This window comes from Epargyreus clarus, unplaced genomic scaffold (assembly GCF_041222505.1).
Source record: "Epargyreus clarus isolate Ecla_fem2 unplaced genomic scaffold, WU_Ecla_fem_2.2 ptg000035l, whole genome shotgun sequence".
Taxonomy (NCBI): Eukaryota; Metazoa; Arthropoda; class Insecta; order Lepidoptera; family Hesperiidae; genus Epargyreus; species Epargyreus clarus.
The window spans coordinates 8,931,432-9,053,327 of record NW_027332240.1 but is presented as its reverse complement, the minus strand read 5'-3'; the positions used below and the strand labels follow the sequence as shown (position 1 = coordinate 9,053,327).

Genomic DNA, 121,896 nt, shown 5'->3' with positions numbered 1-121,896 from the left:
TCCAGTCTTGATGTAAACTGTATGAAAATCGGTATTTGGGTTTTCGATAGAAAATAATTAAACACCTATTTCATCATTTTTGGAAAATCAACCCTTATTTGGGTTAAATAAGGGTTGTAAGTTTGTATGAAAGTCCCCCAGTTTTAATGTAAACTGTACGAAAACTGGTATTTGGGTTTTCGATAGAAAATAATTAATCACTAATATTTTTTTTTCAGAAAATTATCCCTTAAGCGTAATCGTTAAATGGGGGTTGGAATTTTATTTCAAACTCCGTTAATTCGGAAGCAAGTACTATAAAAATTTGCATTTGGCTTTCCTGTTGGAAATAATATAAATTTTTTAACACCATTTATGGAAAATCTACCCTTAACAGGGTAAAATAGGGGTTGAAAGTTTGTTGGGAAGTCCGCAGATTTTGAAACAATGTCTATGAAAATTGGTATTCAGCTTTCTGGTTGAAAATAATAGAACACCTATTTTACCATTTTTGCAAAATCAACCCTTAACTTCAATTAATAGGGAATAGAACTTTATTTTAAAAACCGTTAATTTCGAAACAAGGATTGTAAAAATAGCATTTAGCTTTCTGGTTCGAAATAATAGACCTTCTTTAACACCGTTTATGGAAAATCTACCCTTAAGAAGGTAAAATAGGGGTGGAAACTTTGTTTAGAAGTCCGCAGATTTTGAAGCAAAGTCTATGAAAATTGGTATTTTGCTTTCTGGTTGTAAATAATATATCACTTATATTTCCATTGTTTGAAAATCAACCCTTAAGGTCGTTAAATAGGGGTTGGAACTTTATTTTATAATCCGTTAATTTGGAAGCAACCACTATGAAAAATTATCATTGGACTCAATGAAGCATCTGAGTCTCTGTTTTTTTTAGATCAACACCTAAGACGGCTATAAAAGGGTGTATGCATTATGCCTGTCTGTTTACACATCTGTTTCAGCATTTTTAGCAACTCAACAATCAACCCCGTTAGGGTACTATAAGTAAAGAAAGTTTAAATTTTCGGTAGACAGTTCAAATTTTCACAATGTGTGTACTTTAATGGCTGCTGCAATATTAAATACTAGAAATTAAAAAAAATGAAAATTTTAGTTGTACTGAACCCTCCAGGTGCGGGTTTGACTTGCACTTGGCCAATTATTAGTAACGCGCAGACCCGCGGGCCACAAGGGAAAGTCGCGGGCCACACACCACCCGTGGGTGTCGGGTTGCCGACCGCTGGTGTTGAATATTAGCTTTCAGAAATTTGCTGATAAAGTATTTATTGATGCATATGTACATAGGAATGTTTTTGAAATTCTACTAAGGAGGTCAAAGAAGTGTTATATGTATGTATACGGGAATATTTTAGGGTCGAAGTTAGAAATGTGAAATTTTAGATAACGTTTATTCAGACAAATACACGACAACGTGGACGGGTGCAAATTTCATATATGATAATGCGTAAGTTTATTAAAATTGGCCTACTTTGGACACACCAACGTGCCAACATTTTGTCCTGCCGTGGGGTATAGTTGTGGTAGTTTGGGCTAGAACAGGGCTACAGTATCCCCTGCCTGTCGTACGAGACTAATGGGGGACTTCTGGAGTTGCGGGCGGCAAGAATGGGAGCTCAAACCGCCCAGCCAGAGACCCTAGAAAGAACCACTGTATGTAAGGCCCCATATAATATGGACGGTTCCTATGGAATAATAATTATTGTATCCTACATGAAACTTATATTTTAAAGAAAGTTTCATTACAGTCCACTAATTAGAGTTTTAGTGTATGTTACTGAAGAAAGCTTGACTAATTTAGGTGCATAGTGACGAAAAAAAAAGCTTTTATTAATTAAATATTACTGCTACTTTGTCGTTAAAATTTTTAAAGGTACAAATTTACGATTACAGTTATTTGTATGTCATATCATATTTTTTACGCGGGCGAAGCCGCGGGTTCTGCTAGTCTAAATATAAATGGAAACTATACGAAAATATGCGCTTGGTAATCAGCAATATTTTCCGGTGTCGGAGACATCCATGGGAAAAATGGCGAAACATAACTGAAATAACTTTTTCGTTGTGCTTAAAAAAAGAAATATCGCGTACATTTTTTAAGCGACTAACAACACGCAATGAAACTGATTTACGGTTAGTTCGAGATGTCAGGAAGACATTTTTCAGTGGAACCTTTTCGATTAGTCTAAGTCTAAAGCGCAAGCAATTTCATTAAAGTTACCTCCTATTAAACTAGACAATGTTACTATTCATTACAGTAACAAGATTAAAAATCTCGGTGTCTGCATAGACCAACATTTATCGTGGATACCGCAGATAACTGAAGTCAGCAAGAAGCTGTTTGCTGCCGTGAGCTTCCTTCGAAGGTTGAAAAATGTTTTACCTATTCCCACTAAAATAATGCTTGCGCAGTCTCTTCTTCTCCCAATACTTGACTATGCTGATGTGTGTTATCCTGACATTACCGAGGAGCAATTAAATAAGCTTGAGCGTTTCCAAAATTTGTTTATACGATTCATATTTGGACTACGTAAATATGACCATGTTTCTGAATATCGCGCGAAATTCAAGTGGCTCCCAATTCGCCTTCGCCGGAATGCCCACATTCTATCTCTTCTTTTTGGCGTTTTATTAAATTCGAATACCCCTCCTTACCTCAAGCAGCGCTTTCAATTTCTTCACTCATCCCATGATCGATCCCTTCGCTCTTCTGAAAACCTTGCTCTCTGTACTCCTTCCCACTCTACTTCCTTCTACAAGAAATCCTTCACGGTAGTTGCCATCCGTCTTTGGAACTCCCTTCCTGTTACCATACGTAACGCTAAATTCTTATACTCATTTAAAAATCTGGTTAAATCTTATTACTTACAGCTATAACTCTGGTTTTAATAATTACTTCTTCTTTTATTTTTTTAATTTTTTAATATTATTATTATTATTTTCCTTTGCTATTTTATTTTTCAATCATCTCTCCCATTCTATTTTAGTCTCCTTCTTTTACTGGTGCTTAGTATATGCTATATTTTATTTATTCCAACATGTTTATGCTATCTTAGTCCTATAATTATATTTATTATTATTATTTGAACCCTACCCATTTTTCTATTCATCCCTACTATAACTCCTCACCTAAAGGTTGTCTGGAAGAGATCGCTGGTTAGCGATAAAACCGCCTTTTGTATTGTCTTTTAAATTAGTTATCTATTTTTTATATGTATCTTCTTTTATTGGGTACAATAAAGAGTATTGAATTTCTAGATACAATGTAACCATCAGTTCAACTACACCCGATTTATATGTAGATAGAAAATGTCAATACATCTGGCAATTCTTTTAACATACTGGACTTCTGCCTGAAATTGGACGTATTATGTGATTTAACTTCAAACATTGTATATATTGTACACTCATATTGTACACATTGTACACTCCATACTGCCCCACGACTGGGCGCGGGTCTCCTCTCAGAATAAGAAGGATTAAGTCATAGTCCACCGCGTGGACAAGTGCGTATTTGTAGACTTCACATATCTTTCGTGAACATAAATACCACTCTCGTATGTGTCATGATATTTACCTATTAAAGCAAGTGATAAAATTAATTTCTCATACACGTTCCTCTACGTTCTCTACATATACGTCCAATTGTCTACAACAGCGTTTCCCAACCTTTTCAGTCCACGAACCCTTAGAAAATCAAGCACATTTTTCACGGACCCCCTTAATAAAATGAAGAGCAAAAAAAAAAAACAATCCCAGCCAAAACATAATTTGAAAGACCGATTTATGTATTTTGTTTTTTTTTTTATATACAGGGTGAATTTTTAAAACGGGCCTTCAGGGCCAAATCCGAAACTATAAGGATTAGCGAAAAATGCTGAAAGGAGTTACGCGGCCGATTTTGATAAAAACTAAAACTGCATCGTTACTTTTTTTAAATAACTTTTTCCCTAGCCGGGAATCGAACGAGTTCATTTTGAAAAAAAATGCACCCTCTATGTTATTCCACTATCTGATAGTGTTGCTTATAAGGATCAAAATCTGGAAAGTAATGATAAATGACAAACTAAAGGAAAAGCCTCAATTTTAAGAAAATACATATTTTTTCATATTAACTTGGCAGTTAAGTTCCCGCCATTCATCATTTTAAACATTTCGTGTATTAACATTTTTTTTGGCTCAATGTTTCTAGTCATTCGAAATTGACGTTTTGTTTCCCAATAATTTATATTTTTATGTCCGACTTAGCTAAGGTTATTTTTAGGACCATTAAAATAGATTTACTTGTTATGGGCGGCGTTTCGTTTAATACAGATGTAAAGTTGACAATTTGCGAGAATTACTTTTTAGAGTCAAATTCGAGTGATTACTAAAAAAAGAGATATAGAAAATCATATTTAACGTTGAAACGAAGTTGAAAAACAACACACAATAATAATTTACTATTTAATCAGTTATCTATTTTCATTAAAAAATAAATCCCAAAAACGGCGGTAACTTATTTGCCAAACTATTACTTTCTCATACTAAGCCGTATGTCATAGTAATAACATCGAATAATTAGTTGATTAACCAACAAATTCTTCAATGGTATGACTTATGTCTGTTTCTAAAGAATTATACATAAATCATTTGTTATGTATAATCCTTAAGGATTAGTATGCCAATGTATGGAAAAATACGTATTTTCTTCAAAATTTTCCTTTTCCTTTAATTTGTCACATAACATTACTTCCCAGAATTTGATCCTTATAAGCGACACTATCAGATAGTGAAATAATATAGAGGTGTCATTTTTTTCAAAATGAACTCGTTCGATTCCCGGCTAAGGAAAAAAATATTTTAAAACACTAATGATGCAGTTTTCGTTTTTATCAAAATCGGCCTCGTAACTCCTTTCAGCATTTTTCGCTAATCCTTATACTTTCGGATTTGGCCCTGAAGGCCCGTTTTAAAAATTCACCCTGTATATACATAGATTAATAATAGTATTATACATCCTTGGATGCATCTTTTTTATTTTTTTTAAATACCGTGTGCTTAGATCACATTTCTAATAAAACTGGTTTGCTGATTTTTCGTTTTGCGGCCCTTTTGCATTTAATGAGCAATTTATGTATGGTCCGGAGATGACACCGCGGACCCCCATACATATACTCGCGGACCCCTAGGGGTCCGCGGACCGAGGTTGGAAAACGCGGGTCTACAATCTACAAATGTCGAGCTCTACTACCTTTATTCCTGGTTTTCTTCATTGATGGTGGTAGGTTGCTCATTTTATATAATTAAAAAATACTGTAATTTGTGTTAATAATGATTATGATGATCTTTAATTTAATCCGCTATAATTTTCTCACTTACACCAACCGCTTTCAAAATGTTACATCCCTGTAAGGTGGAACAATTTGTCAGTGACTTCAAAAAGGATCTGCTAAATAAATAAAACGTTATTGCCGGTACGTTAAATCGAATACAGGATGTAAGCCACGTGATTGGATGTATCCGAACTTTCGGATCACGCTATCCAAAGTATGCGAAAGTTCGGAACACGTGCCTTAATTTAATTAAAGAATTCGTGACACTATTTCTATTTGATTAATAGAATTTAGATTTTATGTAACACAAATACATAAAAAAATCTTCAATGCTTACTTTATTGCTTACTAGAAGCGTTCTAATTTACTCTTTAGGGACAGAAGCTGACGTCATTTTAAAATACTATTCTCGGTCGTGCTGACTGGTTCTAGAGTTTCAGTAGCCACTTAAACTCAGTTGTACTGCAGTTTCGTTCAATATTTTTAATGGAAGTTCAATATTCAAAACAGAACACAGCAGCGCTTAACACTGCTACGAGTATTATCAATGCATAAATAGGTGTAAAAGTGGCTCTATTGGAGTCAAACCACGAAACATTCTGCCATTTTCAATTACAAATGTCTGCTCCAATAATCAAAATCAATATATAATCCGAACAATAACAACTACGACGGAATTTTACGAACTTAATCTCCCAAAACCGCCATTGCGAAAGAAATAAAAAATGCATATTGTGAGCCCTAAAATATTTATGGAGACATCTCTAAAGTAACCTTGCATATAATAAAACGACAATAAAACTGCTATAAGTCTGCTGTAAAATTAAAAAATAATGTTTGTCATAAACGACGCCATTTTAGCTGATTAATTTGTTATGAGATATTTTTGGATGAGAGCATATAAAATTGTACCTACTTTTGTACAATAAAATTGTGTCTTTTGGTAAATTTAAAATACATACTGCAAATGCCGAATGGCTCTCAAAATGCTATATTTTTTGGAACCCTTATTCTTTTTCTGTATCATTAAGTAACTCATATTATTATAATCAGTTAACTTCTAGTTAAAGTCACATCATAATCGGGCCAATCGTTTCAGACATTAGCTTGAACAAACAAACAAACATTTTTTTGTTATAAGTAAATACTGCTGGTATTTTCATAACATACATTTCTAATTTATTTATGTATAGGCAGAAACAACCCCCTCCAGCCACAACCCTTGATTTTAATATTGCGTCCACACGCTTGGCCACAAACTCCAAACCTCTACAAATATGCAGCTAGATCAAAAGCTTTGCTACCAAACATAGTCAAAAGCTATCCACACGTTTGTATTCGAGACACTTTGCCAACCGTAGCCTTTGGCATTGGTGAATTTCAAAATGCACAGATGTGAGAGCTTTAAATCCACTCCATCGGCACTTAATGTCGTATTTCGAAACTAACTGAGCACATGTTTATGAATCTACCCGCAAACTGCTGAGGAAATTGAATAAGTTGCGGTAACGAACGCCAGCTGCGAGTTAGGGAGTCTTTAAACTCGTCCGTTTAATTAATCCCACGGTTCGTGTAGATCGTTTAAGGTCGTAGAATCCTCCGTGGTTCGACTCTGGCGGCACGACCGCCACGCCTATGTCTGCCTAATAACAGCAGTGTTAAGCGCTGCTGTGTTCTAGTTTGAAGGGTGTGGTAAGGGAGACATACTTTTCCGAGGCATTTCAGCTTAGTCCTCAGGAGTAGCGGCGCATCTATAGCCAACATCCGATAGGGATTTAATATATTGTGGATTTGATATCACTCCATGTCCATTAGCGGGCGGCATTAGCCACTTACCATGAGGTGGACTGCATACTACTTCTAGATAAATGAACGCTTTCTACACTCACAGCCCCTTCACTACGATTCCCTGTGCCGTGGGTGCCATGGACACACACATAGACAAATACACACACACCCAGACCCAGAAACTGAAATCTAAATTCATCATTTAGATATCTGTCTGGCCGGGGATCGAACCCGGGACCCCTTGCGCGTCAGACCGGTATGGTGGCCGCTCCGCCACGCGGGTCGTCACTACCTACTTCTAGATAAAAAATATATATCATATTTTCTATAGTAAAAATACCGATTCGCTGTCGATAAGTATGTAGAACCCCTTTGAGGCAGTCGCTGAGGCATAGATAACTGAATTTTCCGCACGTAATTAAGTTATTTGAGCAGATCGACTCGTTCAGTATTTCAACGAACTCGTAGTTATTTGTAAATTAGTTATAGACTAAGGTCAATTAATCTTTTAGTTATTTATATATTACTAGTTTTTGCCCGCGGCTTCGCCGGCGTTTAAAAGAAAATAATATCACATACTAACATACATAACACTGAAAATTCGTATCTTCATTGGAATGACAGTGGCGCCATCTGGCGAAAATCGGTCGTACCAACTCTGAAACCTTTATGGGCTCATGGACAATAACTTTGCTAAAGATCATCACTTGATCAAATGCATAATTTACGATTCACTCACTACTACTTACTAATATCCATTAAAATAATCGAATTTTTTGGTCCAATAGATCGATTCTCCGATTAATCGATCTTAGATCACCATTCCTAGTTCCCGTAGGATTTCCGGGATAAAAACTATCCTATGTCCTTTCTCGGGTCTCAGACTATCTTTGTACAAAATTTCATTAAAATCGGTTCAGTGGTTTAGGCGCGAAGAAGAGACAACCAGACAGACAGACAGACAGACAGACAGAGTTACTTTCGGATTTATAATATTAGTAAGGACTAGCTGACCCGGCAAACGTTGTGTTGCCATATAAATAAAAAATGTTAAGAGTGAACAACCCTTATCACTTAGGGGTATGAAAAATAGTAGCCGATTCTCAGACCTACTGAATATGCATATAAAATTTGGTGAAAATCGGTAAAGCCGTTTCGGAGGAGTATGGTAACTAACATTGTGACACGAGAATTTTATATATTTAGTTAGGTAATGCTCTATGGTTTTTACATATACGAGTATTAGTTGGTTAAGTGGTTGTTTAAGTGGTAGTCTAGTGGTTCAAACTCGCCTCTCAATCGGGGGTACGAGGTTCAAATCCCAGGCGTACAATTCTGATTTTACAAATTTACGTGCGTATTGGCAATTAATTATCACTTGCTTAAACGATGAAGGGAACCATCTAGAAGTACATACATACGTACTTTACATACATACATGCCTAAAAATAATTTGCGGAAACAGTTTTCAAAGTCGTGCGAAGTCTACCACACTTTGGTGACGCGGTGGCCAAAACTTCTCTTATTTCGAGGGGGGACCTGTGCCCAGCAGTAGAACAATAAAAGTTGACGACGATTGGGTACAAAGTTTTGTTCAGTGCTTGATAACTTCTAATATTGTAACACACTACTTAGTGCGTATTGAAAAAAACCTGAGGAAACATAACTTATTATCTCTTAGTTACTTATTCTCGCGCATGCACACACTCACACGTACAAACACACACACACACACACACACACACACACGCACACACACACACACACTCACACACACACTCACACACACACACACACACACACACACACACACACCCACACACACACCCCCTCTCACACTCTTTTATAACATACCTCTGCACCTCAAATCCATTGTAACCAATCATATTTTGCTCGACTAAAATTAAATTTCAAATTGTTATTGGAAGAGGAGCTCCTTTATTGGAATAGCGGAGTACCCAGTAACACAGGTTTTTCAACCCAGTACAGGGGCCCTTGCCACTTGTTTTGTTGTAGACACCGTTTGAAAGTAATAAACTATTTTTATTTTTTTATTTACAACGTAAACTATGTTCATTATAGCACTAAATTCAGAATTATGTACCTTACTATCCATAAAACTGTCAGTTAATTTTTAATTTTACTCACTTTGCTTTACCGGTGTAAGTAATCCAACAGAAGAAGGATATATGCTCCTATAAACCACTTACTGTGAGATACTGTTGCTTAAGTGAAGTCTATTGGCCTAGTTAACCTTAGCTAGTTTCAGTCTATTTCGTCTTAATTCTAAGGGAATATGGGGCCTTGCGCAGGGCCCCCAACATACGAGGGGCCCCTACATACCAAATATATTAATATTAATATAGAACTAAAATTAAAATTATAAAATTAAATAAGCTAATACTTACACAACACGTAAATGAAATATTAACTATTTTTTATACTTTCCGGATTTTATTTTTCCTTAAATTATTGATATTAAATTATTCATTCAGTATAAGTTATTATAAATGCGCGTATTGAAAAACTTTGGAAAACTTTAAATCCTTTTATATCACGGCGTGCGTAAATGGACGTATTACGCACGCTTCGCGTGCGCAAAACCCCCATTTCCGACCCCGTAATATAAAATTTTATACAACACGCGGACGAAAAATGTTTTTCTGACTCGTGTGATTGCAGTCCTCGCCTGCGGCTCGGCCTGCAAACTCACACTTGTCAGAAAAAAATTTTTCGTCCTCGTATTGTAATGTACTATTTAATTAACCTTGGGCGTTTATTATGTATTTTTGTTTATGTAAAAAATTTCGCATCTGCTAAAAAAAGCCTCCATTCTTGAAGTCGATTGTAATACATGTAAGGTAATATTTGATAAAACGGTAAAACTGTCTACATACACTTTGTGGATTAAAACCCTTATACAACAACCCTTATACATTGATCAAAGTAAGGGTTAAGTGCGTGATTGACGAATGACTTCTGTGGGTCAATCCATCTGTACTTTATAGGGTGTTTTATATCAAAGGATTTATTAAGGGTGTGAAAAATAAGGGCGTGAAAGGGTGAAGTGGGCATCAAAGTACAGGAAGTAATGGACCTTTTGGTGTAATAGGAACCGTGTGGCGTAGTGGTCCACATCAAGTGATATGTAATAATACGTTTCGGGGTCTAACTAAAAAGGTGTTTTAATAACATTAGATTTGTCTCAAATCCGGCTGATTTACATATAACTTAGTTCCTATAAATGGCAACTCATCTATGATAGTCTTCTAGTCCAGTTCTCCATCTGCGTCAGTCACTATTTACCCTCAAATAACTTCAGATACATATTTCGACAGAAGAAACAAAAATGCCAGTTAAAGCGAGCATAAAAATAATAGGTTTAAAGGAGATGTTTCAAAATGTATGGGCTCCCGGCCACCTTTTGTACACTATACTAAAAACTAAGAAAACTTGCAAAGAACAATTCGAAGGGGTTCATTTTCTTCAAATCATGTTCGTTTAATTGTTAAAAAACAATAATTTACACTTAAACTTGCAACACAACAGTGGAAAAACGTCATGGCGGTAGTGATTACAGTAATAATGTCATCTGTCATTCTATTTTAACTTACTATATACATTATATACTTTTTAATATATTTTTATGCGAATGGGCGTAGATATATAAATATTGTATTGTATGTATTGAGAAACAATGCCTATAATTGATAAACATTAATTATATTTACTTTCATAAATCTTTACTTTAAACAAACATACCAAAATATGTACTTCTATACCAATTTATTTTAGTTAAAACATTTAAGTGTGTAAATAAAACAACTTTAAGTACACATTTGATAATATTTTACTTATTCTTCACTTAGATACATTATTTATTCATTTTCAATATCTTCCCTTATCAATATTTTCATCCAATCATGTAGCAGGTTCTGTAATATCCTGTGACGAGCTCAGCCCAAACATCAAACAATGGTCATAATGTGAGCGCAACTACCTACGAGTACGGTTTGTTTCCCAGCGATGCAGTTGCAATAATAACTGATTATTTTGTCATCCCAAGAATGTTCTTGTCTTGCTAATGTAATTATCTAAAAAAAGAGAAATGTAAAAAGATTAGCCTCTCTAGTTTAAAATTATTAACGATTATTTCACGATTAATACAACTAACTGATATTTTACCTGATGATATTGAATCCTTATCAACACAATCCACAGCGATCGCACGAAAATCACAAGAGTCCATAAGCTGGGTAAACAAGTAAGGTAGAATCAGTCCAAAATCGTAAGCAGCACAGAGTAGAAACATATTTAGGATTAAAATGGAATCTTCTCATCAGTATATATTTATTCAACGCTTACTTTTACACATATCAAATTGACAACTTCTTCTTTTTTAATTTGACATGTCACTTACATCTATTAAACCAGATACTATTTAAAAGGTGGTTTTGTTATAATTATTATAAATAATTAATTAAATTCAGAAATAATGACGGGATACCCAAAACAAAAGCCAGGTTGTAAAGTACTAAGGTAACAATAACTTTACGACAAAAACAGCGAAATACAGAATTACCGACATCCAAAGAGTATAGTATCCTATGTGTGGGGTACACATAGGTTCCCTGACCAACATCGACAGGTTTGAAAACTTGACATTGACAGTATTCCGCCATATTTAATATTTCAATGAGGAATGCTTATTTTAAATATTTTTAAACAGGAATACTTTACGTTATCAAAATATATGTGTATTTTTCTTCAATTATACAAATTATTCGTGTTTTTTAGATATAGTGTACATGAGATGGCCGAAAATGAAACATCTCCTTTACATTGAAATAATTTTGCTCGATTTCGAATATTCACTTTGCTCTATAAGCGAATATCTTGGAAGTTCGAATCGAGTGGAATTCTGTATCGAAAGGAATGAATGATAAATAAAGCAAATTATTCGCAAATGAACAGTTTAAATCGTTCAGAGTACTTTACCGATTCAGTTAAGCTTCTTACACAGAGGAAAAAAGTAGAAAGTAAGTAGTTTTAAAAATTACAAAAAAACAGGAATGTAAAATTTGCAAAAAAATAATTTTAGTATCAATATTATCAAGTCAAGCAATTCTGCTGGTAGATTTGACATGTCTCAAATCGAAGTAGTAGTAGTAGTATAGTATAGTAGTATAGTATATGTATAATACTACTACTACTACTATTATTGTACTACTTCTGTGTACCCGAATAAAAAATATAGTTTGAATTCCCAGAATTAATCTAAAATTACGTACAAACTAGCATTTATAGTACACTGTGCAGTCTCCTTTATATCTAATTGCAATGCCACTTAACAAAGTGCACCATTTTCAGAATACATTCTATTTTTCTAGCGCGATAACGGATTGTGGCCGAGGAAATGAAATAATTCAGGGGCTATACAGGAAATAAAATATGTTATACCGTGTGGCGTTGGGTTGTGGTACAAGTTATAAGAGGTAGAGGATTATGGTTAAGAGAAAATATCGAAATTTTATACAAGTACGAATATTAAATATATGCCTATTCAAGTGTTATATTGGTTGACTAACCGTCCAAGTTGAAAGAGGTGAAATTATGGTTACAAGAAAATTGAATGATACGGAGATTTTGTGTATTGCATTTGCACCTTTGCAATATGCGCTTGTACATGTGTGGACCAAATTTTGACACTTGTGTTGTATTTCAAATTAAGCAACGTGGATTTTGGATTATCTTATGTGTTAATACTGAATTTGTGTGTGTTTTCACGCATATAACTTGATATATTAGTTTAACTCGAGAAATATTATAAACAAAAATCCGATGGCTTAGAAATATGCCTATGCCTATGTTACTCCTATTACACAAATCTCCTATTTACACAAATATCGTTGTCGGAATCGTTCTCCCATTACGTTAAAAAAACCGACAAGTTGTTTGGCGTTTCTGTAAGGCGTGCCAAAGACGAAAAATACATACTCGTATATATATACGCTTGAAAGACATTACAGTCAAACCGCTACATTTTATAAAATGGACCACATTTAGTAAATGATCGTCGTACCGGCAACATCTGGCGCGGAGGACATTAATAAGAAATTATCTGTTGCACCGATGTCACACTAATATTTATATCCAGTTACGTTTTATTTATCGTTATTTGAGCTTTCATAAATGACTGCTATCCAGCATAAATACAGGAAAAATGATATTAAAATGTGGAACAAAATGTTAGAAATGAAGTTATTATGAGTATGAAATAGGAATTGCATCGAATATGCTTCAGGCGTCTGGGTTTTTGTAGAGATGCGTCCGACTGAAAGCAAAATTAAAATGGTTGAACTCCGGCAGCACCACCGCCATACCTATTTCTCCCTAATAACACCAGTGTTAAGCGCTGCTATGTTCTGGTTTAAAGGTTTGGTAAGGGCGACATACTTTTCCGAGGCGTTCCTACTTAGTCTTCAGCAATGCTAGAAGTAAAAATCTAATCTTATCTTGAGTTGATGAAAGATTTTCATGGCATTAGCATTAGTCACTTATCATCAGGTGGGTTGCATGCTTATTTGCTACTTCAATATTATAAAAAATACCCTCAAGGCTACTTGTTCTTCACCACATTAATTTCATAAAACTTGCACAATCAACAAAGTGCAAATCAAGTGCACTCACATATTCACCAATGCATCCAAGACCACTTTCTCCATATCTTGTCACAGTTCATTGAGCAACATATGAAGTAAAGTGTGAATTTTATCCGCACGATTGCGAAGTTGTCCGCACGGTTAGATAGGGTATGTAAAATGTAGAAATGCCTTGAGTCTTAAGTAATGGAATTTTAGATGCAGCTCGTCTAAGAACAAATGTAAATTAACATTTATGAAATTGAAGTAAAAATGCGACTGCAGTTAATCTGAAGGCATGTTGTCACTGCCTCATGTACATCGGTTATAATCAAACTCATTAATGGAAAGTCTTTCGCCACGTACAAGACGTGGAATAAATTTTTCGAGAGCTCTATGACATGGGACTCTTCAAGAATGGCGCAATCGAAGTTTTACTTCGAACCGGCGAATGACGACTCTGGTGCTGCAAACATTCATAGGCGATGGTGCTTTCCAAGAACAAACCGGTGTATTTTATCGCTACATTCAATAAAAAATTCAGAACCCTAAGAACCCGTTGTTACTTTTGAGGACTAAGTTGGAATAGCTCGTCACTCCCTTGTCACAACGGAACAGAACTCTATTAAGTTTCATACTACTGTAATTAGGCAGAAATAGTTGCGTCGATCATGCCTTTGATTTACCAGGAATTGTACCACTACGAAAATATTTATTTATTTATTCTAAATTGCCATATTTAAAAAATGTGATAAACAAAGCAGACTTAATGCTAAATAGCATTTTCTACCACTCGACTAAATGTGCAGGAAACTAAAAGCACTTTAATACAACTATACTAAAGTAACAAAATAAGGAAATAAAATAAAAATAAGACACAGAGAACAGAGAGAGAGAGAGAGAGGAGAACAGAAAACAAGAAAGAAAGAGAGAAAAAATCGGAAAACGAATAAGAATATTAACATATAAAATGCAATTCTATGCAATATATAACCTATGGTTTCAACCCTCATTGCGTCAAACAATTGGTAAGTCTAGACAAGTGAATACACTTACGTTTTGGGATTAAATTCGTATGAGTATGTGTTAAACATTTTGTCTAGGTTTTTATTATACAAAATTAAATTATTTTTGTACATTGCTGTTTTAGGATCACTTGGCATTTCCCTAGGCACAGATTAAAAAAATAAACAGATCTAGATAATTTTGATTTTGATGAAACATTTTTAAAGACGTCATAATTCCTTTACTTTACCTAGAATTTTTAAATACAATATTTCCCAAAATTGTCAGTGATAAAATCTATAGGAAATTTTATGGTGGTAATCCAATTTAACTGGGTACCACTGTCACGCTTATTTCTAACGTGAAGCAGTTCTTGCGTCAGATAAAAGTATCTGAAGTTATTTGAGGGTAAATAGTGACTGACGCAGATGGAGAACTGGACTAGAAGACTATCATAGATGAGTTGCCATTTATAGGAACTAAGTTATATGTAAATCAGCCGGATTTGAGACAAATCTAATGTTATTAAAACACCTTTTTAGTTAGACCCCGAAACGTATTATTACATATCACTTGATGTGGACCACTACGCCACACGGTTCCTATTACACCAAAAGGTCCATTACTTCCTGTACTTTGATGCCCACTTCACCCTTTCACGCCCTTATTTTTCACACCCTTAATAAATCCTTTGATATAAAACACCCTATAAAGTACAGATGGATTGACCCACAGAAGTCATTCGTCAATCACGCACTTAACCCTTACTTTGATCAATGTATAAGGGTTGTTGTATAAGGGTTTTAATCCACAAAGTGTATGTAGACAGTTTTACCGTTTTATCAAATATTACCTTACATGTATTACAATCGACTTCAAGAATGGAGGCTTTTTTTAGCAGATGCTGTGCTAGCAGATGTTGTAATGTACTATTTAATTAACCTTGGGCGTTTATTATGTATTTTTGTTTATGTAAAAAATTTCGCATCTGCTAAAAAAAGCCTCCATTCTTGAAGTCGATTGTAATACATGTAAGGTAATATTTGATAAAACGGTAAAACTGTCTACATACACTTTGTGGATTAAAACCCTTATACAACAACCCTTATACATTGATCAAAGTAAGGGTTAAGTGCGTGATTGACGAATGACTTCTGTGGGTCAATCCATCTGTACTTTATAGGGTGTTTTATATCAAAGGATTTATTAAGGGTGTGAAAAATAAGGGCGTGAAAGGGTGAAGTGGGCATCAAAGTACAGGAAGTAATGGACCTTTTGGTGTAATAGGAACCGTGTGGCGTAGTGGTCCACATCAAGTGATATGTAATAATACGTTTCGGGGTCTAACTAAAAAGGTGTTTTAATAACATTAGATTTGTCTCAAATCCGGCTGATTTACATATAACTTAGTTCCTATAAATGGCAACTCATCTATGATAGTCTTCTAGTCCAGTTCTCCATCTGCGTCAGTCACTATTTACCCTCAAATAACTTCAGATACTTTTATCTGACGCAAGAACTGCTTCACGTTAGAAATAAGCGTGACAGTGGTACCCAGTTAAATTGGATTACCACCATAAAATTTCCTATAGATTTTATCACTGACAATTTTGGGAAATATTGTATTTAAAAATTCTAGGTAAAGTAAAGGAATTATGACGTCTTTAAAAATGTTTCATCAAAATCAAAATTATCTAGATCTGTTTATTTTTTTAATCTGTGCCTAGGGAAATGCCAAGTGATCCTAAAACAGCAATGTACAAAAATAATTTAATTTTGTATAATAAAAACCTAGACAAAATGTTTAACACATACTCATACGAATTTAATCCCAAAACGTAAGTGTATTCACTTGTCTAGACTTACCAATTGTTTGACGCAATGAGGGTTGAAACCATAGGTTATATATTGCATAGAATTGCATTTTATATGTTAATATTCTTATTCGTTTTCCGATTTTTTCTCTCTTTCTTTCTTGTTTTCTGTTCTCCTCTCTCTCTCTCTCTCTGTTCTCTGTGTCTTATTTTTATTTTATTTCCTTATTTTGTTACTTTAGTATAGTTGTATTAAAGTGCTTTTAGTTTCCTGCACATTTAGTCGAGTGGTAGAAAATGCTATTTAGCATTAAGTCTGCTTTGTTTATCACATTTTTTAAATATGGCAATTTAGAATAAATAAATAAATATTTTCGTAGTGGTACAATTCCTGGTAAATCAAAGGCATGATCGACGCAACTATTTCTGCCTAATTACAGTAGTATGAAACTTAATAGAGTTCTGTTCCGTTGTGACAAGGGAGTGACGAGCTATTCCAACTTAGTCCTCAAAAGTAACAACGGGTTCTTAGGGTTCTGAATTTTTTATTGAATGTAGCGATAAAATACACCGGTTTGTTCTTGGAAAGCACCATCGCCTATGAATGTTTGCAGCACCAGAGTCGTCATTCGCCGGTTCGAAGTAAAACTTCGATTGCGCCATTCTTGAAGAGTCCCATGTCATAGAGCTCTCGAAAAATTTATTCCACGTCTTGTACGTGGCGAAAGACTTTCCATTAATGAGTTTGATTATAACCGATGTACATGAGGCAGTGACAACATGCCTTCAGATTAACTGCAGTCGCATTTTTACTTCAATTTCATAAATGTTAATTTACATTTGTTCTTAGACGAGCTGCATCTAAAATTCCATTACTTAAGACTCAAGGCATTTCTACATTTTACATACCCTATCTAACCGTGCGGACAACTTCGCAATCGTGCGGATAAAATTCACACTTTACTTCATATGTTGCTCAATGAACTGTGACAAGATATGGAGAAAGTGGTCTTGGATGCATTGGTGAATATGTGAGTGCACTTGATTTGCACTTTGTTGATTGTGCAAGTTTTATGAAATTAATGTGGTGAAGAACAAGTAGCCTTGAGGGTATTTTTTATAATATTGAAGTAGCAAATAAGCATGCAACCCACCTGATGATAAGTGACTAATGCTAATGCCATGAAAATCTTTCATCAACTCAAGATAAGATTAGATTTTTACTTCTAGCATTGCTGAAGACTAAGTAGGAACGCCTCGGAAAAGTATGTCGCCCTTACCAAACCTTTAAACCAGAACATAGCAGCGCTTAACACTGGTGTTATTAGGGAGAAATAGGTATGGCGGTGGTGCTGCCGGAGTTCAACCATTTTAATTTTGCTTTCAGTCGGACGCATCTCTACAAAAACCCAGACGCCTGAAGCATATTCGATGCAATTCCTATTTCATACTCATAATAACTTCATTTCTAACATTTTGTTCCACATTTTAATATCATTTTTCCTGTATTTATGCTGGATAGCAGTCATTTATGAAAGCTCAAATAACGATAAATAAAACGTAACTGGATATAAATATTAGTGTGACATCGGTGCAACAGATAATTTCTTATTAATGTCCTCCGCGCCAGATGTTGCCGGTACGACGATCATTTACTAAATGTGGTCCATTTTATAAAATGTAGCGGTTTGACTGTAATGTCTTTCAAGCGTATATATATACGAGTATGTATTTTTCGTCTTTGGCACGCCTTACAGAAACGCCAAACAACTTGTCGGTTTTTTTAACGTAATGGGAGAACGATTCCGACAACGATATTTGTGTAAATAGGAGATTTGTGTAATAGGAGTAACATAGGCATAGGCATATTTCTAAGCCATCGGATTTTTGTTTATAATATTTCTCGAGTTAAACTAATATATCAAGTTATATGCGTGAAAACACACACAAATTCAGTATTAACACATAAGATAATCCAAAATCCACGTTGCTTAATTTGAAATACAACACAAGTGTCAAAATTTGGTCCACACATGTACAAGCGCATATTGCAAAGGTGCAAATGCAATACACAAAATCTCCGTATCATTCAATTTTCTTGTAACCATAATTTCACCTCTTTCAACTTGGACGGTTAGTCAACCAATATAACACTTGAATAGGCATATATTTAATATTCGTACTTGTATAAAATTTCGATATTTTCTCTTAACCATAATCCTCTACCTCTTATAACTTGTACCACAACCCAACGCCACACGGTATAACATATTTTATTTCCTGTATAGCCCCTGAATTATTTCATTTCCTCGGCCACAATCCGTTATCGCGCTAGAAAAATAGAATGTATTCTGAAAATGGTGCACTTTGTTAAGTGGCATTGCAATTAGATATAAAGGAGACTGCACAGTGTACTATAAATGCTAGTTTGTACGTAATTTTAGATTAATTCTGGGAATTCAAACTATATTTTTTATTCGGGTACACAGAAGTAGTACAATAATAGTAGTAGTAGTAGTATTATACATATACTATACTACTATACTATACTACTACTACTACTTCGATTTGAGACATGTCAAATCTACCAGCAGAATTGCTTGACTTGATAATATTGATACTAAAATTATTTTTTTGCAAATTTTACATTCCTGTTTTTTTGTAATTTTTAAAACTACTTACTTTCTACTTTTTTCCTCTGTGTAAGAAGCTTAACTGAATCGGTAAAGTACTCTGAACGATTTAAACTGTTCATTTGCGAATAATTTGCTTTATTTATCATTCATTCCTTTCGATACAGAATTCCACTCGATTCGAACTTCCAAGATATTCGCTTATAGAGCAAAGTGAATATTCGAAATCGAGCAAAATTATTTCAATGTAAAGGAGATGTTTCATTTTCGGCCATCTCATGTACACTATATCTAAAAAACACGAATAATTTGTATAATTGAAGAAAAATACACATATATTTTGATAACGTAAAGTATTCCTGTTTAAAAATATTTAAAATAAGCATTCCTCATTGAAATATTAAATATGGCGGAATACTGTCAATGTCAAGTTTTCAAACCTGTCGATGTTGGTCAGGGAACCTATGTGTACCCCACACATAGGATACTATACTCTTTGGATGTCGGTAATTCTGTATTTCGCTGTTTTTGTCGTAAAGTTATTGTTACCTTAGTACTTTACAACCTGGCTTTTGTTTTGGGTATCCCGTCATTATTTCTGAATTTAATTAATTATTTATAATAATTATAACAAAACCACCTTTTAAATAGTATCTGGTTTAATAGATGTAAGTGACATGTCAAATTAAAAAAGAAGAAGTTGTCAATTTGATATGTGTAAAAGTAAGCGTTGAATAAATATATACTGATGAGAAGATTCCATTTTAATCCTAAATATGTTTCTACTCTGTGCTGCTTACGATTTTGGACTGATTCTACCTTACTTGTTTACCCAGCTTATGGACTCTTGTGATTTTCGTGCGATCGCTGTGGATTGTGTTGATAAGGATTCAATATCATCAGGTAAAATATCAGTTAGTTGTATTAATCGTGAAATAATCGTTAATAATTTTAAACTAGAGAGGCTAATCTTTTTACATTTCTCTTTTTTTAGATAATTACATTAGCAAGACAAGAACATTCTTGGGATGACAAAATAATCAGTTATTATTGCAACTGCATCGCTGGGAAACAAACCGTACTCGTAGGTAGTTGCGCTCACATTATGACCATTGTTTGATGTTTGGGCTGAGCTCGTCACAGGATATTACAGAACCTGCTACATGATTGGATGAAAATATTGATAAGGGAAGATATTGAAAATGAATAAATAATGTATCTAAGTGAAGAATAAGTAAAATATTATCAAATGTGTACTTAAAGTTGTTTTATTTACACACTTAAATGTTTTAACTAAAATAAATTGGTATAGAAGTACATATTTTGGTATGTTTGTTTAAAGTAAAGATTTATGAAAGTAAATATAATTAATGTTTATCAATTATAGGCATTGTTTCTCAATACATACAATACAATATTTATATATCTACGCCCATTCGCATAAAAATATATTAAAAAGTATATAATGTATATAGTAAGTTAAAATAGAATGACAGATGACATTATTACTGTAATCACTACCGCCATGACGTTTTTCCACTGTTGTGTTGCAAGTTTAAGTGTAAATTATTGTTTTTTAACAATTAAACGAACATGATTTGAAGAAAATGAACCCCTTCGAATTGTTCTTTGCAAGTTTTCTTAGTTTTTAGTATAGTGTACAAAAGGTGGCCGGGAGCCCATACATTTTGAAACATCTCCTTTAAACCTATTATTTTTATGCTCGCTTTAACTGGCATTTTTGTTTCTTCTGTCGAAATACATTTGTCGACTTTAATTCCAAAAACAACCGTTCAATATACCTGATGGTAAGTGGTTATTAACTGTGTAAACATCTGTAATCAACCCCAGATAAGATTACATTCCCACCTGAGGCAACAGATGTACCGCTACCCCTGGGCAATGAGATGGAATGCCACGAAAAAGTATATCTGCCTTACCACAGCCTTCAACTAAAACACAAGAACACTCAACACTGCTGATATCAGGCTAAAATAAGTGTTGTGGTACCGCCGGAGTCGAATCACAGGGAGTTTTACCACCTTCAAAGAATATAATTGAAATCCCACTTGAGGTTGGCTACAAATATATTGCTACATTTTGGAACCAAGTTGGTACGTCTTGTATTAGTGTAACACAGCTGAGCTTAACAATACTATTATGAGGTAAGCTAGTGCACGATACAAAATAAAGTAATAACACGACGCATTTAATAATTTGTTACAAGTTTTTTATGTATGCATTGGACTCCACTTATCCCCATGTTTCGTCGCTTGGATCCAGGAGCTGATGTTGCTCGAAGACACCAGGGTCACGAAGGTGGGTCCTGGGTCCACATCGCAGTCTTCCGGCTTCCAGGACGAGACGATTCCCCAGAGGATTCCGTTTAGGACCACTGGCGCGCCAGTTTGCCTCTATAAACAAAATGTTTTATGCTATTCAAAGATGTATATGAGAAAGTGGTAAAAACCATACAAAGCGCCAAATAGACGCTAGTCATAGATTTTTGCAAGAAGAGAATTTTGCATAGTCATCGACTGATTGTACATGTCAGTAACCGCAAGTGAAAAGAAACATTGCAGGAAGTCACCTCTCCACCTTTTCTCTTAAAGTCCTCTCATTAATAAGTGTTCACTGCCATCCATGGACATCTGCAATCTCCACTATAAAAAGTTGAACCTAAGAACCGCCGTAGATTCGTTGCTTTCTCTACAAAATACCACTGCAGTTCTTAAACAGATATACACGCTATTGCCTCATGAGTTAAAGTACGCAGGTCCTCACCTTTACTATATCCTTAATCCTTTTTTTTTTTCTCTACGATATTTACCTCACAAGGATTCGTCCCAACAGCTGGATCCAAACACATCACAGTTTTGGTATCATTCAGTCCAGAAAGGTTCAGCTGTTCAGTACACTCCTCAGGATCTGTTGGGTGGAGATGAGAGACGGAGAGCAACCGACGTCGTTTGATCACCTCCATTGAGTCGTGGCGACGTTTCTCTCCAGATATTGGTGGCTGAAAAGGATATTAAGAATAGAACTCTTGTTTCATTGGTGCAATCTCTTCGCCTTAGATCCGTAGCAATATTGTAGATATTTGTACAACGATGGATGGATTATGGATTTCTGTAAAATAAGAATCTTACTTGAAATTGGTCGACTGTGTTGCTATTCGAGAAAAATGAAGAGGTGAGGCGTATATACTGGAACAGGTTCAGGGACTAGGTATTTACCGGACTAGGTAGGACCTATTAAAACTTTTAATATGTACCTAGTCCAAGAATAAGTACCTAGTTCAAGACCAGATGGTACGCGTGTCGCGTACACGAACCATAATTAATGAGACTTTATGGGACTAGGTGGAACAGGTTTTTGGATCACGTATTTTTAAATACTAGGAACAGGCATACCTAGTCCCAAATTTACCTAGTACAACCCATCTCTAGAAAAATGATACCTGATGGAATGGCAATGGCAGGTATTCCATTCCATACTTGAATGATACCTGATAGTCAAAAGAACGTTAGGATCAAAAGATTTCTGTCAAACTGATGATGATATCACAATATTTTTCGTCGTTACACGGTCCACAGAAAGCAAAAGAGTAAACTCATTTTATATGCAAAAGCTGCTGTAAATCCCAAAATTTAATCGTAGGCATAGAATCCAGTGCTTTGAAGTTTTTAATATAAAAGCATCAAAAATTAGAAGCCCTTTAAACAGGCTTATGTTAGTATTTTTAAATCCCTAAAAAGGTTTTATCGCTAAATCAAATTTCTTTGCTAGGGTCGAGGCTTGTGGTGAAATAAATTTTTAATGTTGTGTCAAAGGCCACAAAATAAAATATAAATTATATTATATGCCTAGATTATTTTTAATTAAAGTAGGAAACGAGCGGTCTACCTTATTATAGATGGTCACTGTCGACAACCTTAAATTCGATCTAAGTCCTAGTGTGGAACTAATGGAACACCTTATAATGCGTCTCTACATTACTCACTACCCTTCAAACTACAACACGGTGAGCCTAACACTGTTACTATGAGATATAAATAATTGTGATGGTGCTCTTGGAAAACTTTCATCATAGAAATGTTTATTATAATCATGAAATCCTTTACGAACAATATTACATGAAATTGTTCGATTTCCCGCTAGTAAAATCGATTTTACTAAATGCAATTAATGTTAGTTCTCTATGAAAATTGTTTCAGACGCTCTTAAAAACGTTATTTGCTATTTCTTACACTTTCGAATTTAAAAATCCACGTCCAGGTGAAAAAATCACACAGTGTATATAAAATCTTTAATTATTTTACCTTTAAGTGCGTTTGCCATCCCGTCACAATAAAATGCGTCGCAGCCACCTTCCGTGGCCTCGCCTGCAGTCTTATTGGGTTCAAATTGGGTGTCAACCTCACTTGTTTTGGTAACCGTATAAGAGCTATGTCATATTGGGGCTTGCTGTCATCAAAGTAGGGATGGATCATGAAGTATCTTATTGGCGATAGAATCCCACCTTTCTTGTGATTGATACTGCCGAGTCTGATTCGGAGAATTCTAGATGATTCTCGAACACTAGAAAATGCATGGTTTAGTCTTATAAATTTAAAGTAACAATCAATACTACCCACCGGACTGTAAGCAAGCTGGTGTTCATGGACATATATGAAAATCCAAATATGATCTAAGTCCTATTTAAAGTTAGCCACAGATCATCGCTACACCTGTGGAATACGTTGAAATGCTTCTTGTAAGTCCTCCACAACGCCTTACCTCTTCAAGTTCAGACTTAGTATCATAAAACAGTTTTTATGATGCAGGAATAGCTAAAGCCATAAATCTAGGATATCTGCTAAAAAATTCTTAACCTACGGATGTTTCCACCAAAGTCAAAACTCAAATAGTTTCGAAACCTTTAATTTGACAATTTGCAATAGTAATTTCATTATACATTTCGGGTGCCAGCTTTAGGAAGTTAAATTTGTGATTAGTATGGACTAATCTAATATGTGATAAGTGTACCTATGTACACTGTAAACACAACTGGGATTACAACCAATAATACTACTTACAGAAACAGTGAATCAGCTGCAGTAAGCACCCATCTATCATCAATCAACGCACCAGCGCTTATGTATGTAGTTTTCTTCAAAATAGCGACCACGTACGGAAATATTTCGTTATCAGTCACCATCGTGTGGTCACCAAGCTCTTTGTATTTCTCTTGCTTTTTGTCTTCTGTTACCTCTTTGCCTGATGCTGTTGTATTAACTTTGATAGTTAATGTGATTATTATGGTAATTATTCTTAAAATCATTATGATTTCTCTCCTTGGTATTTTATAAAATTTCCTAAATACTTTTACAGTACTGTCATATATTTGGATTGGTTACCGTTGCACTTTTTCTTCTTATGACGTTTATTCAAACTTACTTGCTTATAAGTCTTTTCTTTTTGTATTCCTTCTATGCACTTAAATAACATAATTTGATTGTCAGATTTTTCTACAACGAATCGCTGGTAATATGTAATTACTGTATCATTTTTTTTTTAATTTTGCTTCCTTATCAATCTCATCTACTTCTTGTAAATTATTTCCTCTTTCCTCTTTCTCAAGTTTTATTTTAATTTTACTTTTGTTTTTCTAATTAATTTCTTCTTTATGCCAATTTTAATCGTCTTTATTAAGAAAAATCATGAAACCAATGAAGATTACAACATCAGTACAGAACTGCAATAATGTAATAGTGCATAATGTAATGTTTTGTGTTTAGCTCCGGTTCATAATATGAATGTTTGTTAAACTTTACTTCTTATCAGAATTTTTCCTACCAAACTTCGGAGTCATTTCTTTCTCATTGAGAGAAGACCTGTGCATAACGCTGGATACGAAAATGCTTTAAAATGGTACAGATGGAATTTAGAAATCAGTTTCAAAATCTTAAAAAAAATAACAAACCAAGTGGGAGTCATAATCCCATACGGAGTTATCCATAAATTTTTGATTTATATTTTATTTTTACTATTTGTTGTCACAGTAGTCAAAGAAGTAATTGCATTGTCAAAAAAATTTGTCTATCTATAACGGTTCAATAGATAAAGCGAAAAATGCCGAATATTTGCGGTTATGGTTAGAGAGATAGAGCTCTGCCATGACTATTTTGAAGGTGGTAGAACCCTTTGTGGTTCGACTCCGGCGGCACCACCGCCACACCTATTTCTACCTAATAACAGCAGTGTTAGGTGCTGCTGTGTTCCGGTTTGAAGGGTGTGGTAAGGGAGACAGATTTTTCCGAGGCGTTCCAGCTTGGTCCTCAGGGTTGGCGGCGCATCTGTGGCCGGCCTCGAGTGGGAGTGTCTAGTCCTATCGGGGGTTGATTACAGATGTCAGGACATGGGTTGGAAAGAATGCCAGAATGCCTCGGAAAAGGACATGGGACATTACAGAGGATGGGTGGATTACAGAGGCAGATCAGGTGGACTGCATACTCGTCTGCTACTCTTATATTATAAAAAAATATATATTAATCTGTGGCTCTGTGACAGACGGAAATACCGCAGAGGCTTAGTAATACGGTTCCGTTTTCACCCATTGGGTACGGAACTCTAAAAATACCGAACTTAGCAGTCAGTTTTTAAAAACCAAAAAAAGTACATGAACATTTTTTTTTTCTTTTCTTTTAGACAAGTCGTTATTCGTCTTATTAAAGGTGTACACGTTTAAGAATAAAATGTATTTCTTTTTTTACGTTTTCTGCGTAAAATAAAGATCTCATTAGTCTGTTTCTTGCGCGATGTTTTAAACGATCTCGTAGGGAATGAGATTAGTTACATACGTGTTTGAGAAAATAGGTATTTTTACTCCTTCTCTATGAGAAATACGTGTACGCATGTACATGTTAGAAGTTGTATATTTAATTACAGCCATATTTTAAAAACAAAAATCCTATTAAAAATGTACCTATGTAACTCCCACAATTTAGACGAACCCAACAACACCTCATATGTTAGATTCGTTAAGCTATTTGGGGTCCAAGGCCTGCCAAAGAATGAGACACACATGCATTATAACATACATACACACACATGCATACATACACACATACATACATACCCACATACATACATACACACATACATACAAAACATATACTCAAAAACATTCACAACCACAGCCGGGGAAAATGAGAATTACTTCAAATTTCTGAATAAAAATTATCAACATTAAAATTCTACAATATTAGAAAAATACTTAATGCTTTTGTAAACTAAGATTCACAGAATTATTTTAAAATCACCCATTCCAATACCTTTCAAACTATATGTATTCCTATATGTATAAAGCCGTATTATGGAGTTTCTTTCGCTACTTCTCCATAAAGAAACACCTTGTGTACTTCACAATGTATGTAGATGTATTGACATTCTAAAAAGTGCTCTGTAAAGAACCTAATTTGAATAAAAAAAATTATTTGAAAATTTTGAATTTATAAATGGAATGAACAAAGTCGATGAAAAGTCTTGTGGTAAACAATCTAGATTTTACGGCGGAGTTGGGAACCGCTTGGGAAGCAGCATTTGTTGCGAGGAAAGAAAAATTGACACCCATTTAATGGGTGCCCGCTGTAACAACGAGAATTTTCTGTAAAGTGTGAAAGAATGAAAGAAAAGTTGATTTGAAGCCACTACAGTATAAGAAAACAAAGTATTATCGTTAGTGCGGAAAGGTAATATTTGAACAAGTTACATAAAGTTATATGAAAAAAAGAGATTTTTTTTTTTATAAAACGAATTGATTTACAATTTTGTTTTAAACTCTGTTTCTTTTATCTTTGGGCATGAATAGTATTATACTCTTCATCCAGTTTATTAGAGCAAAAAAGGATTAGGATTTCATACAATACTACGACTCAAATCTCTCCGAGAAATCTATGTATTCGCATGCGATCGTGCATATCACGGATTATGTAAGAGTCAAAGCAAAAATATTATATTTCTGCTTGTAATGTTGCTGCTTATAGAATTTTTACCTGACTGCAAACTTTAATATACTCGTATATTTCGAGCGCATGTATATATGTATGTATATTCATGTATGTATGTCTTATTCTTTGTCACGCCTAAAGTCTACCCGGCTTTACGGATTTTAGCATATGTGGTCACATGTAAATCGTCTAAATTATGGCCATAGATTAGTAAAGATACTTCGCCGCCATGAAATTGTATGAAGCCACAAATGGCTTATTATCGTAAGTTCTTTTTTTGAATTCTTGACAAATAATAACATTTTTAGAGAAAATTTACGATTAAATAACTAATACTGCGTAATTTACATGAATTTACATAATAATAATCAAATATTTTAGGGATATTTTAGCACGGAGACGTGGCAAAACTTTTTTACGTAAGTATTTCAATTCTCAAAACTGGGTACATTCTCTAGTTAGGAGTGAGTAATCTTTACTAATGTATGACTATGGCAGTAAACTATAGGCTATATTTTTAGCAGTCATGACATCTAGTAGACCAGCATCAAATCCACCTGATGATAAGTGGCCCGAGGATATCTGTGATCAACCCCAATAAGTTTAGATTCTTATCTGAGGTCGGGCACCGATCCGCTCCTGAGTGCTAACCCAGAATGCTTCGGAAAAGTATGTCTCCCTAAGTAATGCCTAACAATGCGTTATTAGGCAAAAATGGAAGTGGCAGTGGTGCCGCCGGAGTCGAACCACAGAGGGTTCTACCACCTAACTTACCATCAGATAGTCTGTACCCTCGTTTACTCTATTTCATAAAAAATTGATATCTAACTTGCGAAACATGATAAAAGAGAAACTGTTAACGAAATTGTCACAATTTTCAATAAAACTCGCCGTGAAGCGGTGCTTAGTGGAAAGACCAATGAAAACCAATAAGAAATATCTTTCAAGCAATAAGGTGCAGTTGGACATTTTTCCCGTTTCAAATCTTCGAAATTAAAATTTACTTATACAAATAAATCAAATTTGTTCTCGATTTGGACGAAGACATTCAATGGACAATTTAAGCTTTTTACTGGGTGGATTTAGTTCATCTGCATTTATGTTAAAAGGTGGTAGAACCCTTTGCGGTTCCACTCCGGCGGCACCACCGCCACACCTATTTCTGCCCGATAATAGCAATGTTAGGCGCTGCTGGGTCCGTTTTAAAGTATGACTCCCTTAGTCATACTTTTCCGAGGCGTTCCAGCTTAGTCCTCTGTGGTACCAGCGCATCTGTGGCTGACCTCAGGTAGGAATACCTAATCCAATCTGGGATTGATTACAGATGTCCATGGGCGGCAGTAGCCACTTACCATCAGGTGGACTGCATGCTCGTCTGTTACTCCTATATTATAAAAACATAATGTTAAAGGTTAGAGCCTTCCGTGGTTGGTTTTGGTCACACCTACTTCTGCCTTATAATAGCAGTGTAGTATTTATTTCGAAGGGGTTAGGACCCTTGGTGGTGGGGTCTCCATTAACCTTTGTGGCAAGGGAGTCATACTTTTCCGAGGCGTTCCAGCTTAGTCCTCTGTGGTAGCAGCGCATCTGTGGCCGACCTCAGGTAGGAATATCTAATCTTATTTGGTTGATAACAGATGTCCATGAACATGTTCGTGGACTGCATGCTCGTCTGCTACTCCTATATTATAAAAAAAACCGTAATAAATAGACACTATGGGAAACTATACAAAACAAATAGGGGTACAAGAAACGGCTATTGTTCGAGGTTTTTCGCTTTATCTATTGAACCGTAAATGATAGACAGATTATTTTTTCTGAGATTTGGTCTTTATTTTCCAAATAAACGGGAATAGCTACCCAACTTAGTTCCAGTTGCTGTGACAATCTAAGAGCTAAAACTTAACTACACTTCAGAGACGGTAAAACTTTAAGTTTTAAAGCTACAACAAGCTTGAACGACGCAACCGAGCTTTGAGAAGTTGAAAAGGAACTTGAACATAACTTTGGCAGAAAACAACGACCTAAGTTCACACAGTGGGATCTATACGTTTTATGAAGTGTTAAAATAGTAAAACAGCTTTTGTCATAACAAAACAGCGACAAAATTTTACAAATGAAAAGGATAGGAAATAAGTGACAGAGTTACACTTTGAGGGAATAAGTAACCGAATTATACTTGGAAATTGTAAGAATTTAATGAGCAATTTTTTGACGTCTGATTCATATAAATGTTTGAGAAAGTATCATTTTGCAGGTCAAAATATTTTGTTACATTAGTAACATATTTAGAGATTTCTACCTCTAAATATGTTACTAATATAACTTTAAATTCAGATCTAGTCCAATTTAAAACTGTTAAATGTTATTAAATATAACTTTTTCTTACGAAAACATCGACCAATTCCAAAGGACCAATCTGTTAAATTAAGATTTGTAGTTGATGACAAAAACTTTTGTCGTGAAATAACTGCGACAAAATTCCTTCAAGCAAAATATTATACCACCTTCCTTCACCATTATTTACACATAACAATAGCGATATAAACCCCTGCCTCATTAGTGGCTACCCTCAGAACAAAAATACAGTAGATTGGTCCTCCGAACGACATATAGAAGCCAAATAGTGACTTTCGTACGCGTAATTTTTTGGGTATTAGTATTTTGCAGCGTTAGACGCTGAAAAAAAAACGTCGCGAAGATGCCTGTATACCTAAGAGTTCTTTGAAAAAATCTCAAAGGTATTTGAAGTCCTACAACTGACAGTTGGCCAGTGCGGTAGGCTATGGCCTAATCCTTCTCCTTCTGAAAGGAGACCCATACCCCGCAGTAGGTAAGCGCGTTCATGATGACACGCTTTGCACAAATATACAAGCCAACCAGAACGAAAAAACCTGAAAAGAGTAGCATAGCATAGCATATTAAACGTCATATTCGTTACAATTTATTTTATGTTGAAATAGCAAACAAGAATAGACTCACCTGATGATAAGTGGCTTCTACCGCCCATGGATATGTGCAATCAAAATGCGTAGACTCCTGAAGACTAAACTGGAATTCCTCGGAATACTAGGTATCTCTTACCACACGTTTCAAACCAGAACACAACAGAGCTTAATGTTGTTATTAGTCAGAAATAGGTTTGGAATGGTGCCTGTGGAGTTGTACCACAGAGTGTTCTTCCTTCAAAATCATCAACATCATTACTTTCATGAAATCTCAATGGCGCTTCGTCACACGAGTATAAAACAATGCTTCGCAGGCGTTGTCTTCCTTTTTTAGTCTGAATAACGCACTAAATAATAATATGACAGATTGCGTGCATTTCGCTTTACGAGGTTAATGGGCTATGATGGAACTATTGTGTGGATTGACATATTTGGGTCAGTGTTTTAATGTAAATTTCTGTGTGTATCTATATTTTTTTATATTCAATAGAAGTAGCAAACTTGTATTGAACGTGTTAATAATTAGCTACTGTGCCAATGGATTTGTTATCAAACCCAGATAAGACTAGTTCCCTACCTGAGGTCGGCCGCAGATGCGCCGCTACTTCTGTACCCCTTGTATGAGTTTTTACGTTTTGTCTAAAATGACTGTTTTTGTATTTGTTTACATATTTCCCATACATTTCCAATCAGTTCCGATACGGCCGCTAGGGGCGCAGATAGGAAATGTATGGGTAAATACGCAAACAAATACAAAAACAGTAACTTTTGTAAAAACGTAAAAACTCATACAAGGGGTACTGAAGACTAAGCTGGATAGACACGGCCGGACGGTTGACGGAAAAGTACGTCTCGCTTACCACACCCTTCAAACCAAAACGCCTGATAACTGCAGCGTTACCACTTGTTATTAAGCAGAAATAGGTGTGAAATTCTGTACAAAGTAATCTCAAAGAGGTTTGTAAATTAACACTTTAATTAGACAAATCATACATCTTTCGACATCTAGTGAATGTTGGTACGAACGAAACTTCTTTTACAGTCACAGCCAGTAACACTAGATGTCGCTGTACAATTTCTGAATCACGCTAACGAATGGTCGCTGGGAGATGTATTTAAGGAACGTTTCACTTGTTCAAATTTGTCCTTTTTCTAATTATTGTCATGCGGCAGTGTTTTAATGAAGTTTTTGGCAGGGATCACCTGGTGATCCTTAATTTTTAATTTATCTAGGGATGTAGTAACGTATCAAAAATTAGATTTTATTAAAAATCTCTTATTAAAGAACGGGAAGTTATCGATTCTTGAAACTGAATTTAAAACTTGGAGCTGAGGAAACACGTCACGAACACGAAATTTGCTCTATTATTATAGGAGGAAAAAATGAGTATCGGTGTCTCTGTGGTCAACCTCAGGTGGAAATCTGGTCTAACAATAATATAATATATTGATTATGTATAATAAAATACATTAAAATATTAGAAACAATAAACATAAGTACTAATTAAACTGGAAGAAATATATCTAATTTTTAACCGACTTCAAAAAGGAGGTGGTTATCAATTCGGCCGGTATCTTTTTTTTATGTATGTACACGAATTACTCCGCCGTTAGTGGACCGATTTCAATAATTCTTTTTTTATTGTATAGAGACGAGATGGAAGTTGGTCCCATTTAAATATGGCTAGGATCCATCGAGGGGTTCTGGATAAAATGAGGGGAACTCCTCCACCCATGTAAATATAACAGCCATAACTTCGCCGTTTATGAACCTATTTTAATGCCTTTACTTTCGTGTGTGTACAATTGCTACAAGTTGGTCCCATTTAAATATGATGAGGATCAGAGTGGGTTCTGGAGACAAAATATGTAACTCCTCAACCGATGGGTATAATTGAGTTTTGTTTGAAGATATTTGGTGTAGGTTCTAATGAAATTGCAAAACCAGTTTATCATTGACTATTTAAGGGTCTGATAATGTGGCTCGGAGTCAAAATATGTAACTCCTCAACCGATGGGAATAATTGAGTTGTGTTTGAAGATATTTGGTGTAGGTTCTAATGAAATTGCAAAGCCAGTTCATCATTGACTATTTAGTAAGGTTAGATTGGAATATAGACAATACAAAACTAAGCGAGCAGGGCGCGGCAGCGCCCAATCAATGTAAGGTTCCAATCAATGTAGACTCAGACCTTACCTTCATTCATGATCACGTTTATACAATTTTATATTGTATTAATATAAATGTTAGTATGTCATCACTAAAAAGGGTAAAAAAAAAATGACTACTAAACACTTGTAATATATATATATTTTCCTTTGATATTATTCTTCGCTGTTTTACCTTTATCTACAGTACTTTGTACAAACATGAATACTAGAAGAATTCACCTGCGGTTCACAATAAAATAATTATTGAAAAACTCAACTGAAAAAATTGTTCATTTTATTCGGAAAATAATTTGGGGCCGGGGCCCTCCATTCCTTTGTTGCCCCAATGCCTCTACACCTCTAAATCCGGCTCTGATTCTAGCCACAGATTATACAAAGTGCACACGGCTTCTTAATAGCAATGCAATGTATTTCCTCTCGGCACATAATATCGGTTTTATTGTTATGTTAATCTGTTATATTATATTGCATCCATCTATATCTATAAATCGGATAAAATACATTATGGGTCGATACAGTAACGACAAGTAATCGAGTTTGAAAAACACAAACCTCTAACAGTCTTAAAAAGTGGTGCTACCACTTTTACAGACTTTGTTTGACTCCGGCGGCATCGCGGCTGTTTCTATCTAATAGCAGCAGTGTTAAGCGTCACTGAGTTCTGATTTGAAGGGTGTGGTGAGGGAGACATTTTCCGATGCATTCCGCATCTGTGGCCGATCTCAGATGGAATTTAATCTTACCTGGAGTTGATTATAGATGTCCACGACTTGGCAATTGTCAATTACCATCAAGTGGACCGCATTTTCTTCATATAGTTTCCCAATGCAGATTACTCAACAAATTAATTTTTACACGCATATAACTTCAAAAAATTACAGGTGCGGCCTGGTATTCGAACCGTGGACACACAACACACCAGAATATCAAGTCAATTAGCTATCAATGACGTTACTTCTAACATTCCTCCTCTACTTAACCTCCAAACAAACACCCGACGTACGACATCTCGTGATTGTTGGTACGAAACTGCTTCGGAGAGAGTGTTAAATAATTTCAATCACTACCACTAGATCTCGCTATACAATTTCTGAATCACGCTAACGAATGATCGCTGGGAGATCTATATAAAGAAAAGTTTCAAAAATTAGGAACACAGTATATTGTTCTACTTACATTTCCTAGACACAAATTTTTGACAAGGATTACTTTGTGATCCTTATATTTACCTAAAGCGGCAATGATAAATATAATATCTGAAAGTTACCGTCTTGCATGACATGACCATGACCAGTTGGACCATGTCATGTCAATCATGACTATCGGAAGACTTAATACTGGACACTGGACAGTCGAACGATATATATATTTTTTAAATATTAAATACCTATGCAGTTTCTCAAATAATAGAAATACCTGGGGTTGATAACAGATGTCCACTGGCGGCAGTTTTCACTTACCATCAGGTGGGCTTCATGCTCGTCTGCTACTCCTACAATATAAAAAAACTTTCTTGAAGGTACCCTGTTTTCTTCACGTTGTTTTCCTCTGCCGGTTATGTTAACAAATTCTTTGTTTACACGCATACAACTTCAAAAAATCAGAGCTGCGGCCTGGTATTCAAATCTTGGACTCAAACACAAAAGAGTATCAAGTCAATTAGCTATCAATGACGTTACTTCTAACATTCCTCCTCTACTTAACCTCCAAACAAACACCCGACGTACGACATCTCGTGATTGTTGGTACGAAACTGTTTTGTATGGAGTGTACACCTGTGTCATACGTATAAATATAATTTCAATCAGTATCACTAGATGTCGCTGTACAATTTCTGAATCACGCTAACGAATGGTCGCTGGAAGATGTATTTAAGGAACGGTTCAGGGTTTAGAAAACACGCCTATTCGACCCTATATATGTATTATCGTGTTTTTATCTATTTTTGGCAGGATTACTTTGTGATCCTTATATTTACCTGAAGCCTAACTTTAAGATATTCGTAATTCGATCCGGATGCGGTGTAAGCCGGTGTACCATGTAGCTGATGTAGCCAGGTTTTGGAGCACAATGGATCATAATACTATATTATACTGCTTTCTCTGAACCCTCTGTGTTTCTGCCCCTGGTTCTGGACCTTGCACGGAAGAATTTCAAATGCCTAGACTTCTTTCCTACAAAAATGTAGAAACCTCCTCTTTAACGGTATCTAGTGATTGTTAGTACGAAACTGCTTCAGAGGGAGCGCAGACCACAATGAAAATATTTATAGCCAGTATCACTAGATGTCGCTGTACAATTTCTGAATCGCGCTAACGAATGGTTGCTGGGAGATGTATTTAAGGAACGGTTCAGTGATTAGACAATAATTACAGTATTCATTTCTTGAGATATTTTTGACTAGGATTACTTTGTAATCCTTATTATATATACCTAAGAGCTCCTAAGTTATTTTAAGGTTATTCGATTCGGATTACGGCTGCGGTGTATCTATATTTGTATTCCATTTATCTATCTATATATTCATGTGCGTAAGGATGGTCCAGGCCATGTTTAGGTTATTCTAGCATTACTTCGAATTCTCCTCGCCTATTAAAATTCCAAAGAATACATCCCTCTTACGACATCTAGTGATTGTTGCCACGAACGAAACTGTTTTAGATAGTGTAGACCTGTGTCATAGACATGAAAATAAACGTGGTTATGTGGGATTTTTACCGCACTAAAACTCCCCGGTGGCCGTCCTCAGCGCTTGTTGGAGAACTCCGGGATCTCCGTTGGAACACAACCGCAGTCCTCCAAGCGCGATGCCCGGATCGGGCTCTGCCCTGGGGAAGCGTTCGTTCATCTGGTGATTACGATGGTGTGCGGCCACACATACCGCCGTCCTTCCCAGGCTAGCATACTGGACGGTTCGAGCTCCCATTCTTGCCGCCGCTGCCTTTTTTAGTTAACGACTCCACTTTAAATCCCACGAGTATGGGGGAAAGGAAGGTCCGCCCGGGCAGTGCCCCCTGTATCCGGGTAAGCCTAGATGTAACCTGCCACGGTGTCGGCATCTACCGTGACGGAAGTCGCACTAAAGACTGGCCACCCACCAGCCATGCATCCCTCGCGGTGCGCTGCCGCTTGGGATTGGGGTAATTTGTTGTAAAGGTTTTCTTCCTCAGGGTCCGGCCAATTAAGGCAAGACCCTCGGTCCCACCCGAGGCCGCGAGACATGACCACGACACCTCTCGTGGGTGGGATTACGATATACGACGGTGATTAGGTACAAACACTGTCTAACCCGCCCGGTGACAGGGCTAGTGCACACCGAGCCTGTCCCGGTTCCTCCGCTGTGGGAGAAACACCCAGTGCAGGGTACTGCCTTGCACCTCGCCCGCCTGACAGACTCAAAACAAGTCCCGACGGGGGGGAGTTACTCTTAGTCTGGACCCTCCCCACTAAGCCTGTCCGGTATGGGTATTCCTGCCGGTATAGCCTTGGGGATCATAGGGTGACTTAAGACCCCCCACCACGACAAGGTGGTAGCTCTTCGGAGGGGATATCCTTTTTACCTAGGGACGTAACGGGCTAACGGGTTTATAATATCAGTAGGTATTAATATTATGTACAGCGGCAGGTATGAAAATAATTTCAATAAAATAAGTTGGGTAAACATTGGGACATATCATAGTTGTTGCCATACGCTACTGTTATCAGAATATTATTTTCGTAGTTGTCAAACATTAAGTTTGTACAAATCTAATATTAATAATTTAGGAATGTTAGGTTATGTTATTCTAATACTTTTTAAATTATTTTATATTAATAAGAGTCTATTTAATTCCTGGTGAGCGTGAATGTAGATAGAAAGAAGGATATTATATTGTTTAGAGAATGAGATGTCATAGAATGGAATGAAATAATGGAACTACTTTTTAATCTTTAATATATAAAAGAGTGTTTAAGTTATCAGCTTACAGGTATTATAAAGTTGGAACAAAATCTCAATCTACAAATAAAGAAAAATGAAACTTAATTTAAAGGACAATCGTTCAGCGCTAAAAGCCTCGAAGCTAAGTAATAATAAAGACGAGTATAAATTTGTACACAGCGTCACAATATTCGAAAACAGCGTTGCTCTATTATCTACGATAATTTGGGGTAATAATCTGAAACTGATGAACGAATGTATAAATAAGTTAGGCTGAAAGGCAAGAAGCTAAGCTGACAATTCTGTCAACCATTTAATGGCTGTCATGGTGTTATTTACGCGGAACAATGCCGACATGCGCAGTTAATGTGGTGCTGAGAAATATCGTTTTATTCGTAAATGATCTAAAAACTACACTTTTTTAATTTTATTCAAACACAAAAATAGATTTTTTTTGTTTGTATAAAGTACCAAGTGACTATTAGGTACTTTATATTAATTACGTTCTAGCCTAATTTATGACTAATGAGTAAATCTACGCTAACTTAAACTGCTAAATAATCATATAATGAAGTTGGCGTCCTCTGACACTGCACTTCTTTGTTTTAACACATAAGGGAGTAGACACATTGTTCTTGTGTTCTATAATGTATAATAGATGACAGTGACAATTTCAATTGTTAAAACTGGTTACATTTTCTTGTTAGGACTGAGTAATCTTTACTAATCTATGAGTATCACGAATAATGTTGAAAATTATTAATTGTATTGACAAATAACATAAGTTCGAGTTTTTAGGACTAGTTTTATTAAATCAACGTAAAAAAGTTCTAGAGTTTATTCGAGATCTTCGATTTTATAAAACTGAAAATGCCTGAACTTGGCTCTTAATTTATCATTTCGTATCTTGCAATTACATTATATTAATATGAATTTAGGCTTGGCGTTATTTCAAACACTCCGTGTCTGCTTAAATTCCAAGACCACCTCTAACGACATCTAGTGATTACATATACGAATCAAACTTTTAGGGGGAGTGTGGACCTGTGTCATGATGAAAATAATCACAGCCAGTATCACTAGATGTCGCTGTACAATTTCTGAATCACGCTAACGAATGGTCGCTGGGAGATGTATATAAGGACCGTTTCAGGATCGTCGAACACTACTGACTGTGCCTTAAGTTAATTGAGAACCATATTTTTTTAAATTAGGTTCATATTTTTGACAAGGATTAGTTCGTTACTGATCCTTTTATTTAAACTGCGGTTAATGTGGTTAACATAACAGCTGTAATTAGGAAGAAACAGGTGTGACGGTGGTGCCGCCGGAGTCGAACCACAAAGGGTTCTACCACCTTCTAAAATTATTTTCGATATGGAAGCACACATAGCTCTCTTTCTTATTAAATGTATGCTAATAAATTGTTGTGTCAAGTCTAATAAAACAATGTTTTATGACCTTCGTCTTTATTTCATTAAAAAAGAAACAAATATTACAAAATACATCAATATATACACCTTTAATAGGACTTAGATATTTTTAACATCATTATTCATTAACAAAAGTTTTGAATGACCTAATAACCCAAACAAGAGGTTGTAATTATTACTTACAATAAACTAAAACAATTTTAGAACAATTAAACACTCGAGGAAAATCGTCGAAATAACCATTTCGGTATTTATTATTTGTTTATACAGGACTTAGGACGTTTTTCTTGTCACACATCCCCCCGCGTACGATCCTGGTCCGTGCATGTCACTCGCTTGTTATATTAAGATACTTTTTCCTGTCATGTAACCCGTTCACGCATGAGTTTGAGACACGCATACGGACATAATCCTGCGTGACAAGATAAAGCCCATAAACCTAGAAAAGTTGAAAAATATCTAAAAGGTAAATAGTAAATCATTTAGAGGCAGGCAGATGAGACACGCATGCGGGCTTTAACCCGCGTGACAAGAAAAAGGCCCATAAAATTGCTGAAAATATATTCAAATCTAAACCTAGAAAAAGATTAAAAATTAGCCAATTAATCTCCATTTTATGGCACAAATTACTTAAACGAATTAATGTAAAAATGTACTTTAATTAAAAGTATCATAGTTATATACATACATAGAGTCTCTAAGCTTAAGTTTATTATACATTTCTGAGAGTCGGGAGTCGAATCTAATCCCTCGTGTTCTGGTGAGCACGAGGGATTAGATTTAGAGTCACCACTACTAAGATTACCGACTGATTTTCATGGTATTTTGCTCTCATTACCGTGGAACTTAGGGCTAAGAGATCAAATAGAATAGTAATATAATTATGGCAACTAAGTGATTAGCAGGTTAAGAAACTCGGCCTCTCGATCGATCAAATCCCAGGCACACACCTCTAATTTTTCAAAGTTATGTGCGTATTAGAAATTAATTATCACTTGCTCAGACGGTGAAAGAATATCGCGAGGAAACCAGCATACCTAAGAGATTTATAAAAAATCTCACAGATATGCGAATAGCATCGAAACTTTGGGATTTAAATGATGTATTAATAGTTATCTCTAATTCTCTAAACGGTAACAGGAATTCTCAAGATATCTCATCATCATTAACCCATTACTGTCCCACTGCTGGGCACGGGTCTTCTCTCAGAATGAGAAGGATTAGGCCATAGTCCACCGCGCTGGCCAAGTGCGTATTGGTAGACTTCACATATCTTTGAAAACTTTTTTTTAAGATGTCTCAGGTATGCAGGTTTTCTCACGATGTTTTCCTTCACCGTTTAAGCAAGTGATAACAAATTTTCAAGATATCTAAATCCTGAAAAATCACAATTTTTTTGGATGCATTAGTTTTTATAATAGAAGTATCAAATTTGCATGTAGTCTACCTTATAGTAGCTACTTTCGCATATGGATATCTGTAAACAATCCCAGATAGAATATGTCCTACCTGAGGTTAGTCACAGACGTGTTAGTACCCTCAAGGACTGAGTTGGAACGCCACCCACACCTTTTAAACCAGAATACAGCAGCGCTTAACACTGCCATTATAAAGCGGTATTTGACGGTACGGCGGTGGATTCTACCCTTTTGACAATTTACCATTATTTTATTGTACATACATTATTTCTAAAATCCTAAGTCATGTACCCATTCCGGTACCCATTTTGGACGTAAGTGGTACTGCAGACGTTCTTCCCGGGACAGTAGGCTTTCGGAACCTCGTAGGGCAGGTCAGGCTTCTTCTTGGAGGTCAGACGAGTCATGGTGGTCAGGCTGTCGTGAGTCAGCCTCGTTGAACAGCAGAAGGCTCGACGGAATTCGCGGCGGTACTTTCCTGTAAAATTTAAATTTCAATCACTTATGTGGAAAAATGACGAAGATATGATAGGAGTAAAACACGCTGAAACGTTTCGTGTAGTATACAATACTGTGTGCCTTCGGCTGGAATTGGCAGTCGGCTCAAAGTTGGCGATACACTCCGTGCTTTTTGATATGTTAAGTTCTGGATGGTTCAAGGGAGATATAGGCTAGAGCTAGAGCTAATATGATTTTAGTAGATAAACGTCACACCCATTCCTAGCGAGAGGATCTGCGTTTCAGTGGAACGGTGTGTGATCATTTTAAATTTCAGGAATGACAACGCAGCCGTGATCGGCTTCAAGTAGAATCTTTTATACAGTTGGTCACGTGTTCATGGGGGAAATGACTATCAGTTAGACTGCAAGCTCGTTGGCTACTTCAATCTTATTTATAACTAGCTGACTCGGCAAATTTTGTACCGCCTCAAAATCATTTTATCAAATTTATTTCATATAAAATATAGCCTATGTTACTCGTGGATAATGTAGCTTTCGAATGGTGAAAGAATTTTTAAAATCGGTCTAGTAGTTTTTGAGCCTATTCATTACAACCAAACAAAGAAACAAAGTTTTCATCTTTATAATATTCGTATAGAATAGATAATACTAGTGGTGCCCGCGGCTTCGCCCGAGTTTTAAAGAAATAATCCATTTTCCCGTGGAATTTTCGGGATAAAAACTATCCTGTGTCCTTTCTCGGGTCTCAGACTATCTTTGTACGAAATTCCATTCAAATCAGTTCAGTGGTTAAGGCGTGAAGAAGAGACAGACAGACAGAGTTACTTTTTAATATTAGTAGGGATAGTTATCAGAACTAAGACTTACCACTCATAAAGTTGTAGATCAGCGGGTTAATCGCAGAGTTAGCGTAACACATGACGTGTGACAGGAGAGCCACGAACGTGATGACGTCATTCTGCTCCATATCCAAGGTGTATCTGGAAAAGGAAATTCAATAGACTAAAACATTCCGCTGAAAACCTTGCTAAAAATTCTTAGTGTGGCAACTTCCCGTAACTCAGCAAGAGATGGCGCTACATGTTTCGAAGTCATTTATATCGAAGTAGGTATATTAAAAAGTAAAAAAGTTATGCCATAAGAATGAGTACCGGGACCCACTGCTTGGGAAAATGTCACTTTTGTTATTCTCATTTTTCACTACTGGCATATTAAGTTACTTTCTACCTCTTTTTATTGAAGGTGGTAGAACCCTTTGTGGTCCGACTCCTTCGGCACCATCGCCACTCTGATTTCTGCGTAATAACGGCAGTGATAAGCGCTCCTTTGTTCTGCGTTGAAGAGTCCTCAGAGGTAGCGGCGTATCTGCGGCCGACCTCGGGTAGGAATCTAATCTTACCTAGGGTTGATGACAAGTGTCTATGGGCGACAGTAGCAATTTACCATCAAGCGAACTGCATGCTCGTCTGCTACTCCATGATTATAAAAAAATATATATAGTGAACCTATCTTTAAAAATCGAGAAATCCTACCTCCGAAATTGAAGAATTGCGAGCAAAGACACTGTAGTAACAATATATTTTATGGTTTAAAGTTAAGGCAAGATAGTTGATATGTTTAACGACATAGCAACAAAATTTAGCATTAAAATTTGTCATAAAATTGTATTTGTAATATCTTTTAGCAATCTAGCAAATGACTAAACCGAAATGGTTGAGGCCAAAACCGTTAAATCGCAAACGGATATAGTGATTAATTATTCAATAGCAAACATTGACACTTGAGTGATAATTTATGCTCCAATACTAACAATATGTGGGTGTGTGCACACTATACCGATTCCGTGTATCACCGTACAAGGAAATTTTATTGCGTTAAGTTTTAATTTTAAGTTTGAACAAATGTGATAGGACCCTTAGGCTAAGAACAGACGGAGCTGTTTTCAGCCGCAGACACGCCCGTGGATCCCTAACACGTAGAAATATTAGAAAAAGGCTATTATTACTCGCAACGCACGTGTTTTTTTTATTGTATAAGAGTAGCAGACGATCGAGTCCATCTGATGGTAAGTAGCTACTGCCGCCCATGGACATAGGTTATCAACCCCTGATAAGATTAGATTCTAGATTAGAGGACTAAGCTGGAATGCCTCGGAAAAGTATGTCCCCAACCCTTCAAACCAGAAAACAGCAGCGCTTAACACTGCTATTAGGCAGACAATGGTATGGCGGTGCCGCCGCTAGAGTTGAACCACCCAGTATTCTACCATCTTTACCTTCACCTTTGTGGTTATAAGTGGCTTCTGAACAAATAAGCTGCTTATATTGATTTATCTTCGCCTGACTTTGGATCGTGTTCCGCCGAGTTTGTGGTTTCTGTACCAGCAGCTACATAACCGCAAACCTCTCTAGCTACTTTGAATATAAATGTATTCTTAGTAACTTGACTTCCGCGGCACCACTGCTTTATCTGTTTCTGCCTTATAACAGTGCTATAACTACAAAATATACCTATGAATTATGATCTAGTGCGAAATCATATATTTGTCTCTAATTTTTAACATAACTTTTATTTTTGAAGGTGGTAGAATCCTTTGTGGTTCGACTCCGGTGGTGCCACACCTATTTCTGCCTTGTAACAGCAGTGTTAGGCGCTGCTGTGTTCCGTTTTGACGGGTGTGGTAAGGTAGACAGACTTTTCCGAGGCTATCCAGCCTAGTCCTCAGGGATAGCGGCGCATCTGTGGCCGACATCAGGTAGGAATATCTAATCCTATCTGATCCTAATCTATTACAGATGTCTATGAGCGGCAGTAGCCACTTACCATCAGATGGACTGCATGCTCGTCTGCTACTCCTATATTATAAAAAGAAATCTTTCAAACCACCAACCAAAAAGAATTTCAAATAACTTCCATTGTAATTTTATAAATCCCCAGTCAAAATCCCTATTGATCTTTCTTCTTCTATATATTATTTTCCGCTTAATTTAATATCGAATCGCTAAAGGAAAGCCGAGGGCCACCGCATCTCATTATGTTTCAGAGAACAAAGTATTCAGAATTCAATTTTGTTCTTGAACAAGAAAGTAAGGATAGTGTTGAATTTAATTTTCTACTATTCTCTTGAAGATACGAGTTGTATTGTATGAAAGATACTTTAAGATCCTATTATAGTATTTGGTTTAAAATTATTATTACTTGATATATGTGTCTGTGATTTTGTAAAAAAGTTGTTAAAGATGTGAGATCTATCTACGAAAAAACGTTCCCAGAAATGGGTCACAATTTTTTTCCACGATCCAGCTGATGGTAAGTGGACATATGTAATCAACCCTAGATAGGATTAGATTTCTATCTCAGGTCGGCCACGGATGCACCGCTACGTCTGAGGATTAAGTTCTGACGTCGACGAACACTGAAGTGAGGATTACGTCTGAGGACTCTCTTACCGCACCCTTCAAACTATAACACACCAGCGCTTAACACTGCTGTTATTATGTAGATATAGGTGTGGCGGTGGTGCCACCGGAGTCGAACCACAAAGGGTTCTACCGACTTTAAAATTATTTTATGATGATAATGATGGGATACTGAATATTCATACTAATAATTTTAATACAAAAAGTAATATTTAACAGCTATAATTATAAACCACTTGATGTAACCGATAATGATATGATGATATTTAAATATGAAAGATGCCTTTAGCGCAGAGAAAAATCTTAGAATATTTTTATCAAAGTTTAAGTTTTCCTGTTATTCATAAAACAAATTAGAATATAAACACCGAATACGCAATAAAATAAAACTCTATTACCGACTTAACGTCTTATTTTTGCTGCAATGAATCACGGGCAGACATACCAAATATTTACATATGAGTTCAACTACCGTAAATATACCAGAATAAATACATCAATTAGCGTTGTATGGGCAACAGATGATGATATCGCCTTTATCAATGTACAGTATGGAGTTTTGAGTTCAAGTATTTTTAAACGCAATTCGAAATTCCGGGTTACTAATCTGTATTGTATTTTGTTTGCATGTTCTGTAAGTTCAAACAGACGGACAGATGATAGTTGTATCAAATTGTACAGTCTGCTTCAAAAGTTCAAATAGTTCGAAGGTGGTAGAACCATTTGTGGTTCGACTCCGGTGACACCACCGCCACACCTATTTCTGCCTAATAAACGCAGTGTTAAGCGGTGTGGTAAGGGAGACATACTATTCCGAGGCGTTCCAGCTTAGTCCTCAGGGGTAGCGGCGCACGGCCGACCTCAGGTAGGAATATCTAATCCCATCTGGGGTTGATTACAGATGTCCATGGGCGGCAGTAGCCACTTACCATCAGGTGGACTGCATGCTCGTCTGCTACTCCATTATTATAAAACAAAGCAGATGAACAGATTAAGTTTTAAAAAATACCTATACCGTTCACAAATAGCTGGACACCTCTAGCATGATAATTACATGAACATCGTAAAGCGTCAAAATTAGATGAACTCTAACGCGTCAAAAGTAGCTGAACACCGCATTTGCAAAAGATCTAACGTCACTAAATACGATATGTCATTGTTCAGCTACCTTTGACATTGGTATTGTTCATCTACTTTTGAAGCATTATGACGTTCATCTAATAATGGTGCTAGTTGTATTCAGCTACTTATGAACACTTGGGTGTACAGGAACCTTAATATGATCATCTACTTTTAGAGTTGGCTGTACCTACTCTTAAAATGGGTTGCAGCATGTTCACAAAATCCTTACCAACCGATTAATCCACAATAAAAAATATTAGATGCGCCATTTTAGTTGAGGTTGAAATTACATCTCTATCTCTCTCTCTCTCTCTCTATCCCTTACTTTCTTCACCTTCTACACTAGCTGCTGATATGTTGAACCTACCCTGTAGTTCTTGCATCTCAGTGTTTTCTTTCAACAACTCTATGGTTGTCTGGAAGAAATCGTTTTTAAGTGATAAGACCGCCTGTTGTAATTTTCATTATATTTATGTATATTTTTATGTATTAGTTGTTGGTTAGTTGGTTGTTGTTGGTTGTACAATAAAGCATTTTTGTATTGTATTGTATTGTATTGTATTGTATTGTATTGTATTACATCAACCTTACACTTAACATTAACCGGTCGATTTCGATCGGTTAAAGTTATCGTTTTTGTCCACTTTTGTATGTCAACGCCGACTAAAAATTATGGTGACAGTTGTATACATCCCATCGCTATCGTCAAAGTTATAATTAAAGTTAACCATGAACGCAAAAAAAAACGAAACTTGACAATTTCTAGTATAAAGTATAATCCGCGACAAACTTCTAGTCCGCTCTTAAGTTGTCTTCGTCCCGCTTATATCTACAATTTGCTATTGCGACGACTCGTTTCTATATTCGGAGCGGACTAGCAGTTTGGCGCGGACTATACCTAATCATTAAATAACAATCTTTGGTAAGTCCAGCAATAGATAGATTTATTAAAAACGTATCCTGTACGTACGTATACTGTACGTATACTGTACGTATACTGTACGTATACTGTATCTATAATATATAGAGTATACACCCCAATTGAAAGGAAATGGTCAGGAAATTGAAATGGTATTGACTTCAAAGATCTATTAATTGTACGTTTCCGGTAAAAGTTATATCCAATTTTGATTAAATGGTTGTCAATGTTTTTGACAGTCGAGACCGCTGAACCTTCCGCAACAAAGCTTACCCCACTTCTCGATTTCAGATGAGAAAAATATTTGAAACCACATAATATGAATTGAAATGAAATATGCTTAGAATTTTTAGGTTCGTTTGGAATCCTGTATAATTACTTCATTCATACGTCGTAAGAAGTAACTCACTTAAGAAAAATATTTATTTGATGATAAGTAGTACAGCAGCGTAGGACATCTTTTATCAACCCCAGGTAGGATGAGAATCCTATATTAGGTCGATAGGTGGGCGGAGCAAAAACTGCTGTCCCAGGGCAGAGCCCGATCGGGGCATCGCGCTTGGAAGACTGCGGTTGTGTTCATCGGCGATACCAGATTTCTCCATCAAGCGTGAAACCGGCCACCGGGGGGGCTTTTAGTGCGGTAAAAATCCAACATAACCAGGCGTCGCTCCCACGTCGTCAGGTAACTTTTGAAGGTTTCCTCTTCGTAAAGAAACAAAAAGTCGATAACATATGCGTTGGTAATTATGAGGACCATTTCAACGTCCTATATAAAAATCTCCCTAACCGTATCTTTCATACCAGATCACAGCAGCACTATATTCCTATTAAAATATTATTTATAGCGGTGATGACGCAAGAGTCGAACCACAATCAGTTCTACCACCTTTGCTTCTTTGTTATGGAGAAGGATGGTGAAGAAATGAATTACCTGATGACAGACAGCAGGTGTACAGGGAAGTAGCAGACAGCGAACATGATGACCACCGCCACCAGCATCTTGGCTGCCTTCCTACGGGAACGCAGCTGACCTGAAATTCAAAAATCAAGAATTCACCAAATTACATTTGCACACGCGAGGACACAAATCCTATGTATCATCATACACAGAAATTCCTAAAACAACCTAGATTTCGCTACCCAAATTAATAATATCATAGACAAATGTAAACTTATTCGAATCTAAAAGAATCAACATATTATATAGGTGTTAAAACTAAAATAAAATAGCTCTAGATAAACCGGAGTAGATCTTTCCACACGAAAACTTTTTAATATACTAGAGTAGATAAAAAGGATATTTCACAGACGAGACATTGTGAGCGCCGCTGAAATTAAACTAGGATTTAAACCCGACAGACACTTTTCATTTTATAGTTCTAGCCATCCTTTTATCGTGGAGTGCTTGTGGCTTGGCTGACCCCTGGCGGAACGGTCACCACAGTCTGGCGCAGGATCCGGGTTCAATTCTCGGACAAACAGATATTTGAGTAATCAATTTAGATATCTGTTCTGGGTCTGGGTGTTTTGTGTGTTCGTCTTTTTATATGTGTGCATTTGGACACACACATTTGATGTAATATTAAGGCAAAGGAACGTGCAGTCCACCTAATAATAAGTGGCTACTGCCGCCAAAGGACATCTACCATCAATCCCAGATAAAATTAGAGACCTACCTGAGGTTGGCCACAGATGCGTTGCTATCACTATGCTATGCTACAACTGAGGACTAAATTAGAACGCCTTAGAAAACTATGTCTTCTTTATTACACCCTTCAAACCAAAACAACAGTAACGCTTAACACTACTGGTAGGAGGAATAATTGGCCAAGTTAAAAATAATATTTATTTTTATTTATTTATTTATTTATTTATTTATTAATAGAATCGCCAACATACTGTACACTTATACATTAAATATAAAACAAACTCAAGTAGGTATAAATCTAAGTGCCAGGACAATTATAGGCGACGACAACATGCAAATTAACAAATGTCAATTATATAAAAGCTATGAATTAAAAATACAAATATTATTAAATTACATAACAAACATAATATTGTGAAGAAAAATAATAATAAAAGATGTTATTGAATAAATTGTCATTTCAAAAATAATCAAGAATTTTAAAAATATTGCAATTAGATTGAATTGAATTAATTAATTAATAAAAAAAAAAAATGCATGGTGTAATACAGTTTAAATATACAGTACAAAGGTAAGTGAAATTTAAAATGTCATGTAAAAAATAAAAAATATATATGTATACGTTAAACAATATGACAGGTGAATTATATAATTACACTTCACACAGTTTCCTTTTAAGCTTGGCAATGCTATCTGAGAAAAGATCTATTTGAGTAGTTTTAGCAACATCATTATATTCTTTTATCAATCTGTTTAGAGGAGCGTTTTGGCCTAAATTAGATTTACTTGTCGAATAACTAAAAGTATTTAGTCTAGTAGTTCTTGGTAGTCTTTGAGGTATTGAGAAATTTAAACATGAAAGTAACTCAGATACATCTAGAAACCCATTCACCAGTTTTAAAAGGAACACAATGTCTAGCATACGCCTTCGATCCGCCAACGACTGCATCTTAAAAAAGGTAAGTCTATCTTCATATGATTTAAATGTTTTAGCCAAATTAAGTGAATAAATTAAATGCCATAGAAAACGCTTTTGGAGACTTTCTATCCTTTTGATATAAATTTTATATGATGGGTTCCAAGCAACACTGCAGTATTCTAACCCGCTACGTACAAAGGAATTGAATAATGTTATTTTAGTTCTAGGAGATTTAAAATCCTTACAGTTCCGTAAAATAAAACCTAACTTCTTGAAAGCTTTGGAACATATTAAATCAATATGGTTATTTAACCTTAATTTGCTATCAAGCAATACTCCTAAGTCGGTGATTTGATTCACCTCCACCAATATATCATTGTTTATCTTGTATTTGTAATTATTTGCAAGCGTCCTTTTACGAGTATATTTAATCGAGAAACATTTCGAAACATTTAAATTTATATCATTCTCAAAACACCATGATACAAGACGGTTTAAGTCCTCCTGTAACAACACAGCATCCTTAGAAGAATCGACCGCTCTAAATAATTTGAGGTCATCAGCAAATAAATAGTATTCGGAGTGAAGAAAACAGTTTCCAATATCATTAATAAAGATGTTGAACAAAATAGGGCCAAGGTGTGAGCCTTGGGGTACACCTGAATGGGCTGAAAAGGATTGTGAAGAAAATCCATTTACTACAACCGAAGAAGTTCTATTCGCTAGGTACGATTTACACCAACTCAGCAAGGGTTCTGCTATTCCATAGGAAGAGAGCTTGTGTAATAAAATTTTATGATTAACTCGATCAAATGCCTTGCTGAAGTCAGTGTAAATTGCATCAATGGATGAGCGATGGTCGAGTACTGAAGAGACTGAGTTGATAAAGCTTGTGAGATTAGTGGCAGTAGATCTCGCTTTCATGAAGCCATGCTGGCGAAGATTTATTAAAGGCTTGAAATGCCACATAAAAGAAGGATAAATCAACTGTTCAAAGACTTTAGCAAATATTGGGAGAATAGATATAGGTCTATAGTTTTTAACAAGGTGTTTTTCACCGGACTTATACAGAGGAAGAACTAATGCAACCTTCCAAGCGGAGGGAAAAACACCAGAACTTAAAGAGCTGTTGTAAATATAAGTTAAAGGTTGAACCAACGCAGATGCGCAATTAACTGCGAAAACCGACGGAATTCCATCAATTCCCGCGCCTTTGTATAAATCAAGTCTTTTTAATATTTTCAACACTTGATCATCTTTAAACTTAATAAGAGTCAGGTAGTCGTTCGTCAGCATGACTGCACGGCCTTTACTGTTTTCACAATAAGATGATTGTTTAGAATTATCAACATAAGAGGCCGAAAAATTTTGAGCGAAAAGGTTGCATATATCGTTTCCATTGGATGCTGTGCTGTCACCAAAGGACATCAGATCCGGATAGTTACTGGAGTTTTTCTTCTTGTTTTTAATGAAAGACCAAAAAATTTTAGGATTAGAGCGAAGATTTTGTTCTAGACGGCTGACATAAAGGTTGTAGCAATGAGTTATTAGGCGTGCGGAACGCTTTTTTGCTAAATCATAAGATAATTGATCCAAAGGGTTGTTATTAAACTTACGCAATTTATTTCGAAATTTAAGTTTTTCACGTAGAAGGTAAATAAGATCACGTGAAAACCATACGGGGTATTTTTTGCATTTCGGCTTAGCCTTCGGAACATGTTTCACAATGGCAGCTCGAACATAAGTGTAAAATATTGTGACCATTTCGTTAACAGATGAACAATTTCTAAATTCGTCTATCCAGCGAATGTTACTTAGCTCTGCATTAATTTTAACATAGTCTGCTTTATGAAAACAGAAATGATTTTCATTGTTGTTGAAATCTAGAACTCTTTTAGCGCTAAAAGAAATAAAAAATTCTAATGGTGGATGAAGAGGGTCAATTATCGTCAAAGGGCACGTATTACCAAGATTTGAAACATTTGAGTTACATAAAACCAAATCTAATATATTTCCTTTACAATTTGTAATATAATTATATTGTTGTAAGTTATTTACGTCGATGAAATCTAAAAGCATCCTAGTAAATAAACTATTACCTTTATTGGTTGCGTTTTTAAAGTGGTTTACATCTTCTGGTCTGTTCCAAACAAGTGAGCTCATATTGAAATCTCCTATGAACATAACATTTTTAATATAAACTTGATCAAAGATTCGATTTGAATTCGATATAAATTCTTCCAGTGTGTGTCTTTGTAAAGGCGGCGGTAAGTAAATAGCACATAAATAAAATATTTCAGTTTTACCATTAATATTTTTGAATTCAATCTGTAACCATAAATCTTCACATTTAGATTCAAAGTTGTGCAGTCGCCTAGAGGTGAACTCCTTGGAGACAGCAATTAGTACACCACCACCGTCTTTGTTGCTGTGGAACCCACTAGTTTCCCTATCCCTCCTATAAACGAAATAGCGACTATCAAATAGCTCCGAATCGAAGACGCTGCTATTTAACCATGTTTCACATAGAACTATAATGTCATACCTGTTACAAATACAGTTTTTAAAAAAGTCGACAGTTTTGGTTCTCAACCCTCTAACATTTTGATAGTAAAAATGAATCATGAATAAGAATTGCGTAAGAAGTGACGGTAAAGTATTTAAGTATTTTAAAAGTATATATAGTATATGAATGTAATTGTAATTAATATTTTATGATAAATTATTTAATACTTGTTGATCCTTGATGACAATATAATGCGAGTTTTCTGTTTTACGAAGAAACACTTTACCGTCACGAACCCAACAAAAACGATAGTTCAATTCGCGTGCTTTACGGCGGGCCTCGGCGTGTAACCGCTTCGTATCCAAGGCGAGATGCTCGGACACAAAAACCCCACTCTTCTTTTCACTCGCGTATCCAAGGTGGCTGGTGTTGAGTTTGTTGTTTGGGTTATTACGGTTAAACTTTATAACCCCAGCTAAAAAGGTATCGCGTAAGCGACGGCTGCTAAATTTCACGAGTATAGAACGGGGGCGAGGACTTTTAGCATTTATCTTAGCGATACGTGTGCAGTAGTGTATATCGGAATCAGAAACGGGGCACTTGATGGTGTTAGCTAGATTGTGCACTATGTTGTAAACGTTTTCTTCCTTATGTTCCGGCACACACTGTATTTCAATATTACAAGTGCGCGACAAATGTTCAGCTTGGTTAACGCGGTGGGCCAAGTCCGTGCACGCCACTCGTAACTGTTCGTTGTCCGTTTGTAACTGATTTATAGTTTTTCTCTGCAATTCGCACTCAGATTTTAATTTGTCGTACTCGATGTTAAAGTGGGATAAACTTTCATCGAGACTGGCCAATTTCTGTTGAATATCGCGGATTTCGGTGTTGAATTTTCTGTCTAACTCCTCTCTGATTATTTCTCGTATTACATCAGCGGAGAGGCAATCACAAGCAGTCTTTGTACGAGTTTTCGGCCGTTGCGTCACATTCACATCCATTGTTATAAAGGTAACGAGTACATACGCACTGTGAGCTCGGAAGACAAGATAAAAACGTTAGCACTGTAACGGTTCCAACCAAAACGACTTAAGCGCCATGCATTACGGGGCGCTTACGCGTTTTAAGTAAAAGTCACGATTGTTTCTTAAACTTGAACAATATTCACTTTTATATCACTTTTTATACCGGTATTTATAAAAAACTTTCACCAGACTTGATAAGTAAACTTAAATGAAGTGCAATAACAATAAATTAAATCAATACTTTGGCGAAGAACTAAATTAAAATATTAAAATATGCGGAGCAAAATATGACAGTTGTTACTCGCTCGCGCGTACGTTCCGTTCTATTTTTATTTTTAGTATTTGTCATGATTGCAACCATTGAAATAAATACATTGTAACAATTTGAACTGTCTATCTATTACGGTTCCAGTATTAGAATCCTGTGACAGACGGACAGATGGCCAGACGGACAGTCTTAGCAATAGGGTTCCGTTTTTACCCTTTGGGTACAGAACCCTAAAAAGGTATGGCGGTGTTGCCTTCGGACTCCAGCCACAAACAGTCTACCTTCCAGCCTGTGAAGACTCATTCTTATTTTATTTTATTTTTATCCCTGAAGACTAAATTAGAATGTCTCATGTAACTTCTCTTCTGACCGTTCAAATCAGAACGAAGCAGCGCTAATTGAAATTGGTATTATTAGACAGAAATAAGTTTTACGGTGGTGTCAACAGAATCAAACCATAAGGAATTCTACTATTATAACTAATACCACAAAACCTTTTAAGCGACAACCCTATATAAATTACTTACTCTCCACGAAGTCTGATGAGCGGAGAGATTATGCTGCTAAGTATGAAAGGTCATTCAGAACATACCGAAATAAAGCCAGACACTTCATTTAAATGCGCCCCGCCTTGTTTCGAAACACCTACCTTAATTAGTTTCATTATTCAAGTTATTAATTAACTCCCATTTAATTCTGTCCTTTGAAATTTAATAAAGACGTAAATAATAATTTCGACGGAATACTTACTAAGATCTAATTAAGATCGACTTAAAACTAGCTTTTACCCGTAGCTTCGCTCCCGGCCAGATTTTATCTATCCCTCGGGAACGGGTTTTTTTCGGAATAAAAGGTACTCTATGCTTTTCTCCTGATAGCATGTGTACAAAATTTAATGACAATCGGTTATGTAGTTAAGTCGTGAAAGTGTAACATACCCACATCCGCATTTATAATATTCATTTGGATGGAATTTTTACATATAGGTAATTCATCCATACACATAAATACAATTGGACTGTATGTTTTTAATATCGAAATAATCGCTTTTTACTACATGCATATGAATATACATACGGTACATACAACAAAATAACATTTTTTACAATTTTTGTCTGTCTGTCTGTCTGTTTGTTCTTGCTAATCTCTGGAATTGCTGGACCGAATTTGACGGGACTTTTATATGCAAGTAGCTGATGTAATAAGGAGTAACTTAGGCTACTTATATTTTAGAAATAGCTATGCCCCGCGGTTTCACCCGCGTTAGAATTACTTTTTAACGCGGGTAAAACTGCGTCGGGAAATAAATAAACAGTGTACAAATAATTGCGTTACAAAATTTATTAAAACACCTCTTCATTTTCCTGTAAAAGCATTCCAGAAGCAACTCAGAGTGGATGAAGACGGGAATATCTCCGCTAGTTACGCATCTACTAAATCAATCAAACTCGTCAATGTACTGAGATTTCATCAAAATATTACGTTTGGTCCAAGTGATAGGAGATCAGCGAGTTTTATGTATTCTCTTTTTTCGGGCAAATTTTTACGGTACTAAATTCAATGGTGGTTTTTGTTATTTATCGGTAGAAATTAGAAAACTTAGCTTATTTATTTGTTGTAAAGTCTACTACTCATATTTGTGAAACTCTCTGGAACCTCTTGCATCAGACAATATGACCGCTTTACTACGACTATCCGTGATGCGTAAAACTAGATGTATAGTTTTGGATATTCGAACAAATTTTAACAAAGCAAACAGCCAACATACTAGTAACATGAGATAGAAAATACAAAATTTAAATTATGTAGTAAATCGGTGCACAAATTTCCTGCAATACAAAAAATAACTCTGATCTGTTTTCCCTCAATTCCCCACGGATTTACACCAATTCCCCAAACATGCCAAAATAATTGAAACTTCAAACGCTATACGCTTTTTTTGGACCACAAACAAAAGAGCAATTTCGTTAACAACACAATCGACGACTAGAAGACGCATATCGATAAAAGATAAAATATTAAACAGAAGCTGATTTATATTAAAAGCTTACATACTCGTAACTCGTGTCAATAAATAATGTGATCTCTAGCGATTTTTGTATGTTTCTCTTTTACACATGATAAAGAGAGAGGGAGAGATAAAGAGGAATGCGTCTATTTTAGATTATTATCGTTGTATGTAGGTTATAGTTATAATTATACTAGCTGACCCGGCAAAAGTTGTGTTGCCATGTAAATAAAAAAATGTTAAGGGTAAACAACCCTTATCACTAAGGGGGATGAAAAATAGATAGTAGCCGATTCTCAGACCTACTGAATATGTATATAAAATTTGGTGAAAATCGGTCAAGCCGTTTCGGAGGAGTATGGCAACGAAAACTGTGACACGAGAATTTTATATATTAGATATTATTTTGACTTTAAAATCTTTCTATGATTTTATGATATTATCGTTCACATTTTGTTGTACATTCATAATGTATTTATTTCTTATAATGTAATGTTGTCATTACAAGTAACATCTGTTGCAGACCTTAGATAGGATTCGTTTCCTATCTCGAGTTGATTAAAGATGTCTATGAGCGTATGATACGGAGAGACAAAGCATTCCAATATAGTCCTCAGGCGTTGAAAGGCATCTGTGGCCAAACTTAGGTAGAAATTAAATCTTAATTTGAAGTTCATCACAAATGGCCATGGACGGCAGTAGCCACTTACCATCAGCTCAATTGCTTGCTACTTAAATATAATAAAAAATAGTCATAATATTTTTAAATAGGTTATAATGTGTAGATTACTTATTTCAGCAGTAATTATTCATGTCAGTTAAGATCGCTAAATGAATTCTGACACTTTGAGATAAGAGTGATGGATGGGCTCAATTAAAATTAGGAGTAGCCTCTCTGTCTGAAGCGGCAAATATCTTCATACATATATTTAATAATATTCGAGTATGAAGCGCTTAGCAACAAACAGCTTATGTTCATCGTAAGTACAAAGTTAAGTAAAGTAGGGCGTGGTTGGGAGTGGGATGGGTAACATTTTCTGTTTTTAAAACTGTGAGTCTTTTTTATACTACAGGAGTAGCAGACGAGCATGTAGTCAACCTGGTGGTAAATGGCTACTGCGGCCCATGGACATCTGTAATCAATCCTAGATAGGATTATTCTTTCCTGAGGTCGGCCACAGATGCGCTGCTACCCTTGAGGACTAAGCAGGGACGCCTCGGAAAAGTATGTCTCCCTTACCACATCCGTCAAAACAGAACACAGCAGCGCTTAACACTGCTGTTAATAGGCAGAAACAGGTGTAGCGGTGGTGCCGCTGGAGTCGAACCACTGGAGTCTACTACCATTAAACTCTTTGTGTCTGGGTTCATTAAATTAATGTTGTTTAATACCGAAGGCCTTATAGCTGGTACTAAGCAGACTATGACTTAACTCCTATCATTCTGAGTGGAGACTCGGACCCAAACGTACCATAGTAATTGGTTGACGAAGCAAAAATAACCCTTTTAGGCTAAAGTGTATCGGTATACCCTTTTAGATTGAAGTTTAAATTACTTGAAATGAATTGTGAAACCATATAGTTGAGTTGAAGCCTAATAGTGTCGCGGTACTGGAAAATTAGAAGCTGTTAGCCTAATGGTTAAAACTTGGCGTCTTATAGAAGGCCTTAGGTTCGATCCCAGGCACCTGTGATTTTTTAAAGGTATGTGCATATTACAATTTATTTATCACTTGTTTAAACAGTGAAGGAAGACATCGTCAAAAGACTTACAAACTTAAATTTTAAAAGGTCTGAAATGTTTGTAAAGTCAATTCACTTGGCCAGCGCGATGGACTACGTTTAGTGGAAATCCATTCCCAGCAGTGGGACACTTATAAGTTGTTGACGTGGACTAGAAAATTAATAGTGCACTCTTATGACTCAGAAGTTATGGTTCAGTTGGATACGGGTTCGAGTCTCCGGTCAAATAATTATGAGTTTTGATTTCAGTTCTCGGTATGTATGTAATTTTCACTTCACAAAATTAATTATCACTTGCTTAAACAGTGAAGGAAAAAATCGTGAGGAAACCTGCATGCCTGTGAGATTTATAAAAAAAAAAATTAACGGTATGTGAAGTCTACCAGTACGCACTTGGCCAGCGCGGTGGACTATGGCCTAATCCTTCTCATTCTGAGAGGAGATCCGTGCCCAGCAGTGGGACAGTAATGGGTTGATGATGATCCATAGCACCCACTGAGAATGCTTGTGGAGCAAATAACATAGAAAGGGTTTCTTCGCCACGTTGAGTAATATAAATGGTTGATCCTAAGTGGTATTTTTCTTAGTTAAAGAGTATTAGAACTTACTACAGCTGCGTTTTTATCCTTTAAGCACGGAACTCTAAAAACGTCTTCAAAGAAACAGCAGAAATCGGAAATAAAGAAGGTCATGCCTGAAATTTGACGCAGGAAATGTCGACTAGGATTTGCCGACCACAGCATTCGAATTTCATAGTATTCGAGTATGAGGCGAGTCGAGAGTGGGATGGGTGACCATCAGTGTTTATATACTAAATACTTACTTTGTTCAGCGGGAGCCAGTTGAACAGTCTCTGCTTGTCCGGGTATCTTCTCTGACCGCCACAGCACCCGAACGATCTGGTGGTACGCCACCGTCATCAGGAGGAGTGGTATCCTGGGAACAAATAACCAACATGCACTTAAGTTACGCGAAGGTTTTTAAAATGGGAGAAGCAGACGAGCGCTTGCAGACCACCTGATGGTAAATGCTATTTCCACACATGGATATCTACAAGCTATCCCACATAATAATTAATTTCTATCTGAGGCTGGCCACAAATGCGAAAATGTATGTCTCCCGTACCACACCTTTCAAACCAAAATACAGCGGTGCCTAACACTGTTGTGTTTTGATTCGAATAGATATGGCAGTCGGCAGTGGTGCTGCCGGAGTGGAACCACAAAGGGTTCTAACACCTTCAAATCTAATGAAATAACATATCGATATCATGGAGTTTCTTTCGTGCCTCTTCTCCATAACCTTCCGAAGCGGTAATAGATTGTTGATATTCAAAAAGAGTCATAAATGAAACAATATTGAATTAATGAGTTTTGAATTTGATAAATCGTTACCACACCCTTCAAACGAGTATTTAACCTTAAATTTCCCAAGGTCTGAGCAATCAAAAAGCGTTGAATGGTTTGGAATATAAAAATTGAAAACATTTTCGAATATGCGGCAACGTGCTCGTACCATCCATTATCAAACTGAAGGTCGTTCCGTTTTCAGTGAATTCAGGAAATAGATTTCGTTGAATGGATATCGACAAAGGAACCATAATTTATACAATGTACGTATACATTAATGTTTAATATATTACGCACACTCATAATCATATCATTGTTATAAAAATATTTTGGGCCGGATAGTTCCTGATACGAAATAACCGATTATTTTATGAGAAGTACTATGACTATGCAAAGTAAGTGTTGAGTAGCCAATACCCTCATAGGCCTTTTTCAACCAGGCAAGAAGCAGAAAAGCTTATAGGATTCCAAAAACATTTCTGCCTAATAACAGTGATGTAACCTTTACTTTATTCCGGTTTGAAGGATGTGGCAACGTCGTCATGCTTATCCAATGCGTTTCAACTTAATCCTCAGGGGCAGCAAGGTATGTATTTTATCTCGAGTTGATTGATGTCCATGGGCGGCTGATGCCATTTACTGTCAGCTGGACTGCATGCTTTTTTGATATTTCAATTTTATACGTGAAATCGGTTACCGATTGGCATTCCTAAGGACTAACATAGTGCTGTACAATAAGTTATCCAGCATTCACACTATTCTACCGAAACGAAAAAACTGCTTCACAATAGACATAAAAGTGATACTAATGGTATTCTAGAAACTTCACGATTAGAATTAGAAGATTACTCACGTGTAAATGAAGAGCATCTTGATGATGTGCCACACGAGGTCGCTGGTGGAGGACCAGATCGCCATGCACTGCACCAGGTACTCCAGCTCGAAGCGCAGGGGTACCATCTTGACTGTAGTCAGAACCACCAACTCCGGGGAATCTGGTGAGAAGAGCACATTTTGAAATATGTCTTTTTGTATTAAGCTAAAGTGTTGAGGAAGTGAGTGTAGTTCATCTAATAATTAGTAATCACTGCAACCCATGTACATCAGTAACCGATTCTATATAGATTTGAAGATTTTTTTATAATATAGGAGTAACAGAGGAGCATGCAATCCACCTGATGGGAAGTGGCTACTGCCGCCCATGAACATCTATAATGAACCTCAGATAAGGTTAGATATTCCTACCTTTTTTTTTTTTTTTGTTTACTTTTAGCATTTGCACTTTACATTTTAGAGATTGCATCATACCTTTTGACATTTTGAAAAAAGAAACGTTTTGACGACTCGTTTCATTTTTTATAATATACCTAGAAGGAGACGAGCATGCAGTCCACCTGATGGTAAGTGGCTACTACCGCCCATGGACATCTGTAATCAACCCCAGATAGGATTAGATATTCCTACCTGAGGTCGGCCACAGATGCGCCGCTACTCCTAAGGACTTAGCTGGAACGCCTCGGAAAAGAATGTTTCCCTTACCACACCCTTCAAACCAGAACACAGAAGCGCGTAACACTGCTGTTATGGGGCAGAAATAGATGTAGCGATAGTGCGTCCCTAGTCAAACCATAAAGGATTCTATCACTTTCAATGTAAGTACAAAAAAGTCAGTCATTTGACTAAACTTTGGTTCTATTATGGACTCCGCCTGCAGTATCGCTAGGTTTAAATATAAAATACTTACTTCACAATGGCCAACTGAGTCTTTGAATCTCATCAATCGATTAAACACTTAGCTTCAAAGTTGTGCTTAACAAACTTGTATGAAAAGCTCTAAGCTTCACAAAGACTGAGCTTTGATTGGCTCTACATAAGTTAATATGTCTCGAATCAAAACCTTGAAATGTGGCTTAAACCTACGTCTAATTTGTGAGGAGAAGTTTACGTTGGTTAAAATAGAAGTGGAGGATTTTGAGAATTAAGTTAAATGAAATAGAAGTGAAGCACTGTTATAATTTGTAAATAAAAATTCTCATTTAGAAGCTTAAATGTGCGTTTATAAGATTGAAGTATAGTCCGCGCCAAGCTTCTAGTCCGCTCTGAAGTTGTTGCCCACGGGCGTAGTCAGAAAGCGAATGCGATCGAACACAACTACAAGCATATACTCCGTAGCAACAGTAAGGGCACACTAACGCAGCTATTTACACGTGGGCGAGAGCGGGCAGCGGACGGGTGCCGGCGGGGTCCCGCGCTGTCTTCGTCCCGCTAATATTTACAATTTGCTGTTGCGACGCGACTCGTTTCCATAGTCAGAGCGGACTAGAAGTTTGGCGCGGACTCTACATAACAAACAAGCGTGCAGTTCACCTGATAGTAAGTAGTCACTGCTGCTCATGGACTGTAACTAACTCCATATAGAACAGATTATATCTAGAGCAGATCACAGATGCTTTGTCACTCCATCAGGACTAAGGTGACTAAGTCAGCCGGGATCCACACTCTTCCACGCCACGTAAAAACGTCAGAGCTAGTTCATGCTAGAAATGGCGTGATGGTGTTGCCAGAAAACGAACTGCAAAGGATTCTTACTTTTCCGAGGCCTTCCAGCTTAACCTTCAGGAGTAGTGGCGAATCTGTGGCCGACCTCAGAAATTGCTTATCCTATGTGGGGTTCATTACATATGTCCATGGGCAGTACCCACTTACCATCAGATGGACTGCATGCCCGTCTGTTACTCCTATATTTTAAAAAAAAAAAAAAAAAAACAAAAAATTACTATTTTTTGCATCATGCCACCTATATCGAATCACGGCTCATTCTCCCTTTAAAATCCTCAATAAATTAACACTTACTGAACATAAGCGATACAGTCCAGATGATGAGGATTCCGGTCTTCGCGCGGCTGGTGGTGGACTTGAACTTGAGGGGGAAGCAGATGGCGTACCAGCGGTCCATCGAGATGAAGGTGAGCGTCAGCACTGACACCGTCACTGATACTGACTGGAAGAAAATTTACAGGTTAGCTTGATGATTATACGTTCATAACATACTGCATTGAAGATTTTCTTCTCTTACTACTTTCAGAATGAGAAGGCAATAAATCTTTATGGTGTCCAGTGTCAAACCATTATCGTCCCACGGCTGGGAACGAATCTCATGTTAAAACGGTAGGAGTTGAATCATTGTCCACCGGGCTGGCTAAGTGCGAATTGGTACACTTAACCCACCTATGAGAAAAATGTCAAGTAGCCTTAGGCGTATAGGTTTCCTCACGATCTTTTCAATTATAATTATAGCAAGTAACAATAATTTCTGATTAAGATTATGGAAAAATCCAGCCGAAACCAGTAAGTGTTTCTTTTGCGCCTAGGAACGTATTTGAATCTGGCTTTACCTAACTAACTATTAGCTAATGACACTTAATTTTATTCTGTTATGACTTCGACGGACATTACGCACCGAGTCAATCAGCAATCAACAAATTTACATAACATAAGCAATTATTTATCATTTACATCACAAGGAGTATAATTCTACAAAGTTCCGTAAAATATCTGAGCTGGGAAGTTTGTTGAACAGCAGGATCAAAGTCAAAAGACGGTATTTAGGAGTCAAAAGTTGTCAACAATAACAATAACATTATCTTTTGATTGTGTAATCAAAAATGCGTTGTACAAATTTTCTAAATGGACAATTATCGCCCATGGAAATCTGTATTCAACCCCAGATAATTTGAATACATGAGGTAACAGTTGCGTCGCTAACCTTAAGGACTAAGTTCGACCGCCAGGAATAAGTATGCCTTGTCCCTGTAGTTCCGGGACTAGAATAGGGCTACGGTAACACCTGCCTGTCGTAAGAGGCGACTAAAAGGGGGCTTCCGGGGTTGCGGGCGGCAAGAGTGGGAGCTCGAGCCGTCCAGAAAGCGACCCCGGGAAGGACGGCGGTATGTGTGGTCGCATATAGTCGTAAACACTACATGGTGTGGGAGGAGCGAAAACTGCTCCCCCAGGGTAGAGCCCGATCGGGGCATTGCGCTTGCAGGACTCCGGTTGCATTCCATCGGAGTTCCCGGAGTTCTTCAACAATCGTTGAGGACGGCCACCGAGGGGGTTTTAGTGCGGTAAAAGTCCCACATAACCCGGCGTCACTCCCATGGCGTCGGGTACCTTTTAAAAGGTTCCCCGTCGAAAAATAAAAGGTATAAGTATGCCTTGATGGCCTTGCCTGGGTTGATTACACATGTCCACGGTCGGCAGTAGCCACTAGCTATCATGCTCGTCTACTCTAATATTTAAAAAAAAACTACAAGTATACTTATTATTACACAATCCTCGTAACCTTTCAAAACAATATTATTTTACAAACATTAATTGATTCGTCGAAATGTAATTACTAAACGATCAGTATTATTTGTCAATACAATCAGGAAAGTCAATATTCACTTGAAAGCTAGGGACGATATTGTCATCTGATTTTATACCTTCAACACCCACCATGCCTGGAATATTTGATCTGATTTGCAAAGTTACATTTGTACTTTTTCTGGTAATCAAAATTTATTGCTTCTATCAGACAGAAAGCAGTTTAAACTTGACGTTCTCAAAAAAATGTTTTCAAAGGTAAGTGAAAGTGAAGTCTACTAATACGCACTTGGCAGCACGGTGGACTATGGCCTAATCCTTCTCATTCTGAGAGGAGACTCTTGCCCAGCAGCGAGACAGTAAAAGGTTCATGATGATGATGTTATCGACTCAACAAATTTTTTTGCCTATTAGATATTAAATAGCACTGATTGAAGGACTAAGAAAGACTATATTATACTGCTCATAATTATTTATTATTACCTTTTCACTAAAACGAAATTACTTCACATTAGAAATGTGTGACGGTAGTACCTTCCTGATCGAATCATACTGTTATATCTCCTATAAACGTGGTACCACAAAACTTTAAAATCAAACCGAGGCCCGAACCCTGGTCTGTAGTAAGAAACCACTAAGCCATTACCAATTAATTTATTTTACACGCATCAAATATGACAAGATACCTTTAATGAGGACATTTTCCGCGAAAGGATGAAAAGTTTACGTTCATTTTGTTATCAAAGGGCTCAAAATGAGGGTACATTTTGAATGAAATTCCAATAACGAAAATGAATTAACTTTGGTCGTGTTGAAAACAATGTTTCGTGAGTAATAAAGGTATGATGATGTAGGCAGTACAGTGATAGCCTAGTGGTTATGGAAGGATCGAGGGACCCAAGGTTCAAATCCAAGGAACGTACCTCTGATTTTCAAAGTTATCTGCGTATTAGAAATTAGTTATCACTTGCAAGGAAAAATCACGAGGAAGCCTGCATACCTGGGAAATCTTAAAAAAAGTTTTCAGAGGTTTGTGAAGTCGACCAAATCGCACTTGGCCAGCGCTGTGGATGACCTAATCCTTCTCATTCTGAGAGGAGACCCGTGCCCAGCACTGGGACAGTAATGGGTAGATGATGATGATGAGTTAGGTACCTACTTTCGTTTGAATCTTTGTTTGAATTATACTTCTCGGTACATATTTTGTACAATAAAATTATATCTGACAACACCACTGCTACCACTACCATTGTCTCTATTTTTTAGGGTTCCGTACTAAAAAATATTTATAATATAGGAGCAGCATACGAGCATACAACCCTCCTGATTAGGTTCCTGGTCAGTGACTACTGCCGTTCATGAATATCAGAAACTAATCAACCACAGATTAGATTAAATAACTTCTTGAGGTCGGGCATAGATTCGCCGCTACCCCTGAGGACTAAGCTGAAATGGCTCGAAAAAGTATGTCTTCCTTACCACATCCTTCAGACCAGAACACAGCGATGCTTAACATTGCTATTATTAGGTAGAAATAGGTGGTGGTATTGGTGGCGGAGTAGAACCACAAAGTGTTCTACCACCTTCTTATGTTGTCTAATGACCTTAAACTAATAATTAATGTGTATATTTAGGTCCAATATCAGTTCACACGTTTTATAGATTAGCATATAGAAAAACAAACATCAAAGTATGGTTGCTTACCCCGTGAAAAACATACACTTTCTAAATAGGATTACTTGGAAAATTATCAACTTTATTTCAAAAGATAATGTTTGTCTTTTCATTTCATTCTAACATCAATTTGAATATGATATAATTTTATTAAAATTCAACGCGTGTGGGGTGGTTGTGTAATCACACTCCGTAAAAGGGGATAATGTAAAATATGCAAAATCACCCTTTGTGGTTCGACTCCGTACACCTATTACTACCTAATAACAGCAGTGTTAAACGCTGCTGTGTTCTAGTTTGAAGTAATGACAAGGAAAACATATTTTTCCGAAGTCTTCCAGCTTAGTCCTTAAGGGTAGCGGCGCATCTGTGGTCGATCTCAGGTAGGAATATCTAATCCCATCTGGGGTTGATTACCGATGCCCATAGGCGGCATAGCCACTTACCATCAGGTGGACTGCATGCTCGTCTGCTACTCCTAGATTATAAAAAAAAAATCCATGGGTAGCGGTAGTAACTTAAAATCAGATGGACAGCATGCTCATCTGCTATTCCTTTGAAAAAATACACGTTTTACGTTCCTTCGAGGAATTTTCATGTTATTATATCACTTTGATGACTGGAAGTAATCTAAATTAATGAATGTTACTGTAAATTTGAGTTCATTGCACGTTTGTCGTGTAAGGGAACTCTAAATTAGATTTTCTCGAGAAATAACATCGCAAAATATTTTGATTCACGAAAATTTTCATGAAATATCACAGAGGTTAAGGTTAATGACCCTAACCCATGTGATATCCCTTAAAATCTAATTAGTTTTGGCTAATATAAGTAATCAATGAAAATGGAAACTCAATTGTATTAATTTTAGTCTCACACTCTGGAGGTTCAAATTCTACTCACCTCCTAAGTTTTGATCGGAAATATAATAAGTATTAGGTGCTAAATCTAGTATTAATACTTAAGAAAATTTCATAAAGAACCCTACTTTCCTAAAACCATGGGAGTATGTAAGGAAGATACGATATCCGGAACCTAAAGCATAAACAACAAAAAAACATTATAAAAGGACCTTATTTGCCGCCAAATTATCTCTGATAATTTATTTCGGAAGACGCCTTAGCTTTTTTGTAGTCTACCTTTTTGCCTATTCGTTTAAAGAGCTACAAATTCAACTTCCACCCCGGACAAATTAATAAAGTTATGGCTACATCCCTATCTGAGAGTTTTGTAAAAAAACTCAAACCTGATTTACGAGATATCAATCCGAATTCGTCAGTATTGGATTACGGCCTATATCATTTTCATCTGAGCTAAAGAACCTGTGTCCAATGGTTGAACAATAGCTCGATGATAAGCAATGACCGTTAGTGTCTAGATTTTTGCTTTAAGCTATCTTTAATTGATGCAAAGCATTTAACCAAAATTAGCATGCACTCCTTGATGTTCAAATGGTTAGCAGCCATTTTCATCTGCAACTTGTTTTAAGATAAGATTACCTGAGCTGATCACAGACACTCCTGAAAACTAAGGTAGTCGCCGATATAAGTCAGCCGACATCAAACCTCTTCCACCAAAAAGCAAGAATTCCATCATGCTAGGAATAGGTATGGCTTTAGTAGCCCAATCGAACACTTTTGCTTCTACCACCATTCAGGAAGAAAAGTACCACATTGACTCTTCTATGGCACACAGGCATTAATAAGTTGCATTTCCATATTTTTTCATTTTTAGGATATCAAAATAGTAAATGAGCATTAAGCAATGAGCATGCCTAACCACAAAGTTGTTCCATCACCTTCAAATTAGTCTATGTGTTTGTTTCTTAGCTTTTTGTGGTTTCATTCCCCTGGAAGATACTAAAAGTTTATGTCCTCATTTATTTATAAAAAAAAGTAAAATCAGACAAACTCTCACTAACAGAAAGCAGTATCAATTTCAGACAAAAGTTATTGAACCTTAAGAAACTTTTCGGTGACTATCCCTTTAATAAGGGTCTTCGCAAGTTTTTTGAAGAAGAAATTGAAACTTTTAGGTCGTTTACCAGTTGTATGAACTTGTCAATTTTTATCTAATCATTTTTGAGAAATTTTAAGAAAACTGCATACCTGAGAGATTTATAAAAAAAAAATCTCAAAGGTATGAAGTCTACCAATACGCACTTGGCCAGCGCGGTAGACTGTGCCCAACAGTAATGGGTTGTTAATGATGATGATGATGAGAAACTTTAATCCCAAATTTGTTTGGCAGAAGTAGGTGTGACGGGGGTACCTACCCTTTCAAACCATATCCGCTCTGTTGCCTTTCGATTCTGATTTCGTTTCATGGCCTGTAGAACAAAAGTCTAAAGTAGGTACTTTGTCGCTATGTATCATCTCATATTACACACCCACGTAACCAATACATCAACAATATGTAAGCTCATGTTGTAATGCGAAAGCACGCCTGAATATTATTCATGGATCATGTATAATATATGCAGGATGCGTTAGTGTGTGTAATAACTCACGCACACATACAATGACGAAATTACGTATGTACGAGACATACAATTACAACCATATTTGCACACGGAGTGGTCCAGGCCAAATTCTTGCCAAAAGCATGCAGTGTGTATATTATATGTAAGATTTCAACGTGTTTTGCCATTTCATAACTTTGTCATCGTTTGTGTAAACACAAAGTTTAGGTAGTGACAGTGGACAGAGCTTATTGGTTGAATTTCTTCTCACTTTGTGCGTCTGGCATTCGAACCCAGGGTCCCAGGTCTCCTCTCTAAATGAGAACGATTTAGGTCATAATCCACTATTTTAGACAAGTACCGGTCGGTAAACCTTTTTATACCTTCTTTAAGAACTTTTTAGAGTGCTTCTGCTCTTTCTTCTACATTCTGATATGTCGTAGAAATTTTCGTTGAAGACTTTAACAAGTGATTATATGGTTTTGAATAAAGATTCAAATTGTAAATACATAAAAAAGAATGGACGGCCGTAACTTTTTTTTTATAATATAGGAGTAGCAGACGAGCATGAAGTCCACCTGATGGTAAGTGGCTACTGCCGCCCATGGACATCTGTAATCAACCCCAGATAGGATTAGAGGATTAAATATTCCTACCTGAGGTCGGGTATAGATGCGCCGTGTAGCGGCTGAGGACTAAGCTGGAACGCCTCAGAAAAGTCTGTCTCCCTTACCGCACCCTTTAAAACGGAACACAGCAGCGCCTAACACTGCTGTTATAAGGAAGAAATAGGTGTGGCGGTGGTGCCACCGGAGTCGAACCACAAACGGTTCTACCACCTTCAAACTACTACTACTTGTAATACGGCTGTATACAATTTTTCAAAAAACCGAAGATTCAAAAGTTCACAGCAACAAGAACATACATAAAATCTCAGTGGAGTGGAAACTTCACGCTAATTCCGGACCATATTAGCTTCATATGAAGTCTGCCATGAAGTTTGTTTGTTCAGAAGTCTGAACTGAACTCTATGTATTTGTGGCGACGTTCACATACACAAATATAAGGAACGCAGACAGAATTTAATATACCGTTCGTCGTGGTTTGTGCTAAGTCTGTTCATATTTTACCGTCTAATTTAAATTAATAAAGAGTTTTGAGAGCGTGTCACCGATTTTGGAAAGTATTTTTCTTTAAGAATGTGATTTTCACTCCTTATCCTATACTAAATGTATCCAATTCTTTGCCTACCAAATAAGTGGAAAATGTAGTAAAACTAAATAAAATTTAAACAATAGTGGCTACATCCAGAAGGTAAGTAGCAGGTAAAGAATTAATTACTTTTAAAAGTTGTGTATCTAACCACTTTCGTGGAAACTTACATTCAAGCGGGTGATTTCAGCTAATCTACTAAGGAAATATATGGCTAGCTCTAATCTTCGAAGAGGAAAAATACTATTTTATAGGGAGATAATAATTATGTTTATCAGTTAACTTAAATTATTTGTACCTGAAAGTAAAGCAGTATCTTGCAGAGAGCTGGTCCCAGGAACCATGTTTCAGTGACATCCCACAGGACAGTCGGTGGCAAGCAAAACAGGATCACCATGAAATCCGCTACCGCCAAGTTTACTATGAAGTAGTTCGTCACCGTCCGCATAGAGTGATTACGGTACACAGCTACACACACTAACGTGTTCCCAACCAATCCGATGATGAAGACAGCTGTGTGCGTGCCTATTAGTACCCATTCATATACTTGTGGGTATATATAATTGTTCAACATCGTAGTATAATCTTCTCTGGTCATATTGCAGAATTCTGCCGCTCCTATACATTCTTCTTCGGTATAATTTACAGTTGTATCTATTGGTTCTTCAATTTTTAAATCTTCCTTCTTATCTTTAACTATTTCAGATTTGTTATCATCTTTATCGTATATATTTTCTATATACTCGTTATCTGAATAATCAATCGTTCGTTTAAATCTTACGATATTAGATTCTGCGTCTGTGAGATCATTTCGCTGTATTAAATCATTATATACAGCTGTTTTCGTTTTGGAAATATCGTTACTAGCGGTACTTATACTTAAGACGAGGCTTATTATTATAAATTTTGCCATAATTTCTAGTTTAATATTATGTTGTCCTTAATTCTATTTTCTTAGACAATCATCTTGAAATCTGTAACAAAGGAAAAGATGATATCCAATTATTAAAACTCAAATAAACCTATTAAAAATACCATTGGTCATTAATCAATCAATCGTTAATTCTATCCACAACGACTCTTGTTCAAAAATTGACTGAAATATCAAAGATAGTTAAATTCACAGACCTGTATCTAGGTCTGTGGTTAAATTATTCAGAAACATGAAAAAATCCTGAGAAAAAAATTGAGTATCAACACAATAATGAGAGCCTATTACGGCTTGTGCTCTAAATTTACAATTTAATGAATTTATTTTATGTTAATATTGAAGCAATAAAGCCAACAATTCATGTATGCAATTTACAATCTGTATTACCATGTTTGGAATCAATATAAACTTCATACCGGAAAACGTTCCCGAACTTTATGATAACTGGGATTAACTTGTCAAAGATGTTGCGTCAGATGAATTACCTCCGATCCGGGTACAGCGGATCTTGTTATTGCGATCACGATCCTCGCTAATCGATCCACGATTTACGTTAAACCACTAGAAACATGGGATATGATTATACGCCCATGTAATGTCTAATGGATTGGGAAAAGGGAGGATTTTGGGACCCAGTCCAGTTTTTATATAATAAAATATTAGCAGATGAACATGCAGTGCACCTGATGGTAAGTGGCTACTACCGCCCCCCGGCATTCTGTGTACGACCTCATGTAACATTACATTCCTACCAGAGGTCGGCCAGATGCATCGTTTCCCCTGAAGACTAAGCTGCAACACCTCGAAAAAGTGCGTCTCTCTTACCACACCCTTCAAATCAGAACACAGTAGTGTTTGACACTGCTGTTAATAGGCAAAAGACAGATGTGGCGTTGATGCCGACGGAGTCGAACCAAAAGGTATTCTTCCACCTTCAACTACCGCCACTTTCTTTACATACGAAATAGAAATAGTAATAAAAGTAGTAAACCAACATGCAGTCAACCTGAAAGGAAGTGGACATGAACCCTGTTTTGACCTTGTAGTCAACTTTAGATACAACTGAATTCTTATCTGCCATCGACTAGAGATCTAACTACCACTCAACACTAATTTGAAATGACTAGTAAGTCTTATTCTCGTCCCACACAATCTCTTTTGTTTCGAAAAGTTTTCCTTTCATCCCATTTAACAACAGCTCTATTTTCTAGTCAACCTTTTGGTACCAAAATGAAAACAATGAATTCAGTTTTCCTTAACATTCCTTAATTAAGATATTCTTCTTACGCCAGATCAAAACTGCTTAATTAAACACAAAAACAAAGCAAAGAAATTGAAAGTAATTAGATTCGTTAACGAATTAATCTTAATAATTGATTGGTTTCTAACTTCGCAGACTTCTTTAAATAGGTATTCAAAAGAAAATTAATTAAAATGCTATTCACCAGCTTATCAATATGTAAAGCTTAATATAAGGGCCTTCTTTAGAAGAACTCAAGGGCTTCTGAATGCACGAATAAATTCCCAAAAAGGTACTTATGGGAAAAGACATGAATGGGATTTAAAAATACACATAATGGACATAGCAATCTACTTGTAGCATTAGCCAATTGCGGTTTTCCGATTACATCGATTTTGCATCACATTTAGGTGACTAACTGTATTCGGTTTATCGGAAAACTCGCTTTACCAATTGCATCAATGCTGAATCGTTTTACGTTCAATCCTTCCAAATAGGAACCTATTAGTGATCGAAGGTTCATTCGCTCATGCATGAAGCATCCAAAAGTGTAGGGGACACGTTTGAGCGCCGGTCACAACCTCTTCACATACATTTGATTGATCGCTGCATACGAAGAGCTTAATTGTTGATAGATTCTCACTGTAGCATGTCCTGTAGAGCCCTAAATCCGTAATAATATTTCAACTGCGAATCTGAGTTTCCTGGTTTCTTTGTTACACTTTCACGTCTTAACTACATACCTGACTGATTGTCTTAAAATTTTGTACACACGTTGTTAAGGATTCAGAAAAAGATATATGGCTCCTTTCTTTGAAAAAAGTACTGTTCCCGGGGGATAGATGAAGTCCTGGGAATCCGAGCGAAGACAATAAAGCTACCAATAAATTCTAAGAAAATCTTAATATTGAATAATTGGTCGTTACTCAAACATGAAAATAATTCCATAGAGTTTATATGTATAGGTAGGTGCAGGTAGCAGGATACATTTTTGAGAAAACCTTCATGAAATATAACATTTCAACTAAATTATAATTATTTTACATTAATTAAATTATATTACGCGGTTTACTTCATACGCAAGATGTATGGATACTTGTACATTTGTCTATGTATGCGTTTAATACCAGTAGCACTACCATGAGTTGACATAGAAACGCCACTATAGAAATTGTAAATAGAAAACTATTGTCATTTTGCTAGTGAATAACATAACTACTATCGTTACGGTATTTCTTGACAACGTCTGTCAAATTAATGACTCATGGGACCGAATTTGTATGGCAATAGATCATAATGACATTCGCTAGCGATTTGATTTCGATAGGTTTTTTACGTATCGAGTTACGCCACTACGGATTTTACTTCTACGAGTAACCACCAGAGGCGCTGTACAATTTTTCATACATTTATTTTACGCAGTCGCTAGCGAGTAATACTTTTGTAAACTCATGGTAGTGCTACAGATTACAATTTATTTACTCCACTCTTAAAGCGAAATAGATATGGTAGTAGTTTCACGAAAATTCACTACCTTTTCAGTTTTATGGATAATGGTTATCCAATATTCTGGCGCTACGTTAAAACAAGGCACCATTAGCGCTCATGTTATGTAAATTGTATTCGATATTTCATATAAAAGTGCTTAGTTATAATGATTCCCGTTAGCGCCGAAGATAAGTAAAACCTATTCCATCGATTTTTGAAGGTGGTAGAACCTTTTGTGGTTCGACTCCGGCGGCACCACCGCCACACCTATTTCTACCTAATAACAGAAATGGTAGGCGCTGCTGTGTTCCGGTTTGAAGGGTGTGGTAAGGGAGACAGATTTTGCGCATCTGTGGCCGACCTCAGGTAGGAATATCTAATCCTATCTGGGGTTGATTACAGATGTCCATGGGCGGCAGTAGCAACTTACCATTAGGTGGACTGCATGCTCGTCTGCTACTCTTATATTATAAAAAAAAGATCATCTGGGCGTGTTAAAATACATACGGCACGCATGCATGCAAAGGCACACACAAACATGTACGATTTTACGCAAATATACACGTACGCTGAAATACAAGTATTCATACTCATTTGCACATCAACTTAAACACACTCACACACATACACGCAAACACATACACATAAATAGTGTGTTCCTATGAAAGTCATGATAGATCGAATAAAACTTCCATTAATATTGAAATAGGATGTACTATTTTTTCTGCGGAGGGTAATGTTTATCGAGCGTATGTAATATGTATGTATGTCTTATTCTTTGGTACGCCCTACAACCAAACGGCTTGATTTTAATGTTATGAGGTGTCGTTGGATTCCTCTATGTACGAGTAAATTACTGAATTAGGCATCATTGAATTAGTGCATTAGGCTTTTTTATAATATAGGAGAGTAGCAGACGAGCATGCAGTCCACCTGATGGTAAGTGGCTACTGTCGCCCATGGGCATCTGTAATCAACCTCAAATGGGATTAGATATTCCTACCTGAGGTCGGCCACGGATGCGCCGTTACCCCTGAAGACTAAGCTAAAACGCCTCGAAAAAAAATGTCTCCCTTACCAAACCCTTCATAGCGGAACACAGCAGCACCTAACACTGATGTTATTAGGTAGAAATAGGTGTGGCGGTGATGCCGCCGGAGTCGAACCACAAAGAGGTCTACCACCTTTTAACTACATACTAGGCTACATTATTTCGCTTTTCAGCTAAATATATTGTGTATTTAAAGGTTTTGGATTTTGTTTATTGTTATTTTTTAAATAGTTACTAATTATTTGCTTTTATTTTTAAAATATTCGGGTGTTCCCCGGTTAGTAGATAAAAGAAATAAATAAATCAGATTATTTTCACCCAAAATATAAGATGTATGGACAAAAAGATTGTTCATTGGCAAAAGGAACAGTAAACAGGAAGAGCGGCTGAGTAAGTATTTACAACCCTGTCAAATTGAACAATAAGAGGAAAATTAATTATGAAAGCTACTCGGAAAATGTATTGAAAAAAATTGGTTTTTATTTTTTTCAATGTTAAAACAACATTTTTATATGGCCACGTACATGGCGAACACGGTGTTTCGACAAATTTCCATCTATTTTTTACTTTTATTTGTTATTATAGATTCATCATTCACTTCTATAGATAGAAAGTTAGGTAGGACGACGGCGGGTCCTAGCACCTTCAAGCTTTTAATTAATTGAATTCACCATAAATACTATGATATTATTTGTTTTCCCTACTTACAGAAATACAAAAAGGAATGCCGGATTTTTTTGATATATGTGTCTATGTTATATTATTCGTAAAATTATTATTTGGCGACAATTTTATAAAATCTTGTATGGGATGTCACCAAGGCGACCCTATTGGCCCATTAATTTTCAATTTGGCTACACAACCTGTAATAACAGAACTAAATACGGAATTTAATGTATTGTACCTAGGCGAAGATTCTCTGGGAGGAACTGCATCAACTGTATTGGAAGACCTAAAAATAATAGTATGGCATTTAAAAAAATGGTTCGAGATTTTTGGCGTAAAAATTATCAGTTTAACTGATTCATTAATTTCGATAAATATTTTTTAAAAATAACACGACGTATACCATTCTCTGTTTGATATGCTATACATAATATTTAACACAATACTCAGGCTGTCAATATAATTTCGCAAAACGGTCTATTAATAATTTTCCCTTTGAAGCATTCTTTCTGGTTGTCGGCTTTAGGTACCATTTTCTTGGCTATGAGGTGACTTTATCTTAATTAACTTCAGTACATAGAAATAATACGAGTATGTAAAGGTCTGTTTGCGGTTAAAAATTTAAGTATGAGCTGATTATTATGGGGTTTTGTTTAAATTGTAAGCTAAAAAACAGCTTAAGTCCATAATTTTGATAAATTGATATCTTATCAAAGATCAAGACATGCTAATAGAATAAAACATTTTTTTGATCCAATTTACAACTTTTATTATTGTAAAACGCAACTCAAACGTCAAAAGCGTTCTTTTTCTTTTTCATGCTAACTCTTACTATCGAACCATCCAGTGACTATATAAATGGGCACTTATCTTATATATAAAATTCTCGTGTCACAATGTTTGTTACCGTACTACCGATTTTCACCAAATTTTATATGCATTAACAGTCGGTCTGAGAATCAGCTACTATCTATTTTTCATACCACTAAGTGATAAGGAGAAAAATTTTTGTATTCAAAAAAAGGCTAGGTGTGACAAACGAATCCCTTTGAAAGGGTCTTCTTAATGGTGTATTGTTACTGTTGAATTTTATAAATAGACATCTATTTTGCGTCACCTCACGATTTATCTAAAAGGAGAACTTCAAGGCCTTTAGCTAAGGGAGCACATTGAAAATAAACCAACACTAGCTGACCCGGCAAACTTTGTACCGCCTCAAAATCTATTTATCAAATATATTTCATATAAAATATAGCCTATGTTAGTCGTGGATAATGTAGCTTTCGAATGATAAAAGAATTTTTAAAATCGGTCCAGTAGTTTTTGAGCCTATTCATTACAATCAAACAAACAAACAAAGTTTTCATCTTTATAATATTAATATAGATAAAGAGATTTTAATTTTAATGATAGAGCTAACTCTTACGTGATTTAAAGGAAACGACAAAAGTAAAGAAACAAAGATTGGAAATAAAATTTGAATTTTTTTTTGTATAATTTGGAGACATGTGCCTCATGATTGTAAATAGCTACTACTGCCCATGGACATCTGTAATCAACCCTAGATATGATTTAATTCCTACATGAGATTGGCCACAAATGTAAACATGAGGACAGCAGCAAACTTTGTATAATAACCATTAACACACAAAAAGGCGAGTACAAAAACACCTAAATCTAGAATAGATATCAAAATCATTCAGATGTCTGCCAGGCCGGGGATCAAAACCGAAACTCTCTGTCAGACCGGTATGTAGACCTCTCCGCCACGCGAGTCATCAATCGACAAAAGTACATTGTGACGTAAGCAAACCCTATATTCGAGCAAGGTTAGGTCACGACATTCAATTTGTAAGACTTAAGCTCAAAGAATTGGATGGCCAATCCACCGAGTCGTCAATAATGGCCTAGTTTTTGCCTTTTCACCGATCTGTCAAGTTATTGGCTTCGTCTTCAGAATTGGGCATTACTTTTTTATCCTTGTAACCTCAATTACGTGATACGGCCCTTAGAGAATCAAATAGCCTTTTCCCTATTATATTTTGGCGTCTCAGAACTATCTGCGATTCCATTCATCTTCTTTTTAGGACGGAAAGTCCTTTCGTCCATCTGTCTTCTTTCAAGGGCTCTGTCTTTTGAGTTGTAATAGATAGTCAGTTTTTTTAAATATGTACATTGTGGTGGATATCCTACCGAATATTAAAAATGTATTAATAGCAAAATAAAGGCGTCTTACCCAAGAAAAGTTTGTAGCGATTTTTTGGGCTGTGTCTCAATCGTAGGAATATTCATAAGTATAGGAACATGTGATCCTATCTGGGTTGATCACAGATTTCCAGGAGTGGCAGTAGCCACTTGGCATCAGGTGGAATGCATTCTCGTCTGCTACGTCTATATTATAAAAAAAAAACATATAAAACAATTCGAACTTAAATTTCGTGCTAAGAACTTGTGACATATGTAATATAATATACCTATTTCACCTATGATTTTATGACCTCATGGACATTTAACCACCTCCGCGTGCGGACGCGGAACCGCAACGCGTAGAATTATGACAATGTAGGTAAATGAAAGCAGATTTCAAGCGAGATTTATTTCTACCCCGTCTCGATTGTCTGCTGTATCCGCTGCGACGGAAAACTTATATCAATCTCTATTCGTTCTACGATAATAAGTAACTGCGATTACTACTTTGCCATTGTTAATATCTATCCAAAAATTTGCTCACATTTTATAAATATTTCATATTAAAAAATGACAAATTTCGATGTTTGAGATGTTAAAATTAAGATAGATTGAGTGGATGTTATTATCGCAAAACTACTAAATTGTGAGTTTTGAAACAAAAGCTATTACAAATAGGAAAACGCTCCGTAAAAAGTATCACGTATAAGTCTCACTATCAAAGATGAAGACAGGTATAACGATCCTCTGTCCCTGTAGTCTCGGGAATAGAATAGGGCTACGGTATCCCCTGCCTGTCGTAAGAGGCAACTAAAAGGGGGCTTCCGGGGTTGCGGGCGGCAAGAGTGGGAGCTCGAACAGTTCAGGAAGCAACCCCGGGAAGGACGACGGTATGTGTTGTCGCATACCGTCATAAACACCAGGTGGTGTGGGAGGAGCCAAAAGTGCTCTCCCAGGGCAGAGCCCGATCGGGGCATCGCGCTTGGAGGACTCCGGTTGTGTTCCCTCGGAGATCCCGGAGTTCTCCAACAAGCGTTGAAGACGGCCACCAAGGGGGTTTTAGTGCGGTAAAAATACCACATAACCCGGCGTCGCTCCCACGTCGTCGGGTACCTTTTGAAGGTTTCCCCCTCGTAAACAAAAAAAAAAAGGTATAACGATCCTCATACGTTAAAATCCTTCAACCCTACAGAAATAGAAAAATATACCTACTGCCATCCATACGCGTGAAAAACTCGGCACTGGGGTAAAAATGAACCTTCATCAACAGTAAGTGTCAGATATTAACATTTTTAGGTTAAGGAAAGTATGAAGGGTCCTAAACATCCCACAAGCTCTGACAAATGAGGTCCATTCATCAAAGTGGCTTAAAGCGTTTTCGCTGTAACAAGGTAAATCTGGTCACTTTATCCTCGTTTCTTTTGTGTTATTTCGTACGTTTTTTAAAAGGTCTTGAGTGTAGGTTAGATTGTGTAATAAATTTGACGAACCATGCGGTCTGAGGGAGACATACTTGTCGAGGTATTCCAACTTAGTTTTCGGTAACGCATCTGTGGCCGACCTAAAGACGGATTCTTATCGTATCTGGAGTTGATTATAGATGACCATGGGCAGATGTAGCCACTTACGTCTATGAGGAATACATACGTGTTTGGTATTTATATACTTAAAAAGTGTAGCTCATGAATCATCACAATTATATAAAAAAGAAAGATTATAAAATCTAATATACACAGCTGACAAAAAAAAACCGTTGAGTCCGTATGAATTTTTATTCATTCATTTAACATTTTATTAACATCTGTAACTCAAAACGAAATTATTTCGTAGAAAAAATATAATTTAATTAAAAGAAAATTAATATGGTATAACATACATATAAATATGTATACGAGGATACGCGTAGCCAGGTGATTCGTTGCCACATCAACAGTCGGTTTAAGCCGTATAAGATGTTTCACGTCAATAAATGAAAATGTGAATAGACGAATAAATGAATGAACTCTATGAATGACTGGTACATGAATGAGTAGAATGAATAATTGAACTCGCAACTCCAATGTTAAATACTAGAAAACAGAATGGCAAACCGCACTTTGCTATGAATAATTCGTTTGCAGTATTGTATTCCTTGCTACAGAAATGTTTTGTGAAAAAAACGTATGATTTTCCACACATTCGCAAATTAATTGCAAGAAATTGAAATTTTTATATGAAAAAATTTTCAATTTCAAGCAACGTGCTCTAAAATTTAGAAAAAAAAATTAACACGAATCACGTAAATAAGTATTTCTCAACTGTAATTTTAGGAAAATTTCCCGAAAATTCCCTTTACTTTGTCAATTTGTAATCTTTATTACAATTTCATTTCCATTGGGAATATTATAACGAATTGACGTTCATAATGTCTCTTCAGAAATTTTTAAGGACCAACATTTATAGAAATTTGTAATAAGACACCCACGCACTGTCCTAATTTGATGAGTCGGATTGATACGGGAATATTTTAAAAGGCTGTTGAATTATGAAATAGAAGAATTTTAGACGCGTCTGAGATTTTTCTGATTACGTCAATTGCCGAAAACTAACCGTGTTACTAACTGAATATCATCTTCGTTCATTGTTTAGAATCAAGTATTTTAACTAAATTTGAAATTGATTGAAATAGCGTTGACGTGAATTTTTGAAGAGAGTTGTGCCCACCAGACGGTGTGACGAGCGTCAAGCTCACCTGGGCGGAGCCCGATGGGGCAACGCGCTAAGAGTACTCCGAAATGTTCCTTTGGAAATCCCGGAGTCCTCTACGCAGCGCCGAGGACGGCCACCGGGGGGGTTTAAGTTCGCTAAGAATCCCACATAACCCCATGCCGCTCCCACGGCATAGGGTACCTTTTGAAAGTTTCCCCCTCATAAAAAAAAGTTATATGACTTCACACCATTTGACATTTCATTAGAAACTCTTAGATTTTTTAAAGCAATAGAAAAAGCAAGAATTTAATTCAAGTAAGAACATAATATGGGAATCTTGCCCACATGATATTTAAATCTCGAATTCCTACATTGACAGGCTGAGTTTTAAACGACAAAGTTTTCATAACACTTTATTGTCAATACATCATAAAGTGCTACTACTTGTAGCCTTTTTATCAATTAACAACGATAAAGAAAATCCATAAGATGTAGATTTTCATTAAGATAGATCTTCTGAGTTAAATTAAAAAAAAAACAGAAGCCAAAAGACAATTAATTACTTTAAATTCTAATTGCCAGACAATCAAAAGAAACAAATCAATTTGCGTAAAGGCCCATTGGTCGTCCTAACCCTTTTCAAGAAATCGACGTCTCGTAACTAAAACGCCCTTTTCAAGATTAAATTAGGAAAATTAAATTACTAAAGGAATCAGTTTAAATTTTAACTTCCTGCTGTCTAAATGAACCACAAATACCTGAATGTGTATTTTCCCTAAATCAATATACCCATTTCACCCATTACCATTAAAAAATCTAGACTGCTTTCAAAATGACCTATGCCACTCATACGATTTAGACGAATCCAACGAAACCTCATATGTTAATATCAGTCAAACCGTTTGGATTGTAGGCGTACCAAAGATGTAATTGTAGTTCCGGGACTAGAATAGGACCACGGTATCCCCTACCTGTCGTAAGAGGCGACTAAAAGGGGGCTTCCAGGGTCGCGATTGGGAAGAGTGGGAGCTCGAACCGCCCGGTAATCGACCCCGGGAAATTCGGAGGTATGTGTGACCGCATACCGTCGTACACACTAGATGGTTTTGCAAATTTTATGCTCACCAAGGTAGAGCCCGACGGGGCAAACATAGCACGAAGAGATCCAGACAACCTTGAAAAGCTGGTTGTAATAGGTACAGTAGACGGAAGAAGACCTTGAGGCCGATCTCCTAGCCGATGGTCTGACTCTATAAAAGATATTATGGGACCTCCGGTAATCAGCAGCAGCAGCAGGTAATCGGCAGCTCCTCACAACATCCACCGAAGCTTATCATAACGGGCACGACATGTAATAATGAAGAAAACAACGAAGAAGAGAAGAAATAGTCAATTCATTTCTATTGTTTAGTTACGATGCAAACATACTTTTGAACTAATAATGTTAAATGGTATGAATTATTGTACCATAAATAAGAATTTCCTACGCTGTAATACCAAAGTCGACCTTGGACATCGTTTGATTACATTATTTTAGTAATATTTATACCAGAGAGAAATAGAACTGTAATTCGACATATTACGGAACGTAAATAACTCCAAGATTATGTTATTATACAATTCAGTATTAAGAGCTGTAGTTATTTTTTTAAATGCGGTAATGCGTGTATGATGTGTTCTTACTTTCGCTTATTATAATTAATCGATCCAATGCTTTGTCAACCAGGGATCGACAGTTGAAAATTTCTGTATGTTAAAAATTAACAAATTTCGATTTTAGTAGAAAAATATGGATACATTAAGTTTGTGAGTTGCGTAGATGCGAGGCCCGAGCCCAGCAGTGGGACAGTAAAGAGGGGACGTTGAGGTTTGTGTATATATGCAAGCGAGCATGACTGTGTGCTTGCATACGTGTGTGCATGAGTGAGTAAAGGCGTGCGTGTATACATGATTGCACGAGTGCGTGTGTGTGTCGTTGTCTGTGTGTGCATGAATGTGTGCATGCTGAGTGCTGGCGTGTGACAATCCTACAGTTACCCAATACTGATTTTTAGTATTAATCTATAAAATATATGGCTACAAATAAACACAAACTTTAGTTCACAAATACAAGCATCCTTGATTATTGAGTCGGATCTATCGTTATTAAAGCTCATTCGCTTGATTTCCCAAACGTTTGCCGATTTACAAATAAATACGGATTCGGTAAATCTTAATGCGTCGATAAATTCACGAGTTTACGATGTGTTTCTCACATATAACATTTATACACACAAGTATTGACTAAAATTGAATTAATAAGCTAATTCTCTGGCAAATCGGGAGTCTTATTGATGCAACCGATCAATTCTTGAATATAATCTACTTCTTTTTATATCCCACGGATTGAGGAATTTGGGGACATATCCCAACTTTAGAACTACAATGATGTATTGAATTCATAGAAAAATACTTTCAAATTAATAGGCCACCAGTACCCATAAGGTGTTATTGGCCACTTGGGAAAAACAGATCTACATGGAGTCTCAAAAACTAAAAACCAAAAATCACAAACAGATAAAGTAATGAAAGTAAAATCTCTAAAAATCATTTTAAAAATGTTAAACAACATTAACGTAATTCTACATTTTTCAAAATAAAAATCAATCGAAAAATAAATAGTCTTCCCAATCTGAAATACCTCGTAATCTCTCCTCATTACTCTCCATTTTTCGAAGAAAGTTTCAATCCAACCCAATTTCTATTTCCCAATCTCCTCAATCCCACTCCAAGGGCAACCGTTAACGAGTTAATACGCAATGGTCCATATTTACACTGCGCTAATGGACGTAGGGCAAGTAGCGTAAACAGCTGTCGTGTCTACATTGGTGATATACTGACGGAGTCAAACAGACTTCTAATACGAGAATATTGGGCTGTTTTTCTCTGATGATCATATGACTTTCTTACCAAAATATCTGTATTTTTTAATATTGGTATATAGATCATGTGTTACAGACGTGAACAAAAACACCGACGTGACGAACTGAGTAGGTCGTCACGTCGGTGTTTACCTGAGGCTTTTCTAAAAAAAGTTCTAAAGGTTTTTTTATTATATAAGAATTGCAGATGAGAATAAAGTCTAGCTGATGGTAAGTGGTTACTGCCGCCAATGGACATCTGTAATCAACCACACATAAGATTGGATTACTTCCTGAAGTCGGCCTCAGATGCGCCGCTACTCTTAAGGACTAGGCTAGAATGCCTCGGAAAAACATGTCTTACCTCACTACACCAGGTCTATGGCCTTCAGACTAGACCCTTCTCACAAAGAAGCCCAGCAGATGAACGGTAACAGGTTGACAACGTACAAAACATATAACCGCAATAAAATATCATTCAAATCAATCCGTAAAATATATCAATAAAAGCTCTTTCAACGAGTGTTATTATACCTTTTAGCCTTTTCGAAGAAAAGACACTTTGCAAACATCATTTCATATAAAAGATTTCTGTAGATGCTTATGTAAATAGTCGTTTCATATAAACGAAGATGCCATGATTAAAAGGTGAATGGCACGAAGGTTCATGGAAGCTAATAAACAAGGTGCTTGTTAAATTATATTTATAAAATTTCAATATTTTTTCCAGTCGCCTTAAGGATTTCGTAAAGCTTAAAGGTAACTTACTAAGCGATGAAACGCCGACTTATCCTGGAAGCCGATTAATTGGTATCTTTGCAGCAAGGATTAGCTGACTAGTTGGCAAAATAAACGGTTTCACAGGTTAAATTTGACAATGAGATATTTTTACTTTCTGTACCCAAACGGAAATAACAGGAACAAACTACTAATCCTTCGCTGTCTGTCCGTCAGTCACAGTGCTCTCTTATCTCTTTAACCGTAATAGATAGATGTTTGATGTTTTTACAGAGTGTGTATTACTATAATCACTATAACAAATTGAAAAAGTTTTAAATGTACGGAGTATCCTATACAAGAACCGGGTATTTTACGGCCTTTTTTAGAATGCAAATCACAAATAGTGCAAAGTACGGTGCGTCAGGATATTGTCAGTGTTGTGTGTCGTGATATGAAACCTAGAAAAGAAAAACGAACTAGACGTAGGGTAGATAGATTAATCTACCACTAGTACTCGTCAACGGTTTCTCCCCTCCACCTCAGTTTCGCCGTGACCACGATCCATGCAACTGGGTCGAAATATCGGCAATAAAAAACGCATATCGTGAGTACCCGTTACATTATAAAATGTCTCAATTCCGCGATAATTTTAGTCTAAAATCATATATGGCCAAATTCTGGACCGTAATAACACTCTATATGAGGACCATTGAAGACTAAGTTTGTCGCCTTATGGAAGTCAGCCAGCAATCCCTTCCTGTGAAAAGCAAGAACTGTTTCACGCTAGAAATAAGAGTGCCTATGATAAATCCCCGGGCTCGCAAATATAATAAAATAAAATACAATTTATAGAAAATATAATATTATTAAATGTCACAAAAACGCACCCTACAACACGACGTTAGGGTCTATTTACCCTTCTATTACTACACTTTAGCATTTTATTCGCAAATAGTATTCGAATCCTACAAATAAAAGTAGATTGAATATCAATTGAAATTTAAATTCTTCGAGGAAAAACAGTTTCGTAATAATAGGAATCGTTCACTGAGGTTAGAGTTGAAATGCTTGCTTTGGAGGTATATTTTTAGATACTATTTTATTTTCAGGTTCGATGCAGAATGTAAAAATTATATTCGGACTTTTGCGGGTTTGGGTTTTAGTAGCTGTGATTGTGTGTGTGTCAAAGACAATAGGGACAATTACAAATTTCATTGACTTAGACAGAATTGCTAATCATGGTAGTTTTCTTAACGAGGGGGAAACCTTCAAAAGGTACCCGACGACGTGGGAGCGAGGCCAGGTTATGTGGGATTTTTACCGCACTTAAAACACCCCCGGTGGCCGTCCTCAAAGCTTGGTGGAGAACTCCAAGCGCGATGCTCCGATCGGGCTATGCCCTGGGAGAGCAGTTTTCGCTCCTCGCACACCATCTGGTGTTCACGACGGTATGCTACCACACCGACCGACACGACCATACCGTAGTCCTATTCTAGTCTCGGAACAATAGGGACAAATCATGGTAGCCTAACATTCCGAAAATGTTTGTGTACGTGCATTCATGTGTGCGTGCATGCTTACGTGCGTGCATACACGTGTGTGTGAAAGTGAACATACGACTGTTGGTTTTCATGTATGCACAAATTCTCAATACCTAAGAAAGAAAAAATAAAGACAATTAGCTTAACATTGTTAAAGAAATTGAAATATTAAAAAAGAGTTCTAAAATGTTACAAAGTATGTGATTTCTTTATTTGATACAACACAATATTACTGAAATGTAGTAAAATGGTAATAAAATAAGCCATCATACACAGTAATTGTTAAACGTAATTTCTATTCCAAACATTAGGTTTTGTACATAAAGAATTCTATAACACGACTACTTTCAAAGTAATAACCTAGTTCTTTGTCTAGTGGAACGTGTCCCGTTTCTTAGTTACCCCGATGTACTGTGCATGCTAAATTTCTGTAAATTATGCAAGCTTTGCATATGCGAGGAAATTGTAATGATGTTAAGCACTTCTGTGTGTGAACAATGTGGAAGCGCAACTGACACGAGGCATTCTAATTTGCTTTTCAGTGGTAGCTGCGCCTTATAGCGGTTCATGTAGTTCCGGGACCAGTACCCTTACCATGAGTTTTCAAAACATCCCACAATTTTACGTTACGTTTACTCAATCCAATATTTTATTCTGATTGCTTCAGTAGACTGAGTAAACGTAACAATAAGTGCTCAAGTGACGAGAAACTTTTTGTCTACCTAACATGTTCGCAAAAAAGAGAGACGAAACATAAAGCGCCATTTTGTTAATTTAGACATTTAATGTTAAATTACTGACACTATAGTTCTGATACAATCCGCTTGTCCCTGATTGGAATTTGTATGGGCAAATACCAAAAAAGTCAGATTTGTCGAAACGTAAAAACTCATGGTAAGGGTACAGAGTAGTGCTACGGTATGCCCCGCATACTAAAAAGGCGATTAAAAGGGGGTTTTTGGGGTTGGGGGTGGCAAGAGAGGGTGCTCGAACTGCCCGTCCAGCGACCCCTGTGTTCGCTGGCCGAAGAAAACGTCAAGAATGGCCACTGGGGATTTTAGTACAGTAATAATCCCACACCAATCCACATATTACCTTAGCATACATTTTGAAGGTTTCCTCCTCATTGATAAAAAAGCTACGCATCACATGGCATCAACATCAAGGCGGCTCGAAGTCCTCAAGGGCAGCAACCTTTGGATTCCAATTATATTTAGGATTGATTACAGATGCCTGTGACTTAGAATCGCATGTATGGATGGATGGATCCCATACTCTTGAATTTGGTAAAAACTGTCGTATATGAGCTAAAAGATAATCTTAATGAAATCAGCGTTACACCCAAAATACACACTACCAATTTTCGTATTCGGATTACTATCCTATATCTGGCTACGTGACTCCTCACGGAAATGCCTGGGGAATCCACCACGCTGCTCGAATTTTGATTAGTGGAGGAATGTCTGAAATATTGACCCTTGTCGAATATCTTTGAAACCATAAGGGAAAATCCAAAGACTGTAAAGTATGAGAATTTTTTTGTATGTAGGTTTCCTAACGTAGACTTGCTTCAGAAATCCACGAAGCAGAATTTCCTACAGAAATTCATTTTCTTTAGAAATTAATTATCACTTGCATCAATGGTGAAGGAGAACAACGCGAGGAAACCTGCATTCCTGAGAAATATAATAAAAAGTTTTCAAAAGTATGTAAAGCCTACCAATTCGCACTTGAACAGCGCTTGGACTATGGCCTAATCCTTCTCATTCTAAGAGTAAACCCGTGCCCGGTTGTGGGCCAGTAATGGGTTGATGATGATGATGATGATGATGTTTTCCTTCAACATAGCAAATGGCTGTTTTTCAACTAGGCTATCACGTGTATTTTTTTTATAATATAGGAGTATCAGACGAGCATGCAGTCCATATGGTAACTGGCTAACAACCATGGACATCTGTAATCAACCCCAGATAGGATTAGATATTCCTACCTGAGGTCGGTCACAGATGCGCCGCTACCCCTGAGGACTGAGCTGGAACGCCTCGGAAAAGTATGTCTCCCCTACCACACCCTTTAAACCAAAACACAGCAGCGCCTAACACTGCTGTTATTAGGCAGAAATAGGTGTGGCGGTGTTGCCGCCGGAGTCGAACCACAAAGGGTTCTACAACCTTCAAATGTATGTATTCCTTAATTAAATGATGCATTGTTTACGTAACTTATTGTCAGTGAATTAAGTATTCATTCATTCATCCATGTATAGAATAGTAATTAGAGTTCTATCAGATAACCCAGTTTAATATATTAGGTTTAACGACGATATTACCCAAATTAATGTCACTCTTCCGAAGAGGCTGACAATTGATAAATTGTTCCACTTGATAAATAGCTTTTGTCCCCAGAATCTCCTTCATTTATTATTTGTCGCTCTAAACTTTTATCACTCCAAGATAAGGAGCTAGTTGTAAACTTGAAGATTGAAGTTTTGTTGAATAATTAAACTTTTTCAATACTTCTTGAATAATTCAATAATTCGACATTCCGATTTTTTTATATATAATATAGGAGTAGCAGACGAGCATGCAGTACACCTAGAGTACAGATTGTAAGTGGCTACATCCGCCCATGAAAATCTGTAATCAACCCCAGATAGGATTAGATATTCCTACCTGAGGTCGGCCACAGATGCGCTGCTACCCTCGACTAAGCTGCAACGCCTCGGAAAAGTATGTCTCCTTTACCACACTCTCTAAACCAGAACACAGTAGCATTATGAGGCAGAAATAGGTGTGGCGGTGATGCCGTCGGAATCGAACCACAAACCTTTGAATTTCTTTTGAATTATTTGTCAAATAAAGCTTTTACTACCCACGCTAAGTCTGTTTTATGCTTTAGACCGAAAAATATGAATATACAGACATTCAGAACAGAAATATAAAAGTGTTTAGTCTAAAATTTAGTCTAGTCAGATAAATTTAGAACTAAGTTGGTAAGCCTCAGATGAGTATGTCATCCTTACCACACCATTTAAACCAGTACCCTTACCAGGAGTTTTTACGTTTCGACAAATATGACTGTTTTGGTATTTGTTTACGTTTTTGCCCATACAAATTCCAATCAGTGCCCCTAGCGGATTGTGTGAGAACTAGGAAATCGTATGGGCCAATACGTAAACAAATACCAAAACAGTCATATTTGTCGAAACGTAAAAACTCCTGGTAAGGGTACAGATCACAACGTTTAACACTGCTGTTATTAGACAGAAAAGGGTATCGGTGGCCTCCAATTTGAATCACAAAGGGTCCACAAAGCCAGTTCTCTCGTAACATAAAAAGGGTTACATCCAAGAGATTGAATAAAAATTAGCCTAAACCGTGTGTTTCAAATGAGGACAAAATTAATAAAACAAATTGGGGACGTGTTTACAAATTAATTTTGCTTATCTGTTGATGACACCCATACAGAATTTAATCAAACATGTCATCAAGTGGTGTGTAAGATAGGCTACACGCCGTTCTATTTTATTTGAGCTACCGCCTGATGTTTTGTAAAAGTTACGTAGAAATTCTAGAGAACTTTCTAGGTTCTCTGTTACTCACGATTAGCAATTTAGTTTATCGTAAGTCTTGTCAAGAAAGTATAAAGGTGGTAGGATCCCCAGGTGTTGGCTATTTGAGGTTGATTACAGATACATATTATATGATTGTAGACTAATACTAGCTGACCCGGCAAACGTTGTGTTGCCATATAAATAAAAAAATATTAAGGGTGAAAAACCCTTATCACTTAGGGTATGAAAAATAGACAGTAGCCGATTATCAGACCTACTGAATATGCATATAAAATTGGGTGAAAATCGGTAAAGCCGTTTCGGAGGAGTACGGTAACTAACATTGTGGCACGAGAATTTAATATATAAGATTATCGCGAAAATCAGACATTTTCATATGTACTGTAACGGGTGCTCACGAAAAGCGTTTTTTTTTCGATATTTTCTACAAGTAACAGTGACCTCTCACCGTCAGGTAATTGTATACAAGGCATGCTGGGATTCGAATCTCGGACCTCACGTTTGCTGGACCGAATTTCTACTCATTAGATTAAAATTATTTTTTCTTCACAATGTTTTCTCACACATGACACAATCACTCATCACAATGTTCAAAATGTCCGCTCTTGTCAGAGCGGTCTTAGTCAAAAGTGTTGTGTGTAATTGTGAGTTGATGTGGCTGGCCTAACGATATTTGTATCTATTGGTGGTCACATAGTGTTACTGGAACCTAATTAACGTGATTTCCGAAGCAAGCAAGCAGTTGAACCATAAGCGCTCACCCATTCTACTCCCGACGCTCTATATTGGTAATTAATAATAATCACATATGATATAGGGCACAAGTCTAATAGGTTAAACGCCTAATTATTATTAAGTAACCCTTATTGTTTTTTGTATGTTCCGTGAAATGTAAGGTTGCAAGCGAAATTACATAGGCTATGTGGCGGAAAGATTTTAGTTACCTAATAATACCGTGTCAAATCGCGATTATGATGCTCTAAGCAAACCGATGTAGAGAATATAATATTTTTCATAGAGAAATGTGAAAATAGTGTAAATAAAACTAAATTGTAAATCAATTCGCTCAAAGATAAAGTTATATTTAAAAAAATATTTACACCGTTACGCTTAGAATCCGAAAACCGGTTTTTTATTGACAGATGTATTTAGTACAGTCCAGTTGGAAAGTCCGAAGGTTGGTTGCCTTTTCTTAGTATGAGGAGTTCGGCTAAGTCCTCAAATACCTAGTCTACTATTCCATTTATTGGTATGTCGTATTTTCATATATTTTCGCACTATTTTCACAGTATAAGGATATACAGTATTTTATCTTCATACAAACGCACGAAACGCAAGCCACGCCTACTCGCCTCGAGGTAAGTAAACACTCGGTACACGCAGTGTCGTGAATGTGCCACGGTGACGAGCGGGTTATGTGACGGTTTTGTAAGATATTTTGTTGTTTCAAGAATAATATGGCGAAGAAAAGTTATAGATTATATTGTGTTGTTTTTGGTTGCTTCAATTCGTCAATAACACATCCAGATATAACATTTTTTAAACTGCCTGGAAACTCCGAAAGGTAAGACAATTACAATGATTTTTATGTTAATACTAGATACTTAATCTACTAGGTACTACTACTACTAAATTAGATTAGTTTTTAATTAATACAATTTGATATTTTAAAAAAATACGTATGATTGTTGTAATTTTGGTTCAGTAGACAGGTGTCAGAGCTTGTTATTTGAGGTTATCCCTCTTCTGAATTAATAGAATAAAACTATTTCTTCGACCAATTTACAACTTTTATTATTCCCGCGCAAAATAAAACTCGAAACTGTTGATAAACGAAGGGCTTGCTTGCACAACGCACGCGTCGTATTTATTCGTCGTCGCGCGGCGCAACAAAGGCTGAGGGCGTGGCTTAGCGGCCTTTCGGCACCCGTTTGTTCGCGCGATATGCCGCCGAGGGACTATTCTGAATGAGGTAATATAAATATTAGAAAATGAGAATTGATCTTAATTTATTTAGATCAATATTTTATTATTGTTGTATTATTTTAAGATCGTCAAAAATAAGAAACTACCATTTGAAAGGTATTTTCTTTATAGGTCAACACCTTTGTTTACATTTTGGACACCCAATTATGAATCGGAGTATAGATTATAATTAGAGATGCGCCGAATATTCGTTTGGTATTCGGTTTTCGGCGTATTCGGCATCTTTTTTGGTATTTGTATTCGGCCGAATTATTCGGTTTTGGTGCCAAATATATTCGGTTCGAGTAGGTATGTCTACTTTCGTGTATACACGACACGGTACATAACTAAAACACAAAACTTCTTATGTAAGATTTATGTTATATTTTAAGTCAAAGAAATCCTATGATAATTTAATAACATAAAGCAATTAAACTTCAAATCAACATTTATTTTGAAACCTTAAAAGAACATATTTATTACTTACGAGCTGTGCCCCGCGGTTTCACCCGCGTTAAAAGTGTAAATACTCTGAAGTTTTCATGGGATTTAACTTTTTTGCGCTTATCCCTAATTCTTTTTCCAAAATTAATGTAGCCTATGTTACTGTCTATAACATCAGCTAATTGCCAGTGAAAGTCCCATCAAAATCAGTACAGCCATTTTAAAGATTAGCCGGAACAAACCAAATTTGAAATAATTTTTTTTTTCGTTAAAAGTACCGTATGTACCGTATATTTTATATTTTCCTTTTATGTTATATGGTCTTAGTAAAATGTTGTTATTTTGACATTACAAACAGACACTTAAATTTTAATTATTTGTATAGATTCTAAAGTTAGTATAGTTAACATTTATTTTAAACCTCAAATCAGTATTTCTTTTTACAACTTAAATCAAAGTTTTAATGAACACAGGTAACTGGCAAATTGACAATAATGGACACTATAAAAGAAATATTAGAACCTGTTTACGCGGCAAAACAATGAATTGGTAAACCGAATCATTCGGCCGAATATCCAGTTCGGTGAAAGTTAAACCGAATAATATTCGGTATTCGGTTATTCGGTGAAACCACTATTCGGCGCATCTCTAATTAAAATTATTATTAAATATTGTATTAAATATTTAAACTAAATTTTGCATAATTTATGTTAATTTATAAGCTATCATGTCGAACATATTTCATATTTTATTGTTGTAACTGTCAAGTACCCAATTATAAGAATAGTTTTTATTACGTAATATATACATACTAGTTTTTGCCCGCGGCTTCGCCCGCGTTTAAAAGAAAATAATATAACATACTAACATACATAAAACTGAAAATTCGTAACTTCAACTTTGCTAAAGATCATCACTTGATCAAATGCATAGTTTACGATTCAATCCTTACTAATATCGATTAAAATAATCGATTTTTTGGGTCCAAAAGATCGATTCTCCGATTAATCGATCTTAGATCACCATCCCTACTTCCCGTGGGATTTCCGGGATAAAAACTATCCTATGCCCTTTCTCGGGTCTCAGACTATCTTTGTATAAAATTTCATTAAAATCGGTTCAGTGGTTTAGGCGTGAAGAAGAGACAACCAGACAGACAGACAGAGTTACTTTCGGATTTATAATATTAGTAAGGATAAGGATTAAAAAACATAACATGCATTTTCATTCAACACTTTCTATATAATTAACTATAGCATTCATTTGTATAAATAAAAAAATACAACATTTACAATCAAAAAATTAAAAAGAAAGTCAAGTATGCAGATGTAATTAAAAAACTGTAGGCAGGCAGCCCTAACGCGTTACCGTGCCCAGCGCAACCGTAGGTATCTAATTCAAGGACAGGGCCGAGTTAAATTACTGTATATCCTTATACTGTGCTATTTTTAAATGTGGAACCAGTACGTAGGCGTAAATCAATTTATTTACGTATTTACATACAAAATGCGATTATAACAATTTAATATCCTCCCAGAATTATTAATATAAAAAGCTATCTACTTGTCAGCCATTTTGTGTATCTCTATCAAGAACTATCGATAAAATTTGCGCCGAAAATTAGCAACAAAGGATTTATGGTCGACACGACGCCATTATAAAGATTTATTCAAGATGGCGTAACGTACTGAGCGCCAGTGAGCGATGTGCGATGAACTTTATTTTTACTTGATTATGAAAGAAAATGTTTTTTGAGCGTATGTACTTATTTATTTGAACTTATTTATTTATTGCAAAAATACACACACAACTTACAACATAATATAAGAGATATGTGATGCCCTGAGAGGGCGTTGCAAAATACTAGAGAGCAGCATTAATTTATATTAGGTTACATTACATACATTACATTACATTACATTACATTACATTACATTACATTACATTACATTACATTACATTACATTACATTACATTACATTACATTACATTACATTACATTCGTTACATAGGACAACATGCAATTCCTGTTAACATCTAACATACATACATTTTTTTAAAATTTATTTATGTATGTTTCATTTCTTAGCACGCCCTTAGTACCTTGATTATAACATATGAGATGTGGCGACTTCCCGCGACTCTTCGGCGGTGACGTTTCTGAATTACGTTATCGAAGTTCACATGAACGAGATCTGTACCATTGTACATCACTCTCCGGGCATGATCACCTAGCCCGGCGCGAGATCTCCCTTTGCCAAAAAGTACCATTCGATTCGTCTAAATTGTGGGAGTAACCATAGACTATATTTTACCGTTGGAGATTGAAAAAACACCGCACTTCCTATTTCTACTTAATGCTCTGTTAAGCGCGCTTCGATCCTGTAAGAAGAATTTTAATACATATTTTTTGGCTTATAAAAACTATACCAAGTTGCAGTGTTAACTTTAAAAAGAGATTCTAATAAGAGAGAAAAGTACTACTTAGGCTTTTTAAATTAATAATAATAACTTTACGATGATAAAACTTTTTTTTATTTAGAATTGATAATTTAGACGGAATGCAGTTATCATTTAGAATACAACATTACGCACATTCGCTTTCTAACTTCAAGAATAAATTAAGCAATTTAATCATTTCTTATTTCATCCACCGTATCGCGTATCGCTCTCCACTCGCTTAACATACCCTCGCCGTTGACACAACACTTCCCTAACGCAATGTACAGAACAAACCCATTCATAATAGCGAAAGGCATATATATGTCAAACATCGGTTGATTTAACTCACCATGAGTCAGCCGTGGTTTCGCAAATAGATTTTTTCGACGTTATTTCGGTTGGTTTGTTTAACGTTAGCTATGTTACTGGTACTTACTGGATTGAATGATTTTTACTTGTTACTAGGTTTGTTATATGTAATAGTGGTAGGAATAAGCGTTTTCTACGTTTTTGCTACGAACGTGGAAACGTGGAATTATCTTTCTCCTAAACTAATTCTGAAGCCCATTAGCAGGTCACCTGTAATTATCCCCAGATAAAATTCGATTCCTTTTTTTTTATAATATAGGAGTAGCAGACGAGCAAGCAGTCCACCTGATGGAAAGTGGCTACTGCTGCCCATGGACATTTGTAATCAACCCCAGATAGGATTAGATATTCCTACCTCAGGTCGGCCACAGATGCGCCGCTACCCCTGAGCGGCACTGAGCTGACTAAGCTGGAACGCCTCCGAAAAGTCTTCCTATTCTAGGATCAGTCATTGTACCCTTACCATTAGTTTTTACGTTTTGACAAATATGACTGTCTTGGTATTTGTTTACGTATTTGCCCATACAATTTCCAATCAGCGCCTCTAACGGATTGTATCAGAACTATAGTGTCAGTAACGTAACATTAAATGTCTAAATTGACAAAATGGCGCTTTATGTTTTGTCTCTCTTTTTTGTGAACATATGAGGTAGACAAAAAGTTCATCGTCACTTGAGCACTTACTTATTGTTACGTTTACTCAGTCTACTGAAGTAAACGGAACAGAATAATGGATTGAGTAAACGTAACGTAAAATTGTGGAATGTTTTAAAAACTCATGGTAAGGGTACAGATGTATTGCTACTCATAAAAACTAACTCGGAACACGTCGAAAAAGCATGTCTACCTGACAGCATGTAAAACTAACTTCAAGCTGTTATTAGACAGAAATAGGTGTAGCGGTGGTGCCGCCGGAGTCGACCCACAAAGGGTTCTACCACCTTTATAGGTTATTACCTTTATAGGTTTTTATACCTTCTACCTTTTAGGTTATTGTTATTTTTTTTTGTCTCTCTCTATTATAGTATCTCATTTGTGTTGCAATTATCCGAATAAATGTTTCTTTCTTTCTTTCTTTCTTTCTTTAAACTATGTTTTATTGTAATAGATTAAAAAGTAAGCGTGGAATATATGCTTACCTTTTTTACATTTTTACCACAAGCTTGGAAGAGGCGATTAACTTCCTCCTGAGATCTTCAAAAAAGGAGAGGGATCTTCAAAAGATGGCAAAATGAGCTCTCCTGTAAAGCCATCGATACACGACTCCTCTGGTATTGCAAATATCTACAGGTGACTACTACTTTTCATCAAGTAGCCCGTCTACCTTTTCGCTAAGTCAATTTAATATACATAGTTGTAATTTGTTTTTATCTACTAGTAGCTGACCCGGCAAACATTATGTTGCCATATAAATAAAAAATGTTAAGGATGAACAACCCTTATCACTTAGGGGTGTGAAAAATAGATAGTAGCCGATTCTCAGACCTACTGAATATGCGTATAAAATTTGGTGAAAATCGGTAAAGCCGTTTCGGAGGAGTACGGTAACTAACATTAATTTTATATATAAGATTTTACCTATAACTAATAAACAAAATGTATCTTTTATTGTACAGTGCGTCTATTTTTAAAAGCATGGGTGGATTTTAATCGCATATCGTCGAACGTATTGTTTGAAGGGACCAAACAACCCACGAACTTCCGACAATCAGAAAAAACATGTTTTGGTTCAGTTTTCAGAATGGAATAACGTCAAAACAATGAAACGTCGCACTAAAAATAAAACTAATGGTTCCGGGATCTTCATATCGTTCTCTTGTTACACTTTATTTAGATTTGCTTTCATTGTGTATTCATAGAATAAAACCATTTCTTGATAGAATTTACAACTTTTATTATTCCCGCCATAGATTAGTAAGGATACTTCGCCGCCTTGAAATTGAATGAAGCCACGAACGGCTTATTAGTAAGTTCTTTTTTTGAATTCTTGACACATAAAAACATTTTAGAGAAAATTAACGAATAAATAACTAATACTGCATAATTTACATAATAAATAAATAAATAATTTCAAATATTTTAGGGACATTTAAGCACGGAGACGTGGCAAAACTTTTTTACGCAACTATTTCAATTCTCAAAACTGGGTACATTTTCTTGTTAGGAGTGAGTAATCTTTACTAATCTATGATTCCCGCGCAATCAACTCCAACGTCAAGAGCGTTCTTTTTCTTTTTTTGCTAACTCATACAATTGTACTAGCCAATGACTATATAAATGGACACTTATGATTATAAAAATATCAGATCATGAAAATAACACAAAATAACACAAAATAACTAATTAATACTATAATTAAATAATTGGAATATATTTCTTACAGTATGTTTTTACAACATTTTATTAAACTTTGTTACGATGTATATGAGGATCATATCTTGCAAATGGATTTAAAATTAATATCCAAACGATAGAGCTAACATTTCGCATATAAAAAATGTTTGATTTGTATAATGCATGGTTAGATTAGTATAACATTACTAATCTAAACCCAATGACACGAAAAACATTTTATTTCAACTTTTTTATTTTTAGTATTTGTTGTTATAACGGCCATGGCAAGACTCTCTGTAAAAAAATTACGTCTCTATCTATTACAGTTGAAGAAATATAGCCCTATGACAGACAGACAGCGGAGACTTAGTAATACCCGTTTCTACCCTTTAGTTACGGAACTCTAAAAATACACAAATAATAAATATAGTTCAAAAAACTAAAAAACACGCTTTTATGATAAAGTCAACTAAAAAGCTTTCGGTATTCTATTTCATTCTTTCATACATGCAGGGTAAGATAAGGATGTATGTTGATCTCTTTCTACTGAAAAACGGAGTTACTCACTGACAAACATACAAGTGAAGCTAATATAGGGTTCGTACACAAAACTGCGATGCGACGTCGCATCGCAAAAATCTGCGAGCTACCTCGACGCATCGCAAGAACTTGCGAATCAATTCGCATCGCACATTCCTGCCATGTTTCGTCACACTTGTTGACACCATTTTTAGTTCGTTCTGAGACAGCGTGTGGGAAAAACGTACAGACCTGTATTTGTTGGGTGGGAAGACGTATGTAAAAAAATGACAAAGTACGTCGTTGAAATTTTATATTACTGATTGAGGAGCGCCCTGTTCTTTGGGAAACTAAATATAAAATAAATGATATATGATAAATGGATGAACACAAAAATTTTCTTTGTTACTCTTTCCTGTATCTCCTAAGCAATAACAAAAGTGCACACTTCTTTTCACGACCTAATTTACAAAATGCGTTCCGTACGGTTGACGGTTGTCGGAAGAATGGTCACCCTGAGAGACGCTACGCCGCACGATATCGCATCGCAGCAATTCGCATCGCAATTTTCTGCGTTGCGAATTCGCATCGCGTCGCATCGCAGTTTTGTGTTCGAGCCCATAAAGCGTGTAAAAATAACTAAAACTAACAGCTTTATAGTATTTCTGTACTATAAAACGATGTCCTCTAACCGGTTAGAATGTTAAATTGAATTTAGCTAGACTCTAGTCTAGGGATGCTGATGTCGTTACTCTCATTACTAGTGTCGCAAAGTTAGCAGCTTCACGATACACCGTACTAACTAGTTACATTTTTTTTATAGTAGTAGTAGTTACTAGTACATTTTTTTATACTTTTCCTGCAATTACTACAAAATACCTACGATTTTACCCTCTTCAAATCTAAAATTATATTTCGACTTAGGGGTATTTTACTTTTATAGTCATTAAAATAATTCGGGTGGTTTACCTTTAACATATTTTTGATTTACTTTAGTTATTTAAAACTTCTTTCTCAATTATATTTTCGATAGAAATATTTTTGTGTGAGTTTTTTGTTGATGTTGATTTTAGAATAAGAACTTTCGTTTTACTTTCAAACTCTTTTGCTTTTGTAGACGTCGTAGGTGGGATTTTCAAAACAATACTTAGAATGTAATTAACTAGTAATTCGTAATAAAACAGTCTGGTAGAATCCTCCTCGTGGTAGAGTTCAGACTTGTCCCAGTTGTGGGGACAAGAGCCCAGTAGTGGTTATAAAGCTTAAAAAGATTTACAGCTTATACGTGACTAGTTTCCTTAAAAGCTCTCGACCATTTATGACAAAAAACTACCAAAATACTAACACCAGCATTTGAGATATACAAAAATATACAAATTATTTACCTCGTAAAATATTTTCTCGTTAGGATTACCGAGATTAATTTGGATAAAAAGATCTGTCTGCAAGTGATTAAAACAAAATGGCGGTATGTATTTCTATGCGCGGATTACTTTGGCAGCTTTAAAGCAAATTTAATTTCCGCCAGGACAAAATCCCGCAAAAAACATTATACAAACTTGGCTGCTAAATCGAATTACTTTAACCTGTTTTTAAAGGACGAAGTGAAACAACTCGTTGTCTTTTGGTGGGCTTTTGAAATTTTTAATATATTTTTACCTATTATCTTAATTATTATGTTCTAATGTTTTCTTTTCACGACGAATTTAGAAGAGTCTGTGATAATTTTATTGCGTCGTAAAAGTACAGATAAATAATTTTAAACTTCATGAAGTAATATCATGGTTTAACTGTGCTTAAAAGATTCTCAATCTCTACAAAGTATTGAATTTACATCTTTTTGAACATAAACTATTTGACACATAGTTATGTTATATATTAGACTTAAGCCTAATTTCCAAAATGACAACTGACTCTGTTAACTATCAATTCAATAAATACCATAAATTATAAAAGGTTTGTTCTTAAGATACTCAGAGCAATGTGTAGTATTGTTCTTCTATGTTAGTATAGGATAGTAGATAGTAAATTCTAGAAATGGCTTAATTGATCTTTGGTTCAAAAGTAGTTTGTAACTTTAAAAAGTTACAATCAATTATCGATTTGGGTGGGTTTTTATTTTTATTCTAACGCTTAAATTTTCTTTTATAAAATAGTAATAAACTAGTAATCAGAAGTAATTGCACAGATTATAATTTACTCAACATTATTACACAGATAAGACTCAATATGTGCAATAAAACGTATCTGTTTGTAGTACATGATCAAAGTAATGTTGTTTATAAACATTTTCAGTTTTATTCCGTCGTAAACTGTAAACGGCGGCTTGATATTGAGCCTTAACGAGCCCCAAACTGCTGTAAAACTCGAATTTACAACGTAAAGACCTCGTTTAAGTGAAAGCGGATTGTAAAACGCGTTTTTTGATGTGAAACTTCCTTTGACGCGTTTAAGAACACATATCAGTGAATATTTTTTCGTGGCACGAATCTATGTAACACATTATTTAAGCGTAGACCGAAATTTTACGCCGTTGTAACACATAATTTACTTTTTGTGCTTACTATTTTCCAGTTAATTATATTCTTGGGTTCAAGTTAAGCTAATTTTTTTTTGTTACGCCAATGAAGTAGGTATATTTTAAGTTACTACGCGATTTTTTCACGTTTTCATATGGTTACAAATAATCTGTTTAGCCTTTATTCTTAACCATACCGATCCTTTAGATGATATCCTAATAACGTACTAGTTTAAATGTGATGAAGCCACTGCAGAAGCCCGAAATATAATAACCGCGCCGTTATCAGCGCTAACAAACGCTATAGTTCGACCGATACCTTATAAATGTTTCTGACAGAAGCAAATCGTGCGCCATAAAAGGCAATGCCCCGTCAAATGATGTTTTGTTATTGTTCAAAGGACAATGTCTCCAACATTTCCGAGTTAAAGGACCCTTGTATTGCGGTCAGAAATCATAATAGAAATAGAAATATAATATGTGCGGAAGTCCGGATATGACGATTGGATATGATTTATAGGAAAATCTGATAGTGTTTGTTCACCTGTCTTCATATTATCTCCATTTATAATAAATTTGAATTTATATATCGCTGGTGGTAAAATCCTAGTGGTTTGACTCCGGTGTTACCATCACCCCATCTATTTCTGCTCAAAAAACAACAGAGTTCACCGCTGCTGTGTTGTGCTTTAAAAAAGAATCCTTAAGGGCACCAACGCATCTGTGGCCGACTACAGTAGGAAAATTCACTAGGTAGGAAACTAATCTAATCGGGAATAGATTTACAGATGTCACTGCAATATTACTAAAAAAACCTTGAAACATCTAAAAAAACTTATTACTAAGTACTTATTTAATAAATTTTCGGCACCAAAAAACTTCTACACTCTAAAAACTAAATTTTCTTACTCCAAATACTCCTAATACCTAGAAAGCCCGTATTCTGAAAGCTTAAGCCTCAACCTTTGATACGCCGACTTCACATGCTTCAAAGCTAATAATCGTATCTATCAAATAACAAATCAGCCATAAATAATAACTTCGTGGGTCATTGACGTTTTCAGGTGGCCTACTTACCTTAAGCTGTAGGTGTCAATTGTATAACTAATTGAGCAACATGATATACAAGTCGTTGTAGATATCATCTGTCTTGTCTTGAAGACGTGGCATCAATATTTTTGAGGACAACATATTTTATGTTCCATTTTTAAAGGTTTTTGTGCTATTAAATGGAGGTGTGAATTTTGTATAACTAATTGAGCAACGTTAGATATCAGGTCGTCATAGATACTATTAATTTATAGTGCCTTAAAGTCTTTGCATAAATATTTTTGGGTGTAACGTGTAAATATATTTTATGTTCCATTTTTAAAGGTTTTTGTGCTATTAAATGGAGGTGTGAATTTTATAACTAATTGAGCAACGTGTGATATCAGGTCGTCATAGATACTATTCATCTATAGTGCCTTAAAGTCTTTGCATAAATATTTTTGGGTGTAACGAGTAAATATATTCATGTTCGATATTTAATGGTTCTAGGAGGAGTTGGAGGAGTGAATTTAATATAACTAATTGAGCAACATCATACACCATGTAGACATTGTTGATCTATGCTATTTTGTAGACTTGAGATATATTATGTAAACTTTGAACACATTTTTTTTTGTAATATAGAAGTAGCAGACGAGCATGCAGTCCACCTGATGGTAAGTGGCTACTGCCGCCCATGGACATCTGTAGATGTCCATAAGCGGCATCACAATCAACCCCAGATAGGATTATATATTCCTACCTGAGGTCGGCCACAGATGCGTCGCTACTCCTGAGGACAAAGCTGGAATGCCTCAGAGAAGTATGTCTTCCTTACCACACCCTTCAGACCAAAACACACTAGCTTTTGCCACTGCTGTTATGAGGTAGAAATGGGTGTGGCGGTGGTGCCGCCGGAGTCGAACCACAACAGGTTCTACCACCATCAAGTGTGGAGCTGTGAGTGTAGAAAGCGCCTAGTTGCACTCCAGCTCAAAATCCAGGCAATTCTAGTGGGACGATGAGTAAAAAGCAAAACATTGACTTACAAAGAAGCATTGCTCATATAAGTAATACCATACCCACGCGCTAAGAAAATATTTTCGCCCAATCTTTGTTACAGCGTGGGCCCCTACAAATGCTGAAGAATTTTTAGTTTGTTTATACCTAACAGAATTCAGACAAACATATGTAGCCTCGGAATGTTATTGGTAACATCCGGTGCTACTAGACGGATTGATACATTAATGTAATATATTATATTGAATCGGCTTTAGGTATACCAATATACGTAGAGATGAAATGATTACTTAATATTGTGTGGAAGTGTTTCTCAAAGTAGATGATATTCAAAGAAAATTAGTTGAAACTTTCGTTTGCTTGTTTCAGACACTTTAGTTATAGCCAAATCTTGATTCTAAAAGCAGGCACATGGAATAAGTTTGGGAACGTCTGGTATAAAATAAACTCGTTATACTTAAATATAGATGTACCAATGTAACCAAAGATATATTTCATATGAAATTAAATTTGAAATTCATTCGAAACAATATTCCGTTAACAAGCATGCAGTCCACTTGATGGTAAATGACATCTGCAATTATCTCTAGATAATTATGATTATAATCTCACCTGAAGTCGATCACAGATGTGTTTTTACCACTCAGGACTAAGTTGTAACTCCTGTAAAAGTGTATATCTTACTACTTATGCCCTTCAGACCAGAACACAGCAATATTAACTAAAACTTATAACGCTTTATCATATAAATAAATGTGCCGACCTAAACAATAAACACAACAATTTGGCACCAGCTTATTACGCAAATATTGGATTACTTGTTTCATCATCATCATAATCATCATTAACAACCCATTACTCAGAAAGAGAAGGATTAGGGCATAGTCCACCGCGCTAGCCAAGTGCGTATTGGCAGACTTCACATACCTTTGAGATTGTTTTTGTTTTTATAAATCTCTTAGGTACGCAGTTTTCCTCACGATGTTTTCCTTCACCGTTTAGCATGTGATAATTAATTTCTATTACGCACATAACTTTGAAAAATCAGAGGTTGGCCTCCTGATGCCTTGGATTTAACCTCAGACCCCTCGATCGAGGCCGAGTTTTTTAACCACTAGGCTATCACTGCGTTTTTTCCCTTGTTTACCAACTCGAAATTTGAATGTGCTCTAAATTGAATACGATAAAAAATAGTGTAAATAGTCCAATACACGTGCCACACATCGCCTATTCGCCACTTTATAGCTATTGCGTAATCCAAACTATCTTCTATGTATCTATGTGTCTGGGAATGGCTCAGATAAAAAATATAGATAAAGGCGCTTTAACAAAATATTGTAGCACACCAAATTCAGCAGGTGTGTATACCTAGTAGATATACATGAATATTTTTGAAGGTTTGAACACTTTGTGGTTCGACTCCAGCGGCATCACCGCCACACCTATTTCTACCTGATAACAGCAGTGTTATGCGCTGCTGTGTTCTGGTTTTAAGGGTGTGGTTACGGAGACATACTGTTCCAAGGCACTCCAGCTTAGTCCTCAGGAGAAGCGGCGCATCTGTGACCGACCTCCGGTAGAAATCTGATCATTGCTGATTATATACGTCCAGGGACGTGAAATAAAATTAAAACGTCATGACGACCCGCGTGGCGGAGCGGTAACTATACCGGTCTGACGCGCAGAGGGTCCTGGGTTCAAGGCCAGACAGATATCTGAATGATGAATTTAGGTTTCTATTTCTGGGTCTGAGTGTTTGTGTATTTGTCTCTGTGTGTGTCCATAGCACCCACGATACAGGGAATCCTAGTATGGGGTTGTGAGTGTAGAAAGTGTTTTAAAGCGTATTACACCATAAAAAGAACAAATTCATAACATTTAGAGAAAAAATGCCAACTGAACTTCATTTTTCATCCGAGGACATCAGTATAGGATTCATTGTAGTGTGAAAATCGTACATTTTGATGCTTCATACATATATATTATATAACATTGTATATTTCAGATATATTTCTAAGAATTTTGCGAATATCCGATGAACGGAAACTTAGCCACTAACGGTCACCCATCCCACCCACGACGCCTAACGTTGCTTAACTTTGTACGCTTATCGTGTTCACAAAATAAACCATACACTCAGTACACGTAACTCATCGATTAATATTTCCAAAACAAATTACGTTACATAACGCCCACGGTACTAGGCCTCTCATTAAATATAATTGGTATGTGATGTAATGAAATAAATATTATATTTTTACTTACACAATAAAAGGTTTTTGGAATAGAACTCCCTAATGAGGCGATAGGAGTTGAAAAGTAGAAATCGTCACGTAAGGATAAAGCGTTATGTCCCCTCGATGCAGTATCTCTCTCTGTCCTTTTCTGTCTACTATTGTATGTTCATTCAAAAGTTCGTGTCAAAGAATGACATACATACATTGCGTACATACATACATCGGCCTGAAAAACAATACCCTCTGTAGTCGGGTATAAATATCAATTACCATACTCGTAAGCAATTTAATTATTTTATGAAAGTACTATCGCGAAACTATGTTAGTTATTTTTTTATGAAATCTCGCACTGTATGAGATTTTTAATTCATCGCGAAAGCGTTGCTTTTATATAAAATTACATTAAAAAGCATTATTTTACTTTTATCTCCGGTTACCTTTATCGTAGTCAGATAACATGGCTTCTTTGACTCCAATTTTCAGCTTTTAGAAATTAAAACTTCCATCATCAAAAAGATAAACAAAAAGTGTATCTATTTTATGTTATTACTAACTAAACTAGAGAGATAAAGAGATGGTTTGTTTGAGCTAATGTCTGAAAATACCTATCAGATTTGAAAAAAATGTTTTTTATACTGAATAGACCATTTGTTCTGAAAGGTTTTTTATACAATAAATAAAATTGAAATGTCTGTTTATAAGTTTTTTACTAAACTGTTAGTTTGTTCCGGCTAATACGAAAAAAAGCTAGCCCGACGTTGACCAAAACTTCACCGAAGATGGTTAATTTTAATTAACATTGGTGGTTGTGGAGTTACTTAAATACAACCTTTGTTATATATATTGTTTATAATATTAGAGTAGCAGACGACGAGTATCAGTCCACCTGATGCTAAGTAGCTACTGCCATAAGATTAGAATCATACTCGAGGTCGATCTCAGATGCGCCCCTACCCCCGAGGAATAAACTGGAATACCTCGATAAAGTATGTCTCCCTTATCGCACTCTTCAAACCAGATCACAGCAGCGCTTAACACTGCCGTTATTAGATCTGGCGGTAGTACACCTATTTCTACCTAATAACAGCAGGATTAGGTGCTGCTGTGTACCGATTTGAAGGGTGTGGTAAGGGAGACAGACTTTTCCGAGGCGTTCCAGCTTAGTCCTCAAGGGTAGCGGCGCATATGTGGCCGACCTCAGGTAGGAATATCTAATCCTATCTGGGGTTGATTACAGATGTCCATGGGCGGCAGTAGCCACTTACCATCAGGTGGACTGCATGCTCGTCTGCTACTCCTATATTATAAAAAAAAATAGTACCGCCGGAGTCGAAACACAAAGAGTTCTACATAATTAGTAGGAGTAAAAGTAGGAATAGTAGAAGATTCGGAAAACTTGCAGACACCATTTTTCGCGTGTTAAAGCGCACAGCTTATAGTAATTGTATAGAAATAAATTACTTCTATAAAACATGCACGTCATTACAATGTATACAGCGGCCTGAATTACACGCTAATAAAGTTATCTAATCTAATCGGCGCGGTGTTCGTTTGTTAGTGTTCCCTAATCGAAGGTAGTTTTAATTCAGATACCTTATCGAATTCCACGGGCGATTATGATTACAATAGGCAAAAATATACGATTGAATGGAGACAGACAGGAAGATACCACAAAAAACCCAGAATCATTTTTTCTGCATTGCAGATAGCAAAGGATCATGATGCTGCATCATCATAATCATCATCCACCCATTACTGTCTCAATGCTGAGCACGGGTCTCCTCTCAGAATGAGGAGGATTAGGGCATAGTCCACCGCGCTGGCCAAATGCGAATTGGTAGAATTCACATACCTACGAAAACCTTTTTTAAGATTTCTCAGGTATGCAGGTTTCCTCCCGAAGTTTTCCTTCTCCTCAATAATTAATTTAAAATAAACACATAACTTTGAAAATTCAGAGGTCTGGGATTTGAAACTCGGACCCTACGATTGAGATGCCCAGTTTTTAACTACAAGGCTATCACTGCGTTTTTTTAATTAATAGCAAAATACAACAAAAAGCGCAGAATCATTATTTGCACATCACAAGTCGTAAAGAATCATACAGTCCGATGCTTCACAATTAAAACCTGATAGGGTTATAGATGTCTTTTATAAAGGGAAGCTTTTATCTCAGTAAAACAAAAATATTTCTTACTAATGAGAGATAATTAATTAATGAATGAGAAAGTAATGAGACTAAAAACTACAGATACTGAATGAGTGTAACAATGAACAACTGCCGCCTATGGAAATCTGTAAATGTAAAAAATGTAAGAGTCCTAAATAAAAATAAAATATCCTAAAAAAAAATAAAAAAAGAAAAAACTAATGATGCAGTTTTAGTTTTTATCAAAATCGGCCTCGTAACTCCTTTTAGCATTTTTCGCTAATCCTTATAGTTTCGGATTTGGCCTTGAAGGCTCGTTTGAAAAATTCATCCTGTATATGTAAAAATTGTAAATGTCCTATTTGAGGTTGATCTAAGAGCCTGTGCCTAAGTCCCCTGAGGACTAAGTTGAAACGCCTCATGTGAATGTAAAAACACTGTTGTATTAGTCACAAAATAAAAAGCCTGCTCCACATTCTCGCGAGAATGCGAAAAACGAGAATGTGGAGCCTATATGAAACCGGTTTTTCTCGCGTTCTCGCAAGATTCTCTCAAGATTCTCGCGAGAATGTGGAGCAGGCTTACCAATTAGCAGGGTTATCACATGTGACCTCTCCGTAAGGTCGCGCAGTGGCGGACTAAGGTGGTCGGAGGCCCAGGGCGGCAATTTGAATGGAGGCCCCCAGTGTAAAAAGTTGCTTTGATTTTACAAAATTACAAATTTGACATAGAATTGTTTGCCTGTGATTCACTGATTCAATTCGCTGAGTGATACACATTTCATAGATTGTTTGGTTCTGACGATCTTTTTTTAGCAACTGTGTTTGGAGGCCTCCGAGGATTGGAGGCCCGGGGTGGACCGCCCCTTCCGCCCTCCCCTTAAGCCGCTAGAAATGTGGCGTCACCACATGAAGAACAAAGTTTTACAATTTTGAAAATATAAAAATACAGAACAATGAAATATCATTGCATAAAAACACGCTCTACACAATTCAGAATTTTAATATAAGACAAACAATAGCAAACGTGCCACTTCTATTTCGAAAATATTGTCCAAAACTTTTTGTTTTTACTCCAACATTTATTTTGATTTGTTGACGCTGTGACATAACACCGGTTCGCTTTAGAAAATATTTGGGCTGTTGAAATAACAATTAACGAGACTTTATAGTTTTACAATTAACTAACTATTCTTTTAACTTTATAATTATCAATTGAGCAACACTGCTGGGCACTCTTCTCCTAGAGTGAGAAAGATTTAGGCCAGCAGTTGACAATTAGCCCGCATGCGGCCCGCGGACCTTCCCTCGCAGCCCGCGGACCTAACTAGGAACCTAATTTCTCGTACGTCATATTTATTATGTCTTGACATTTTTTTTCAAAAAAATAATTTTATATTTAATAGATTTTTTCCGAATACGGCCCGCTTTTACATTGTATACTATGAAACCCGTTTTGCCTAAAAGGTTTACCGACCACTTTAGCCAATATTGGGTTGATTGGTTTCAAGCACATTTTTGGGTTTTTTTTACAGATACACATATTTTCTCCAGATCCCTAATGTGAAAGATCGAATTTTAAAATATACTTTTGGTTAATTATAACACAATAGGTATGACAATGTTGAATTATTTATAAATATTTTTTACAACTTCATCCCCAAATAAGTAACGAAATATTTATGGCAGAAAAGCCAAACAACGAATACCTCTAACTTTCACAAACATGATTAGACTACATTTGCATACACTGACTAAACTTTGCATTTTAATTGCCTCTATTTTCAGTCTATGAAAACACTTTTATACGTGATAAAAGTAGGTGAATTTTGATAATAAAACTCGCTGATAGCCTCTACATTCTTGATTAATAACAATTGGACCCTTATCAAAAAGTTACGGCGTAGCAGTTGCTACGAAAAGGTCCATGCTACGTCTACGCCGTAGCACTTACAATGTGTTGTACAGGATATATAGTTACAAGGTATACACATAATTTACAATATCTGTAACCCTTTATAAGTCATATGGCTGGGCTCCGGAGAAGTGAAGCAATGATATCCTAATGGTTAAGAAACTCGGCCTCTCCATCGAGAGGTCCGAGGTTCAAATCCCAGGCAGGCACCTCTGATTTTTCGAAATTATGTGCGTATTAGAAATTAATTATCACTTGCCAAAACGGTGAACGAAAACATCGTGAGGAAACCTACATACCTGAGAGATTTATAAAAAAAATCTCAAAAGGTATGTGAAGTCTACCAATACGCACTTGGCCAGCGCGGTGGACTATGGCCTTATCCTTCTCATTCTGAGAGGAGACCCGTGCCCAGTAGTGGGACAATAATGGGTTGATGATGATGGTTATGATTGCTAGTCACGGGCCTCCGGCACTTACTACCTTTGGATAGATTAGTAGAGATTGGTGACTACATGAGAGGATATATGAGGCCTTACGGTCCTGTTGTTATTATCTGATATGTTAAACCTTATCGGAGACTTAAGACTGCTGTTATTGGGCAAAAATAGGCGGAGAGTTGATGCCTCCACAAAAAGTTTTACCATCTACAATACCAACACAAACGACCATTGAGTATGACTCACCTTTTTATGCAGTGGGCTCAAAACAATTACAGCAGTTTCTCAAAATACATTTCTAAAAACTATAACTTTTTACGTAAAATCTGTTCCGTTTTGCATGTTAAATTCTTGGCAATATCTGTTTCTCGGTCTCTAATCGGAGAGCGAAATCAATACCTACAATTAGAAACTGCCTCTCAATACGTCAAAATCTGTCAAAAATCCGATGAAATTGATAGAACTCGTGTGTGTAACTTTTGTTCACTTTTTGAGAACACTAACGAACCGAATGTATCTGATACTAGCCGCTTCGGGGAAAATTATTCCGGGAAATTTTATGTAGCATTTTACCACACCAAAATTGTTTCCTTGGAAATTTGGAATATATCACGAAATAATATATTTTTAATCAAGTATCATCATCATTTCTGTTTTCGAGAAATTTAAAATTATAAATTACGAGTATATAATTAGTCATTCTATCAAACATAAATCAATTTTTACATTTAATTGTAATCTGAGAAATATAGATAATTCAATAATCACAAACAATACAACAATCTAAGAATAATATAAAAATATATTTTTAGTTTTACAAATTTAACACAACATACTTATAAATTTACATATACTCGTAACTTATTTTTTTACAGTAGATACGACACCACTCTAGTTCAGATAAGTAAATACTAGATATACAGAAAAACACAGTTTAGCCTAACCAGGGTTTGAACTCGGTACCCTCAATCAAAACACATATATTCCATGTATTTGACCAAAAAGTTTGGGTATATGCCCAACATTTGGCAACACATGGCTCATTTGCGTACAAAAATGGAATATAAATGAAGTCGAACCCCCAATCCCCAACCCTTTGGTGCAAATAGTATTGTTATTCTTAAACATTACCATACTGGCGACCTCTGTGCAATTTTAAATGAATTTTCGACATCCCTCAGAATTTTTACAATATGGCCGCTAACGAACTGAATTTTTGAATTAAAAAGTTAACTGTCATGGCCGTTATTTAAATGTTATGTTTTCATTTTTCGTTTATTTGGTTTAAATATCAGTGATAACTTAAATTTTGGCGGCACTGTAGTACTAAAGTAGTGATAGCCTAGTGGTTAAGAAACTCGGCCTCTTGATCGAGGAGTCCGAGGTTCAAGTCCCAGGCTCATCTGACTTTTCAAAGTTATGTGCGTATTCGAAATTAATTATCACTTGCTTAAACGATGAAAAAAAATATCATGAGAAAACTTTCATACCCGAGAATTCTTAAAAAAATGTCAAAGGCATGTGATGTCTATTAGTTCGCACTTGGCTCAGCGGTGAACTACAGCCTTATCCTTCTCATTCTGAGAGGAGGCCCCTGTCCAACAGTGGGCCAGTATTAAGTTGATGATGATTGTAGTATTAGATTGTGAAATGGTAGAATCAATATTATTTTACCAGGGATTTAGGTACCATAGCCACACACCTATTTCTAGCGTGAAACACTTCTTGCGTTTCGTCGGAATGGTGTTTGTCGACTGACTTACATATGAGGCGACAATCTTAGTCCTCATTAGTGACAAGGCATCTGTGATCGGCTTCAGTACCCTTACCATGAGTTTTCAAAACATCCCACAATTTTACGTTACATTTACTCAATTCATTATTCTGTTCCGTTTGCTTGAGTAGACTGAGTAAACGTAATAAGTAAGGGCTCAAGTCTTTTTGTTTACCTCACATGTTCGCAAAAAAGAGAGACAAAACATAAAGCGTCATTTTGTCAATTTAGACATTTAATGTTACGTTACTGACACTATAGTTCTGATACAATCCGCTAGGGGCGCTGATTGGAAATTGTATGGGCAAATAAGTAAACAAATACCAAAACAGTCATATTTGTCAAAACGTAAAAACTCATGGTAAGGGTACAGATAGCACACCTTCTCTATATGGAATTGGTTGCCGATTTTGGTGACAACTTATCATGGTGGAATGAATGTTCTTTGACTACTTCACAGTTTTTATCTCCGATTGGTAAAAATATACTTAATTTCGAAGAAAGATAACGCCATCCATCTTGTCAAAGGACTCTTAAGGTATATTTATAGACGTAGCTACAACCAGCTTAATAATATTTAATATACATTTTACCAGGAAAACCTACCCCTATCTAAATTTACCCTTAAATTGAATATACCACTTCTAAATTTGGCCGTAAATTCAACAGTGATTGCCAAAGCCTTGCAACAACCGATTGAAAGGAAATTATCAAAGGATTTTATTCAGTTCGTTAAAACTTTGAAAATAAAAGTAAAATGAATTCTGCTTAATTTAAACGTAACGTAAGGAAATCTTTGTCAGTAACAATAATCACTACTGAGTGTAATTGTGCTGCCGCAATTAAACCATGGAGAATTCTACCCGCTCTAAATAAATATTTGGGAAATGGACAATTTTTTATAATTTAAATTAAAGGTAACAAGTGTATAGATATCTGACTTGCCGGGGATCGAATCTGGACCCAATGTGCGTCCGACCTCTTTGATGATTGCTACGCCACACGAATCTCTATCTAAGAATAAATTATATAACTTACATTTTAGGGTTCCATACCCGTAGTTGGTAAAAACGGAACCCTATTACTAAGCCTTTGTGTCTATTTGTCACAGTCATCTTCCAAACCGTAATTTAGTTTAAAAGTGGCCGATTTAAGGTCGTAAACGCACTGCGGTTAAACGCAAGCTGAAAAAAATAGCTGAAAACGCCAAAACGCTTACGAACACGCACTGCGTTTGCCGACACCAAATGCTAAAAATAAAAGTTGTAAAAAAGTTAAAAAAAGTTTAAATGGTCGTCTTACACGAAACCGCTATTTTTCAACATTTTTCGCTATATCTATTGAACCGTAATAAGTAGACCATTAACTTTTTTACAATGGCATTTACTTCCATGGCTGCTATGACAACAAATACTATAAAAAAAATTAATATTTGATGGCACGGAACCCTTCGAGGTCGCCTCGCACTTTATTCAGAATATACAATATACATATCTAGGGATAAATCTAAAGATTTTAAAATTATGCACGGAACACGTTCGAAGCTTCTAAATAAAGCTCTATTCAATCCACCCCATAACTTTATCGCTAGGTAAACAAAGTTTTTGGGTCAGTTGTGTTAATGTTTCCTCGGGAGTTTTGACTTTAAATGCAAATTTGTTTATTTTACAGAGCTAGAGGCAACTCGCTCATCAATAACGCTTGTTGTTGGCCGCCATCTTAAATAAGCGTTTAAATACCTTAAATCAATGTATATATTGTATTTTTTATAATATAGCAGTAGCAGACGAGCATGCAGCCCACCTGATGGTAAGTGTCTAGTGTCGCCCATGGACATCTGTAATCAACCATAGATAGGATTACATATACCTGACGTCGGCCTCAGAGACACCGCTACCCCTGGACTAAGCTGGAATGCCTCGGAAAGGTATGTCTCCCTTACCACACCCTTCAAACCAGACCACAGCAGTTTAACGCTGTGGTTATGAGTCAAAAATAGATGTGACGGTGGTACCGTCGGTCGAATCATAAAGGGTTCTACCACCTTCAAATTACTTTACAGAGCTAGAGGCGACTCGCTCATCAATAACGCTTATTGTTAGCCGCATCTTTAATTAACCTTTTGGTATAACTAGGTGGTATTTATTTTCCGAGATTTTTTCTTTCCTTTGTTCAATTTACTTTGCCATGCCATAATAAGCCATGCAGTCAATATGAAGGTACAAATTTAGTTTTTGCCGTCGTTTCGTATACTTTGAAGTTATGAACTGTGATTCCATGTACATGTTTACAATCAATATTAATTTAAATTAATAATTAAAATGATTTTAAATGAATTATTGAAACAAAGAATTAATGTACAATTTGAAACGCTTTCTTCAACGCTTTCTACACAGCCCCACACTAGGATTTTCTGTATCGTAGCTGCTATGGACACACAGTGACAGTTTACAAACCTAGACCCGGAAATAGAAACCCAAATTCATAATTTAGATATTTGTCTGGCTGGGAATCGAACCCGGGACCCTCTGCGCTACAGACCGGTATGATGACGACACCGCCACGCGGGTCGTCACAACGTTGTGGTCATAGACAAAATAATAAATAATTCATTAATTACCCCTGAGGACTATTTTGGAATGCCTCCGATAAGTATGATTATTATTGGAATTTATGTGCTATGTTATATTTCTAATGACGGCAAGGTGTACAATTTATTGAACACGTGTTGCTTGCTTTAATTAGATGGAAATTATTCATAGACTTCTTCCCTACCTTATTATACCGTAATTTTCCATCGCCTAGCTCATTTCACAGCTCTGATTCTAGGTGCAATCTAGGTATTTCAGCTTTCTTATATTTTTATGAGACTTTTAAAAAGTCTACTGTATTAAATAATATTGCAGGAGAATTTCAACTTTCTACACTTAAAAAACAACAGACTTTAAATATAAAAGGTTTAAATATAGGTAAATGAATTTAATGTACAATACTAATAAGTAGCTATAAAGTTTGAAGTTGGTAGAATACCAATTTCTGCCTCATAACAGCAGTATTAAACTACCACTGTGTTCTGGTTTGAAGAGTGTGGTAAGGGAGATATATACCTTTCCGAGACGTTCCAGCTTAGTCCTCATGGGTAGCGCCGGATATGTTGCCGACCTCAGGTAGGAATATTTAATCCTATCTGGCGTTGATTATCTCTGTCTCTTTCTCTATCACTGTCTCTGTCTCTGTCTATGTCCATGGGCGGCACTAGCCACTTACCATCAGGTGGAGTGTTTGCTCACCTGCTACTTCTTTATTATAAAAAAGTAATAAATAATCTTTTAAATTCAGTAAACACATTACATTACAAACATTTAAATTACCTCAGCTTAAAAGTGTATTTATTTAGGGTCATATCAAAAATAAATAAGAAAAATTGTTTTTAAAAATTTCGCAACATCGATATCTCCTTCCATTCTAGCTCTACACAATAAAAAAATCAACGGATTGCACTCCGGGAGTGCCGAAAAAAGTGAAAACTTTCGAAACCTAACCTGAATAAAAATATTAAATATAATAAATAAAAAAAATAAACTGACACCCATTAACATTTTTTTTCTATGCTGACACCGGATAACTGTCCCTGTAGTTTCGGGACCAGAATAGGGCTACGGTATCCCCTGCCTGTCGTAAGAGGCGACTAAAAGGGGCTTCCGGAGTAGTGGGCGGCAAGATTGGGAGCTCGAACCGCTCGGCCAGCGACCCCGGGAAGGACGGCGGTATGTGTGGCCGCATGCGGTTGTACACACCAGAGGATGTGGCGAGCTTATGCTCACCTGGAGGAGCCCGATGGGGCAACGCGCTTAGAGGACTCCGGTTGCGTTCGCTGGAGATCCCGGAGTCTTCAACGCAGCGCCGAGGATGGCCACCGGGGGCGTTTTAGTGTGACACCGGATGACATCTTGACTTTTGCAGTTTGCTTTGCCGTTTTACGTATTTTCGATCAGGCCACGTGTCCTGACGCTAGCTTGACATTTTTTACCCATCACAAAAAGTGCATAACGCCGCTAAATGAGTTTTCACTTCAAAATACCATTTATCTTTATACTTTCAAATCAAATCAAATCAAATCTTTATTTGTAAATATAGGTCTTACAGGTGTTCACATGGTTATATAAAGTGCGCTATATTTGACCCTTTTGGGTATACAAATAACATAATTAATAAATCCTATTAGAAATATTAAAAAAAGTGTCATTATCATTATTTACATGCATAATTATTACTATTATTAAATCATTAAATTATTGATTACAATATTAATTTAAATTTATTAAATTATTATTAAATACAATAAAAGTCATATATCAGCGTCAGTAAGAAATTCATGAATTGTGTAATAACATTTATCGGTTAACATTTTTTTAATTCAAAAAAACTTCAAAAAGACACCTTAATCTTTCTCGAAAAAGTCCGTTAAATATTCCTTACCACCCCTTCATAACGAGACTGTTATATCGGGCAATTAATTCCAAACCGGGAAATTTTCCAACGTTGTACTTCGTTACGTTGTATTAAATTAATCAAAATGACTATTTAACTCATGCAAGCGATACCCGATATGTTTAGTTTGAACTTTCAACCCTACCCAAGAACAAATTAATGGCATTCCGTATAATCTATAAATAAAGATTAAAGGACCCAACGAAACGGAAATCTACTTAATTACAACTCTGGTTCAATAACATGGCAACCGGATGCGTTTAGTATTTATTCTACAACAAACAAGTGTTCATATTTCTCATAAAACCGATTTTTTTTATAATATAGGTGTAGCAGACGAGCATGCAGTCCACTTGATGGTAAGTGGCTACTGTCGCCCATAGACATCTGTAATCAACCCCAGGTGGGATTAGATATTCCTACCTGAGTTCGGCCACAGATGAGCCGCTACCCCTGAGGACTACGCTGGAACGCCTCGGAGTAGATCGAAGTATGTCTCTCTTACCACACCCTTCAAAACGGAACACAGTAGCGCCTAACACTGCTGTTATGAGTCAGAAAAAGATGTGGCGGTGGTGCCGCCGGAGTCGAACCACGAAGGGTGCTACCACTTTCATAAAACCTATATTACGACTTCTATATTAGATATAGAAGTCGCAAATGAGCCTGGAGTCGACCTGATAGTCGACCTGCAGCTGTCTTTACTCCAGGGTGAACCTGGAGTGGATATTATCGAGATAAAATAGAGTAGCTGAGGACTACGTTGGAATGCCTTGGATTAGTATACCACACATAGATTAGCAAGATTACTCACTCCTAACAACAAAGTGTAATCAGTTTTAAGAATTGAAATAGTTGTGTAAAAAGTTTTACCTCGTATCCTCGCTAAATGTCGCTAAAATATTTGAAATACTTATTTATTTATTATGTAAATTGCGGAGTATTAGTTATTTATTCGTAGATTTTCTCAATAAATATTTTTTATTTGTCAAGAATTAAAAAAAATACTGACGAATTAGCCTTTTAGTGCCTTCATTCAATTTCAAGGCGGTAAAGTATCTTATCAAATACCACACTCTTCAAACCAGAACAAAACATTGTTGATATTCGCCAGAAATCGGTGTGGTACTGGTGTCCGGAGTCACACCACAGAGAGTTTACCACCTTCATTATTTTTATCTATCAGTATTATTATATTACATAAAATGTGTGTATTTTTGCGTAAAATACTTATTGAACCCAATTAAATTTCAATTATTAATTTCCTTAATACTGTCAGAATAAGTATTAGTCATTATTGAACCTTTGTATAACTATCATTTTTAAAATAAGATTCAGTTGACGAACCAAAACCAATTCAAAATTGGATACAGGACCGCACGCATACGCAATCACAATTCCGAAGATCGGAGTCCTAGTATCAATTCTAGAATATAATTTGCGTGTACGTAAATAATATTTTAAAATAAGAGTTAGTTGACGAAAGAAAACTAATTCGAAATTGGATACAAGACAGCAATCGATACGCAATTGCAATTACCGAAGTCATGTAGTATCCCTTCTAGAATATAATCTGTAAGTAGATACGTATTATTTTAATATAAGAGTTACCAAAACTAATTCAAAATTTGATTCAATTGAAACACTACTACAATTCCGAAGGCCGATATTACCTATTTAGTATCTTTCGCCGCTTCTTCTCCATATCGAAAAACCTTCCGAAGCGGTGGTAGTTTATTGACGTGCAAAAAAAATATAAATATGAATGGATTTTGAATAGATGAGATTTGAATTTGAAATTTTAAAATAAGTTTCAGTTGGCGAATCAAAACCAATTCAAAATTGGATTCAGGACGGCAATCGACACGCAATTACTATTCCGAAGATCGGAGTCCTAGTATCCATTCTAGAATATAATTTGCGAGTACGTATATCAATGTGATATCATCCGTATCACTCAATCATGTCCGGTGAAGCTGAAACTTGATATGATAACTAAAAGCTTTTAACTAAAGAATGCGTTATGCAATGCCTGAACTAAAATATCACTAACGTCCATTATCAATAACAATTTTATACGTATTATGTTGGCAGCTAAGTTCTCGCCATATTTTAACTTAATTTTTTTTCATATATCCAGCTGATTTCAATAAATAGCATGTATTTTTCTACAACTATAAGTGTAAAATTACAAGAAAATTAGATAAACTAAGTAAAACATGTTTTACCACTAAAATATGCCTAGTGATATTGACTGAGCCTAACAATTCACACTATGGATTATACGAGTACTATGTATTAGCACTTAACAATGAAGTATTTCGCTCGTTTCATTACTGCTAGATTGTCAGCTAATCATTACCGAATGTACAATGTAAATGATTATAAAAAGCGGTAATATTATGTAATTTTTTTATTGATTAATAAAAGTTACTATTATTATTATTATTATTATGGCTTAAACTTCTCTTACTCTGAGAGGAGACCCGTGCCCAACAGTGGACTGACGACAACGTGAGGGAAGGGGCGTCGAGACAATTATCACATATAATATATAGATTTTTACATATTTTTTTGCATTATCGTAATATATGTGTTTCTCTTCCTTTTCATTGTGGTACTTCATGTTTATTTTGGTTTTTTTTGTTTTATGTTTATTTTGCTTTTTGTAATATTTAATAGTGGAAACTGTAATTATTCCTCTGTTTGAATGTATGAATCATTTACCTATGTTATATAGTATGAATTGTTTGTTTCCCAAATAAATAAAATAAATCACGACACGTCACCAATGGTTCGGAAAATTACCAAAATCACCTCACATTTAAGACGCCCCTAACTTCAGTCGAAGGCTTAGGAATTTAATCTTTCACCGTTCATTTTCTTTCGTTCAAATTGTTGGCGTTTACAAAAACACATGTTGTTGCTATTGTTTCCGTTGTCCTCGTTCAAATCTTTGCTTTTATAATAAAGATTTGTTATAAGCCGCAAGATTTAAAACAAATACTGTTATTAACAATGCCTCTCTAGCCCTCAATAAACTTCGTTGTTTAGATAATTGTAAAGCAAGAAACTGAAGCTAGTGCTTTATTACATGAAAAAAATGTTGGCATGAAAAAAAAGAAAAATAATTATTATGAAAAGAAGAGAAACCCACTGAGTTTCTTACCGGATCTTCTCAGTTGAGGTCGCGTTCCGATCCGGTAGTAGTTTAAGAAAAAATATTGTAACTGACAATTTGTAAGTGCCACCGTAGGCCTGTACAAAATAAATATATTTCATTTCAAAACTCGTTAGAATTCGTAGCCGCATCCAGACGCTTAACAGTTGCCGCAAAGTCCAAACCTCTACAATTGTTTGGCTCGATCAAAAGCTATGGCTAGAAGCACTTATTATTATTAATTGAAGGTGGTAGAACCCTTTGTGGTTCAGTTCTACTCCGGCGGCACCACTGCCACACCTATTTCTGCCTCATAACAACAGTACAACGCTGTGTTCTGGTTTGAAGGGAGAAATACTTTTCCAAGGCGTTAAAGCTTACTCCTCAGGAGTAGCGACGCATCTGTGGACGAACTCAGGTAGCAATATCTAATCCCATTTGGGGTTGATTACAGATGTCCATGGGCGGCAGTAACCACTTACCATCAGGTGGACTGCATGCTCGTCCGCTACTCCTATATTATAAAAAAAACTTGCAAACTTAGTCTAACCATCTATCCACACTTTTGTATTTTTGAATTGTCCGAATAGCGGTGCCCGCAAACTCCAAACCTTTGCAAGCGTATAGCTTGATCAAAAGCTTTGCAACATGCACTTAAGAACCAAGTCTAACAATCTATCCACACTTGAATTTTTGAGGGTTTGACAAGTGGACGTGGCATCACAGTTTTTTAATAAATTGAAGAGTTCACAATAAAGTGTTATTGCCAAAAGCTTCATTGCCCCTCAAAAAAAAGTTAAAATTGTAGTTACATTTCTTTTAGTTTCGACACCGATTTTTTTCGGTACAGTTAGAACAAGAAAGTATAGTAACCCTTAAAATTTTGCATGCCTTAAAGGTTAAATAAGAGACCAATCCTTACTACACCTAATTTACTCTACCTTATTCAAACAAATAAAGATCAAAGATTATAATCGATAAACGATCTTCAAAAGACGATCTTCATAATAAAACAAAATTGGTTTTCGTAAAAAGACATACAAGTGTCGAATACATCAAACATTCGTAGGTACATATTCAATTTAATATTATTCGTGGAGAGCCTATGGTGGCTATATTGTTAATTACCCACGAGTAGGTGTTATGACGACATACGTGACCTTGTGCTGTTCATTTCTCTTTACATATTGATGTTTATGTAACTGGAAATGAAATGCCAGTATATAACTCGAAATGAATTAAGCAAATGAAAAATTATTTAGTACCAATTTAATATATTAAACGTGGTAGAACTTCATGGGTTGACTTGAACATCACAGCTACATTGATTCCTGTCTGATAACAGTAGTGATAAGCGCTGATGGGTAACTTAAAGGATGTGGTTAGGTTATTACTCATACGGGGCATTCTAACTTAGTTCTTAAAGGTAAATACCTCAGTTAGGACAGATACTATGCTTGATTACCGATGTCCACGGGTGACAGTACCGTACGTTAAGTAAAATGCACAATCATTAACTTTTTTAGGTTAATATAAAAAAAAGACTAAATTGAAAATGGCTAATAAACTGAATTAATAGATTAACATTACATACGAGTACCTAGACTTAACATCTTCTCTATCTTCATCTTTATTATTATTCTCGTCGTCTTATTTGACGACCCGCGTGGCGGAGCGGCCACCATACCGGTCTGACGCGCAGAGGGTCCCGGGTTCGATCCCCGGCCAAGACTGATTTCTAAATGATGAATTTAGATATCTGTTTCTGGGTCTGGGTGTTTGTGTATTTGTCTCTGTGTGTGTCCATAGCACCCACGATACAGGGAATCCTAGAGTGGGGCTTTGAGTGTAGAAAGCGTTTTATCCAGCGTTTATTTCATTCAAATTTATCTACTCTATCAAAAGTTATAATAATAAAATTTAATCTCAGAAGTATTTTTTCTAGCTATTAAAGCTTTTATCCGCGGCTTCGCTTCCTCTCTGAGTTTTTATCTATCTATCGGTAACGATACTTTTTTCGGTTAAAGGTACCCTATGTCCTTTTCTGAATCCCTGACAACGTGTGTACAAAATTTCATAGTTATTATTTTTTTTCATCTGTAACCAACCCCAGATACGACTAGATATTCCTACCTGAGGTCGGCCACAGATACGCCGCTACCCCTGAGGACTAAGCTGTAACGCCTCGGAAAAGTCCGTCTCCCTTACCACACCCTTCAAAACGGAACACAGCAGCGCCTAACACTGCTGTTATTAGGTAGAAATAGGTGTGGCGGTGGTGGTGCCGGAGTCGAACCACAAAGGGTTCTACCACCTTCAAATGTAGTTGAGGCGTGAATGTGTAGCATACAAACAAAATCACATTCACATTTATAATATTAATTAGGATTATGAGTTCACACGACCGAAGTCATAGGCACAACTCGTCTTCAATATAATCCTACATCAAAAGGTTTGATTGAAGTTATTATACTAAGCTATGTATTATATATTCACACATTTAAGCTTTATACAAAGGCGCTAACAGCCCCGTGGTGCTGGTAAATTGAATTGAATTACAGCGCGTTCATTCTCCGTTGAACAAGCGCTAGTTATGTTCTTCAGGGACAGAGTAACAATGGTATTTTTCATGCAAAAAATTGCCTTAGAACTCGGTTTAAAATTCTACAATTACATATCTATAAGCTGTGCGCCACAGTTTCGCCAGTGTTAATACTGCGGAGATTTCATGGGTTTTCATTTTTTGTACCGAACCCTTATTTATTTTTTTAAAGTAGCCTAAGTTACCCCCTAACCTAACCTAACCTAACCTCAGCTAAATAGTAATGAGCAATGGCAAGTCCCGCTAAAATTGATTCAGTGGTTTTGGAGAATAACTAGAACAAACAGACAGACAGAGCAACCTAAGACAGATATTTTTTTACTATAAATAGCGCATATATCTACTTAAGAGTACTCATATGTGAATAAAAATATGTTATTTCGACGTTACAAATATACATTTGATTTTTAATTATTTCTTTAGTTTATGTAGGTTGGTTAGGTTCCATTTTCTCCACCAATCCGCATAATCAACCCCAAATACGATTCGATTCCTACTTGAGTTCGGGCACAGATGCGCCGCTTCCACTGAGGACTAAGCTGGAACGCCTCGGAATAGTATGTCTAGATTGAATATAATTGATTGTTTGTTATCTCTATATTAGTTTGCTATCTATATATTTATTTATTTTTTCAGATTTAAGATAATTCCATTCTTTGTTCATTAAAGTTGATTATTTAAAACAGGTTATGTAAAAATTTAAAAAAGGTTTTTTAAAACAGTGAAAATTTAATTCTAAATTTAATAATAGTCATTAAGTAAATAATTTAATATTAGAGCATTAGAAAATAAGGAAGTTTTTATTTTTATAACTTGAAACATTTTATGTTAACCAAATAGGTATGAAATAAGAATGAAAATGAAAATAAAAATAGCAAGAAAAATCTTACCTCGAAAAACTGCTATCCTGCCAACACTCACAAAAATAATAAAAACTGTCTAATAAAATACAGCTATGGATTTCACAAAAAAGTAAACGTTCGAAATTCAATTCGGATACAAGTTTCAAATTCAATCTGTGGTTCGCGGAATTCGCGCCAACGTTTTCCCGCGCGAAACGAGACCGCTGCGTCCGACTGCCCTCTCTCGACTGTTGGGTCCTCGAATTTCCTCTCAGTGTGTATAAGATCTAATGGTTTCCACTTTCGGATTATTCTTTACATTTGCCTGAATATGTTATTGAATAAGTACTTAAAGCGGATTTTGTCTCTGTACTTGTTAAGTAATACTGTACTGTACTAACAAAAATAACACAGCTTACAGTAATGAGCAAAAATATTTATCAGTTCTAGCCATAGATTAGTAGTTCCAGCACGTATATATACGGCTCTGATACGCACATATAAAAAAGATAAAATGACTGTGAAATAAATAATACTGTTGTAAAAAACGCTTTCTACATATCCTCACGCTAGGATTTTTCCCGTTATCCCTGTAGGTCCGGGACCAGAATAGGGCTACGGTATCCCCGGCCTGTCGGAAAGGCGACTGAAAGGGAGCTTTCGGGGTCGCGGGTGATAAGAGTGGGAGCTCGAGCCTCCTGGAAGCGACCCCGAGTAAGACGGCGGTATGTGTGGGCGCATATCACACACCAATGTATGTGGCGAGCTTTCTGCTCACCAGGGTGGAGCCTGACGGGGCAACACAACAACGGGGGGAACCCGGCACCCTCCGCATTTTAGACAGGTACGGCAGCCGCTTCGCCTCGGTGTCGTCATACAATTACACTATTTTCATTGATCCGAGATAGTATAGATTAGAGTATAGGTAGATACTTTAGCAATTTCAAAAGATTTTTAACGAGTTTTCTTTCACACATAAAAGATAGAAAACGTAGACATATATAGATAAAGCGCAAACAGGAAGATATAGTCCGCGTTAAACTGCTAGTCCGCTCTGAATATAGCAATGAATATCTCGTCGTCATAGGAAATTGTATGATTACATCTGCTCGCAACAGCTTCAGAGCGGACTAGCAGTTTGGCGCGGACTATATCAATATTACGCCGGAAATAACCAAGGATTTTCTTCGTACATATAGGCGGCATTGCGACGAAGCTGCTATATAAACAGATAATTAATTAAAATCGATTCGTGATGTCTCAATTATCTAAGAAGATTGATTTGATGTAAAACCAATTTAGCTATTGATTTAGTACAACGCAATATTTTCTAATACGCGTCCTTTAATTATTTCGTTCAGAATTTTAATTACAAGCTCTGACATATTTCTTTATTTGCAAATTCCTTAATATATTCACTTATATTTATTTTTCGTAGTTTTATTTCATTTAGACACGAAGGTACTACAGAGCGACTACCGCCGTCCGCTACAGGTCATCATCAACCCATTACTGTCCCACTGCTGGGCACGGGTCTCCTCTCAGAATGAGAAGGATTAGGCCATAGTCCACCGCGCTGGCCAAGTGCTTATTGGTAGACTTCACATACCTTTGAAAACTTTTTTGTTTAAAGATGTCTCAGGTATGCAGGTTTCCTCACGATGTTTTCTTTCAGCGTTTTTAAGCTATAATTATATATAAGTTATAATTAGTTTCTAATACGCACATAACTTTGAATAATCAGAGGTGCGTACCTGGGATTTGAACCTCGGACCTCTCGATCAAGAGACCGAGTTTCTTAACACTAGGCTATCACTGCTATATCTGTATCTGAGGAGCGAAAACTGCTCCCCCAGGGTAGAGCCCAATCGGGGCATCGCGCTTGGAGGGCTCCGGTTGTGTTCCGTCGGAGATCCCGGAGTTCTCCAACAAGCGTTGAGGACGGCCACCGGGGGGGTTTTAGTACGGTAACAATCCCACACAACCCGGCGTCGCTCCCACGTCGTCAGGTACATTTTGAAGGTTCCCCTCGAAAAAAAAAAGGCTGTCACTCCTTTTCCGCCACACGTATTTCTGCCTAATAACAGCAGTGTTAAGTGCCGCTGTTTTCCGCGGTGAAGAGTGTAAGGGAGACATACACGCCCGTGGCATTCCAACTTAGTCCTCAGAGGTAGCGACGCATCTGTAGCCGATCTCAGATAGCACTTAGATTAGAAAATCATCACTTACCATCAGGCATACTACTTCGACAAATAAAAACAATTTATCATTATTATACGATAAATTGAAAATACTATAAGACTCGCAGATTCTATTTTTAAATAGGAGATATACTATCTCGATAGTATAAAAACATATTAAATATTTACAATGGGTAGGCCATTGTAAATTCTTGTCGTATCTTATAGTGTTGGTGATAAAAGTATGATTGGTTTAGTCCTCGTAAAACGGCTAGTCCGCTCTGAATATAGTAATGAATCGCGTCGCCATAGCTAATTGTATGACTACACCTGCTCGCAACAACTTCAGAGCGGACTAGCAAGTTCGCACGGACTATATTCATATACAGTATGCACATCATATACATATGTGGTAGATAAAGTAATTCACAACTCAATTCATGAGGAGAGAAACCCATCTTTGATTGCCTTTATACGAGTATAGGACAAAGAGGTTACCGGTATTTTTGGATGACCTTGACCACTTACCATCAGATGGATTATAAGCTCGTTTGCTATTTCTAGTAAATAACAATCATAATAAACTATGTATTATGTGTTTTGATGATGCTAGAACTTTGTTGTTCCACTCCAAAGGCACCACCGTCACACCTATTTGATACAACAGCAGTGTTAAGAAGTGCTGTCTTTCGCTTTGAAGATTGTGGTGCCTAAGGGACACATATTTAACCGAGGCATTCCAACTTAGTCCTCGGGGATAACAATGGACCTGTGGTATCGTTCGATATAGAAGTATATATGATATGTAATATAGATATTAATCCCATACTAGCTAAAATAAATGGAAAATATAATGCATGCTGTTAAAAATAGTCACTGCTATGGAAAAATTGCAATATCACGTATAATGCCATAAATCTCTACTATACCTTCCCCTAACGTAAATAAATCTCAAAGGAGCTCGTGTTCATATCATATTGACATCAGATTAGAAGAAAGTTCCACGGCTTCCACACAGCCACTGATTACATCTTAAATATGTACAGGTTTTAATTTTTACCTTTTACTCGACATCATATTATGATGAATACAGTTAAAACATACTTTTAGAAATATTAAATATAGTATGTTAACCAATGCGTCTTTATTAGTAGTATATCGATGATGTTAACAATAATATTTATTCGTTTATAAAATTGAAATAAGAAATATGTAAATTTATTAGAAATATGTAATTTTCGCAAATATCATATATCCAATTATAGACGTCAGCTGAAATAACTTACCATTCGTCAAAGACGTAACTCTAGAATTATCTTGGTTCTGTATTCTATTTTACATGATCCAGCTTCTCCTTTGTATCTAAAGGAAAACTTTCAGTTCCACACCTCGTCTCACGATAGTGGACTACGATCCTCCAAAATTTTTAAAGTCAGTATTCCTCCACATAAATTCTTTCTTTTCTTCCAATATTCCTTCACAGTACAGGCAATACTGCTTTGGAGCGCCCTACCCGAAAACATCAGGAAAACTCCAAGCAGGAGCGCGTTCAAGAGATTGGTTCGGGAACATTTCTTACGAGAACCGTCCAGCATTTGAGTCTTTCTTTTATACTTTTATATGTAATGATTATTCCTAATTTGTATTTATATATTTATTAGTATTGTGTATGTATGCTTATTGTATATTGTTTATGCATAATATGTCTCAGTTTATTCAGGCACATTTTATTTCACTTTTGGGTAAATGCTTACCACATACTGTCGCCATCGCCCAGGGTTGACTGGCAGAGAATGCCATTAGGCATTAAGTCCGCCCTTGTTACCCTTAGTTTAAGGGGTTTCAAAAATTAAATAAATAAAATAAATAAACACTCCATCTTATGGTAAATGGTCAATGCCGCCCATGGTACCTATCTATAACCAATATATATCCTTTAGTTTTCCTACAGCGTCACAATAGTCCTACCTATCAACCACAGATGTATTCAACACCTAAAAAGTAAGCCGATACGCCTCATATAGTACCATGGCTTACTCGAACCTTCGAACCAAAACACAGCAGTACTACACTTCTGTTATAAAGCAGAAAGCCATCTTTCTGCTACAACATTGCCCCATGGCAATGATGTAACATTCCGCAGTTGTAGAATTCTTCTACCTTTAAATAACTATCCACAAAAAACCTAATTTATTCTTGTAGCAACTGAAACCAAAGTTCCTATTACTAAGCCATCACGGCCTAATGGGACTTTCCGTTGAATTAACCACGTCTACGTAGATACATTCAAG

The 121,896-nt window shown here is 36.2% G+C and overlaps 2 protein-coding genes across 2 annotated transcripts; both read right to left on the bottom strand.

Moving 5' to 3' along the window:
* Positions 1-21,393: 21,393 nt before the first annotated feature.
* Positions 21,394-24,598, bottom strand: LOC140756538 (trypsin-3). Its single transcript, XM_073092060.1, has 4 exons — positions 24,290-24,598; positions 23,534-23,792; positions 22,042-22,230; positions 21,394-21,625 (listed from the first exon to the last, which is right to left on the bottom strand). The coding sequence occupies exons 1-4, from the start codon at positions 24,532-24,534 to the stop codon at positions 21,443-21,445; spliced, it is 876 nt and encodes a 291-aa protein (XP_072948161.1). The 5' UTR covers positions 24,535-24,598; the 3' UTR covers positions 21,394-21,442.
* Positions 24,599-37,826: 13,228 nt separating this feature from the next.
* On the bottom strand, positions 37,827-117,658 carry NGR-A16 (neuropeptide receptor A16). Its single transcript, XM_073092010.1, has 8 exons — positions 117,474-117,658; positions 66,492-67,167; positions 59,335-59,482; positions 57,335-57,476; positions 55,956-56,068; positions 45,948-46,047; positions 40,421-40,533; positions 37,827-39,570 (listed from the first exon to the last, which is right to left on the bottom strand). Exons 2-8 carry the CDS (start codon positions 67,104-67,106, stop codon positions 39,371-39,373), a joined length of 1,431 nt encoding a protein of 476 aa, XP_072948111.1. The 5' UTR covers positions 67,107-67,167; positions 117,474-117,658; the 3' UTR covers positions 37,827-39,370.
* Positions 117,659-121,896: the final 4,238 nt, after the last annotated feature.

Coding starts and splice junctions, on each gene's coding strand:
- LOC140756538 (XM_073092060.1), bottom strand. CDS start 24,534: ATGATTTTAAGAATAATTACCATAATAATCACATTAACTATCAAAGTT. Junction 22,231..23,533: donor GATGGCAAACGCACTTAAAG/GTAAAATAATTA, acceptor TATCCTTTTCAG/CCACCAATATCTGGAGAGAA. Junction 21,626..22,041: donor TTGGGACGAATCCTTGTGAG/GTAAATATCGTA, acceptor TTTTGTTTATAG/AGGCAAACTGGCGCGCCAGT.
- NGR-A16 (XM_073092010.1), bottom strand. CDS start 67,106: ATGGCAAAATTTATAATAATAAGCCTCGTCTTAAGTATAAGTACCGCT. Junction 56,069..57,334: donor AAGATGCTCTTCATTTACAC/GTGAGTAATCTT, acceptor ATTTGTTCCCAG/GATACCACTCCTCCTGATGA. Junction 39,571..40,420: donor GATCTACAACTTTATGAGTG/GTAAGTCTTAGT, acceptor TAAATTTTACAG/GAAAGTACCGCCGCGAATTC.